We start from the raw sequence: 114,106 nt of genomic DNA, 5'->3' as shown, positions 1-114,106 counted from the left end.
TCTCTCCTGCATGTGTTCTTTGATGTCTAAGGAGCTCTGCTCTGCAAAGGAAGCTCTTTCCATACTCCAAGCATTGATGGGTCTTCTTTCCTCTGGGTATTTTCAAATGGAAATTATATTGGGTTTCCTTCCTTCTTGTTTTGGTTGACCTTTCTTTGTGGACTGAGATTTCACAGAAGCGCCCTCCTTGGGACAGAATGGGCTTATCCCTCCTCTTGTCTGTGTGGCTTCCCTCCTGCCTCAGTGGTCTATCTCCATCCCCAAAGTTTCCTTTGGAGTATTCATTATTGGCTTCTTCCAAAGGTAACCCCTGGGATCCCCCAAGCATCTCCTCTACATGTGCTGCTGGAAGAAAGAGAGAAGTCCAGTCAACACCTATGCAAGAAGCTAAGCCACCAATCAGGCACTACTCATTAATGGATGTGCATATCCTTTATCATACCTTCTTCCTATCTCAACTGAGCCACTGATCACACCTTCTCCCCAATTAGACCCCCAGGTGCATGGTTTTATATTCTGCCTACCCCGCCCCTCCCCATATTCCCCATACATATTTTCAAGGGAAAAGTGGAAAAGAATCGTTCCCCTATCAGTCACATTTGACTTGTTGTGCAACTCTTTTGATTCTCTGCTATTGATGATTAAATAAAAGAGAAGAAAAAGGGGTTTTTTTTAACCTGTTTTTCTCAACCCTAAAGTCTCAAAGAGGCTTATAAATAAAATTCCTTTCCCCTCCCCACAATAGGCACCTTGTGAGGTAGGTGAGGCAGACACAGTTCTGAGGGAACTGTGACTCACCCAAGGCCACCGAAGACACTTCATGTGGAGGAGTGGGGAATTGAACCCATTTCTCCAGATTAGTCTTCCGCTCTTAACTGTTGGAATATACAGCCTTTGCAGTGTCACTTAACTCCAGATCCAGAGGGGGTCTTACCACAGAGTTAGATAGATAGACAGGACAGGGGGCGGAAGGGACATCTGATACCTATCTTTCCTGCTTCCTGTACTTTGATGTTGTAGACTGATATACCTCAGGACTTTTGATCTCACTCTCACACGCTTCTCTTTGTTCTCTCACCAGCATCCTTTGATGGTGGAAAAGCTAGAGGTCGCACGCTGCCGCGTGCAGATCTTTCCACACCCAAACAATGGGGTGGAAAACGGATACCTTTTTATACTTTGAAACTTAGCAAGTTAGTTTAGTTTAGGGGACTTGTATTGTCTCTTTACTATCAAAAGTGTATTTCCATAATAAATGAGTTTAGTTTGATTAGAAAGAAGCCTGTTGCTTCCTTTTTTGTTCTAACACGCACACACACGTGGAATCTTCTGCTGTTTGCTAAGCCTAGCACACTTTGCTAATTAATCGGAAATATCAGGTCGAAGAGATATTTCCAACATTAACCACTACACCACTTTGGCTCTCCACAAGAAGTTACCATGATATCCAGTACCGCAACTGCACAGAGAGTTTCCTTCTAGTTGTGATGGAAGCCATGAAGAGTTGGGTTTCAGTCTTTGCTTGGGGGGAAGGAGAACCCAGGACTTCAGCAAGTGAACCCCATAGTTCAAAGAAGACCCCCATGGTTTTTGGAAGAGGTGCCAGTTGTTGGGAGGGCAGGTAAGGCCCAAAGGCATCTAGGTGATGGCTGTAGCTAAGGGCCTTTGGCCTCTTCCAGCTCTTGGCTGTTCTTAAGTAACCCCCCACCTTTTCCTGGAATATCTGATATTTAAGGATACAGAAGCCACAGATGAGCTCAGCCCCGGAAAAAGGTTCTGAGTCTCCCAGATTTCAGGCCCCAGAAGGCCTCCCTCCCTCCTTTCCCAGCAGGTTTTATGATTCTATAAAACTATAAGTTGCTAAGAAGTGAAGCAGAAATCCTCCAGGGCAATTCCTTCCTCATTCCTTTGACATAAGCATGAAGGATACTCACTTGCAGTCAGCTCATCTGGGAAGGAAGTACTCTCTTGCAATCCTCTTGAGAAACTCTCCAGCTTTTCTTCAGATGCAAGGCCTTTGTCTTTCTCCAGCGTAGTCTCTCTTACAATCCTGGCTCCTTTGGCATACAGAGAGAGAGAAAGTTATCATTTTTATATGGGGAAGGGAAGAAATCCAAGGAAGGGGAAAATTATTTCTGGAAAAATGGAAACCTGGTCAAGATTAAAGCCCACAATCCCAACCAGTGTAATGGGGGGGAGGGGCTCCATTCCAGATTACAGTCAGAGAGGAATGACTGTAATCCCATCTGGGGGATAAATGTGTTGTAATGGTTGGCAACTGAGAAATTAGGAGGTGGCCCCTTCCAGAGCGCCTGGGTAATGGCCACAACACTGGCCTCAGTTGCCCCGGGGCAACCAGGCGGCTTGGGTTATTCTACCTGGCCATGGTGAATATCGCGTTTGCTGCCAGGCCATCACCTCGAGGCTCCAAAAAGGGAGCGAGTAGCAACGCAGGCCTCAAAACAACATATTGCTGTTCAAGACTTTGATTCATACATCATCCCAATGGCACAATCCAAATGGCAGCACCTTTGGTACCTGTGAATGTTCCTTACCCAGAGAGGCCACACTCTCATAGTTCTCCAGCATGACTTCCCTGCAGAGATCTCTTTGGCCTCGATCCAGCAATGCCCACTCTGCCTTGGTGAAATACACGGCCACCTCCTCAAAGGAAACCAGAGACTGAAACATAAAGCAAATTCCCTCGTCAGAGGTGATGCCAGGCAGACAGCACTCTGGAAGGGGACATTCTGGGAGGGTGCAGGATGGAGCGCTTGGCATGGGTAAAGGGAGTGACGTTTAGGGCCTCTCCAACTTGGACACCTTAGCAGCAACTGCAGGAGCTACCTCCCCCTCACCATCACAAAAGAAAGGAGATCTGCTCATCTCCCCTACCTGGACTGGAGGTGCAGCAGCTGCTTCCACATCTCCACAAAATTGAAGGCTTAACAGCGTCTCTTCACTGTCTGCGAGGGAGAGAAAATTGAAAGAAAGGGTATTAGCCCCAACTTCCTATTTTGTTTGCTTGTGTGAATCGTGCTTCATGCACCACCATTCCCAGGACTGTGAATCCTTGCCCTATGTACACTCAAAAAAATTTTTATAACACTTTGTAGTAAGTTGTGGGAATGGTGGAAGAGAAGCACAAGGTACCCATGAGCCTGGGTGGGGGGGCTATAAATGCTGCTGACACGTTTCAGACTTCTGTGATACTTCAGACTTCTCCTGTGAACTCTGGAGCTCAAAAACGTGACAGCATCTCTGCTGGATCAGACCAAAGGCCCAGGCATGCTATTCTCCCAATGGCTGGGCCCTCGCGCACGCCCTTAAGTCCAGGCTGGTGGGAGAAAAAGAGGGAGGCGAAAAGAATGTCACATGGCACGTCACCGTCACATCTGGCCGAAAACTCAGGGTAATATCAACGAGTTTCCAGAGCGTCTACTGACCCACTAATGTCACATCCTGGTTTTTGGCCAGACACAACATCAACCTGACATCACATTGGCCCCAAGCCCCTCTCCAAAGTTGCTGAGGATGCCAGGCCACAGCTTGGCATCCCCAGTCCAGCATCCTAGTTCCTACAGTGGCTCGTCATATGCCCCAAAAAGCATGAGCACAAAACATATTTTCCCACTATTACTAGCCCCTAGCAACTGCTTTTCAGAGCGATACTGCCCAGAATGTGCAGGCTCCGTTTATCTGCAAGACTGAATAGCTCGGCAGAGATTTGTCTACCTTTTGTTTTGAGTCACCTTGCGTCCCTCTAATGGAAACCAGTGGGATATGATGATTGATATCAATGTGAGGAATTGCCTCCGTGAATTTATCTAATCCCCTTTTACGGGTATCACAGTTAGTGAACACTGAGCACGTCATGTTGGGTGAAGAAGCATTTTATTTTTTTCCTGACCAGAACTCTCATCAAATTCACTGGGTGCCCCATCCCATCCTAGTGCAATGAGTCCTTACCGCATGAGAGGGCATCTTGGGCATGCTCCTGGGCCTGGCCCCGCTGCCCTTCCTCCATTGGAGCGCTTTCTGTCTCCGAGAATTTAACTTCCATCTTCAGGGATGGATCCCACATCTGAAACAGTAGCAAGGGAGACGGGTAAGAGATAGAATGGAATACACCAAGGAATGGATTCTGCCCCACTCCCAGACTCTGCACCTTTCTGTCTCAGACCTGGTAAGGTTTTCTTTCAGCCTTGGTAAATTATCGAGAGGGATAAGAAACCCTCTAGAAGTGGCTGCTGAAGAAGGCCGTTAAATATCCCATTTGGATGATGAACACGTGGACAAATATTGGGCAGGGAAGCTTTAGGATAAGGTCAGATATCGTTGCTTAAATTGGACATACCTGGAAAGAAAAGCCCTCACCTGCTCTGCCTGCCTCTTCTCCTCTGCCTGACTCAGGAGGAACCCTTCGGCCAGGGCCACCACCTGAGAACTGGTCTCTGGCTCACATTCTCTGACCCAGGACTGCATTTCCTGGGGCAGGAGGGACAGGAACTGCTCCAGGACCACCAGATCCAGGATCTGCTTTTTGGAATGCTGCTGTGGCTTCAGCCACTGTTGGCAAAGTCCATGAAGCTGGCTGCAAACCTCTCGGGGTACATCAGCCTCATGGTAAAGGAAATGCCGGAAACACTGCCTATGTACATCGGCTGTCCTCCTTTCCTGAGCCAGGATCTCTGGCACAGTACTCTTCCAGATTTCAGCACCACGCTCTGCTTGAATGGGATGGGGGCCTTTCCTTGATCTCTTGCCGATTCCTCGTCTTAATGGGTCCTGCTGTTCCATCTCCTCTGACTGTGGAATGATACCCTTATAAGATGGAGATACATGGTGGATCAGAACAAAAGTGCTTCTTGTGGTTTGTAATACCATTCTGCTATATTGCATACCAAGCTTGGTTCTTTGGAAAAGTTAACTGTCTCTGCCTCTTTAACGCTGCTACAAGCTCGCCTTACTTTGGGTCAGTCTGTCCTAGGGGCTTTGAATGGCTACTAAGCGTGTCAGGAGATATGCCCACCCAAAGCCACAGTGGTCACCTGCTAGCGTAGGGCAAGTATAAATCTGACGCTGGCACAGAGTGGGAGAATTTGGCATTCTGCCACGGCTGCCTCCACCAAGTGAGCTGTGGAGAGACGGGGCAGTAGGGGTGCCAACCTCCAGGTACTAGCTGGTGATCTCCTGCTATTACAACTGATTTCCAGCCGATAGAGATCACCTGGAGAAAATGGCTGCTTTGGCAATTGGACTGTATGGCATTTAAGTCCCTCTCCTCCCCAAACCCCGTCCTTCTCGGGCTCCGCCCCAAAACCTCCCGCTGGTAGAAAAGAGGGACCTGGCAACCCTATGGGGCAGGGGTGCCATGATCCTAACAGTGATGCATGCCCATGTGCCATTTGCCCTTCTTGGCCTTCTGTGCGCGGTGGGCAGCAGGCAGAGATCAGGAGGCATGGCCTCACCAGTATGCTCTGCCCCTCTGCATCTCACAGGGGAGTAACCTCGTGCTGTGATTGGTGGAAGTTGGTGGTGTTTCCATGTATCTAAACACTTGACTGTCTGGACCTTGGCAACAGGTTTTGTAAAAAATTCCTCCCCTCTGCTGGGCAGGTCTTGGGCACCAGTTCACAGCTCTGCCCTAAGGATCCCACCCTCCAGGTGGGACCTGGGAATCCCCCCAAAATTACAGCTCTCTAGACTACACAGATCAGTTCCCCTTGGAAAAATGGCTGCGTTGGAGGGTAGACTCTATGGCACTGTACCTAGGGTTGCCAACCTCCAGGTACTAGCTGGAGATGTCCTGCTATTACAACTGATCTCCAGCCAATAGAGCTCAGTTCACCTGGAGAAAATGGCCGCTTTGGCAATTGGAGTCTATGGCATTGAAGTCCCTCCCCTCACCAAACCCCACCCTCCTCAGGCTCCACCCCCAAACCTCCCACTGGTAGCAAAGACAGACCTGGCAACCCTAATTGTACCCCACTGAGGTCCCTGTCCTCCCCAGCCTCCAGCCTCCAATCGCCAGGAATTCCCCAACCTGGATCTGGCAACCCTATCCCCCCATCCCCCACCAGTTACCAGGGGGGATTTGGCAACCCTACCCCAGCCCCATAAGCATCAGGGTCTTAGGATAGGACTGCGGTTTATTCCAATGCAGGCATGAGTTCCCATCCCCCATGTCCTTTTTTACTCATTAAACCAAAAAAAGGCCTGTTTTTGATGGCAGAATTAAAATTACCAACAATTGAACACCACTTGCATACATTTAACTTTTATGCTGCTGAAAGACACCGATAATAGCACCCCCCAAAAAACCTACTTGCCTAGTGGAGCAAAACTGGTGCCTGATAGGGTTGTCAACCTTCAGGTACAGCCTGAGGTTTTCCCCAAATTACAACCAACCTCCAGACGACTCAGATCAGTTCACCGGAAGAAAATGGCTGCATTGGAGGGTGGACTCCAGCATTATACCCCCCCATCCCAAACCCATTCCTTCTCAGAATCCACCCCCAAATGTCCAGGAATTTTTCTACCTGGAAGTTGGCAACCCCAAGACAACTATGGCAGGCAATGATCCCAGCCTCCCTCCTTTCCAAGATCTAAAAGCTGATTCCCCCAATGACTTAAAAGGTAAAGGTCCCCTGTGCGAACACCGGGGTCATTCCTGACCCATGGGGTGACGTCACATCCCGAAGTTTCCTAGGCAGACTTTGTTTACGGGGTGGTTTGCCAGTGGCTTCCCCAGTCATCTTCCCTTTACCCCCAGCAAGCTGGGTCCTCATTTGACCGACCTTTGAAGGATGGAAGGCTGAGTCAACCTTGAGCCGGCTACCTGAAACCGACTTCCGTCAGGATCGAACTCAGGTCGTGAGCAGAGCTTGGACTGCAGTCCTGCAGCTTACCACTCTGCGCCACGGGGCTCTTAATGACTTACTTGGAAGTAAACCTTCCAGGATCCGGTGGCAAGGCTGTTCCCTTGGGAAGCCAAGCCCTTTCTCTTCTCTTTGGCCATGCAGAAGCAAACCCCTTCCTTGTCCTCTTTTCAGCCTCCCCGCACCCACTTGCTCGGCCTCTCTAGCAAACACCTGGGTCAGTTTAGCCCTTTCAGTATTGCAGGCAGATACTAATAACGGTAATAATGAAAAGCGAGAGGGAGAATAAAACGGAAGACCGGCTAAAGCAAGCTCTTCTGTCCCTTTCCTCCTTCCAACGGTCATTTCCCAACTGCCATTTTGCTTCAAAGGGGAAAGAATCCGCCCCCCCACCCCCCGTGTCTGGTAAGTTCCATTGCATCCAATCAGCACCAAGCTTTGTTCTGATTGGCAGCAAGCCAGCCTTCCAAAGCTCCTCTCCCAATAGGGTTGCCAACCTCCAGGTACTGGAAGAGATCCAAACAGCACTCACAAATATATAGAAGTAAATTTATAAAGTGCAAAGGTGCAAAAAGTGAACATATATACACAAAATACAGTCCTATAATAAAAGATACACATACAAATTTCTCAATATCAGTCCAGCATAATACAATAAGGTTTGTAAATATCCTGTAAATCAGGTAAGTCTATGTATATTGTCCGTGATGGACTTGTTTGTGCTTATTGACAGCTGGAGCAAAGAAGTCTGAGGCAAAAGCCACGACGAGAGAGAATGTCAATCAGGACGTGTCGTCTAGATCTGGATCACGTTTCGCGTTGGCTTCGTCAGCTACATGTATCTATACATTGCAGGACAAATATACAATACCAATATCACAATTCCATGCAAACAAATATAATAAATATATATAAAATGTCATACTTTAATGAGATTTTTTTTAAAAATTGTTTGAAAGAAGAGAAAGAAAAACGGCCATCAGAAATACAATAATATGAAAATAATCTTACCCAAGAAGTTCTACCGGCAGGAGGTTTTTAGGGGCGGAGCTGGAGGGGGTGGGGTTTGGGGAGGGGAGGGACTTCAATGCCATAGAGTCCAATTGCCAAAGTGGCCATTTACTCCAGATGAACTGAGCTCTATCGGCTGGAGGAGATCAGTTATAATAGCCAGTACCTGGATGTTCGCAACCCTATATTGAAGTCCCTCCCCAAACAATGCCCTCCTCAGGAAGGGAAGGAGATTGTAAGCCGGTTTGATTCTCCTTAAAAGGTAGAGTTGGCATATAAAAACCCACTCTTTCTTCTTCTTCCTCTTCCTCTTCAGATAATAGATCCAAAAAAGTGACTGTTACTCGATGTGCTATTAATTTAGGGTATTCTTTGGGATTGGGGTGATGCCATTAGCTTAGATGGCTTTTAAGGGGGGGGCTCGACCAATTCATGGGAAAGGAATTGTGATGGCTGCCCCTTCATAATCGCTTGGACTGCTTGCACAACCTGACCAGCCCTGACCATCAAAAGGAAAAGAGGGAAACAAGTAAGAGTGATTCACTCACACTGGCCTGCAGAGGTCAGCAGAAACCAGCCAGTCCAGAAATTCCTGCTTCCAGATGTCCTTTCACTGATCGGAACCCTTTGGCAGAATTAGGCTATAAAAGAGATATTGTAAAATTACCGCGGTCAGTGAGATAGCATAGATTGAAAGGAGGGGAACGGAAAGGTGTGAAAATGCTATTGTATGGGTGGAGATGGAAGACATCACTGGTTGATTGCCTAGGCAATTAAAAACTTGTTTTTTTATGAATTGAAAAATGTATTTTATGCTTATTTAGACACTGCTTTTCTCCACAGTGGGATCCCAAAGCAGCTTATATTGTTCTCCCTTCTGCCATTTTATCCTTACAGCAACCGGCCTGAGAGGTAGGCCAGGCTGAAAGAGAAGGAAGTAAATCAAAGTCACCCAGGGAACTTCCATGGCAGAGTGGGGATTTGTACCTGGGCCACCCAGATTCTAGTCCAACAGGGGTGCAAGCAAAAAAAAAATTGCTCCATCCACCATATCCTGCCCTGTCCCAGTCTGCAGCACTGCTTGCCTGTGTATCAGCATGTGCAAGCAAAATTTGCTACTGTGCCTAGGAGGCACAGAATCAGATATCAGACTAGGAAGCCGACTGAAGCCATCATGCTTCTATAGAATCAAAGCAGTCCCCAAATCAGTGAGCCAACAATGTGATTAATCTAAGCTGAACATATGGAGAGCCAGCGTGGTGTAGTGGTTAAGAAAGGTGGCCTCTAATCTGGACAGCCAGGTTTGATTCCCTGCTCTTCCACATGAAGCCTGGTGGGTGACCTTGGCTAGTCATAGTTCTCTCAGAACTCTCTCAGTCCCACCTGCCTCACAAGGTGCCTGTTGTGGGGGAGATGTGGAGAAGGGAATGTGATGGTAAGCCACTTTGAGACTCCTTACAGTAGAGAGAAAAAGTAAAAAGTAAAGGTCCCCTGTGCAAGCACCGGGTCATTCCTGACCCATGGAGTGACGTCACATTCCGACGTTTTCTAGGCGGACTATGTTTATGGGGTGGTTTGCCAGTGCCTTCCCCAGTCATCTTCCCTTTACCCCCAGCAAGCTGGGTACTCATTTTACCGACCTTGGAAGGATGGACGGCTGAGTCAACCTTGAGCCGGCTACCTGAAACCGACTTCTGTCGGGATCAAACTCAGGTCGTGAACAGAGCTTGGACTGCAGTACTGCAGCTTACCCTTCTGTGCCACAGGGCTCCTACAGTAAAGCAGGGTATAAAAACCAACTCTTTCTCTTTTCCTTCTTGGACCAAGCCATGTTTTAGCTGTACATCACCCAATTCCCCTGCCTCACTTGGCTTTTGTCCAGGCAGGTCCCATGATCCCCAGCATCTTTCGGTGATCAAAGGGGATCCCTCCTTTTTTCACCAGTGGAAAAGCTTGTAGGCTCCAACACATGGAAAGATCCTTGCAAACCTCTTCAATGGCAAGAGCTATATAACTATGCCAGTGGAAAAGATTCCTGTCACTTACGTTATCTTCTCAGTGTATTCCTTTCCTCCAACCTCCATGAGCTCTAACCCAAACAGGAAGGCATCAGAATAACAAGATCAGTTTTCCAAATATTATCAATTTACTAATTTTTCCATTCAGATTAATTATAAGCATGCTACAAAGAAACAGGATATTTTTATTATGGCACAGTCCTATTAATTAGGACTGCCTCTGCAACTTGGAGAGCACATTCCTTTTAATTAGTTTGAATCTGTGATGTTCTGGTTGCTTTTTCATTTCCCTATGAAAATGTGGGGAATTATGACTAACTGCTGGAACGTAGCTTCATTTCATGGATTAGTAATTCTGTTGACCTCACCTTTGTTGCAGAAGAAGAAGAGTTGGTTTTTATATGCTGACTTTCTCTACCACTTAGGGCAGAATCAAACCTGCTTACAATCACCTTCCCCTCCCCACAACAGACACCTGTGAGGTAGGTGGGGCTGAGAGAGTATGACTAGCCCAAGGCCACCCAGCTGCCTTCATGTGTAGGAGTGGGAAAACAAATCCAGTTCACCAGATTATCCTCCGCCGGTCATGTGGAGGAGTGGGGAATCAAACCCGGTTCTCCAGATCAGATCCCACCGCTCCAAACCACCACTCTTGACCACTACACCATGCTGGCAAATAAAGAAATCCTTTGTCCCCTGAGATCCAGCTTCAAATCCTGCAGAGTTTGTATTTAGTATTGGGGATTCAACTTCTGTCTTGGATGGGTCAGTGCTGTTACTGGAGGGGAAATGTACAGGACAGTAAAACTCCAGGGTTCAGTTAAACAGCACTAAATGGTTCAGCTGCTAAATCTACTCTCTTTGCTTTCCCTGAGTCTAGATGAACGCATTACTGTGTCACATGTTTTGCCTGACAGTAAGCAGAGAGGAGGCAAGTTCTTCGTTCCAAAAAATGTGGGTGCACCTTCAGTTCAGTGACTTTCCCAACTCTCCTTTACTGGAGGAACATTGAAAGGCATCGTGCTTTTCCTGCCGGTCATGATGGGAAACAATCTACAGGGAAGTTCTTTGACACAGGCTGGAGAATCCTGATGAGGATTGGGGTGATGGTCACCATCATTCGTTTTCGATTTTTAAACTTAGTGATTTTGTTTATTTACTTACTTCATTTACACCCCACCTTTCTCCCCAGTGAGGACCCAACATGGCTTACAGCCTTCTCTCCTCCATAGTATCCTCAAACAACGCTGTGAGGTAGTTTAGGCTGAGAGCCTGAAGCTGGCCCAAGGTCACCCAGCAAGCTTTCATGGCAGATTGGGGATTTGAACCTAGGTCTCCCAGATCCTGGTCAGACACTCCAACCACTACGCCTTGCTTGATCAGATTTGTAATAAGACAGTATTTTGCCAATGATGTGAGCTACACTGAGATTTTAATTAAAAATGAGATCTACATTTAAGATTGAATGAATGGGTAGATGGTGGGGCATAGTTGAGTGGAAGAGCATCTGGTTTGTATGTAGAATGTCCCAAGTTCAATCCCCGGCACTGCCAGTTTAAAAGATCAGGTAGGTTATGTGAAAGCCCTCGATCTGAGACCCTGGAAAGCCATTGCCAGTCAGAGCAGACAAGACTAACCTTGATAAACGAGGGTCTGACTCAATATAAGGCAGCTTCATCTGTTCATTAGTTTAGGGTTGGGGCTGTAGCTCAGTGGTACAGCATAGGCTTTACATGGCAGGAGGTCCCTGATTCAATCCCCGACTACCCCAGCCTTCCTCGGACAGAAGTTTCAGGGAGGCTTCAACTGTCTTTTTAAAAAGGTTCTGGAGCATACAGGTGCTAGATTTTTCATTTCCTCTGGGGGCCTTCCAGATGTTAACTCTTCGAATTGAATGATCTAAGCTGCTTTGGGTCCCCATTGGGGAGAAAGGTGGGATGTAAATGAAGGAAATAAATGCATGATTCCCTTGCTAGGGTTGTCAATTTAGGCTTGGGAAATTCCTGGATACTGGGGAAAGAGCCTGTGGAGGGTGGAGTTGGGGAGGGAGCTCAGTCATGATCAGTGTTGCCTACTCAGATTGGAAGCAGTTTGCAAGTAGGGTTGCCAACCTCCAGGTACTAGCTGGAGATCTCCTGCTATTACAACTGAAAAAGCCTGCGGAGACAGAGAAAGGCAGTTGGCAGAAGAGTGGACACCTTCTTCTTTTAAACTTTTATTCTTTTATTTGATAAGGGGTACAGAAAAAAGAAAAGGAAAAAAGCAGATAGGGAAAATTGTACATTTATACTTTGCCCGCACCCAAGCTAACTCAACCATCTATCTTAACCCCACGGTCTATAATAATTCAAAATAGGAGTGGACATCTTCTAATGAGGGCATTCGATCCTGAGTGTTTGTGGGACTTCTCTGGCTGTGATGAAAAGGGGCTTCTCAGAGCATGTGAAGAAGAGGGACCCCATCGAGTGTGCAACCCAGCCCAAATGCAATTTATGAGTCACAACCCAGAAACTTAAGAGACTTTCTTCTGTTTTCACACTAACTTTGAGACTGCCCAGTATAATTTATTATTCACACTGTTTTGTTTAAGACTCCCAGTTCTGAACCCATTGTTTCCCCACTTTAAATAAAAGTTTTTCGTTTACGTGCCATTCTGGTTTTGAATGGGGCATCCACAATTATGTGACCCCTGACTTGGCCCTTTTAAGGCTGTAATGGTTAAACGGGCATTTACCTAATGGGTGACAGACCACTCAAACGGGATTCCCTGAAGTCTGGCTTTGCCGGTCCGTTCTGTGAAACACATCTCCATAAATGTACATCAACTTCGGCCATGCCATTGGAGGCAGTTTCTGACAAAGTGGGGAAATACGGCCCTATCTGTAGAAGAACCAGCCTCGCAAAAGACCTTGCCCTTTACAGCTGAGCCAAGTGGTTCTGTTTCAAACGGTCGGCATGCCACTTTCCCTGACTATGAAATGGACCTAAAAAAAGGATCCAACTGAGGAAAACATAGAAATGCACAAGTGAGGATTCCTGCTGTTTCTCTCCTCAGTCATGCGTTCCCTGTCACCCCTCAGTCATTTTTAGCAGTACAAAGGGGAACAGGGAATTATCTTGGCATGAATGTGGTTTGCCCCCCACCCCAGAATTTAAAGACTGTTTGTAGAACTAGTTTGCCAGGATGGTACACATAACATAAAACATATCCTCTTCCTATTAAACGTAAGAGAAGGATTAGTGCTCTTTTTGTCCAGATTTAGAGACATACCAAAATTTGTAGATGCAAGAAAGGATATGTAGCTTCTGACTGTAGAGATCTCCCCCCTCCTTTTTATTTTACTTATAGGAAATGTCTAAAATGTGTGTAGGCATTGTCCTTTTAAAGTTAGGCTACTGGGATTCACAGTCATAAAATTTCCCTGTTATCTGGTATCAGCAACGCCTCCAATATCTCTGTGAACTTCATTGCAGGGGAGGAATGGTGGTGGTGGCATCATGGTAACGTTCCACCACAGAAGACCCATGAGGGACTGTTATCCTATTTAGGTAAGGAGACACAGTGATGGTGGAGAAGTGAACGAAGATACCACCAAATATCTTTGTATTAGCAAAGGGTGGATTCCTGAAAATGGGGTTGCAATAGTAAGGAAGCAAGAAGGACAGGAGGAGCACTTTAGAGGATATGTAGGCAGGGTTCCAGATAAAGTGTTTGGAACAAACTGAACTGGATCTTACCAGCTGGCAAAAAAACAAACAAACCACAAGACCGCCAACAAATTTATACAGTGGATTGTGGAACCTGTGTGGACAAAAGCCACATAGAATCGAGAAGGAGCTAGGTAAGATTAAGCTGAAAAACTGGTCAGATTTAACCCACTGATAGGAAAGCCATGGAACTTCTTTTTCTGGAGAATCAGGGAGGAGGAGGTAGAAACTAGGTAGCTCCAGCTCACTCTTTCAGAGAGAAAGTGGAGATTCTTGGGGTTTGACATTTGCTAGGACAAGAGTCTTATCAGGGTCAGGACCTCACAACTTGAGACACTATACTCAAGTTATACATTTCTCCTTGTCTTCCTGAGATGACCACATGCAAAGGAAGGCAGGGCTTCCACAATTTTAACACTTGTGAAGGAGAGGATTTCAGAACATTCTTACCATGATGGGATGAGGGAAGCTGTTCCTGCTGAAACCACTTCTACTACTGTTAGAGAGCAGACCTATCAGAGACATAAACTCTTTCCTCATTTCTATCCTGTTTTTGTGTTGAAGCTAAAAACAAACAAACAGCTATGGGCTCACGACCTGCAGTCTTTTGGCATCTTTAAATCTGTTTTAGGAAGTTCTTAAGCAATAACATCCTTCCCAGGTTATATTCTTTGAGGCTTAATATAAACATGAAAAGATGTTGTGTGGCACAGTTGGATGTGCCTTCTTCCAAATATTTATAAGCTGGTTCTTTGAAAGAAAGAAAAAATCAAATAGCCAGCAATCAGGTTTATTCAACCCCATTCAGTAAACAGACTGGATTTGGGGAAGAAAAAATTGAAGGCAGTTTTAATGGCATAAGGGGAAAGGATTTCCCACTATAGTAATATCATCATCATCATACCTTTATTGGCATAGAAGCAATATATTGACATACATAACAAGAAGAGAAAAATAAATAAGTAATCCCAATAAAATATCAGTCCGTCAACTGTGGGAGGGCCAGTCACTGTTCAAAATTTTAGAACAGTTCCCAGAAATCTGGCAACCCCCACTGTAATGTGCGGGCTAAAATCATTCAACAGGTGACGAACCAGCCCCTCATCGGTTCCAATGGTGCATTTCTTCAGAAGTGGCTCAATAAATTGCTCATGAGGGTGGGATCCAAGTTCACAGTGGAGCAGGACACGTGCTACAGATTCCACTTGTTTGGCAGAACATGAGCATAGTCTCTTATCATATGGAAGCTTTGCATGTCTGCCCCTCGTCATTGCTATGGGGAGTAGGATGAATCGGGCCAGCATAAAATAACGCCTCAGTTGAGAAGAAGTCAGCGTGGAGAAATAGCTAGGGAGGGAACTTGGGGGTAGATGCCAAAAACTAAAGGTGAGCAGGTTGTGTGTGCCCTGGCAAGGAGCAGCTGTCTTTCGGACTCCATGATTTTTTGCTTTATAACTCTGAGGGCTTGGGTCTTCTCAAGGAGAAGGAGTGATTCAAAGGTGATTCAGAGAGATTCAGTTTTCTTAACTATGGCTTTATCCCAGGGGGAGATGAAATGGCTGGCGAGCATGTGCCATGAGGGGTGGTTCTGAAATGAAGTCGGAGCCAAAATTTAAAAATAAGTAGCCAGGCTTTAGATTCGAGAAGACTTTGGCCAGTTTCCAGGCATAAAGCAGAATAGGGAACACAGAAGGAAATTCCCAGGTATAGTAATATCTAGATTTTTTCTTTTCATATTTTTATTAAGTTTTTTACCAGGAAAAGTGGGATATGACTATTTAAAATAAACATATCTATGTTCAGCATATCAAATCTCTGCTAGTTATTTAATTTTTAACTTGAAACATTTTAAACAATAACAAAATATATGTAGCACTTCTTTGGCTGTTTCTATGCTTCTACGTTTTATTATTTTATACCTGTTTTCTAACAAAATTCATTAATGTTATTAACTTTTTTGGGAGTGGGGAGCTGAAAAATCTATAGAAAATGATCTTTTGTAAAACAAGCTACTGGTTTCCAGAAGTGGATTTAAATTAAGGCTGCAATCCTAAGAATACATACTTGGAAATAAATCCAGCAGAAATGAAATAAACAAGTTTAGGATCAGGATGTAAGTCTCACAAATGTCTAGAATCGAATGATGTAATTCTGGGAATTCCAAGCTTTAACTCCTTATATTCCACACAGAGTGCAAAACAAACTGTGCTCAAATGAAGCATCTGCTAATATTTTAAAACTCTCTTGCTTTATATCTGAATTATTGCTATCCTCCTGATGTACTTAAAAGTACAGTAGAATTTACAATCTTCATTAAACTAACAAAAATATCAACATTTATTTTGTATAAGGGATATTTTAATTTAGTCTTCATGTTGATCTCAGTCCATTAGAAAACTTTTGATAAAACTGTTGCTAAATTACATTTTACAGGATTGTTTTCTTTAAGAAAACCTCGAAAGTGAGGTAAAATGGGCTAATAGCTGCATTTGCTTAGGAAAAACAGCTCTAGGTTGCTCAAACATAACAAGAAGGGTCTGATTTGTAACGGATGTACACCTTTGTAGGCAAAATTTTATTACAATGGTTTATTGCAAACTTGAAGTTAGAAAATAGTTGCACGCAATAGTCACACCATATTTATGACTTCTGTCAGTCTTACTAACAACTTGAAGTTTAAGGGAGGCAACCCAGCAAGATGGATGTGCGCATATATCTGTCAGGAAAAAAAATCATTAAATAAAATGAACGAAAGTAAGGATTTTCCTTTGTAAAAAAAAATGAAGCAAGGCTTTTAAGTTTAAAAAGCTCTCATTTAACTGGGTTTGTCTCTTTCACCTGTCCAACATGGCTTTAAAAACATAACAAAATTAGAAAAGTAAAAAAAGGACAGGAATTGAATGAATCTGAGGACCACAGAGAAGTTCATAAGATATTTCTTCATCTCAGGAGCTAAACTGGAGTCCTGGTACAGTTCCAGGCAAAATTTAAAAGTTGGGGGAGAGGGGAAAAAAAGAATTATAGGAAGAAGAGGGGAATATGAATTCAGTCTTTGTTAAAATCACATTTTTGGACAGAGGTCCATTTCGTCTGTATCATATCCTTGCGGTGAAGTCCAAAATGATTTTTGCTGCCTCTTCAATGGGCTTTCTCTAAATATTTTGGAACTGGAATGCTTCCATCAAGGGGACACTTCTGATTTATTCTAAAGTCTTTTTTGATTGGCTGGAGAAATAAGACAGTCTTGTGGCAACTTAAATTGACTTACAAATTTATTGTGGCACAAGCTTTTGTAAACACATACAGATGGGAAATAAAACACAAAACAGTTTTTTCTCCAAAGTAGGGCTGAAAGGCTAGGTTGTTTTTTAAAGAATGCTCAGATTTCAGAATGAATGCAAAGAGTTTTATAAGGTGCATGGCACGTGCAAATATATACAAACTGAAAAACCATCACGTTTTGAAGGATTTTTGAGGCATTTGCCTATATAAATTATATTAGTTTTAAGGAAATTTTGCCCAATTTTTGTTCTTTTGTTGTGTGTAAATTTCAAACCTTCATTGTTTTTTTTTAATGTCAATTTGTAATAAATTTTAGGAAAAACAATTTCTCTGTAAGCCATTGATTATGCAGTTTAAAAGGCCAACAGAAATGTAGATGAAACTTCTCCTGATCCCATCAAATCAATGAATGACAGAAAAATATTTCAGATTTTACTCAGGAGGGTTATGTTTGTTTAGGGAGTCCGTTCCAAGACATTGCCTGAATGCATTTATTTTCTAGTATGTATTTGAAGGGGTCTGCCTACTTGAATGTTATTCAAATATAGGGTTGCTTTAAACCTCAGATTTTTAAAAAAGGGTGACTGAACTTTTTAAAGTTGCTAGTTTTAAACAGTCCTCAAAATGGCTTTTAATGTTTGTGCATTCAAATTTATCTCTGAAAAGTTAGGACCAATGTTATTAGGGCTGTTATATTCTAGTTTTAGTTTCTCACTAACCATATATACAATAAAATTTTCATTCAATCACTAACCAATATCTAACCTATCCGAGGGCAGAAAAGTGAATTAAACAATGACCTCCAACAGATAAGTTTAACTTATATAAAATGAAAACCTTGGAACTTTTTTTTGAGTTGTTTTCTGACTGAATTAAAAGTGGTGTTTTCATTTTAGGGCTCTCCTCCTACTTGAGTTACAACTGAGAGATGAGGTCGTAGATCTCTCAAAACTTTTTAAAAAGATTCAGAAATAAATCACTGGGCTTGGCAGCCCTCATGGGAGCAAAACCCGGAGAAATTAAAGGGCTATTTTGTCTCTCTTCATATATAATGAATTGTATGGCTCCTTTTTTCTCTCCCCCCACCGCCCCCAAAATCTTTTAGCCACTCTGGCTCCAGTTTAAAGAATGCTAATGCCTCTTCCTAAAAGAGAACGGAATCTCAGGACCCCGGGTATCAAATGTCCAGTTCGATTAGGAAAATCGATCCCTCCCTCCCACTGATCACAGTCCACATTTCTGATGGGATTCTCTTTTCTTTCTTTTAAAAAGGAAACCCACGGCTTGCTCTCCAGACCTGTTGTTCAAAAGCCATTTAAGGATGCGATCTCAGGCTCTCCCCCATTGGAGACGAGATGCCAGATGCAATCATTTGGCTCCAGGGGGATTTTTTGGGGGGTTTAAAAAAAAGAGAGATTTTTGAATTTTTTTGTTTTTTGGTGTGGCCATGCACACGCGGACGCCCGCACATGCAGCCATTTAAAGGGCCAGCTCATTCCAACGATGCACCGGCCCGCCTCCCCTCCCCCACCCTGCAATTTCCCTTCCAGCGCCCCTCCCCGCCCCCTGGATAGGCGAGGGGGGGGTCGTGAGTGGCATGCTTTCAACATCCCCCCATCTCTTCTTCCTAATGGCAGGGGTCAGCGTTGCATGGGGACAATTGGCGCCTCTTCACAGCCAACCTCGCTATTGCACATCCAACTTCTAATATATATATCTATATAATGTGTATATATATATATACACACACACACACATATAAGTGTTTGTCCTGGAAGGCCATTATGAATGAGGAAGGGGGTGTGTGGGGAGTGGGGGGAAGGGTAGCATCCATCACCTTCCTCTTTCTCCCTTCCCCCTCCCCGGATCTGGTTGGTTATTCCTTTGGGCTGCTCCCCCAGTGGTGCACAGGCGGGTTTACTCAGGAGTAAGCGCCCGCCAGTTCAATAGAACTTGCTCCCACGTGTGCGTCTTGGAGAGGAGTGGAGCCTTAGAAAAGCAAGCAAACTAACAAACAAACAAAGGTGCAGCCGTCGGCCAGAGTGTGCCAAATGTTGCATCGTGGTGGTTTTTGTTTGTTTGTTCGCCTTATTTGCTGCAGAGTCCAAAGTGGTGTTCTTCGCAAGCCGTTTCTTTTCCCATTCGCCGGATCCGTTTCCTTCCCCAGAAAAGGCGCAAGGATGGCTGGTGGGGGGGGGGGGGAACGGATGGGGGGAGGGAGCAGAAAGCGAAGGGCACATGGTACTTTGTGCAAGACAAGGGGTTAAGCGGAAGCAGCCTTCCAATCGCCGCCCTTTTCGTTGGTGGAAAGGGGGGAATATATATATATATATATATATATAATTATATACTGAATGTTGATGGCTTCCCACCGATTCCCATTCATGCAACCCCAAGGGTCGTTAGCTCCCAGAGCATGCACGGCGTCCTTCTGGGTCCCCTTTGCTAGGGGGAGAAAAAGTTGGGCATAAAGTACAAATCACATTTTTTTAAAAAAGTAAAAGCAGCAGTGCAAAGGGGGGGGGGGGCCGAGGCGCACTGATTGCATTTCATTCATTCCCGGGGAAGGGGAGGCCGGTTCCCATCTCCCTCCGCCCCCCCTTCCCTTGGGCATTGGGGGCAGGGGATGTTATTCCATAGTCAAGGCACTTTTTAAAAATGATATATATAATGATATATATATATAATTGTACTTTTAAAGAAGCGACGGCTAGGTATTTGCAGGGAGAGCACGCACCCCTCCCACCCATTCTGCAGCGCCCAGCAAAACGATCATTTAAAAAAAACCAAAAAGAAGGCTGGCCAAATATGTAAAGTGCTTTTTCTCACTTTTGTTTGTTTGTTTGTTTGCTGGGGAGGGTCGAGGTTTAGAGCAAGAACCGTCGGAAGCAGCTTGGTTAGAAGGCGCGCGCAGGTATCACAACCCATCGTCTTAGTTGGGGAGACTCCCTGCACCGTCTTCCCATCCCTGCGCCAAGCAAGCCGATCCAATATGGCAAGGAACGATCCAATATGGCTCTCGTCCATCCCCGAGCCCCCCCCTCCTCTATTACATTGCAACAATCCCTTGCCTTTCGTCCCCCCCCCTCCCATGGTGCCAACGGAGTAAGCGCAAAACTTTCGGCTTTGCGCCCCTAGTTGCCCCTTCCTCTCCCGAGAGGTCCCCTTTGGGTTAAGTTTGCCCCCAGAAAATCCCATTCAAACTCTTAAGGAGCTCGTGGGGGGAGGGGCGGGAGAAGGCTGGAGGGGGGGAAGAGGAGGGAACTGGTGGTGGTGGGGGGGATGTGCGGATGGGTGTGCGGCTTACTAGTTTCCAAGCGCCCCCACCATTGCAAAATCTGGCCGAAGACAATTGCAAGGCTCCTTCCCATGCACCAGATTGCAAAGTGGTATTTGGGGAGGGAGGGAGGGAGGGGGGAGCGAGGAAAACGTCAACACAATAGTGATTTTGCAGCCTTCCCCAAAAGCAGACGGCCTTTCCCCCCTGCACATGAGCGCCCCCCCCTCCCCTCGGAGGGGTGGTCCTTTTGGAGCTCCACCACGTGGCTTCCTCTTGCAAACATTTTCACTCCTTTTTTTCCAGGTCGGTTTTATTTAGGGGCGGGGCCGGGAGACGTCCTGGGTGTGTGTGTGTGACACATGAGTTGCGGCTCAAAAGGAGTTGGGGGGGAAGAGGAGGGGGGTCGCTGGGGGAAGGGGGAAAAAAAAAAAGAAGAGAGCCATTTTTTTCTCCCCCCAAGCCCGCCATACCAAGTTGCATCCCCCCTCCACCCTACTGATTCTGCCAAACAGGGAACATTGCCTCCCCCCCTCTCAGATTCTCCCCCCTCCTTTCCTCCCCACAACCCCAAATCACTGGCTTTTCCTACTTGCCGGGCCACCAAGATTGAATAAGAAACTTTTTTTGGGAGGGGTGGGGGGAGGAAGAGGGTGGTGGGAGGGATTTCCCCCCCTTGCTTTCCTAGATCCGAGGGGCTATTTTCCAAAGTTTCCGCGCTCCCCCCACCCCTCCCCATCACCACCCTCCTTGCCCACCCGGTGCGCGCGAGATACATCTTTTTTTTTTTTGCTCTCTCCCTCCCACCTCCCTCCCTTTCGGACCGACCCAACATTTGTGCAAAAGGCATCAGCCATGAACAAGCTGTACATTGGGAACCTCAACGAGAACGTGACTCCGGCGGATCTGGAGAAAGTCTTCAACGACCACAAGATCTCCTTCAGCGGCCAGTTCTTGGTGAAGTCGGGCTACGCCTTTGTCGACTGCCCTGATGACCAATGGGCCATGAAAGCCATCGAAACTTTTTCGGGTAAGCCCAACTGGACTCTCTTGTTTTTTTCTCTTTCCCCAACCCCCCCCCCCCTTTGCAGCCTTGGGACTTCTGCAAAGAAGAAGAAGAAAAAAAGCGCACCCCCCTTCCAAATGCACGCAACTGGGTGGAAAAAGACACCCCAAAGACATGCACTTGGGTGGGAAAAGGTCTTTTCCGCAAAGAGCCTGGTTTGGAAAAGATCTGGCGTTCAGTTACGCTTAGCATGCTTCTTCCACCCTGTTTCTTCCTCTGTGTCATCAGTGAAAGTTCACTTTCGTTTCCTGCTTCCACCCTACACAACCGAGAAGCCCCCCACTCTTGCTTTTCCTCTGCCCCCGTTTGGCCACCGGATCCTGGGCCTGGCACCTCGATCCCTAGATGTGTGGGTCCTCCACGCCAAATTAATAAATAACGCGCAAGGCCTGGGATTTCCCATCCGCTTGCGTTGGGTTTGCAGAGGGCCCTTCCTATACATGTGTTTATTTTTCAAAGATCCACGGTACCCTGTCCTGTCGAGAATTCCTCCCAGTGGCCCTTGTTCGACGACTGTTTTTGTGCAGTACTACACGGTGTAAGACCCTCCTTTTAAAAACACTGGCAAATCTTCTCCAAGCAATACAAACATTAAAAAAGGGAGGCCAGAAAGTCTGTTCTATGCTCTTAGCAAACTCCTCCAGTTTGGGGGAGGGGAACCCCCCCAGCAATGTATCTAGAGACGGTGGAGGGGGGACATGACCCTCACGTACCCAGAGTCTAATAACCCCTTCTTCACACACACCCTTGCCCATTTTGTAAGGCCATGTGCGCTTTCCCATGCAACCAAAGTGCTCTTTTTTTGGGGGGGAGCTTTGAGAGTAGTGATTTGGGGGAGGGGGAAAGGAGGCTCTAAAATAGAAATGTGGGCAGGAATGAGAGGAGATCCTGATCTCTGGCCATTTTGATTTTAATCTTTTTTTCCCCCTTCCTGGGCATGTGATGTGCATAATTCTCGCGAATGTCGCCATGCTGCTCAGCGAGAGAGAGAAGAGAGGAAACTCAACAGCTAAGCTGAAATTGGCTTTTGCTGGGAACAAACCTCCTTGGCCCCTTACTCAAACTGAACTCAACCAAAATTAGATTCTTCTCTTTTCTTAACATCACAGTCCCTCTTCTCAACTGAAGAGTTTGCCTTCATTTTCTTTAAAAAACAGGCAGGAATACAGGAAAAAGCAAGCAAGTTGGGGGTGGGGTGATGGAATGAAACCAACAAGACGAGGAGGCCTCAGAATTCTTTTTTGGCTTCCTTTTGATACACCACATCTTGTAGCACCCAAATATGAAATCAGTTAAATCTGCTAAAACATATGGCCCTGGAAAAGGCTTGGTGTCTTCCATTGTTTATGAAAAACTAGTTTAAAAAAAGAAAAAAAGAGGGAAAAAATAAATTAAACAGTGGGATTTATTGGTGAAATCCATCTGAAATCTAATAAACATAAATTAAAACGGGAGAAGTTTAAGCAGTTAATTTGTTGATGAGAATGGTGTCCAGATTCTTTTACTACTTTTTTTTAAAAAAAGACACTTGTCTTTTTTAGGCAAGGTGGAGCTGCTTGGAAAACATCTAGAGATTGAACATTCAGTTCCTAAAAAGCAAAGGTAATCCAGTGGTTTAATTTCTTTAGTTTTTCCATGGTAAAAAAAAAAATGGCTAAAAAAATGTTGTTGTTTTTAAAGTCTCGTATTTGTGCAGGTAGGTCTAGGTGTCGAGTATATTTGAAGTTCTCCAGAACAGAAGGTAGCTCTTGGAATCAACTCTGGTGGTCTGCTTGTACATTTCTCAGTAAAGTTACTTTGGAAGTTGTAACATAGAAATAATTAGTAGTGTTCAGTGGTGTAGTTAGCGAGAATTTGGTGGCAAGAGGTTGTGTCCTACACATTGTGATGTCATTTACTATACAACTGGATCTACTTGAAGAGGCTTTCATGTGTGTGAGGATTTTAAAAAAATCCTAATCTTTGTTGCGTTTTAATTTTTTTTTCTAAAATTAACTGAGAAGGAAACTTTGAGCCCAGATTCTTGAAGTAGAAAAGAATGTGTTGGTTTTTCATTTGTTACTGCTGCTGTAGGGAATATTTTAAAACTATGCATGTTTGTGGAGAGTTTATTCCACCATGCTTTCAAGAAGTGTTGCCATATTTCATGTCTTTTTGGTCTTTGTTCAATATTTGGGTTGCCTAGATTCTTTTTGGCAGATTTGGGTAGGCATGATGTAGCACCATCCATTACAGAAAAGTTACAATAACTCTTCATTCATGAGAAATCTAGAAAGTAGACACAAAATTCACAACACTGTTTTACCAGAATTTAGTGTGAACACATTTTTTGTAGCCTGTTGTTTTGTAGAAAGAAGTTAAAAAATTGTGGGAGAATGGAGTTATTATTTGCTATAACTGAATATGTTTGTGTGTGTGTGTGTGTGACAAACACAATAACTCCTTCACTTGTGTATGGGGTTTCTTGGACTTTCAAACTTTTTAAACCGAATGTGCTGATGGAGGCTAGAGTATATTTTTTTAATGAATGGCTTCCTGCAGCTCCCTCTATGGATTGGAAAGATCCCAGAATCTATTAGATAATTTCTTTTTATTTGTAGCAACAGGCAGAGGTCTTATATAATGGGTGATCAATACGGTTTGCAACAGGCTTTGTAGAAATAGTAGCAGAGGCTTTCAGTGACAATTGGAAGAAAGAAAATTGTTGGGAAGTTAATTCCAGAACGAAACAAAGCATAATAAATACTGGGGGAGAGGGGGAGGGGATTGGGGGCGGGGGGTGGGGGGTGGAGGGAAAGAGGGGCGGAATCATTCTTGTTTGCCCTCCAGGTTCCTTAAACAAATATTGTGTTGAATGTGGTGGATTCTTCAGAGATTACCAAATTCAGGTTCTCCCTAAGACATTGATTATTCACTTAAACGTTGTGTGTTTGCGTGTAAATCAAGCATATTGTGGTTCATTGTATAGAGCAGAAAGAGAATACCTGCTAGGAAACTTGGGCAAAATACCTTTTAGGAGTAATCAGGATAACCAAACATATTCCTAGAACTAGTAATCAGTTTGGTCTGCTCCATGTGTCTGCAACTTCTGTCTTCTGTATAGTTAGGGAGGCCATGTTGCAGTTTTTCAAAGACTTCCTTAAAGGCATTGGGATGACATCACTAGATGCATACCAAGGATTTTATTTGTAGAGCCACTGAACGTACATTTTTTTAAACGACGTTCTCAGGGATGTGTGATGAAGTTTCTTTAATCCTTTTCCTGTGGAGATTGTGGGGGGGGGGTTGGATTCATTTTGTTGCTTTTGATAGCTGAGGAGACAACGTTGAATCTTTTTGGCAAGTTGTTAGAAGAAGAAAGCCTGGCCTGGGTGTTCATGGTCGATCTTCCCCATTCCCTTTAGATTAAAGTATGAGATTATGCCGGGGAGCGTTTTGAACTTTGTGTGTTCCGGTTGTAGGACTTGATTCTTCTGTTGTTTTTCCTATGCACAGTGAAGGAAATAGTTAATTAAATATGATTAGCAGAGTCTCAGTAACAACTGGGTAGTGAGAGGCACACTCTCTGCCCCACTGTGTCTGCAAATGCTGTCATTTTATAAATAAAACACTGGGAAAATTAGTCTGTCCTTTTCAGAGATTTTTTTAAAAATCGCCCGTAGCTTGTTTAATTAAAAAATAAAATAAATATTAAGACTGGCTCATTTATTGAGCCTCACTAATTAGAAATTAAAAAGAATGCCTGGCAAGATGGATGGAAATGTTTTTTTAAGGAATGGGATTCTAATGTTCTTGGTATGGAATATCTACCATTCATAAACTGTATTACCATCCTTCCATTTAACTGGTTTAAATATGAATCAAAAGAGATGCATAAAGTCCTGCAGAATGACTATGGAGTAGATGGCGGGGTGGGGGGACTGATTTCTACCAGAACTTAGGGAATGGTTTTAATATTTCACTTTGAAGTTCATTTTCATGAATGACCTGATTCCTACAGTATCTTCTGTTAAATAATGTTTGAAACTCAACAAGTAAACATTGACTTACGACTTAGTTCCTTTTAACTACATGCCTTGTTTATGTGGGTGATTCTCTACTTCAAAAAATTGAATTGTGCACGAACAAATGATTTTATGGTAAGTGATATGTCCTTTTTTTCTTTTGCTGTGGTCATTTCCCCCTTTCACCTTAACACTCTTAAGTAGTCCCATTGATTTCAGAGGAACATACTTAGAAGGATCTATGGACTGATTTTACACTGTAGGAATAGGTAGGCTGAGGAAAAGAATACCACATATATTTAGTGTGAGTGTGCCTTGTGATACATTTATTTTTAGTGGGCTTAGGGAAAATGCATACATTTCTGTAAAAATCTGCAGAGATTGAAGTGGATGGAATTGGGGTGGGGGAGGCAAACCATGGGTGGGTAATAAGGAGAGGAGGGGAAAATTAAGTGAATCCTTCAAGCAAACATTCCAAACATGAAGACTGGAAGTGACTAGAGTTGAGGGGATTGAAGTTTGGTAACTGAGGAAACTGATTATACTTCACTGGCCCAAATCCCAGCGAATCTGGGTTTATTGCATATGGTGATTTTAAAGCAAGCTATCCATCCACAGGTCTGAGTTTTGTTTTCCACAGCAGTAGCCCGCTTGTTAGTTCCATGGGAGGTGTTTGGTACTCATTTCTGTGGAATTGTTTAAAGACATTTTGTACAACTAGCATGCAGGTCAATAGAGGTGCAAATATTTTGGATTCCCATGTTAAGAAATATCCAGTGCTTTATAATGGTCCTGCACATCTTATAGCCCATGAAGCCAGTATGCTAGCTGTGTCTTGTGGCCTGAGAGTTGCTTGACAAATCTCCCCATCCTGGTTTTATAATTTCAGACAATCACAGGAGAAACACCAAGCCCTTCTTGGACTGCTGAATTAGGATGTTGGGTTGTGCTTGGCTTAGTGGTTCATGAATTGTGCTTCTGAGGTCGCACCAAGTGCTCAAAGAGACCTGATGATATATGTGCATGTAGTAATGCTCTTAAATTTTTGCCATATGTTGATCAAAATGAACCCATAAAAAAACTTGACAGGAAGAACTTAGAGAATCCTTGGTGTTGATTTCCTAGCAGAAATTCCTATTATTTGCAGCACAAAGCTTGAGATATTGGAATCATTCTAAAAGCTCTCACTTAAATATGCCAGGCCCATAATTATTTATTAATGGTTCTGGTTTTTTTTTTTTTTTTGCAAGTCTTTGGTGGATTTACCTGTTCAGTATTGCTTAATTTTTTTGTATAGGCAATCAAAACATCTTGTCTTATGAACTTCTTAAGAGTATGAGAGTAAACTTGTAAGAGAAAAATAGTATTATGGACAGCAAAGGTTGGCTTTTTAAAGTAGGCTTCAAGGACTTTTGCAATAGCTATATTCAAATCAAAATGCAGAACTGCAAGGTAAGTGAAAAGCTGTTCACAGACAGCTATAAGCCCAAAGGATTGTTCCATCTGATCATCAACAGTTTTTTAAAAAGTCAAATAGTGCCAATCAAATCACCAAATTGCTGCAATCCTGCACATGCTTTTCTGGGTGAGACTTACTTCTGAATATATATGCACAGAATTGGGCTCCATTGCATTAAAATTTGACAGGGAGACCCATAAGGGGGAGTGCATCACACCTCGTATGCATTGATAGAGCGTAGAGCAAGGAGATCCACGTGTGTTTCTTTGGGATCAGACAAACGGCCACTTGCAAGGTGGAAAGAGTCCTTTGAACAACTGGAATGACTTGGAGATAACAGGTTGAGTCCCACTAGCTTTTCTGCTGGCGCAAAGCAAGGAGGGGTCTTCTTGGACCACCCAAAAGGTCTCTGCTGGGGAACATGGGACCTGCATGAACAAAAGAAACGTGGGACAGGGGCTGAAGTAAAGAGGAGAATTGGGAGAGACAAAAAAAGCTGTCTGGCTCCCACCCATATTTTTCTGGTCCCAGGGCTGAGTTTGAAAGACATTTCGTGGAAATCATCCTACCTTTTTAGCACCTGTTGGTTTAATCTGATGAGAGGAATAATGGGCAGTTGTAGACTGTTGGAATTTTACCGTTTTCCTTCTGGTTAAAAAAGTCAATTTCTTCACTAATATGAAGAAAAAAAGATATGTAGAGGGACTAAAACAGAACTGGTATCTGTTTTGGGTTTGTGGTAAAACAAATTTGAAATAATAAATGACTTCCCCTCTGAGAAGAAACACAGAATTACTCTTTTCCACTTGATGTTTTCCAGAATTGTACGAGTTCGGAAAACAGGAGAGACTGTTGAAAAGTAACATGGATTCAGAGTTTGAAAATCCAAAAATCAAGGCAGAATTAAACCTCAGTCCCATGTAGAAAGGACTACTGATAGCTAATTATAGAGTTATACCTTTCTGAGCCCATTGAAGCCAATGTTTTTAGAAGCTCATACAAAAAAGAAAGAACACCTCTATGCTCAATAAATACAATCTCCTTAAATCAGCATAGGAAGCCAAAAATAAATCCACACGATGTCACATGCAAACAATGCATCAAATAATTATGTTGTATTGCAGGCCGATCACACTGTGAAGATGCACCATGCAATGAAATTGACATATTCAAATTCTCTGTTGCATGCAATCTATAGTGATACACCATACATTGAAATTAACATGAAGGAAGTCTCTGAATAAGTTCATAGCTTCGCACAGAGGAGGGGCTGTGGCTCAGTTGTAGAGCCTCTGCTTGGCATGCAGAAGGTCCCAGGTTCAATCCCTGGCATCTCCAGTGAAAGGGACTAGGCAAGTAGGTGATGTGAAAGACCTCTGCCTGAGACCCTGGAGAGCTGCTGCCGGTCTGAGTAGACAATACTGACTTTGATGGACCGAGGGTCTGATTCAGTATAAGGCAGCTTCATGTGTTCATGTGTTCAGAGTGATAACCTTCTGAGCTCATTGAAGCCAATGTTTTTAGAAGCTCAGGATTGCCTTGCTGGACACCTCAGCTACTTGCTGGCTCAATGAACTTCTTTCCCTTGACAGATTTGTTAAGTTTTGCTTTAATTAATGAAATCTATTGTTGTTGTTGTTGTTATTTTAAGTCAGCTGTTGGTGAGAAAATGTAGAACATCTTGTGAGCTTGCGCTTCGCAAGATCATTTGATTTAGAGGGGAAATGGATGTCTAATTCTGGAAGTTCTACTTAAGTTGAAGCAACCTCCCTTCTCTGCGGAGAGTAAGGTTCGAGTCCAATAAAACCTTAAAGACCAACAAGATTTCCATGGTATACGCTTCTGAGAGTCAGGAAAGCTTATACCCTGGAAATCTTTGGCCTCTAAGGTGCTATTGGACTCGAATCTACCTCTTCTGCTGCAGACCAACACAGCTACCCACCTGAAACTGACTTCTCTATGGTTAACTATGAACGATGAGCAAAATAAGGCATGATTTGGTTCAATTCTAAACTAAGCTGTGTCTTTCTATAGGTTTGCTCCTGTGGCGAAGGTTTTTAGAACAGAAAGATTGTGCCTTGGTTGTAAAATGCTTACAGCTTAACACCAAATTTAGTTAGACGGCTGTCTGTGGTCTTGCTTACTAGTTGGGAATGGAAGAAGCGGCATCTGAGAAAGAAAGGAAGGGACCTCTGAAAATGAAGAAGCAGAAAAATGGTAAAATCAAAGAAATAGCTTCAGCACAACCTGGGGCAGTGAAATTTTTGCTCCTTTCTTGTTGAAGAGTTGATCTCTGTGCCGTACCAACATACTTTTGAAACCTCCTTTAGCTTCAGATGTGATTTTCTGTGCAGAAATGGGGAGGAGGATGGCTTGCTGTGTAAGAAATGCATGCCCCAGTGCCCCTTGGATGTGCCGCTCTTGTTTGGGTATTGACAGAGTATTCCATTTTCTGGATTTTAATGGCCTTAGGAGGTAACTAGTATGGAATAGAAGGGGATGCCACCTTTGGGGACTGGAAATTTCAGATTTTTAGTCTTTGTTTTCAGTGCATCTTCTATGATATTGAATAAAAAGATTGCAGGTGGGGAATAAAACACCACAGACCAGAAAGGAGTAAATATTTCCTCCCATCAAAGCAAGACTGTAACAGCCCTCTTCTACGGTCCTGTGGAATTAATAATATCTATGTATGTGAATCTCAGTATTTTTCTTTAAATTAAAAAAGTTAGCTGGACATCTGTGGATCTCCCAGGAAAAAATGAGCAGTTTGTTTGATGCCCAAGAACATTTGACTTTTTCTAAACCTGAATGAATACTGCCAATATACTTAAAGTAATGCTTCTTTTAATTATATATGGGATCTTTTGAGATCAGGTATCTCATCCTGACATGCATTCTTATGTCATTTATTTATTTTGTCAAATTTCTACCCCATCCTCCCCAGGCTGGATTCAGAGCGGCTATCTGCTCTCTGCCCTCTCTATTTCTCTCTTCCCTATCTGGATATATACTAGAGAGAGAGAGAGAGAGAAAGTAGACTCTGATCTGGAGAACCGGGTTTCCCCACTCCTCCACATGAGCGGCGGAGGCTAATCTGGTGAGCTGGATTTGTTTCCCCACTCCTACACATGAAGCAAGTTGGGTGACCTTGGGCTAGTCACACTCTCTCTGCCCCACCTACCTCACAGGGTGTCTGTTGTGGGGAGGGGAAGGTGATTGTAAGTCGGTTTGATTCATCCTTAAGTGGTAGAGGAAGTCGGCATATAAAAACCAACTCTTTTTTCTTCTTCTTCTTCTATATATCTCAAGATCACGCATGGTGCAGCAGCTCTGTGGATCCTATTCCACTCCCACTTGGATTTAGCTGCCAAATGAATATTTGGAAATACAAGACACTGGAACTTTGTGTGCATACATGTATAAGAGGGAAATGCCTTCTTTCTGGTCCTCTGTAAAGTCAGATCTTTATATACATCTGTTTTGTGGATCTTGAATACTGCAGTGAACAGAAACCACGAGGAAAGTAAAGTTCCTGTGGATTTTCAACCCGGTCAGAATATTTTGTGTGACTCCATACTTAATTGCAATCCAGAGAAAGGCATGCTTCAATCCCACTGGAACCATTGGGCCTTATTAAGTCCACTTGTACTTAACTGTGGGTTTAAATCCCATAGATTTAAATAGGGTCCGACATGCTTAACTTCCTCTGGATGTACCCGTCTGACAGCAGAGGCAATAAACAGATTTAAATCCTGGTATTAGTTAATTGGATTGTGGATCTGGCTGAACCATAGAAATTCTGGGGCAATCTAGTCCCAGTTAATCAGGAGACTGGTGTATGCTTTAACACTCTGGCATAGATTTAAAGTCTTCAAGAAACTTACCTTTTTTAAAGGGGAAAATGTTCTGAAGAATTCTGGAAGAGGATCAGAGGTACTCTTCAACAATCAGGATAGGACTCCTAAAGTTTCTCTTTTTCTGATATGCTGTTGAAGTAAGACTGCAGGATTTCCTCACATGTAAAGCCACTGACATCTCGCCTTGGCCTTTCTGAAATAAGCCTGCCGTAATATCAGGGAGCAATGCAGAACTCCTCAAAACACACGTTCACACAATTTCCTAGAGCAACTTCTAACAGATAACGGGTGTTTTCCACACGGAGACCTGTGTGGTTTCCCAATTGCAGTGATGACTGCCAATACACCACAGTAGCGAAGGGGTTTCCACATGTCAGGTTTCCGTACATATTCCCTGTACTAGCAGTGGCGGACCTACATTTTTGGGGCCCTGAAGCTTGAACGGTTATGGGGGTCCCTTCACAACCAGCAACAATAGGGCAACATCCACCAAGGTCCAAAGGGCCTTGCTGCCCTTGCAAGGACCTCGATGCCCAAATGGTGGAGAACAGGGCGGTGGGGTGGATCCCTTGAAAATGGGCCATACAGTGATGAAATAAAACTACAGAACTATTAAGCCTTGCACCAACGAAGGATCTGACAATCCAGCTGCCCAAATGTAGGCTGTGAATAGATCCTGGTGAGCTCAGTGCGCCCTTACAGCTGGGGGTTCGAGCACTGCATGCCCCCGAGAAAATTTTGAAATGTGACCAATTACAGGGACATTTTGAGGCCATATGAAATGGGGATTAGAGCATAGGCTAATGTCAATATTAAGTACTTCAACCCATTGGCTTATGATTCTATCACTTAAAAAACTAGATCGATTTAGTTGAGAAATTCACTCATTAAAAAAAGTTGCTTCAGGGGGCCCCTCTGGGATTAGGGGCCCTGAAGCTTCAGCTTCATTAGTTTCATAGTAGATCCACCTCTGTGTACTGGGCCCCCAGTAGCAGCCACCCCCACGGTCACCAAAGGCTTTTCCCTTTTTTTCTTACCTTGGCAACTGAGTATCATTATAGCACTATAACAATCTGCGTATAGCGTTATAACTGGGGGTTACCGCACTTTGTATTCACAGCGATGTATTAAGAGTTTGAAAATGTTATAAAAAACATCGCTTTAAAAGGGTTTTTGGATACCGTGGCTTATAAATGGTTGGAAGACGTCTTCACAGCTAAAGGGGCCAAACAAAGTGCGAACAGTATTTTTTATAACGTTTTCAAACTCTTGATACATTGGTGGGAATACATAGAAAGTGTGAACAGTATTTTTTATAACGTTTTCAAACTCTTATTACATCGCTGGGAATACAAGTGCGGTAACCCCCACTATCTGTCTATCAGGTTCTCTGAATTGTTGGCTTTCGTTGTATAAAAAAGTAAACCTCTTGTCCCTTTTGTCGCAGATAAGAAGGAAGGCATATATTTGCAACAGAACGGGCTAGAGACTTTTTTTAAAATGAAAATAAAATGAGAATTCAGACCAGCTGACAGACAGATTACTATAATGCTTTAAGGAAACTGAATTGCTCATTTAAAAAACACCTGCAGTGGCAGAGGGGAAAATGGCTGCAGCAGGGGACTGGGGTGAGGAAAATGGCATCGATGTGGAGGGGACTGGGAAGATCTGGACTTTTTCTGTCCATATGGGTGCCACCCCAGCTTTATTGAGACCTTTCCCAAAACAGTGCAGCAAAGCAGGTTTGGGAAAGATCACAAAAGTCAAGGAAGACCTGAAGGTTCACAGAAGCACCATGATGCTATGGGGTAGCGGGAAAACAAACCAGCTTCCCTATAGCATCCAAGCCAGGGCAAAAAAAAAACTGTGCAAGTTACCATGACCCAAACGCTTCACATCACAACCCTAAACTGAGTTAAACCTATACCGCAAAATTTTAAAATATAGCAACGTATGTAATCACTACTGTTAAAATCCTTAAAACTAAACTGACTAAAAAAGATGGCCATAATTCCCTCTGACGTATAATTTAAAGCTAACGTTAAAGGGGGAATCACATTATCTTAGTTGACGTTGTCTTAGGGGAAACTCAGAAGAAGATGGAAGAGAGGCTCTGTGCTAGGAGCTCCGTTGAGCAGGGACTTGGTGTCGGTATCGGACATCGAAGTAGTATTTTGTTGTGATCCAGACAAGTTGAACCCTTCACTAGTTTCAGCACATTCACCTCCCCTGCCAATATCCACCCATACTGAATTTGACCTAGGGAAAAATTGTGGGTATGTCTGGGTGTCTGTAAGAGACAAGGCATCCTGGGAAATCTCATTTCATTACCTTGCATGAGTCACTGTTTTCTTTTTTCAGTTCCCCATCTATAAGAAAGGAACAACACTGCTCTATCTCAAAGGGCATTTCTGGAAAAATAAGCAGGAGAATTCCCAGGAACACTGCCCAATCAGGCCATAATATCCCATTGAACTCAGCAGGTTTTATTGGCTAAATTCAGATGCAGTTAACAAAAGTCAGGTTTAATCCTGGTTCGTAGCCAAGCAACAAACCATAGTTTGTGATTCAGACAGAGCAACAAAGTATGGTGTTGCTGCCAGGGGTAATACATGGCCTTACAGGACATAGTCCTGGCTGTGGGTTCTAAGCCAGTTGAACAACCCAAGCCCCGCTTCCAAAGTAAAATTCACACTTAACCTCATCATTGCCCATGTGTGGTCTTTCTAGTTACTCAGCTCCCTTAAAGTTGCAGTTTTGCATTACACCTCTGTGCCTTCAGAGTCCCCAAGTGCCGGGGGGCTACTCCCAGGACTCGCATTGTTGTTCTATCCCTGGGCTACTGTTTTCTTCAGGCCATCCACATTAGGAGCAGGCGCAAAAAAACTTGATGGCCTTTTCCCTGTTTTGTCAACAAGTTCTTTTCAGCTCTTCTGCCATCTCCCAACGACCTCCAAGGTCCTCTAGTGCATCATTTTATATAGCCCTCCCCATCAGGGACTTGTGAGCTGTAAAATGGAGGCCCTTTTTGTTGGGCCAGTTCACTTCCCTTGGCCCCCGGGGCTGCCCTGATGGCTTCCTTTTGCCTGCGGGCTGTAATGTTCCACATATGGTTTGTTGCAAACCTGGAAGAGACTAGTCTATGAGCCATGTACAGGGGGAGTGGGGAGAAGGAGCGCGTGAGATTGCCAAGGTGCCTGAAAGGAAAGCAGTGTGTGCCACATTGGGGAATGGCGCTCAGAAGAGTCACAGGTGGCTCCCAAGACACCGAGTAGGTCTCACAGTCCTCTGTTCACTATTGTAATGATAATATGGCACCCAGCTTGGAATTTGAACTCTTTTACGGTTCTTAGTTACATTCAAATGCAATCACTGAGTAATCATGCATAGGAGCTTCCTGTTAATCATGCAGACGAATTCTTTGGCTCCACTGTGGATCAAGTGACACTATGCTGAAATAAGTTTTTAAGGTGCCACTAGACGCCTGTTTTATTCATAGGCATGGATGTCATTTAAAGCTCACACCCCATGCGTAAACATCAAGCACTGTTCACATATTACAGTGAATGCACATCCATCCTGCCTGTACATGCACGCATCTGTTTGGAAGAAAGAGCCAACACGTGTTCATTTTGCAAATGAAACTGGTATCCGGACCTGGATAAATGAGGGTTTTCAAAATTACACATTGCACTATAAATGCAGTGATCATAATACACAAAGAAAAATCAGGTGTAACTTATGTATAGCTCTAGTGTGTACTACAGTGTACACTTGATTTTTCTTTATATAGGTGCTCAGCAATTTTCATGCTTCATTCAGTGCATGCACAATGTGATTTAAATCCCACATCGATCCATGTACCGGTCCTCACTTTCATTTGTAAATATGCCCATTGGCTCTTACATACAGCTGTACACATGTACATGCAAGTTGTACATACGTTCATTGTAACGTGAGCAGAGCTTATTTGAAATTGCATAAATTAAAACAAATCCTAATTGTAAGCATTTGGTTTTGGTGTCCTTGAATGGCACCTCTTTTTTCTTTTCTTTTTTTGTATTCTTTGGAGCCAGGGCTTAAGAAACCTGTGCCCACAGCATGGTGCCGTGGTTTAGCGCGGTGGACTCTGATGTGGAGAACTGGGTTTGATTCCCTGCTCCTCCACATGAGCAGCGGACACTAATCCAGTGAACTGGCAAAGAAAGTCGGCATATAAAAACCAAGTCGTCGTCTTCTTTGAGAATCTCCCCCCCCCGGGGGGCTGATAGTGTTTGTTGCATCCGTGTCTTAACAGACTGGGGCCCCATCTTGGAACAAAAAAGTCCTCAAAAAGACAGGTCTTTCAAGTATAACAGTCGCTGTCTTTCTCTGTTTTCCACTGAGGGCTGGCACCTGAGGTTTTCGCGGTGAGAAGTTCCAGAGCAGCTGAGTCAGTACATGGGGTGTGTCAAGTCAGTACATGGGCTGAATCACAGAGGGTCAGATGCTTGCACACATGTGTTCTGTTAGTGCAACACTGAATGTATGTGTCCTTGCAGAAAGTTTGTTTGTTAGCACTAAAAGGGTGGGGAAGGAGATGAGGAAAGGGGGGAAAAAACAGGAATTCAGGAACAGAGGTGAGAACACATCAGACAGGATCAGAGAAAACAATACTGTCCTTTCTAAGGAAGCACTGGGGATCTGGACTGTTAGAGGGAGCCAGGTGGGCATGCACCCTGTCCACCCGTTACATTTTTATCCCGACCTTCCAAGGAGTTCAGGGTAGCAAACCTCGTTCTCCATTTTTAAGTGGCAATAGCAAGAACTGCACAGTTGACATGGCTAAAATGTACCTTTGCTGTTATTTCTGTTTCTTAATTATTATTATTTTTGCTTTATGGCTTATGGGCTATTAAACTTTAATACGTAAAGTAAATTCTTGTTCTCATAAGAACATAAGAAAAGCCCTGCTGGATCAGACCAAGGTCCATCATGTCCAGCAGCCTGTTCACACAGTGGGCAACCAGGTGTTTCTTAGGAAGCCTACAAATAAGACGACTGCAGCAGCATTATCCTGCCTGTGTTCCACAGAACCTAATATAATAGGCATGCTCCTCTGATCCTGTACAGAATAGATATGCATCATGACTAGTATGTGGTCTTGGGCTGCATCAACAGAAGTATAGTGTCCAGATCACGCGAAGTGATGGTATCGCTCTGCTCTGGTTAGACTTCACCTGGAGTACTGTGTTCATTTTGGGGCACCACAATTTAAGAAAGACGTAGACAAGCTGGAACGTGTCCAGAGGAGGGAAACAAAGATGGTGAGGGGTCTGGAGACCAAGTCCTATGAGGAAAGGTTGAAGGAGCTGGGTATGTTTAGCCTGAAGAGGAGAAGACTGAGAGGAATATGATAACCTTGTTCAAGTACTTGAGGGGCTGTCATATAGAGGATGATGCTGAGTTGTTTTCTGTTGCCCAAGAAGGTCAGACCAGAACCAACGGGTTGAAATTAAATCAAAAGAGTTTCTGTCTAGACAGGAAGAATTTTCTAACAGAGCAGTTCCTCAGTGGAACAGGCTTCCTTAGGAGGTGGTAAGCTCTCCTTCCATGGAGGTTTTTAAGAAGAGGTTGGATGGCCATCTGTCAGCAATGCTGATTCTGTGACCTTAGGCAGATGATGAGAGGGAGGGCATCTTGGCCATCTTCTGGTCACTGGGGGTGTGGGGGAGGGAGATAGTTGTGAATTTCCTGCATTGTGCAGGGGGTTGGACTTGATGACTCTGGCGGTCCCTTCCAACTTTATGATTCTAGTATTCATTTTGACTAGTAGCCATGGATAGCCCTCTCCTCTATGAACATGTCCACTCCCCTCTTAAATCCTTCCAAGTTGGTAGCTATCACCACATCCTGGGGCAGGGAGTTCCAAATGTGACAATGTGTTGTGTGAAGAAATACTTCCTTTTATCTATTTTGAATCTCTCACCCTCCAGCTTCAGCAGATGACGCCATATTCTAGTATTATGAGAGAGGGAGAAAAGCTTCTCCCTGTCTACTCTTTCTGTACCATGCATAATTTTATAGACTTCTATCATGTCACCCCTTAACTGCCTTCTTAACGCATAGTTAAATTGTGGAACTCCCTGCCCCAGGATGTGGTGATGGGTCGCGGAGGAATGGCAATAAGTGAGAAATGGAGTCTTTGTGGAGGAATGGTTACATTGAAGAGGTTAAGATTCCTTTGGAAAAGCTGGCTTCAGGGGCAGTCTGAAACAGCATTCACTGAAAAATTAAGGAGTATTAAGGAGTGATTGGGAGGAAAGGCAGCATGGTATAGCCCGGAAGCTAAGCACGGTCGGTGCTTGGAAGGGAGACCTCCAAGGAAGACTCTGCAGAGGAAGGCAATGGCAAACCACCTCTGCTTAATCGCTTGCCTTGAAAGCCCCTTGATGGGGTCGCCATAAGTCAGCTGTGTCTTGACGACACTTCACACACGCACAAGGAGTGATCTTTATTCAGGCATCTGCAGCTTGGACCCCAGGAATAGCTGCACCGAGCACCTTAAAATATAAACGGGAGATGCGTTCTTGCACGTCTGCATCAGGGAGCCAGCTGTAGTTCCATAGCACGTATCTCCACATCCTGGCGAAGCTGCATTTCAGAGAGTGATCTCGTCAGATCTCAGAAGCTAAGCAGGGTCAGCCCTGGTTAATATTTGGGTGGGAGACCACCAAGGAATACCAGGGTTGCTGTGCAGAGGAAGACACTGGCAAACCACCTCTGTTAGTCTCTTGCCATGAAAACCCCAAAAGGGGTCACCATAAGTTGGCTGTGACTTGACGGCACTTTATACACACACACACACACAGTGGCTAGAGTGTCAGACTACGATCTGGGAGACCCAGGTTCAAATTCCCGCTCTGCCATGGAAGCTTGCTGGGTTACCTTCGGCTAGTCACACAGTCTCAGCCTAACCAGCCACACAAGGTTGTTATTTGAAAGGATAAAATGGAGGAGGGGATGTTGTAAGCTGCTTTAGATCTCCACTGGGGAGAAAAGTGGGGTGTACATATCTCAATATTATCTTCCGTATACACTTCTGATGCTCCTCCACATTCAGTAGGTACTGCTTTTGTGTAAAATCCGATGGGTTGACTTTCAGTGGAAGAACAGATTCTTTGTGTGCGGAAGATCTCAGGTTTAATTGAACTTTCAAAAGGTCTGGCATATTTGATTTCCACGTCAGTGAAGCTTGGGGTAGAATTGCTTCCCCACTTAAGATCTTTAGCAATGGCTTGTCTTTTGACTTTTAAAGATCAGGTCATTTTGATAGTGAATGTATGTATTCCTCCCCATTCCACATCCTTTTGCTATGAGAACTGTTGCCCTGACTTGGAAAATTACATCTATGAACTTGGAAGTTAAATACCCCAAGGCACAAATAATATTGTTAGGTGACTTTAATGCTCGCATTGGAAAAGAAAGGTTAGGGGAAATACCTATGATGATGATCTTTATAATGGCAGGAGGAACACAAAAGACTCCTTACTTAATAAACATGGGATAATCTTCAGCCGCCCTGACCTGGATGGCCCAGGCTAGCCTGATCTCGTAAGATCTTAGAAGCTAAGCAGGGTTAGCCCTGGTTAATATTTGGATGGGAGACCAGCAAGGAATACCAGGGTTGCTGTGCAGAGGAAGGCACTGGCAAACCACCTCTCTGTTAGTCTCTTGCCAGGAAAACCCCAAAAAGGGGTCGCCATAAGTCGGCTGTGTGACGGCACTTCACACACACACACACACACACACACACACACACACACACACACACAATCTTCAGCCAAATGATCGACAAGCTTGGCTTTGTAATATTAAATGGCAACTCTGATGGAGATAAACATGGAGAATTAACTTATTATAACCATAAGGAGGGTGCAAGTGTGATCGATTATATATTAGTATCACCATCTCTTTGTAATAATATATTACACTTTGTCAACCCAGTGTGCGGCTACTGTAAAAAAGGCAAATTCCATGCTGGCCATAATTAGACGAGGAATTGAGAATAAAATTGCTGATATCATACTGCCCTTGTACAAATCTATGGTGAGATCACACTTGGAGTACTGTGTGCGGTTCTGGTCACCACACCTAAAAAAAGATATTACAGAGCTTGAGAAGGTGCAGAAAAGAGCAACCAAAATGATTAGGGGACTAAAGCAACTGCCCTACTAGAACGCGGGGTCATTTGCTGAAGCTGGAGGGTGAGAGATTCAAAACATAAAAGAAGTATTTTTTCACACAACACATTGTTAAATTGTGGAACTCCCTGCCCCAAAATGTGGTGATGGCTGCCAACTTGGAAGGCTTTAAGAGGGGACTGGACATGTTCATGGAGGAAAGGGGTATTCATGGCTACTAGTTAAAATGGATACTTGTCATGATGCATACCTATTCTCTCCAGGATCAGAGGAGTATGCCTATTTTCTTGGGTGCTGTGGAACACAGGCAGGATGGTGCTGCTGCAGTTGTCTTGTTTGGGGGCTTCCTAGAGGCATCTGGTTGGCCACTGTGTGAGCAGACTGCTGGACTTGATGGGCCTTGGTCTGATCCAGCAGGGCTTTTCTTATGTTCTTATGAAGTAGGGTCGCTTCCAGAAAGCGATCACCAATCACTTCTATTTTGTATTTCTGTATCTGAAGCTCTGTGGATACCTCATATTGAAAGAGAACTTTCATTGAAAGGATTTTGAGTAGCAGGGCTGGGAAGGATCTCTGCCTAAGATCCTGGAACGCTGCTGTCAGGCAGAGTAGACAGTACCGAGCTACGGGGCAAATGAGCTGATTCAATATACATTAATATACCTCTGTTCATGAGTTATAGAGTACAGTCCATGTACAGAGTACCCCTGATTGTTCTTGGTACGTGTGTTGAGTAATTCTCATGTTAACAGTCAATACAGATACAGTTGAACTTGTGATACAAAGCCTGGACCCCAGTTTCATTTGTAAAGTGAATGCACATTGGCTCTTTCTTACAGTTGTACACATTTTCAGGCAGGATGTACATGTATTGAGAGTCTGCATGGTGTAGTGGTTAAGAGTGGCGGACTCTAGAGACGGGTTTGATTCCCCACTCTTCCACATGAAGCCTGTTGGGTGACCTTGGACCAGTCGCAGTTCTGTCAGCACTCTCTCAGCCCCACCTACCTCACAAGGTGCCAGTTCTGGTGACAGGAAGGGAATGTGATTGTAAGCCGCTTTGAGACTCCTTAAAGGAGAGAAAAGCAGGGTATAAAAACCAACTCTTCTTCTTCATTTAAACAGAGTGGAGCAGGGATTAACTGTATTTGTATATGGGGATCTTATAAATAATTTATTGTTCTCTAGTATGATTCCTGCCCTGACCTGGATGGTCCAGGCTAGCCTGTTCTCGTCAGATCTTGGAAGCTAAGCAGGGTCAGCCCTGGTTAGTATTTGGAAGGGAGACCACCAAGGAATACCAGGGTTGCTGTGCAGAGGAAGGCACTGGCAAACCACCTCTGTTAGTCTCTTGACATGAAAGCCCCAAAAAGGGTCGCCATAAGTCGGCTGTGACTTGACCGCACTTCACACACACACACTATGATTCCTTCCCCCATGTGGTGGATAGTGAGACTTTGGAGATACGAATTGACATTTGACCATAACTTGCCCTGAACCACATTCTCTAAATGCTTTGTGGGAGTATAGGGTCATGTTGAGTGTGTTCTTCCAAATTCCACGTGGACCTTCTGTGAGGTCAACTTGAGAAGGAAGGAAATCCACCAAAAAAAGACAAAGCTGAAAGACCATCTAGTTTTATAAAGGTAAAGGTCCCCTGTGCAAGCACTGGGTCATTCCTGACCCATGGAGGGACGTCACATCCCAACGTTTTCTAGGCAGACTTTGTTTACGGGGTGGTTTGCCAGTGCCTTCCCCAGTCATCCTCCCTTTACCCCCAGCAAGCTGGGGACTCATTTTACCGAACTTGGAAGGCTGAGTCAACCTTGAGCCGGCTACCTGAAACCGACTTCCATTGGGATCGAACTCAGGTCGTGAGCAGAGCTTGGACTGCAGTACTGCAGCTTACCACTCTGCGCAACAGGGCTCCTTGAGTCATATCCTACTTTTGTTGAAATTTTCAATAAATAACCTACTTTTGGGGCATCTAGTTTTACCCTGGGCGAAAGGACAGAATCCTTCTCCATCCTGCTGATCAGCTTGCATGACCACACTCCAGAACAATAAGGGAGTTGGAGTGGCATAGAAAAGTGTCAGGGGTGCAAATAGCCATGCATCACTCAACAAGGCTGAGGACGCACACAAAGGCCAAGAGGTCGGCTGGTCACTGTCAGTCTTTTCCATGGAGTGGGTGCTGGGGGAATTTCTTTCTGTCCCCCCCCCCAAATGTGGGGATCAGTCAGACACACAATTTCCTTTTCCTGCGTATTATAATTGCGATATTTGCAGTGCAATCCTGTGCGGAATTACTTCAGTCTGAGTTCACTGAAACGGGTGTGCTGAGATTGGAGTAATGCTGCGTAGGATTGCTCTCTTACAGTGTCATCCTACGCAGAGTTACACCCTTCTAAATCCGTTAAGTGGAATTAGAAGGGTGTGGCTCTACTTCAGATTGTACTATTAGCCCGGTAAGTAGTTTGGAAGTACAGCTGGGTGGATAAAATATTGTGAAAGGCTTTGCTGTGTCGTTGTAAGCAGCATTACAACCCTTACCTTCTAAGTCCATTGAAGTTAATGGGGCTTGGAAGAAAGTCACTCTGCGTAGAACTTCATTCATGATTTCTGTGATAGGGTTTATACAGACGATGAGTTTCAAGTGAACAGCATTTTTGGCCTTTATGGGATAGCCTTGCAGGCTCTTGATTCAAATGCAGTAAAAGTATATAAGCTTCTTTGGCTTTTAGATCTGAAATCATAACAAAATTACAGGTTTTGTTAAGATAAGGGGGGAAATCCATTGAAGACACTTCAGAGCATTGTTTTAAAACTATTTCTGCCAAATAGGCGCAGCATCAAGTAAAACTATGTTCCTTAGTGATGTTTTATCCATAAAGAACCTATGAGATCAACTAAGCAGGGGTTTCCAACCTTTTTGAGCCTCTGGGCACATTTGGAATTATCCTCCATGAAATTTATTTAATCCCTTTTTAAAGCTATCTATGTTTGTGGCCATCACTACAGTGAATTCCGCATTTTAATCATTTTGTTGAGTAAAGAATATACTTCCTTTTGTCTATCTTGAATCTACAGCCGGTCAACTTCGTTGGGTGCCCCTGAGTGCCAGTATTTTGGGAGAAAAAGTTCTCTGTATTCACTATCTCCACCCCATATATAATTTTATAAACCTATATTAGGCCACTCCTCAGTCATCTTACTTTCAAATTGCAAAGTCTCAGACTCTTTTTTTTTGCCGTCAAGTCTCAGCTGATTTACGGCGACCCCATAGGTTTTCAAAGCAAGAGGCGTTGAGAGGTGGTTTGCCTTTTTCACCACGGCCACACACTTGAGTTTCCATTTTCACTGAGCTTTCTGCTACAACCCCAAGATCTTTATGTCTCTCAGTTTCAGCAAGTTCGAACCTTATCAGCAGATATTTAAAGTTTGAATTTTTGTTGTTCCAGTGTGCATCAATGTGCATCATAAAAAGCAGCCTGTTTCTGCCCTTTAAGGCCGATAAAATCTGCAGAGAATTCTCCCGAGGGTACCTGCATCTGACAGCGGAAAATGTAGAGAGATCTTCCACCCATGAAAGGGCAAACGGATTCTTTGCCTTCACAGTTTAGCTCAACTAAATGTAGTGAAACTGACCAGGAGGGTTGTTTTTTTTTGCAATCTCCCTATCCACTCAGTTGTATCTCAAGCAGCACTCAGAAGTGTATAATAGGGGAAAGAATAGCATTTCCCAGCAATGATGTGTTGGATACTGCCAGCTTTCTCATTCAATCTCGTCCAGTACTCCTCCTAACTAGACTCCATTCTATGTGGGGTTTTTTCCTGTGATCCTCTTTGAATGGTCAAAGAGGACCCAGCCTGGTTGAAAAGCAGAAAAGCTGGTTGGATCCAAGCCTCTATAGTTTGAATGCTGGGGGAAAATTCAGCATCTCAAAAACAAGGGTTTTCTTGAAGGAACAAAATCTGGATTTACCATTTTGTAAATGAGCAACTGCTATTATTACATAATTATCAGTGGGTAAAGTATGTGAAAATTGCCCAAGGCAAACTTGATGTGGCCAGAAACCTTATTACATTTTTTTTTCAGATCCAGCCCTTCTTGTCTCTGGTCTGTGCCTAGTTTCTTCTTAGTAACTTTTCCCGCTGCCTCGGTCCCCAAATTCTTCAACTGCTGGATTCTGTGGATTTTGCATCCTACGTTTGTGGGATTCTGGTTTAATTGAATCCTTCCATGCCTCATGGAATAGATGGCAAAGCTCAGGTTTGTTTTAAAAAATGAAGGGAGGAGGAGGTTCTTCCCCAGGAGCCCTTTTGCTCTTTCAAGAAACGGGCCATTTATTTTATTGCTAGAGACACTTGAGAGCCCTGCTCCACAATGAAATTAATTATTTTTCTGGCTTCTGTAGTGGTGTTAAGTCTCCATGTGTAAAGACGGACTTAAGGTGGCCCACCTCAGGATCTGAGGTAAACGTGTAACCCTAACCCAGCAGTTCTTAACCTTTTTTGGGGGGGGTCACAGACCCTTTTGAAAATATGATGAAAGCTATGGGCCCTCTCCTCAGAGGGGAAAAAAAGCACATAAACATATACACACAACATTTTGCATACTATTTATTTTCATTAGAGGCCACTTCCTGAAAAAAAGTTAAAATAAATCCGTACTGTAACCTTTAATTCTGCTCACAAGTGATTTTGACATGGAAAAAGGAATCTTTATTCATAAAAAATATAAATTTGCAACGTAACAAGTAGGAAATGAAGAAGAAATGGTTTATTCAGGCCCCCCGCAAGCCCATCCATGCATGCCTAAACCTTTACAAAAAATTCATTGCAAAGTTACAGATTGCCGTTAACCCAGTGGTCTATGGAATTATAGGGGAAACGTTCATTTCCTGATCTGACAAACAGAGTGTATAAACTGATTTATCTGTGTGGATTGGGGTGGGTGTGCAGAAAGCTTGGAGTGAAGAAAGAGATACTACTTTGGCTAGCAACCCAGTAACACACTCCATCCTTATCTTACTCACTTTAATTTCCTCTATTCCTTTCATAATTTTACCTACTGTGCTTTCTGATATCTGACCTTCTTTACTCCAAGTTTTTTGTAAATATGATATTGTCTTGTCTTTGTTTGATATCATTTTCCTATAAATTTTTCCTGCTAATCCTTGTTTTGATTTTTGCATTTCTTTGTATATTTCTTCCATTGGTTCCTCTATCCATATTTTCCCTTTTTCATTAATCTTTTTAGCCAATTTATAGAGACCTGTTATTTTTAACCAGTATTGCTTACCTATCTCTTCTACTATCTCCTGTACAGGTTTTAGGGTTCCTCCTCTGAACATATCTTCCAGTCTATAGTATCCTTTTGACCTTAGGATTTCCCACCATTTACTTTCCCTTGTCTCGCTGTACATGGTCTCTAGTGGTGCTCATCTTGAGGTCCTCCCTAGCCATAAAGGCTGCCATTTACTCCATACTGAGCGTCTGGGCCCTGCGATTGATTTTAAGTCTTTATTTATAACTTTGGAGAAGATACCAAAACGTCCTATGTCGTTTTCGAATCTAACCCATTTCTGGTCGCTTCCTTCTCCTATCTAATAATGACTTTACTTGAAAGGCGTCATAATAACTATTCAAGTCAGGGACTTGAACCCAACCCAACCCAATTCTGATCTATTGCTATATACCAACCTTTTTTGAATTCTACATTTTTTACTACCAAATATCCACCCTCTTATCATTCTATTCCATTGTTCTAACTTATTTGTACGAATTCCTAGTGGTATCGTCTGAAATAAATACGTTAACTTAGGCACCCAGAACATTTTAGTACTTCTAATTCTAGAAGAAATACTTAGAGTTTTATTTAGCCCCTTTGGTCCCTATTGGGGAGAAAAGTGGGGCCTAAATGAAGTAAATAAATAATTGTATTGACTGGGAGATGTCTTGGAGGTTATATATTGTGTGATGGATTGGCTGTGTTTGTAATGTTTTTATGTTGTGGATGCCATTCATCCCCCTGCCCCTTGGTGCAATCCAGAAATCCAGGTCTAATAGTGCAGTGAAGAGAGCCAGCATGGTGTAGTGGTTAAGGCATTGGACTAGGATCTGGGAAATTCAGGTTCGACTCTCCACTCTGCCATGGAAACTTGCTGGGTGACCTTGGGCCAGTCACACACTCTCAGCCTTGACCCTGGCAAGTATTTGGATGGGAGATCTCAAAAAAAATACCAGAGGTGTGATGGGGAGGCAGGCTATGGCAAACCACCTCCAAAGGTCTCTTGCCTTGAAAACCCTAGGGGGGGGGGGTCACCATAAGTCAGCTGTGACTTGACTGCAAGAAAAAAAACACAATGCAGTCCTAAACAGAGTTACATCCTGATCAGCCTGTTGACTTGAATGGACCTAGAAGAGTGTAGCCCTGTTTAGAACTGTGCTGTAAGATACAGCTCTTTGCAAACCTGAGGTAACCCTGAATTTTGCAGAAAAAAAGAAACGTTTTTAAAAGGGGGATTAATTAAAATCTAAAAATCTTTGATCTGTATGGCCCAACCTGATCTCGTCAGATCTCAGAAGCTAAGCAGGGTCAGCCTTGGTTAGTATTTGGATGGGAGACCACCAAGGAATGCCAGGGTTGTTGTGCAGAGGAAGGCAATGGCAAACCACCTCTGTTAGTCTCCTGCCTTGAAAACATCTACGGGGTTGCCATAAGTCAGTTGCAACTTGACGGCACTTTACACACGCTGAAAGCTTTAAAATGGTGAGAATTCATAGGACTACTTCATGAGATCTCAGCTGCCATTTTGGGTTGCTTAGGCAGCCTAAAACAACTTTGCCAGGACCCAGGGCAAGAGGGGAGGGGGCTGGTTTCTTGGGGGAGGTATTTCCCCTTCCAGCAACCCTTACTGTTCTTGTTCATGTTGTTTTAACTTCCATTGCAAGTTGCCTTGAAAAAGGCGATCTATAAATCTTAAAATAATAAAGGCTTGGATGCGCTGGATTGCGAACTGCTGAAAATGGTGCAATAATTGAACCGTTATCTGTTATTAGTGAAATGATTGTGTTCAGATATGATGCATGATTCATGACGTAAGGATCCCCCTTCCTGAGATGCTGCCTGGTCACATTGTGAATCCACCGGATCCTACTTTCACACCTCTCTTCCCCCCCCCCCTGCAGCCTCAGTGCCAACTTAAAAAAAAAGAAAGGCAAAACCCCACTCTCTTTATGGAAAAGGGCAAATTTTCTCAGATTCTGCTACAGAAGAGTTTACTTTTCCTCCAGCAGAAATGGCCCTAACAAAGTCCGTTGAGTTATCGCAGGAAGTTCCTGACACAGAGGAGGGAATTAGTGGCAAAGGGGCCATGCAGAGGAAATTGTACCGAACACCTCTCTCTTCCTCAAGAGGAATAGTTGATTTGGTTCATCCTTTTCTAATGCACTAAGGTCAGATTAAAGTTGGCAGGACAAGGGACTTAATTACATTTAGTTCCCTACCCCTTAGCTATGGCACATATATATTATGGGCCTACATTTAGCCTGATTTTGTACTCTTAAGGGCTTCCAAGAAGCAAACTGAGCTGAAAAGATAGCACCTCCCCCCTTTTTTGGAATCCTTTTGTGGACTAGAGCAGTGGTTCTCAACCTTTTTCCGACCGTGGCCCCCTTCCGACCTTGTTTCCTTCCTGTGCGCCCCCCCCCGTCCTACTTAGAAATGTTTTGTTTGTAAATAGCCAAGGAACAAAGAAGCATAAACAGCCGCACAAAATGCACACCTGCAGTTCTTATTGGGAAACTGAAATTTACAAAAAAAAACCACAAAAAGGGACTACAGCACGCTAATAAACAACAGTGTTCACATACAAGGGAGAACAAAGCCTCTACCACCGTTGCACAAGATCATAGCGATACAAACATCCACAGTTGCAAACAATGCATAGAAGTGCAATGACGAAAGTCATGTGTTAGGTTTTCAGTCCGCTGAAGGTACAAATTGTATTTCTTTTCTGTTTTCTTTTCTCGGTCACTTCTCTATTTTCTTCACTTCTCACTTCCCTCTGAGGCCCCCTAGTCTCATGCAGTTTTCACCTGTGGCCCCCTTGGAATATCCTGGGGTCCCCCGGGGGGGGCCATATGGCCCCGGGTTGAGAACCATTTGGCTAGAGGCTTTAACATTTAAATTAAGCTGTGGAATGGAGGTCTGAAGGGATGGGGTGGGGTGGGGGTCCCAGTAGTTTCCTCAGTGTTGTATTGTTCATTTGGCCCATTTCCTTGATCGTTCAGTGGTTCTGTATGAAGGCCACGACATATTTTCTGAGTGCATAGTGTGCGCCTTAGGGCGTAGGGTTATCAGGTTTTCAGCTGTGACTGTAAACGTGGCTTGGTACACAGGAATGATTTTATTTAAGCTAGATTTTTTTACTACTATTGTTTTGGCCTTTCATCCCAAAATTAGTTCCCAGAGTGGCTTACAAGTATCACTGGTGTGTATAATCCCGCATGACAGGCGCACAGTTTTCTTGCGTTCCTCTGTGTTCCTGCGGCCCCTTTCAGTCCCTGGAAAGATCATTCCTAGGGCTACGGCATTCTTGTGGAGGACCAGTCATGCAGGTTAGTGGACTGGAGTGTGGAAAGGCAAAGGTATGAAATCAGTCCCTTTCCTCTGCAGATCTGTGCTTGCAGAGGAGAGCGTAGAACATAAGAAGGGCCCTTGTGGATCAGGCCAGTGGTCCATCTAGTCCAGCATTCTGTCTCACCCAGTGGCCAACCAGTTCCTCTGGAGGGCCACCAACAGTGGATAGAGGCTGAGTTCATCTCCTGATGTTGCCTCCTAGCATTGGTATTCAGAGGTTTACTGTTTCTTAATGTGGAGGTTCCCTTCCGTCATCATGTCTAGTAGCCACTGATAGTTATATCCTCCATGAATCTTTCAATCCCCTTTTAAAGCCGTCTGTGCCTGTAGCCATCACTACATCCTCTGACAGCTAATTCCACATTTTAATCACTCGTGGTGAAAAGAAGTATTTTTCTTTTGTCTGTCCTGAATGCACTGCCCATCAGCTTCATTGGATGCCCTCAGGTTCTAGTATTTTGGGAGAAGAAGGAAGAGTGTTTTCATCCCCTTATGCCTTCTCACTTCAGCCCTCCCCCACAGCTGTTTCTCTACACTGGTTCTACAGCCCTGGGTATGATCTTTCCGGAGGTTGGAAAGGGGGTGCAGGAAGCGGAGAGGAATGTGGGAAAACTCCTTGTTCCATTTATGGAGTGGTGGGATATCACAAATAGCTGCTACTTATGACAATTCAATAAAAATGTTCCTTTGGGAGGGGATTCTCGGATTGGCTGCTTCCTGCCCTCCATCTGATGCCCCCATTAAAAGCAGTTGAATGCTGGAGGAAGGAGGGGGTTGCTCAGCTGGGGCTGAATTAGGAAGCAGAGTGCAGTACGTTCAGGACAGATGAAAGGGAAACACTTCATGCTCCCTTCATGCTGATCATGCTGTTGTTAAAGACACAGCTATATGAACCGATTGAGAAGTTGGCCATTCTACTGGGGGACGATCCTACCCAAGGGAAATCCAGAGGGTTAACTAGAGCTGGTCACATAACCAGAAGTGACATCACACGTTGTTGGGGAATGCTCCAGCAATTATCAAAACCTCTATGGGGATTCTTTGCCCCAATGTCACCTTTTCAGCCAGTTTTTTTCATGCTGCTGCAGTGAACACATGCTGCCTTATACTGAATCAGACCCTTGGTCCATCTAAGTCAGTATTGTCTACTCCGACCAGCAGCAGCTCTCCAGGGTCTCAGGCAGAGGTCTTTCACATCACCTACTTGCCTCGTCCCTTTAACTGGAGATGCTGGGGATTGAACCTGGGACCTTCTGCATGCCAAGCAGACGCTCTACCACTGAGCTACAGCCCTTCCCCAATGGTCAGCAGTGGGGGACCGAAGAGGGGCAGCAGACCTGGTCCCCCTAACCCTATCAAAGAATAACATAGTACTTTAAGGACACCATAAATCTGGTATTGCCTTCAAGGTGCTACAAAACATTAATTGTTCTTTAGTGGAACTATTACAGCGGGGAGCAGGGAGAGAGAAGAGGAGTGGTTGGTGAGGAAGTGAAAATCTCACCCATTCTTCTCCCTTCTTTCAATGGAGGCTGCAAATTCAGTGGCTCTCACCCTATGCCGCCACCCCCCCCTTTAAGGGTGTTTGGGGTACTTGTAGGAAATTTCCAAATTTCCATAAGGAGGAGAGAGGATCACGAGGTAGAGTTTTTGTCCTCTTATCACTAAGATCTGAGTGAGACGAATGCCTCCCTGACTTGCCTTGGATTGTGAGGATGACTAAATTTTGATTGCCCCATCATCTCCAAAGTGATTTGGGAAGGTCTGAAAGATACAGTCTTCTTCTAATGCCAGTGGTGGGATTAATAATTCATGTATTGCATCAGACTGTATATACACAACAGCTTTCTTACTACTGGTGATTCAAGCCTGAACCTGACCCTAGAAGCTGAAATGACTAAACTGACGCTATCGTACTTTGATCACATTATGAGAAGACAAGTCACTGGAAAAGACAATCATGCTAGGAAAAGTGGAAGGCAGCAGGAAAAGAGGAAGAGATAGATTGACTCTATAAAGGAAGCCACAGCCCTCCATTTGCAAGACCTGAGCAAGGCTGTCAAAGATAGGATGTTTTGGAGGACTTTCATTCATAGGGTTGCCATGAGTTGGAAGTGACTTGTCTGCACTTAACACACACACACACACTACAGGCGACTGGTGTTGTATGTGTGTGGTGGTGGGGTTGTTGTTGAGAAGGGAGAGGGAGCTCAAAATGTTAGAGATGCACTAACCTAACCTGTCATAAAAGCTGCCTTCATCTGAAGATGGGAGCGTGGATGAGATCCCCACTTCCTGGGCTAACCAAAGCATGCATAACGGCCAAGAAGGGCCAGGGAGGACCTCAGAGTCATTCTCCTAGCAGCTGCCTGTCTCTGCTCTGGAGGCCTGCCTGGCACTTTGAGAAACTTGGCTTTATTCACAGGGGGAACGAGAATAAAAGAGAGAGATCACAGTGTTCTGTGCCGTGGATTGGCTTGGCAGCCTGGCACGTGCCCGCTTTTCAACTGCAGCTGGCTTCTCCTCGAACACTTCCAAGTCTGGGCAGCTCTGTGGCTTCCTGTGGGATTGCAGCGTTGGATGCCACGACATGCAAAACGGTACGCTGCTATCCGGCTTTCCCAAACACTGCCCCTTATGTTTGGGAGGAGCTCCTGAGAAGGACTGGCGAGCTTGCTGCCGTAACCCTCGCTCCTTCCAGCATGTAATGGCCTCCAGTTATATTAACTTGGCAGCTGCTGTGTCCCGATACTTCCTATTAACGCAACTGACTCATTGCTTCTGTGAGTCTCCTTTGCCTGTCTCTAGTTACTAACTACTTTCTTTCATCTTTTTAAAAGAAGGACTGTGTTCACATCCTACAGATTAGATTGCCCCGAATTGGATATTAGGGGTGTCATGGTGGCTATCTCCTCAGATGAGTGTCAGTATTGAAATTCTCCTGTAATCAATTTCTGTTTAAAATGTGTCATTTAAATGGCAAAAGGGGAAGGGAAGGCGACTGTAAGCCGGTTTGATTCTTCCTTAAGTGGTAGAGAAAGTTGGCATATAAAAACCAACTTTTTTTCTTCAAAAGGGTAGAATTAGGGATGAGCACTGACAATGGGTGTTGAGGAAATCCAAGTATCAAGTACTTTTTGCAGGACAATGATTCAGCTCAAACCCAACCCCTTTCTGACTATATATATTACTCTTCCTACACACTTGACACTGAGAGACACTGTCCTTCAGTGTTACTCCTCTGAAGATGCCTGCCACAGCTGCTGGCGAAACGTCAGGAAACAAAATACCAAGACCACGGTAACACAGCCCGGATAACCTACAAGAACCAATGAACTCTGACCGTGAAAGCCTTTGACAAGATTATGAGTTATCTATCTACAATTCTGTGTTTTAGTGAAGATGGTTGCCACATCTCAACTAGAGTTAGTTGTTGGCTTATTGGTTTATTTTATGCTCATATTACTTGCTTTCCAACTAAAGAAGTGCTTGAAATGGGCTTCAATATGGAAACTGCAACCACAGTATGAGAACCGCCACAATTATTATTAAATGTACCCTGCCTTTCTCTTGTTGCTCAAGGCAGTTTACAATTTTGATTTTTAAAAAATATATATGCAAAATAGTGTAAAACCCCATTAACCTCCCTCCTGAAGAATATGCCTACAGCTTAAACCCCATTGAATGTCTCCATTTATGTTAATATGCAACAAGGAACTGTTCCTTGAAATAATAGGCAGGTGTCAAGCTTGCGGTGGGGTCCACATTTGCCAGCTTTCCTGAGATCAGAAACAGGTACTACTTTCACAAGTTACAGTGAATGCATGTCCAACTCATACACAGTATACACTTGAGTGTATGTACATTGAGTAATTTTCATGTTGTAGTTAGCTGAACATGTGATTGAAATGACACCTTTATCCAGCTACTGGGCCCTGGTTTCGTTTGCAAAGTGAATGCACTGTGGCTCTTTGGGAGCCAGTGTGGTGTAGTGGCTAAGAGCGGTGGACTCTAATCTGGAGAACCAGGTTTGATTCCCCACGCCTCCACATCAGCGGCGGACTCTAATCTGGAGAACCGGATTTGATTCCCTGATCCTCCACATCAGCGGCGGACTCTAATCTGGTGAACCGGGTTGATTTTCCCACTCTTCCACATGAAGCCAGCTGGGTGACCTTGGGCTAGTCACAGTCCTCTCCGAACTCTCTCAGCCCCACCTACCTCACAGGGTGTCTGTTGTGGGGAGAGGAAGAGAAAGAGATTGTAAGCTGGTTTAATTCTCTTTAAAAGGTAGAGGAAGTCAGCATATAAAAACCAACTCTTCCTCTTCCTCCTCTTCTTCTTCGTCTCTTTCAGACAAACAGATAAACACACACACATGTAGGCCTGTATGTTCATTCACTCTAACACATGAACAGGGCTTTTATTGACAATTATCAGTTGTGGATCCAGTTGTAGCAGCATCACGTAGAAACAAGTGGTTAAATTGGAGGGGGAGTTGCAGTTCTTTTGAGAGCTCTGCAGCAGTCAGAGAAGCCTTTTAACTGAGACATTTGCACCCTGTTTTTCTTCCCAGCGGGCACCCAAAATGGCTTAGAACATCAACCTTCCCCCCTTTTTATCCTCACAACAACCCTGTGAGGTTGGTAAGTTTTATTTAGGCTGAGAACGAGTGACTGGCTCAAGGTCCCCTGGTGAACTTCCATGGCAAGGTGGGGATTTGAACCTCGGTCTCCGAGATCCTGGTCCGACACTCTAACCGCTGCACACGCTGACTCTGCTTTCTTCAGTCCCTGCCTCTCCGTGCTGAGCGAAACCTTCATCAGCTATATTGCTGATGACGCGGACATCATGATGCCTAGTGATGCACCATGGGTAACAGCTGTGACAAACGGTCCTTGTGACTGGGTGCTGATTAGGGGCTGGCGAGTGAATAACCGAATCAGCATCACCATCTGGGTGCTTTTTGTATGCCTCAGCCAAGCTCCTTACTGTCGCTTTGAGTATGCAGGCACCTGATGGTTGCCCCGGAAGTTTACATTTTTGGGATTCAGTTGTTGGTTCAAGGGCCTTTGCTTAGTGATGGAGTGCATGTTTTGCATGTAGAAGGGTCCAAGGTTCAACATCTGGCATTTCTGGTTAAAGCTTCGGTATGCTTAAAAAAAAAGAAAAAAGAAATTGTAGTGCTGGAGAAAGTGCAGAGGAGGGTGATTGAGGTAGTTAAATGGTTGGAGCACCTTTCCTATAGTATAAAGAGAGGTGCCTGGGACTTAGAAGAGGAAGAAAAAGGAAGGAGAAGAGTTGTTTTTTATATGCCGACTTTCTCTACCACTTAAGGGAGACTCAAACCGGCTTACAATCACCTTCCTTTCCCCTCCCCACAACAGACACCCTGTGAGGTAGGTGGGGCTGAGACAGCTGTGACTAGCCCAAGGTCACCCAGCTGGCTTTGTGTGTAGGGGTGGGGAAACCAATCCAGATCACCAGATTAGCCTCTGCCGCTCATGTGGAGGAGTGTGGAATCAAACCAGGCTCTCCAGATCAGAGTCCGCTGCTCCAAACCACCGCTCTTAACCACTACACCACGCTGGCTCTCTAGTTTTGTGGGGAGGCGGAAGATCACTAAGGGACATGATAAGGTTGCCAGGCTGCTGCCAACAACCCCTGAGAGGAAATGGGGGTAGGACATGGTATGCAGCGTTGTACTGGTGTACTGATTCCACTTCCAGTAAAAACAGAAATGACATGGCGGACACTATAGCATTTTGCAAAAACTCTTTTAAAAAACAACAACCCAGAAGTGATGTAAGCATGCAGGTCTGCCCTACCATTTTTCCCCCATGGGTGCCTGAGGTGCTTGTGGGCAACAAGATGGCATCCCTCAACATGATAGAGGTTTATAAAATTACACACACACGTGTGTGTGTGTATGTGTGTTAAGTGCCGTCAAGTCGCTTCCGACTCATGGCGACCCTATGAATGAAAGTCCTCCAAAATGTCCTATCTTTGACAGCCTTGCTCAGATCTTTCAAATTGAGGGCTGTGGCTTCCTTTATTGAGTCAGTCCATCTCTTGTTGGGTCTTCCTCTTTTCCTGCTGCCCTCAACTTTTCCTAGCATGACTGTCTTTTCCAGTGACTCTTGTCGTCTCATGACGTGACCAAAATACAATAGCCTCAGTTTAGTCATTTTAGCCTCTAGGGTCAGTTCAGGCTTGATTTGATCTATAACCCACTGATTTGTTTTTTTGGCACATGCGGGGGGGAGAAAATGGATAGAGAGAACTCCCCCCCCTCCTTTCCCCAAATACCAGGACTCAGGGGCACCCAGTAGGGTTGCCAATCTCCAGGTAGTGGTTGGAGACCTCCCGCTATTACAACTGATCTCCAGGCGACAGAGACCAGTTCACCTGCAGGAAATGGCTGCTTCAAAAGGTGGACTTTATGGCATTATACCCCATTGAAGTCCCTCCCCTCCCCAAACCCTGCCCTCCTTAAGCTCCACCCACAACATCTCCAGGTTCTTCTCCTCCCACAGCTGGCAACCCTAGCAAGTAAGAGATTCAGGATGGACAAAAGGAAATACTTTTTTACTTAGCCGGTAATGAAATTATGGCATTCATGGGCAGTCGATAAAATGATATTGCTTTAAAAGAGGATTAGAGAGATTCATGAATGAGAGGTCCATAAGTGGCTGCTAGCCAGCCATAGTGACTAAAGTAGGGTTGCCAACCTCAAGGTGGGGGCTGGAGATTTCCCAGAATTACAACTGATCTCCAGACTTGTCTGTCTGTCTGTCTGTCTGTCTGTCTGTCTGTCTGTCTGTCTGTCTATCTATCTATCTATCTATCTATCTATCTATCTATCTATCTATCTATCTATCTATCTATCTATCTATCTATCTATCTATCTATCTATCTATCTTCTGTCTGTCTGTCTAGCCAGCATGGTGTAGTGGTTAAGAACAATGGTTTTGACCGGTGGACTTTAATCTGGAGAACCGGGTCTGATTCCCCACACCTCCACATGAGCGGCGGACACTAATCTGGTGAACTGGATTTGTTTCCCCACTCCTGCACACGAAGCCAGCTGGGTGACCTTGGGCTAGTCACAGTTCTCAGCCCCACCGACCTCACAGGGTGTCTGTTGTGGGGAGGGGAAGGGAAGGTGACTGTAAGCCGGTTTGATCCTCCCTTAAGTGGTAGATAAAATTGGCATATAAAAACCAACTTATCTCTCTATCCATCTGTCTCTCATCCATCCATCTCTCTATCTCTCCATCTCTCTATCTAGTTCTCCATCCCTCCCTCCATCCAATCCATCCTATCTTATCTATCTATCTATCTTATCTATCTATCTTCTGGAGAAAATGGCTGCTTTGCAGAGTGGACTGCGTGGCATTATACCCTGCCAAGGATCCTCTCCTCCCTAAACCCCACTTTCCTAGGCTCCACCCTCAAATCTCCAGGTATTTCCAAACCCGGAGTTGGCAACCATAGACTAAAGGGAACTTCCATATTCTGAACACCAGAGCCTCTGAACCTCCTAGTGGGAGGGGATGTCCGGGGAAGGGATTGGCCATTGTGTCCCACATCTGAGAAGGGCAGCTGGATTAATTCCCAGCCTCACTCCCTGGCCTTCCTTGAGAGGCCAGCCTCGTCCATTGATCAGCTTGGCTCAGGAGGGGGAGGGGCTGTGGCCTTAAGAACGACATGCCCATCTGTGCCTCTTCCAAAGCGCAGGGACGGCAGATTATCCCGAGGAGCAGCTTGCCTTTCTGTATAGCGTGCAAGGGCCAGAGGCGCCATTTTCCCCTTGGCTCGGGCAACTGTTGGTTTTGCGGGCTCAAGAGTCAGCAGGAAGCCTCTCTTTTCTTTGTCCGGCAACAGCTGGGGCTTACTTTCCACCCGCCTGAAATAGCCGGGCTGCTCACCCGGCAGGAGCCGTCCGTTTATCCCGGCCGGCCGAATCGGTGGCTTGCTCGGCCCGGAACGTCCTCGCCTTGGGCTTTCCGTGCAACCTTTTGCATTGTGTGTTGCCATCTGGGAAGGGGAACCCCCTTGAAAGCTGGTGTTCCTGGAGGAGGTGAGCTCGAAGGGCTGCCTCTTGGAAGCCTGTAGAAGGCTCAAACTAAAAGCAATGCAAGTTAGTCATCACACTTAAAGGTAAAGGTCCCCTGTGCGAGCACCGGGTCATTCCTGACCCATGGGGGACGTCACATCCCAACGTTCACTAGGCAGACTTTGTTTACGGGGTGGTTTGCCAGTGCCTTCCCTAAGGCATCCCACATCATTGCAAGAATAAACAGGAATCTCATTGCAGAATAAACGGGAATCTTATTAAAGACCAAAAAGATTTTATTTCAGTGTGAACATTTTGGCCACCAAAATCATACTGGTCTCCTTAATCTTTAAGGTGCCACTGGATTCCCGTTTTCTGCAACAGATTGACGCAGCTACCCCCCTGGAATTACGGTACTGTTAGATCGAGGAGCTATATTTATTTTAACCTTCCCCACCTATTTCATTACAAGTCTTACTCTAGTCATGTGGAGCATGACTGTGGATCCCATTTTCATCTCGTTCAAAGTAGTAAGAAAAGAGTGCCTCTGAGCATGGGCTGTATTGTCCTTTCATTCACTAACAGTGAACACAGGCGATGCTCTCGCAGTGGACATAGTAAGGATCTGTGGCACCGTCTTTGTTTTCTGCCCTGTGTTTCCCACAGCACTGCCCTTTCTGTCTCCAGTTTGTGGGTAGTCAGAGAATAACCCCCCCACACACACACACACAAACTCCCCCCCCCATTGCTCACTTGGTATATGCAAATGTAGTTTCAAGTACATGCACATGAAAAATACTCCCACACTACATCTGGTATTAAAAATTGAGGATGATTATTTATTTATTTAGCTTCCCATGGTAACATAGGCTCGAGGGATGGGGAGAGCAGAGCTCCCACTTTGGGACTGACCAACATATACGGGACTGGGATTCCCCCCAGATCTGTTTGGGAGTTGGCCTAGATCTCCGGTTACTTCACGTTATTACAGATTTTAATAAAGTGAAGGATTACCTAATCTGTCCTCTGTCTCTTGCCTAATTTTTCTTTTCTTTTTTTGCTTCTGGCCAGCGTGGTGTAGTGGTTAAGAGTGGTGGTTTGGAGCAGTGGTGTCTGATCTGGAGAACCAAGTTTGATTCCCCACTCCTCCACATGAGCGGCGGAGGCTAATCTGGTGAACTGGATCTGTTTCCCCACTCCTACACACGAAGCCAGCTGGGTGACCTTGTGCAAGTCACAGCTCTGTTAGAGCTCTCTCAGCCCGACCTACCTCACAGGTCCCCCCCCCATGGCATTGTTCCAAGCCTGTTTGAGCTCTTCTTTTTATTTTAAAGAAGCAGCTCCCTACCACTACTGTGTAACTGTGGGGGACACAGGAGAAGAAGTGTCAACAAGTGGTGGAAAGTATCGTGTAGTTTGGTTCAATTGGGCTAGATTCCAACCTACAGCTTCATAGCTATGACCACACAGTGGTGTAACCTCACACCACATGGCTCAGTGCTTCCTGGTTGGAGTTCATATACTCCTCATGCTGTGTTATGATTGGCTAACTGCTTTGGTGGGATCCTGTCCGTCAAAGTTCTAGTAGGGGGCCTTGGCATCTGGGTCTTTCCGTTGACTCCATTGGCTGTGTTATTAGTTACAGTAGCTACTTTCTGTGTGTCACATCAGGTGGAGGGGGCAGGTACCCCTTAAGCATTGTGAAGCTGACCACACCCCTGCTCTTCCCTCACCCTGCTCCTAACTCCACCCATCCTCCTTATAGGAGCACTGCAAGGACGTAGAGTTACACTGGCATTATAACTTGGAGCTATGCCATCGTGAGGGATTTAGTTGCAATCCTATCCCCATTCCAGCTGGCATAACTTGAGGATAGGTTTGCACTGACCAGAGGGGGGAAGGAAAGAGAAAGTAATTTAACAACGCTTGATAGGAATGGGGTGGGGGGAGCAGCAAGGAGCAAGGGGGTTGGGATGTGCCTGATGGTAGGATAGAGGGAGGCAGCTGCAGATTGCCAGGTAAATCACTTATTATTAGGGCTGTTTAGCTTGGAAAGAAGGCAGTTAAGGGGAGACATGATAGAGGTCTATAAAATTATGCATGGTTTGGAGAGAGTGGACAGGGAGAAGCTTTCCTCATAATACCAGAACTCGGGGTCATCTGCTGAAGCTGGAGGGTGAGAGATTTGAAACAGATAAAAGGAAGTATTTCTTCACACCACACATTGTCACATTGTGGAACTCCCTGCCCCAGGATGTGGTGATGGCTACCAACTTGGAAGGATTTAAGAGGGGAGTGGACATGTTCATGGAGGAGAGGTCTATCCATGGCTACTAGTCAAAATGAATGCTAGTCATGATGCGTACCTATGCTCTCCAGGATCAGAGGAGCATGCCTAATATATTAGGTGCTGAGGAACACATGCAGGATAATACTACTGCAGTCATCTTGTTTGCGGGCTTCCTAGAGGCACCTGGTTGGCCACTGTGTGAACAGACTGCTGGACTTGTTGGGCCTTGGTCTGATCCAGCATGGCTTGTCTTATGTTCTTATCCATGTTGCTTTGGAAATGCCAAGTTGAGCTGCTTTTCCAGCAGTGATCTGACTTTTCACCCCCACGTCTTCCTCTCTGCCCCTCCCCAAACCCTTTGCAAACTCCCAATGTCTGGCACAACCCACATCACACTGGAGTTGGAGGTGTGTTCCATGCTCAGTCCCCTGCTCAGGTGGGTTGATCTTGTCCCAGTTGCTGCAGCTGGAATGCATTTTGCATCACCACCACCTTTCCCCTGCAAGAGCATCAGGTTGCATCTGATAGATCAGAATCCAGCTTCTGGCAAGATTTGTACGGCTCCTCAGCAGTCGGTACCCAGTAAGAAGAAGACGAAGAGTTGGTTTTTATATGCCGACTTTCTCTACCACTGAAGGGCGACTCCAACCGGCTTACAATCACCTTCCCTTCCCCTCCCCACAACAGACACCCTGTGAGGTAGGTGGGGCTAAGAGAGCTCTAAGAGAGCTGTGACTGGCCCAAGGTCACCCAGCTGGCTTCATGTGGAGGAGTGGGGAAACAAATCCAGTTCACCACATTAGCCTCTGCCGCTCATGTGGAGGAGAGGGGAATCAAACCCGGTTCTTCAGATCAGAGTCCACCGCTCCAAACCACCGCTCTTAACCACTACACCCTGCTGGCTCAATAATGTGTGTGTGTTTGTTAAGTGCCGTGACTGCTTCTTAATTTAGCCTACTTTGGAGTTTCTTTCCAGACACATGCAGATAGCATAAATGGTATTAAGCCTCTTTTTTTGTTCATGGTTCAATATCCTGCGCTACAAGGTATCCCTGATACAAATCAGTGGACAAGCATTGAGCCCTACGCATGTGTTGAAGGTGCTTGTAGAGAAATGAGTAAAAATGGCTGAAGAGGTCTGTCTTTGTAAGATTGGAGGGGGTCAGGACAAGACACAGTTGGGAATCGGGTTAAAGCGACTTAACGTTTCTGACCAGTACTGTCTCTCAGTGTGGCTCTCTCCGAGAGTCAGCGTGGTGTAGTGGTTGAGAGCGGTGGTTTGGAGCCGTGGACTCTAATCTGGAGAAGCGGACTGGATTCCCTACTCCTCCGCAGGAGCGGCGGATGCTAATCTGGTGAACCGGGTTGGTTTCCCCGCTCCTACACATGAAGCCAGCTGGGTGACCTTGGGCTTGCCACAGCTCTCTTAGAGCTCTTTCGGCCCCACCTACCTCACAGGGTGTTTGTTGTGGGGAGAGGAAGGGAATATGATTGTAAGCTGGTTTGATACTTCCTTAAGTGGTAGCGAAAGTCAGCATATAAAAACCAACTCTTCTTCGTGGGAAGCATGAATCAGAAGGTGGGTGGTACTACTTCCTTGACAATATTCCATACAGGTCCATACTTGTTTACTTTCACCACCACCCCACTGTCAACTATTCTTAAAGCCAGCCTAATGTTGTAAACACCAGATTCAGAATTGACGTCTTCTCTCTATTTTTCTGCCCCTGCCTTTAAAGAGGATGTGTTGGAAACTCCTCAGAGAACTAATCACCTTGCGGGAGGCGTCTATAAGAGAGGGAATTCAGGTGGGCCATTCCAGGTGGGATGAAAGGAAGGCGATATTTTTTTCTCTGTGTGTCCATACGCTCTCTTTGACCAGTCCTACCAGTTTAACTTGGAGTAAGGATGAAGGCAAGAGCCAGCGTGGTGTAGTGGTTAAGGTGTCGGACCAGGACCTGGGAAACTCAGGTTCAAATCCCCACTTATGCCATGGAAACATGTTGGGTGACCTTGGGCCAGTCACACGGTCTCAGCCCTGACCCTGGCTACTATCTGAATGGGAGATCTCCAAGGAATTCCAGGGGCATGACAGGAAGGCAGGCAGTGGCAAACCACCTCTGAAGGTCTCTTTCCATAAGTCAGCTGTGACTTGACAGCAAAAAAAAGAAAGAGAGAGAGAGAGAAAAGAGTGAAGGCGCCCTGACATGGATGGCCCAGGATAGCTCGATTTTGTCAGATCTCAGAAGTTAATCAGGGTTGGCTCTGGTTAATAATTGGATGGGAGACTACTAAGGATGTCCAGGGTTGGTACCCAGAGGCAGGCAATGGCAAACCACCTCTGAACATCTCTTGCCTTGAAAACCGTACAGGGTTTGCCGTAAGTTGGCTATGAGTTTACGGCACTTTTCACCACTAATGATGAATGCACCTAATTCCTGTATAACAATGTTATCTTGAATACATCAGGTTGGATCCCTTGTTCTGCAGACTCAAGTTTCATGTTTTCCCCCTGCTTTCCCCTATTTCCCTGCTTTCCCATTCTCTTTCTGTACCTGAGAAAGTTTATTCCTGAGAAAGTTTATTCCTAGAGTTGCAGGACCCACATGGTCTAATTGTCACACAGGTTCGGAGGCTGCATTGTGGAAGGGGAAAGGGGCGAAATCACCCTCTTCTCTTCCCTCAGCAGGGCTGGACTAATGGGAGGAGGCAAGATTATTTTGTGCCTTTAGCCCCGTCCCCCAAGTCTAGCCTCTTGAACCGTGTGGCTATTAGACCACCCAGAAGAAGAAGAGTTGGTTTTTACATGCCGACTTTCTCTACCTTTTAAGTAGAATCAAACCGGCTTACAATCTCCTTCCTCTCCCTGCAGCAGACACCTTGTGAGGTAGGTGGGGCTGAGAGAGTTAGGAGAGAACAGTGATTAGCCCAAGGTCACCCAGCAGGTTTCATGTGGAGGAGTGGGGCATCGAACCCGGTCCTCCAGATTAGAGTCCGCTGCTCTTGTGGAGGAGTGGGGAATCGAACCTGATTCTCCAGATTAGAGTCCGCTGCGCTTAACGATTACATCATGCAGGTCCTGCCACCCCTAGAACAAGCTTTCCTAGGGTCGGAAAGGAGGGGGGGAAATGTGAGAAAGATCCACAGTTGTCAGCCTCTTCTGCTGAGGGATCGTGGGCTCCAACCCAGTCTGTAATAACACGGATGGACATCTTGTCCCTCGGTATCAAAGCGCAAACCTAGCACTCTGTTTGCCAGATAAACTGTATGTGGATAGTGTGCTGTGTTTGCAAACTGGGGATGCGTCAACAGCTGGTAGACATGCACTGTAGCCGCAAGATTACATTCTGGTTTCATGCTCACCATTGCTAATGTGAATTAGAATCTCTCTCTTCAGCTGCATGAGTGTATCTAAAGAATAGGTAATTGACTCTTTTTACAGCAATGGTGAAGCATAGCAGGGCGATGAAAGTACATTAGGGGATCGTGTTAAGTGACCTTGCCTGCCTATGCAACAGTTGTGAGAAAACATTTCCTGTATTTATTAAGTGGATACTGCTGCATGGGGCAAGCAATTTCCAATTAATTAAAATTAAAAAACAATCCAGGTCTCAAGGAACTTCTTGATTCAAGTTTATTGAGTTTATTCTTTAAAAAAAAACAGGGCAGTAAAAGAAACTCCTAAAGGGAAAATATAGGATTGAGGCCTATGAATTCATTGTATTGAACCCAGGTATGTAACAAATGAAATTCTGACCTCGTATCAAATAGTTAATGGGAGCGAGGTGAATACCTTCCTGTGGACATCCTGCTAGTGTTGTGAGAGCTAAAATGCCATCTCTTTTGAAGAAGAAGAAGAAGAAGAAGAGTTGGTTTTTATATGCCGATTTCTGTCCCACTTAAGGGAGAATCAAACCCGCTTACAATCACCTTCTCTTCCCACAACAGGAGGTAGGTGGGGCTGAGAGAGCTCTAAGAGAGCTGTGACTTGCCCAAGCTCACCCAGCTGGCTTCATGTGTAGGAGTGGGGAAACCAACCCAGTTCAGCAGATTAGAGTCCACCGCTCCAAACCACCGCTCTTAACCACTACACCATGCTGGACCGGCCAACAATCAGAATCCCACTTGTTAGGGGAAGAAGAGATCTAAATTGCTGCTGGCCAACCCCCTCCCCCAATACATAAAAAGAGAAAGAGGTTTCATGTTCATATTCTGTACAAGAAAAAAAAGGTAACAATATGAAGACTTTCTAATAATTATCCCATGCTAATAAGAAAAGGAGCAATGCGGTAGAAATGGATAAACTGAATGATAAGGTCCCTGCTTGGATAGAAAGGAACTCTTGGTCTGGTCTCATTTGCACAAAAGTGGACTCGGAATGAGTGTACATCTTTTGGAGCATCGTGTTATTTTCTGAGTTAACATACAATATAGTGTCACAAAAATAAATTTTATTTTCTTGAACCCTCTTGGCCTTGATGGAAGCATCTTAATTGCAGAAATTCACTTGAGTATTTTAAAAATGTAAATATAAAAGCCACTGGGATCTGCTATTGTTTCCTCTACCGTAAGAAACGCCATGCTGGTAAACGTGGAGCACAGGGCAAAGCATTACTGTGAAACAAGAGTTAACATTCCCAGAATGAAAGGGAGCATTACACGGTTGCCTAGGTAGCATGCTCTCCCCCGCCCCCCACGCACACTACAAATTTGAAAGAATGTGCAGGTACCAAAAAATAAAAATCCCCATCTAGAACTTTTGATTTAAAAGCTATTTGTTAAGCATTTGCCCGATGCTGTTCGCAACTGGTGCAGAGTTTGAAGTTTGTGGAGAGTTCGTCCATCTGTCACTAGAGGCATCATCTGAGATTTTCTCAACTGCCTCCTATGGTGAATCCAGGGTGGTGGTGGGGTTAGGAGCGGTGGACTCTAATCCGGAGAACTGGGTTTGATTCCCCACTTTTGCACATGAGCGGTGGAGTCTAATCTGGTGAACCGGGTTGGTTTCCTCACTCCTCCACCTGAAGCCAGCTGGATGACCCTGGGCCAATCACAGTTCTCTCCGAACTCTCTCAGCCCCACCTACCTCACAAGGTGCCTGTTGTGAAGAGAGGAAGGGAAGGAGATTGTAAGCCAGTTTGATTCTCCTTTTTTGATGTATTGCTGTATACAGTGTCTCTATGAGAATTTTTGTATATGTGTATTGCTTAGAGGGATAAGTGTGCTATTTAGAATTTGATTTTTAGTTGTATTCCATAGTAAGAAGTTTAGTATATTTGTTTCATTATTGTACAGGTTGTTATTTTCAGTATAAAATAAGTTTATTCATTTGAGCCAACATGCTGTTTTTTGGTTTAAGCTTTGCATAGTTGCAGCATAGGTTTTTGTCCATTTCACTAGATAGTTAAACCCTGACTATTGGCAGCCTCATACCATCATAAGAGCCAGCATGGTGTAGTGGTTAAGAGCAATGGACCCTAATCTGGAGAACTGGCTTTGATTCTCCACTCCTACATATGAAGCCAGCTGGGTGACCTTGGCCTAGTTACAGTTCTCTCCGAAGTCTCTCAGCCCCACCTACCTCACAAGGTGCCTGGTGTGGGTGTGTGTGGGGGCAGGCGATTGTAAGCTGCTTTAAGACTCCTTAAAGGTAGAGAAAAGTAGGGCATAAAAACCAACTCTTCTTCTTTGTTCTAGTGTGAAAGTACGGTGACTGGTTGGTCCACATTTGTCTTAGTTCAGAGGTGTTTCACATCTTGAAGATTGCACTGATGGTGCTCAGAGCCATCCATGCTCCCATGCACAATCGTTGATGCTGCATAATGGTGGTGGAGGGGTGTACATGCTGGCTCCACTGAACCCACTTTGATGCTGGCAGCACAAGCGCCGGTTTTGCTTGTGAGCACTGAGGGTCAGACAACCCTGGTGCCATGATTATGAGCAACATATTTGGGTGGTGGTAGTTGATTTGGGTCTTTCTGAATAAAAAAGGAAAGCCCAGAGATTATGCACGGCGATCCTTTTGGTGTATCGCGCAGGTTAATCAAGGCATAGCACTGACGTTTGTATTGATGTTTTAACATTGTACGCCGGCCTCGGCTGGGGTAGAGCGGGTTAGAAATTCAATAAATAAATCCTTTTAGACTAAGGTTGCTTCCCTACAGAGGTTTTGCTCCTGGTTGATAGGCATCCAAAGTAGAATGGGTTTCTTTTGGCACAGCGACATGGTGAAATTGTCTCCTAATTGTCCGCTGTCCAGGTTTTCCTTTGCTTTGATGCAATCCTGCCCAAATCTGATTTGACACGCTCCTTTTGGAAATATGTCAGTCAACGCACGGTGTGTGCATTTTTTTAAAGATCCCGCCTGCATTGGGGATACTCTCGCTCTGAGGAGGGCCACCGTCCCACCCCCCAGCCCACTACCATTAGAGAGCTTTTTTTCAGGCTGTTCCCTCCTTTTTTGGAACTGCAAATTGTTTATAGATCGTTATAGTGAAATAATATTATAATGACCTACTGCCATGATCTAGTCCCTCTGAATCCCCAGCTTCCATTAGAAAAAAAAGTCTCTAAGGTCTTTTTGTTTTACTCCGTGACAAAAGGGACTGAAGATTTTAATTTTTTAAAAAGTTTTTTAATGAAAGCTGGGAATTCAGTAATTGATCATGGCTCTAGATGGTTACATTACAATGCTATAGTGCAATAGGATTTTGAAACACCTGAAAAAAAGTCCTTAATGGAGGATGCAAAATGCAGGTAAAATGGTGGCTGATGGACGAAAGTGATCACAAAACTGGGTGTGGATTTCTCCGTTTTCAGTGCGAAGGCCTCTCTGCATTTGTGACGGCAGTGACAGGGAAATGGAGAATTCTTGCCATGTGGATGCATTCTAAATATTCTCTGTGCATTGCTCTCCCCCCCCCCTTCTTGCTTTTCCATTTTTGTGGATGCACCAGGAATTCTTTGAGCACTGAAGTGATTGTTTAAACTAGTCTTTAAAAAAAAAATCCCTGGAAAAGTTATAAATACATTTGGTAGTCTTGGAAAGTCTTTTAATATAAAATGGAAAAGAAACCAGAAATGTGTTTCTGGTTGGGATGAAGGAGGTAGGGGTAGGGGTAAGGATGGGGAACAAAGATTTTTGTCTCGTTTTCATGGGTTCCCCCCCTCCCCTTCTTCTTCTTTTTTAGTGGGGGATGGAAATTGTAATGAAATCTGTAGCTTGAATGCTGCTCCGTGTCCCTGAATGAATGGAGGAGCCATTGTTTAAGGAGTCTGGAATGCAAAGAATGCCGTGCTATAGGAAGGGGGTCAGAAGGATTTAAGCTGATAGAGGAAAACATGTGTCTATAACCAATTCCTACCCCAGCCAGGAAGGAAGGTGGAACCTCTTTACTCAACATCTCTTATTGCCCTTCAGTTTTACTCTTTGGGTGCTCTTTGGGTGGCGTTGATTGTGCGGACCACAAACCTGCATTGATTTTAGCAGTGCAATTGCTCAACTGAAATCTTTCACTAAAGATTAAAACATGTCGTTCCAAAGCCTGGCCCAGGCTTACTGTGGGGTGGGGGACATAAAGTCTGCTTTTCCCTCTTATTTTTGTATAATGCATCTTTCAGGGACAAGTGGCAATTTATTTCCTTCTCGTCATAGGCAACTGCCCCTACCTTGAGAGAAACACCCATAGGTTGGTTAAGCAAACTAAAGAACAGACCTTCAGCAATGTCGAGGTGCCCTGAATCGGTTGGATTTTGGGGAGTGGAGAAGCCATTTTGAGTTTTGCGGGGTACTGTGTTTAAAAAAACGTACCCTGTTCATAAATGTAATGAAAAATAATTAAAGATCGTTTGGCATTCTACCCAGGAGTGATACATTACATTCCAAGTGTGCTCCCATTCCGGCAAAACCATTCTTTCCTAACCCTCAACATGGCAAAACAGAAGTGTTTTGCAGGTATACAGGTTTATTTGCATTTGATGCATTTGCCCGCTAGAAAGCAGTTTGATTGATTTTTATTTGTTTGGGGAGCTGTGTTTGTTGTGCTTTTCAGGACAGCCCTAAACCAAATTACATCTTGCTAAGCCCATTGACTTCCACAGATGTGTAAGGGAGTCTGTAGCTCTGTTTAGGATTGCACTGCTAATCTGAAAGCTGGTGTTTCTTTCTGCCTCACTCCGATAACGCCTTTTTGTCCTGTATCTGATTGCAATTATAGGGCAAGACATATAGTTCTATACCTGTGCTGATCCTGCAGGGTGTGGTCTGTTGGCCCCTGAACTCCCGGCTTTTATATACCACAGACATATCTCAACTACTTCAGGACTGTATTGCTGCAGAAAGTTTGCAGTGGATTGGGGGAAATTGCTTTGTCAGTGGCTCTTTTTTTTTTTTTTTTTAAAGCCAGATGTCCATAAGAATCTGGAGCGACTTTTCATCCAGTCGACAGATTGTTGGGCTTTAAATTATAGTGCTGCCAAATGGCCAGTGAGGTGTCTGTGTGTGGAAAGGGCCGTCAAGTCGCAGCCGACTTATGGCAACCCAGTAGGTTTTTCAAGGCAAGAGATGAACAGAGGTGGTTTGCCATTGTCTGCCTCTGGTTAGCAACCCTGGACTTTCTTGGTGGTCTTCCATCCAAGTATGAACCAGGGCCGACCCTGCTTAGTTTCTGAGATCCAACAAGATCAGGCTAGCCTGGGCCATCAATGTCAGGGCAGTGAGGTATCTAACACATTGTTATTCAGCTCTTCCTCTCAGGGTTGCATGGACCCCCAATTTCACAGCCCTGCGAGGTAAGTTAGGCTGAGAGAAAATGACTGGCCCAAGGTCTCCTAGAGAGCTTTATGGCCAGTGTGGCGAAGTGCCTAGAGGGTCATTCTAGGGTACCACAGGTTCAAATCTCTGTTCTGCTGTGGAAAACAGGTATACCCATCCCATTGACTAAAACGGGACTTGTTTCAGAGTAGGCCTGTTTAGGATTGCTTCCATTATAAAACAGCTGTTAGATTAATAAAATAATGACACCCCCCATTCCCTTCGATTCTGCATTATACTGTAGAACTTAGATTGCCTAATAAATGTGTGCTTTTAGTTTTGCAGTTAAGATGGAAAATGACCTTAAGCTCTCTGGGAAGCTTTCAGTTCTGTCATGCTAAATGTGTGCTCAGAACTGTCTAAAGTAGGGGTCCCCACCCGTTTTGCGCCTGTGGGCACATTTGGAGTTCTGACATAGCATGGTGGGCGCAGCAACAATATGGCTGCTGCAGGAGGCGGAGCTAGCCACAAAATGATTGCCACAGCTTAACTTCAGTAACGCGGTGTAATTCCTCGTACTGTGGTGGCAGCTGCTGCCAAAGCAACATTTTTGTAAAATCTGCACAATCAAATCTCCGATAGTCTATCAGAAGCTTTGCTGGACAAAAACTCTACCTGGCCCACCTACTTCCTAAAAACACTTGGTGAGCGCCAGAAAAAGTACCAGTGGGTGCCATGGTGCCAACAGGCACCAAGTTGGGGACACCAGATCTAAAGGGATGCTTCACATCAAACATGTCAAGTGCAGTTCCACAGCTATACCCATGTTTCACTGATGCACCTTGTGCATATGTATAATAAAGCAGATGTGCCCTTCAAAACACTCAGGGCCAAACAAGACATGATAACTAACTCTTGTGGAAATTATAAATGGCACCGATGGTGTTGGGGGACAGTTTGGATCAGCTCTGCAAGTTGATATGTAGGGATATAACATTTCTGGAAATATTGAAATAACGGGGGAGCAAAAATGCTGGGGAAACTTGGAATATATGCACTTCCTTATAAAACCTTTGGTTTACTACACTTACAACATAAAATGTATCATTTAGAACTTAGTGATAGTATAAAAATTGTACTATTTAAGATATTTATGAAATATAAAAGTATAAGGCTGCAGTCCTAAGCACAATTAATGGTGAGTAAGTCTTATTGGATCTGCTGCGTAGCTTTACTTTTGAGTATACATGCTTAGGACTGCACTGTAGCAGTGCAATCCTAAGCAGAGCCACATCCTACTAAGCCAACTGAAATCATTGGGCTTAGAAAGATGTAACTTTGTTCAGGATTGTGCTGTAAATGTCTTAGGCTGCAATCCTGACGATACTTTCTTGGAAGTAAGCCCTACTGATACAGTGGAACTTACTTGTAAATAGACCTGCTTGGGATTGCCCTCTTCGTTTTCAGCAAGCAAAATTGTAAATTACCCTTAACGTAATTTGGACAAAACCTTGACAACTGGCATAATTGAGTATCAAATTAAACTTTGTAACCCAAAACCTCATACACGCGGAAGTCCTCATAAGTGTATTGTCAACGTATGCATTATAACATTAATTGTGGACCAAATTAGTTGCATTATAAACAACGAATGTAGCCTTGACAATATTGTATTTGTGTACAGTATACACAGGAAATACCATAACTAATGTTGCAGATTATTTTACCTGAAAATCTTCATTCTACTCGTTTTGAGTGAATCAAACGTTGTCTAAAATAGCATTTCATTCACTCCAAAAGAGAAAATGTTTCATACAGATCCCCCCCTCCAGTGCTCTCCAAAAATGACAATTTTTGTGTTAGAAAAGGGGGAAAGAAGTCCATATCTCTTATGGAGGAGTGCTTTAAACCTTTTGCTCTGCATCATTTCACTAATACTCCCTTGCGTGCATACCCTTCTCCCCCCCAAAAAAAACTATTGTTTGCCCTACAGGGGAAATCAGAAGTATCTGTGGATTTCCTTTTTTGTGGGCAACCCACACCATGGGGAAATGGGAAGGGAGTGAAATTTGCAACGGAAAATGGTCAGGAAGAAATCAGGATTAAAGCACGGTTCCCCCGCACTGTGACCACGGTCTACACAAACACACACTACTATTTACACTTTTACAAGCTGTGGATCATCTAGTTATGGTTCTCTCAGCATCACATCCAGTTTGGTCCTAGATATTCGTGGTGTGTAGCTGTGATTGGCCCCAGGTTCTGCACCCACGTCCAGTTCATGTTTTGGGATGTGTTTCTGCCCTCCATACTTTTTGGTTTGCTTTGAGCACACTGGTGTTATGCGTCGGGCAGTGTAAAGCAGCTCTTCATGACTTATGGGAGGTTCCTACCACCTTTTCCACAGGCAAAGAGGCCCCTTTTAATCGCCAAAAAGGTTTTACCAGGGATAGGGTTACCAACCTCCAGGTACTAGCTGGAGATCTGCTATTACAACTGATCTCCAGCCGATAGAGATCAGTTCACTTGGAGAAAATGGCCGCTTTGGCAGTTGGGCTCTATGGCATTGAAGTCCCTACCCTCCCCAAAGCCTGCCCTCCTCCTGCTCCGTCCCCCAAAACCCCTGCTAGCATTGAAGAGGGATATGGTAACCCTAACCAGGGATCATAATATTCTGCAGGACAGGGGCTGCATTAAGGTGGGGAGTTGGGCAAGATCAAGTAGAAAAACCCGTAGGATCCAATCCATACTTCATCTTCACTATCAAGAAAAGGTTGCAAAACAGAGCCTGTTTGTTGTAGTTCCCCTTAGGCACGAGTTCATAGCTATAACATCCCCATCTTTTTGCATAAACTTGGACCAAGCAGTCTACAAGTGGTTCTTTGAGGGCTTCCCAGGAGTTTGCTCCACTAGAGCAGGGTTCCCCAAATGTGGTAGCTGTGGGCACGATGGCACCCGCCAAGCGTCTTTAGAGAGTGGGAGGGATCAGGTGGGGCTTTTGCCCAGCAAGGCTTCTGATGGGCCACTGGAAATTTGATTGGCTGTGCAGATTTTTTAAAAATTGTGGTTTGACAGCTCCTACCACCGCAGCACAAGGATCTTCATCGTGTGACTGAAGGCAAACGGCAGCAGCCGTTCTATGGCTGGCTGCCCCTCCTGAGGCACCTATGCAGTGGCAGCTGCTCCCACCATGCTGAATCCCAAATGTGCCTGCAGGCTTATGAAGGTTGGGGGACCCCTACGCTAGAGGGTGAAGCAATTTGAGCTGAGTGATGAGAGCTTTAAGTAGGGCTCATCGCCAATCCTCGTGGTTGTTTTTTCATGACCCGGCATAGCACTTACTTGGGGAATCAAGTTTATGCCTCTGAGCATATATAGACTGCTTTCCTTCACAAGCCAGCGTGATGTAGTGGTTAATAGCGGTGATTTGGAGCGGTGGACTCTGATCTGGGGAACCGGGTTTGATTCCCCACTCCTGTACATGAGTGGCGGAGGCTAATCTGGTGAACTGGATTTGTTTCCCCACTCCTCCACATGAAGCCAGCTGGGTGACCTTGGCCTAGTCACAGTTCTCTTAGGGCTCTCTCAGCCCTACCTACCTCACAGGGTGTTTGTTGTGGGGAGGGGAAGGGAAGGTGATTGTAAGCTGGGTTGATTCTTTCTTAAGCGGTAGAGAAATTCGGCATATAAAAAACACTCTTCTTCTTCCTCTTCTTTGTCATCTAACCCAATCCTACAGGATTGACTTTGACTTTCAGAACCCCTTGAACCCCTCAGTCTGTTTAAGTCCAATCTAAAGGAATTTACAGCACTGTCCTAAACAGAAGTGCCCCCCTCTAAACCCACTCACTTTAGTGGACTCAGAAAGATGTAACTCTGTTTAGGATTGCACTGTGAATCGTGCCAAGAGCACAAGCGAAAACGATTTAGAATGGCTGTCTCTGCAATGCCGGTTAAGCCCCGCATGTAACCGGTCTGTCCAACACAGCTAGTGTTTCCTTGCAGAATTTGGGACGGGGGGGGGGGAGGCAATAGGCTGGCCGCAGAACTCCTAGGATGTGGCGGGCATGGAGAGCTAAAATATGGGATTGCATGCATGAAATAGTCACAACAGGTCGTGCCCCACATGACCATGGATCTATTACGGTATTTACATTTCATCACCCCTAAATTACAGCTGCTTGGTGAATTCAGGAATGTCCAGCAAGGCCGAGGCAGCATCCACGACCCACCTGTAGTTGCGTGTGGCAGCTGCTGTAGCGGGATGGGTTAAATTTGGCATCAAAAATTCCCAAAGATTCTATTTTGGGAGGCAGGATTTTGGAAGAGTGAAATTAGAAGGGGGGGGGGAGCAAAGCTGGTTGCTCTCGTCTTTTGAACCCTTCTCATAATCTTTTCTTCTGCTGTCATTTTTTTTTTTAATTCTCCTTGGCCTCAATCTTTCCCAGCCATTAAAACGAGAGCATGTTTTATAGAGACCCCTAGGCCCTTTATAGAGATTCTCTCTCTCTTTATCAATCCCCTGAGGTTCTCACTGACGCTCTCCGAGTGTAATTTTGCTTGCCCCATCTCCTTCCGACGGATGCGATTTTCCGAAAGCTCAGGAGAGCTGTGGAGGAGACGAGGATCCAGATCCCTGAATCCTTGAAGCATTAGGAGAGGAGTTTGAACGATGCCTTGGTTTTCCAGGATGTGGTTTTCTAGGAGACCCAGGGTGGGGTGGGGGTCAAAACTCTGTCTAATGAAAACTGGTGTTGTTACAGCTTATGCTCTGGCCAGCATTTTCAAAGAGGTATCAAATAATCTACTTTGCAGGGTAATTTTAAGACTGGGTTGAAGAACGTGTTCAAGATCTAAGGTCGCCACCTTTGAAGTTAATGGCCTCAGAAGGGTTTAACTCTGTTTAGGATCCCAAAGTTTATCATGGTCCAGAAGGGTGTGGTAACAGAAGATGATAGTAGTCACTATCATAGACTGACTTAATGGCGACCCCGTAGGGCTTTCAAGGCAAGAGATGTTCAGAGGTGGTTTGCCATTGCCCTGCCTCCACGTCACGCCCCTGGTAGGTCTCCCATCCAAGTATTTGCCAGGTTTGAGACTGAGAGTATGGCCTTTTATGCGTGGTCTGTTTCCACAGGATCTGCTGCTCTCTTAACTGCACAGTATTTGCAGCCGAATTCTCAAAACACTATGCACACGGGCTGTTTGCCCCGGATAAATCCCAGGGAGTACCTTGTGATTAATTAGACATCCTCAGTGAAACCACTGAGCTTCAGAACCACACGTGAATTCCTCCCCCATGAAAACACTGCTTTGTAACTGGCTGTTGTGTATTTTTTTGAAATACGTCACCAGCCCCCCCCCCCCAAGCGAGATTCTTTCATTTGGTCTGAACCGAGTCGCCATTTTACAGCCAAAGCAGAGAAGGGTCCAGGCAAACACACACACCCCCCCGCCACAAATTGTTTCTGTGTAACTCAATGCAGCGGTCATAAGAACATAAAAAACACTTGCATGGTCATTTGTGGCATTCATCGTTCCATCAGTAGCCTGGCACTCACAAAAAAAAAGGCTTTCGTGCCTATAAAGAGGACACATATAGGAGGAGGGTGACAACTCAGCCAGGCTCCATCCAGCGGAGAACTGAAATTGACCCACACTTGCTGTGAAGTTGACCAAATAAGCAGCCGCATAGGTTGTTTCTGATTATTTCAGCTTTCTCTCAACTGTTCCATCTGAAACTGACCCACACTCACTGTGAAACTGACCAAATAAGCAGCCCCAAGGTATTCCACTCTCACTAGTGCACTCTATAAGGGCTTTAAGAGGAGATATTGGATGAGGGGTACAGACACGTGGGAGGGGGAAACGAGGATGGGTGTGGGGAGAAAAACCCAAAGTGACAAGTATGCACCGGACCAGCTTTCGATTTGGAATCGAGGCAGACTTTAAGCCTGTTGGGGTAAAACAGCATCCTGAAAGCACGGGGAAAACTCAAGAGGCGAGCGAGGCAACTTCTGAAGGTCGGAAAATACATGCATAATTAAAACGAATCCCCAAAGTAGTCGGGGGTGACAGTGTCTGGGGCAACCCATGCATAAAAGGCCTATGTGACTGGCCCAAGGTCACCCAACAAGTTTCCATGGCAGAGTGGAGATTCAAACCTGGTGTCCGGGGTGGGGGGTGCCTCTGCCCCCCGCACTTACCCCAGGAGACTGCAAACCCTGCCAAAGGCGTCCTCTGCCAGCAAGCCCCACAGCTGGGAAAGGTGCCTGTCAGGTTGCAGCAGGGCCTGGCCTTGGCAGAGTCTACTCAGAAGTCAGCCAGCTTGAAGGAGCCAAGCCAACTCTCAGCAGCAGGCTCAGCAGCACTGACCTTCTTAAAGGGGGTTGGTAGGGGAAGCCAGCTATTCCCCTAGAGGTCTGGGGGAAGGGCCAGTGACCTAACCACTCCAAGGCAGGTATCCATTGGCCCAGGGGGCTTGTCACTCCCCAGGGCTGGATTGGGGAGGGAGGATTGGCTGAGCCCACGGTTGACCGTCCTTTGGGGAAGTGTTTGAAGGGTGTGCCCTGGAACAGCCAGGGAAGAAGAGTCAGACCCATTCCAAAGCAAAGTGGTAGAGCAAAGTGGGGAAACTGGCTGAAGAAGAACCCCATCCTCTAGTTAAAAGCAACCCTGGAGTTGGAGGGTGCAAAGGATCTTAGTCATCTAGTGGCAAACCTTGTCTGCTCCCCATCAGAGCTTGGTATTCATCCAATGCACAGAGCCCTACCGTCCTACTTCTCCCATTTAGAAGAAGAAGAAGAATTGGTTTTTATATGCTGACTTTCTCTCCCATTTAAGGAAGACTCAAACCGGCTTACAATCACCTTCCCCTCCCCTCCCCACAACAGACACCCTGTGAGGTAGGTGAGGCTGAGAGAGCTGTGACTAGCCCAAGGTCACCCAGCTGGCTTTGTGTGTGGGAATGGGGAAACAAATCCAGTTCACCAGATTAGCCTCTGCCACTCATGTGGAGGAGTGGGGAATCAAACCTGGTTCTCCAGATTGGAGTCCATCGCTCCAAGCCACCGCTCTTAACCACTACACCACACTGGCTCCCACGACTCCCACACTTCTCCACAATTCTGACTGGCCTTCATGTTAGCGTGTCTGAACATCTTTCTGTTGGAAATCCTTTGGGGCAGATTTAAGAACACCCCTGTCTGCAATCGGACTTGCCCATGTTCGCAGAACCTACCAGAGACAATAACCTGCATGCTGCTCTGTTGTGTCTATTATGAGTCTCAACGGGAAGCTCATATTGAACCGCTGACAAAAGATATATCTCTCTGCAAAAGACAAAGTGGCTTTCCTTTTGGCTGATTGGCACTCTTGTACCACGGAGAAGGTAGAAAAGTTTCTTTTAGCTGCCATGAGAATTCGAGAAACTAAGCGGACCTTACCTGATAGCTACCATGAATGAATTTTATTGGTTGTGTGTACTAGATATCCATTTTATGCGATTGTCATTGTAATCAATATGCCAATAAAGGCGTTGAATGAAAAAAATGAGTTGGAGGGTGAGACTCAGACCTGACGGCAGCAGAACCTGACACCAAGTTTTCCCAGATCCTAATCTGACACCTTAACCACTACACAATGGTCATTTATGTAGGGGACAATTGCATTTGGTTTGCTGCAGTTTTCTGCTCCGAATTCTCAAACATCATATGCATGAGAGTTCCCCTCCCCAACTCCGACCCTGCTTAGCTTCCAAGATCGGAGGAGCTCAGGCTAGCCTGGGCTATCCAGATCAGGGCAAGGAGCACGCTTAGGCCTTCTCTACTGGGTAAAATGAATGTTGAAAGGTGAAAAAGGCAAGGAAGCAGTATGAGTGTGTAGAAGGTGAGGGGCACAAGTGTGTGTCCCCCCTCCCCCCGTGCTCCTCAGGCCTTCCACAGTTCCTTGTGGATACCTAATTCTTATAAGGAAACATGGTGGCCAGGATGGTGCTTCTGGCAGCTTTCTGTGATCCATTGAAGAAGAGGGGATTGTGGAATTGGGAGAGTCAAAGAGATGTGCGGAGGTCCTGCAGGGGTGGGGGTTAACAAAGGGAGCTCTGCATAATTTAAGATCCCCCCCCCCCGTCAACACTGGGTTGGAAATTTGATTGAATATAAATGAAAGCTCAGGATTGCATGAGAGATGTTGCCCCTCCTCCCCAAGCCACCAGGTATTCTGACAAAAAGCGAACTAGGGCATCAAAGTGTGATGTGGTCATGACATCTTAAATTTTATCACTCGTGTGGCATTTTTCACCAAACCTGAACACAGCTTTAAATTTAGCCAGACTTTTTCCCGAGGAGATTATTTGGTCCTAGATTTTGGGAAGAGGATGTTAAACTTTTGAATGCTTTCTCCCTGCTTTGTGTACTTCTGAATGTTGTTATATTCTGGCACCGTCTAGTGGTAAATAATCAGAGCAGAGATCCCCACGGGGAGGTTCCACAAGCCTGATGCTGTCTTAAGGGGCTCAGTAGCTTGCAAAGCTAAAAGTGATTCTGTGCTGTTTATTTATTATGATTTATTTATTATGATTTATTATGATAGTCTGTTTGACTGTCCCAGGCTTCTGTGGCAGAATAGAGATTCGAATCTGGGTCTTCCAGATCCTAGTCCAACACTCTAACCACTATACCATGGTGGCTTTCTAGAGAGATAGATCGAATCTATATTTTAGAAAGAATTCCTCCCAAGGCAAAAATATGTCGGTATACGGAGTTGTTTTGGTTGATCCTGGTCAGTATTGTCTACTCTGCACAATTTCCGGCATTGAAAAGTCTTTCTGGTACTGGAGATCTTTTTAATTGGAGATGCCAGCAAGTGAACTTGGCGCCTTCTCTGCACTTGCTCTGACACCGAGTTATAAACCCAGCTCTTCATTATATATTCTTTCTGAGATAGCCTCAGACAAAGGTGGGACAGAAATCTAAACTTTCCCCCTCTCTTTGTTTTAGGAGCCGCAAGATTCAGATACGAAACATCCCCCCTCAGCTACGATGGGAGGTAAGTGAGGTAACTGGAAAGTCTGTGGTCTAAAATATGCTTGTATCTTAGAAACCTACACTTATATGTAAAACAACCCGTGATATTTTGAGAAAGGGTGTGTGGGCTGAGGCAGAGCAGAGAGAGGGGTGGACATAGCGTTGCCATTTGCCCCCTGGAGGCAACTGGTGTGGGGTGTGGGGGACTTGCTAGATGTAAAAGGGATGCCAGTGTCAACATGTTGACGTCACTTCTGGAAGTGACTATGTCGCTGGGGATGCTCTGGTATTTAAACAAAAACTGTAGTTTTTTGGCCAAATACCAGAGTTTTGGCCAAATACCAGAGCGTCCCCACGGTCATTGGCAACGTGATGACATCACTTCCTGAAGCAATGTCAGCACTGGCCTTTACTTGCAGCTAGTAAGTCCCACCGCCGGCTGGTTGAACGGTGCCTTAGGGAGGGAGCTTGGAGCGGGGAATCCCCCGCCCCCGGCAGCAGGATGGCAGTCCTAGGTGGAAACTTCCCCCTTTGTATGTCCTACTCTGGCTGTGCATCTGCTGGGTCTGGAGCCAGCTCCTCAGAAAGCTGGTCTCTCTGTGGTGTATCTCAATAGAAATGAGTTTTACAGGCACCTATCATTGCCACGCTTTTCAACATAGCCGCCCTCCCAGTAGCAGGAGTCAGTGCTGGGGGAAGTCCTTTGCCTCTGTGCCCTGTTTGTTGGTCCTCTGTAGTAACTGGTTGGCCACTGTATGAGAAAGGATTTTGATCTTCTAGATGGACATGAGCATATAAGAAGAGCCCTGCTGGATCAGACCAGTGGTCCATCTAGTCCCATCATCCTGTTTCACACAGTGGCCAACCAGCTCCTCTGGAGGTCCAACACCATGGCATAGAGGCTGAGGCCTTTCCCTGGTGTTGCTCCTGGCACTGGTATTCAGAGGTTTACTGCCTCTGAACGTGGAGGTTCCCTTAAGTCACCATGGCTAGTAGCCACTGTTAGATCTATCCTCCTTGGACCTGTCTAATCCCCATTTTAAAGCTTCTTATGCCTTTGGCCAGCAGACCATTGGTCTGATCCAGCAGGGCTGGATCTTATGTGTGTCGGGGAGGTAGTTGCGAATTTCCTGCATTGTGCAGGGGGTTGGACTAGATGAGCCTGGTGGTCCCTTCCAACTCTATGATTTTATGTTTGTAGGTTCTTATTCTTGAGCATCCTTGCAGTGCAGTTGCTGAAGCAGAGTCTCAGCTGAAGTGGGTTTTTTTTTATTTGAACAATTTTTGTGTATAATGTCCATTCATCAAGGGAAAAATGCAGTGGTGTCTGCTATTTATAACTTTATCAGGCAAGAATATTCAGAGTAACACGATTTCTCTATCCCCCCCCCCCTTTTAAACATTTGGTTAGGTCCTGGATGGTTTGCTAGCTCAGTATGGCACTGTGGAAAACTGTGAACAAGGTAAGATTCCTTGGGAATGTTTAGAAAATATATCGGAGTAGGTCTTGAAGCAAAATACAGGAGCTGGACCACTGAATCCCAACCAAGGGTGTTGTCACTGGCCCCATCCAGATGTCAGAAGATACTTCCATTTGTTTGTAATGGGCCCAAACTGAAGCAGTTTTTGGGCTCCCGTATATCCTTCCTCTTCCATCATTCCTTCCCCTCTTCCATACAGAGTACTGAGTTCCTGTTTGGGGAAGCCTTTAATCAAATGTGATTATAAAAAATTGTATCCCACCCCTCAAGCCCAAAAGTTCTTGGGGCAGCCATGACCTGCAATTCCTCCATTAGAAAGGCAGTTTGCAGTATAGGGGATGGTAGAAGAAGAAGAGTTGGTTTTTATATGCCAGCTTTCTCTACCACTTAAGGTCGAATCAAACTGGCCTGCAATGACCTTCCCTTCCTCTCCCCACAACAGACACCCTGTGAGGTAGGTGGGGCTGAGAGAGCTCTGAGAGAACTGTGACTAGCCCAAGGTCACCTGGCTGGCTTCGTGTGGAAGAGTGAGGAAACCAACCCAGTTCACTAGATTAGTGGAAGAGAGGGGAAGAGCGGGGAATCAACCCAGTTCTCCAGATTAATGTCCACCTTTCCAAACCACTGCTCTTAACCACTATACCACTCTGGCTCCTGTTTCTCCCTCCCGTTATGTGTGTGTGTGTAAAGTGCCTTCAAGTTGCAGCCGACTTATGGCAACCCCTTTTTGGGGTTTTCATGGCAAGAGACTAAGAGAGGTGGTTTGCCAGTGCTTTCCTCTGCACAGCAACCCTGGTATTCCTTGGTGGTCTCCCATCCAAATACTAACCAGGGCTGACCCTGCTTAGCTTCTGAGATCTGACGAGATCAGGCTAGCCTGGGCCTTACCTTACTCCATATGCTGTTTTTGAGCATCCACTGACCTCACCCCCTCAACACACACACACTACCTTTATTTTCCTCCCAGTGATGGAGACAGGAAGTGAAGCGAATGCTGCGCTCCAGTTCTATTGGATTGCCCTTTCCCCTTTCAGGCCGTGCCCTCCCACGGGAGAGGGGGACGATTTCTGCTCCAATATTGCTGGTGTCCCAAGAGACTTTATCTCCTCACTCCTATTTTCTTTGGTTGAACTGTGCATTCTATTTTTAAAAAACTTTTTTTTGCTGGTTTGATGATATGAGTATTATTATTATGGATTGATTTTTAATAGCACACTTTTTTCATTGCTGTCTTAATTAGCGTGCTGGTTTTAAATGTTTTATACAGTTTTAATATTATTGCTGGGTGTTGTTGGGGTTTTGGTAAAGTGCTCTGTTGAGATTTCATTTGGGTTTGAAGCTTATTGTTGAGTTCTTTTTGTAGCTATGGGGTGATTTTTTGAATAGTTTTTGTTTTTATTGTGTTAAGGCGGCCTTCCGGTTCATAAGCCGTATTGAGAGCCCGTATGGGCGGGAAAGTGCGGGATATAAATTTAAAATAAATAAATAAGTGCGTCATAATGAATACATCTGTCAATAAGCTCCATTTGAATTTAACTTGGATTTCTTTTTCTTTGTGTCAGTGAATACCGACAGCGAGACAGCAGTTGTCAATGTCACATACTCCAACCGGGAGCAAACCAGACAGTAAGTTGGGAAAGCTTGCAATTGTATACGGTGATTTAGTTTTATTTTTTATCTTTGTATGTGTGTATAGCCTGATCTCGTCAGATCTCAGAAGCTAAGCAGGGTCAGCCCTGGTTAGTATTTGGATGGGAGACTACCAAGGAATACTAGGGTTGCTGTGCAGAGGAAGGCACTGGCAAGCCACCTCTGTTAGTCTCTTGCCATGAAAACCCCAAAAGGGGTCGCCATAAGTCAGCTGCGACTTGACGGCATTTTACACACACACACACACACACACACCCTGCTTTACTTCTCACTGGGGACCCCCAAATGGCTTGCAACACTGTTATCCCTGCCTCCACTTTATCCTCACAACGAACAACCCTGCAAGGTAGGTTAGGCTGAGGGAGCGGCTGTTCCAAGGTCACCCAGAACACTTCTGTGGCAGGGTTGGAGCTCCACAGCAAGGCCACCTCCCCATCCTGAGGAAGCTGAGTGTGTTGACTCCACCACCGCGTGCCTAGATGGGGAGACATAGAGTTGCAAGAGGCTGCTTGGAGCATTGGTACCTTGCATCTGCCGTTATGTGGGTGGATTGTCCCATAGGTGGCATCTGCCTGCTGAAATGTGGAACCGGCCCCTGGTAGGAAACCCCAGGTTGTTCAGGTACCTAGGGAGCTGTTCCTGTTGACAGCAGAGGATAGGGCTTGCAATAATGGGTTTAAATTGTGGGCAGAAAGGTACTAGCTGGATATCAGGGGGGGAAACTGCCTAGGGAGGTGGTGAGTTCCCTCTCACTGGCAGTCTTTAAGCAGCGGCTGGACAAACACTTGTTAGGGATGCTCTAGGTTGATCCTGCATTAAGCAGGGGGTTGGACTAGATGGCCTGTGTGGCCCCTTCCAGCTCTAGGATTCTATGATTCTAGATATTTGATGTGGGTACTTATGGCAGTGAAGTCTGCCATATGCTGTGTGCATGTGTGTGGCACCTAGAACTGTTACATTTGATTCTTAATTGGGGTTTGCCAGTTCAGAGTCTCATTAAAAAGAATTATCGGGTTACTTACCAACAAAGATAGCATGATGGGTTCCTACCTGAAAGCTGTGTCTCTCTCGCCTCCAACCATAACAAGATGTGTAGAAGTAATGGAAAGGGCAGCATTCAAGTTACTAGTATTACAGGTAGCCCCTTTATATGGGATGATTGAATCAGGTTGTCCCATGATGGGGTCTTGCTCATGCCAACATCTCCATCTATAGACAACTTCTGGGAACTGCAGTCCAGTCTCATATCACTCCAGCGGTGCTGTCGTGATTTGGCTAAGCGGAGAGCCAGCTGCTGGGTAGTGGTTTAGAGCACAGGTTCCCAAACTTTGTGAGTCATGGAGGACTTTTGAGGAGAGAACTTCATCACGGAGCACTAATTTTCACCTAGCCCCTATATACTAAACCAAATGACAATGGTATTTTTCTTTTCAATCTCTTCATGGAGCACTAGGAGATGTTTTGCGGCGCACCCAACTGCTCCACGGAGCACAGTTTGAGAACCTCTGGTTTAGAGGATCAGACTGTGTGTGTGTGTGTGTGTGTGTGTGTGTGTGTGTGTGTGTGTAAAGTGCGGTCAAGTCGCAGCCGACTTATGGCGACCCCTTTTGGGGTTTTCATGGCAAGAGTCTAACAAAGGTGGTTTGCCAGTGCCTTCCTCTGCACAGCAACCCTGGTATTCCTTGGTGGTCTCCCATCCAAATACTAACCAGGGCTGACCCTGCTTAGCTTCTGAGATCTGATGAGATCAGGCTAGCCTGGGCCATCCAGGTCAGGGCAGAGGATCAGACTAGGATCTGGGAATACCTGCCATGGAAGCTTACTGAGGGACCTTGGGCCAGAGGAGAACAAAGTAGGCTGCTCTGGGGTCCCATTTGGGGGGAAAGGCAGGGGAACATAAGAACGTAAGAAAAGCCATACTCGATAAGACCATCAAGTCCAGCAGTCTGTTCACACAGTGGCCAACCAGGTTCCTCTAGGAAGCCCACAAACAAGACGACTGCAGGAGCTATTATAAATGAAGTCGAATAAAATGAAGTCAAACAAATAAGGTCATACGGAACATTTAGGTGTTGGGTTTGCTTCTGCTTAGGGCGCAAAATGGCCGCAAAATATAGCCTGCTGCTTAGTAACGCTATAAATTTATAAATGCTAAACATAAAAAAATTATTAATTGATTTCTATCCCCGGCCAAAGCTGGGCTCAGGGCGGCTCGCATCATTAAAATATAACAATATAATACTAGTATCAAAACCATAAAATACAACAATTTAAAAATTATTAAAATCACATCCAAATTAATCAAAGATGAAACGGTGCACCACAGTATGGGTCACATGAACACATGAAGCTGCCTTATATTCAATCAGTCTCTTGGTCCATCAAAGTCAGTATTGTCTACTTAGGCTGGCAGCTGCTCTCCAGGGTCTCAGGCAGAGGCCTTTCACATCACCTACTTGCCTAGTCCCTTCAACTGGAGATGCCGGGGACTGAACCTGGGACCTTCTACATGCCAAACAGATGCTCTACCACTGAGCCACAGCCCCTCCCCGAACCTGGTAACACAGTCAGAGCTCCCAATTTAGTTGATAATAGCCTAGAAAAGGGGGGAAAGGGAGGCCAGCTCAGATGAAAACCGTTGCTGTCCTAAACTATAGGCTTGGCAGAAATGTATCAACTTAATTGATTAGGGAAATGAAGTAAATAAATATATTTTAGACTGTGACCCATCCTGAACCATCTGTAGCTGGTAAACTAGAATTATAGAGTTGGAAGGAGCCATACAAGCCATCTAGTCCAACCCCCCTGCTCAATGCAGGATCAGCCTAAAGCATCCCTGACAAGTGTTTGTCCAGCCTCTGCTTAAAGACTGCCAGCGATCATGATCATGGACATAATATGTGAGATGCACCTAAGCAATTTATCTGTGTTTCTATCCCCCTCCCGCTGCCATTTTGTTTTCTGCCTTTCTCTCCAGAGCCATCATGAAACTTAATGGACACCAGCTGGAAAACCATGCGCTGAAGGTCTCCTACATCCCTGACGAACAGACCGTGCAAGGCGCGGAGAACGGGCGTCGAGGAGGCTTTGGGACGCGGGGTGCCCCGAGACAGGGTTCCCCTGTAGCTTCGGGAGCGCCTGTGAAACAGCAGCCAGTAGACATCCCCCTCCGACTTCTTGTCCCCACCCAGTACGTGGGAGCCATCATCGGCAAAGAAGGCGCCACCATTCGCAACATAACCAAGCAGACGCAGTCCAAGTAAGGCTACAGCTGCTTAGCAAGCCTTCCTGTTTGCAGCTTGGAAGGTCTCCACAGCTTAGGATGAGCAGTTGCAAAATCAGTGGGGGCAGACAGAGGGCCTCAGAGAACAGATCCAAAGGCAGCCCTACAATACGGTGATTTCCCCCCCCCCCCCCCAGGAAGCCAATTTTTGTTAAGGGTAGAAGAGAGGGTGGTGTATGTTCTCCCCTTCCTTTGTCACAACAAGCCTGTGAGGTATGGAAGTTGAAAAAGTAAATGACCTGCCCAAGGTCACCCGGCAAGCTTCCATGGCAGAGTGGGAATTCAAACCTGGATCTCCCAGCTCGACACTGTAACATCTACACTACATTGACATGCAAATGTATAGACTCCATTTTCTATCCCCCCTAACTGCAGTGGCGTTCAACAATGCTGAACGCAGTAGAATACCAGTAATATACTAAAAATGCTAATTAAAATCACAGGAAAAATATGCCGGAAAAGGAGCGACCAGGTAAGTTTTTTGAGGGCCAGAGTGATGTAGTGGTTGTGTTAGGTCTGGGGAGACCCAGTTTCCCATGAAAATGACTGGGTGACCCTGAACAACAGACAACCAGAAATGGTGACTGAACTCACAGGAACACATGAAGCTGCCTTCTACTGAATCAGACCATCAAGGCCCATCAAAGTCAGTACTGTGTACTCAGACCGGCAGCGGCTCTCCAGGGTCTCAGGCGGAGGTCTTTCACATCACCTACTTGCCTGGTTCCTTTAACTGGAGATGCCGGGGATTGAACCTGGGACCTTCTGCATGCCAAGCAGATGCTCTACCACTGAGCTATGGCCCTTCTCCCGTAAGAAGAAAGACTCTCACAAGAATTTGGGCAATAGTGTGTCCACCTTAGTGTGTCATCTTGAAGAGGCCAGGGGTGGGGTTGAGGGGCACTCTTTCCCTCACAATCGGGCAACTGGCAGATAGGTGGGAAATTACCTTTGGTCACCACATTATATAACCAGCCCTGAAGGGGAGCGAAGGATTTGAGGTTTCTCTCTAGCTGTCAGGCTTCTGACTCTCTGTCATTGACTATGAATGTTTTCGAGTTTCTGTATCCAAGCAGCTCTTCTTTATCCTCCCCATCCTGCACAGAATCGATGTGCACCGGAAGGAAAATGCAGGGGCAGCCGAGAAAGCCATCAGCATCCATTCGACTCCTGAGGGGTGCTCCGCAGCTTGCAAGATGATCTTGGAAATTATGCAGAAGGAGGCGAAAGATACCAAGACGTAAGGGCGGGCTGTTGTTGGTCTGACCTTGGAGGGAAAAGGCCTGCTTCCCCCACTCCCTCAAGCAGTCAGAGTGTCCAGGTCATTGGTTTATTAAAACACAGATGAATTCCAGTACTGTCTACTCTGACTGGCTGCAGTTTCCTGGAAGTTCAGGCATGGGTCTTTACTTGACAGTTTCAGTGGGAGATGGCAGGAATTGAACCTGGGACTTTGGGCATGTTACGTTATGCCCCCTTTTTATTTCCTCAGCTGATGTTTCATGGCCAAGACTGGCAGGGCAGAGGCCAAGAGGGGTTCTCATCTGATATAGTGGCTTCTCTGAAGCAAATGCCTGTATTTGCATTCTCTTCTCCTTGCTGTTACCCCTTCAGGAAGGAAGGGAGGGAGGGAGAGTCCCTGCCCCAAGATGTGGTGATGGCTGCCAACTTGGAAGGCTTTAAGAGGGGAGTGGACATGTTCATGGAGGAGAGGGCTATTCATGGCTACTAGTTAAAATGGCTACTAGTCATGATGCATACCTATTATCTCCAGGATCAGAGGAGCATGCCTATTATATTAGGAGCTGTGGAACACAGGCAGGATGGTGCTGCTGCAGTCGTCTTGTTTGGGGGCTTCCTAGAGGCACCTGGTTGGCCACTGTGTGAACAGACTGCTGGACTTGATGGGCCTTGGTCTGATCCACCATGGTCTTTCTTATGTTCTTATGTAAGTCTGTTTACAAAATGAAGATTGCCCAATGATTTTTTCCAAAGGCCTAGTGGGTGAGGGGGAAAAGGGGTGAATAAGCTGGGAAAGCTGGAGGCAGCTGCAGTGGGATGGGGTGAGGGTCTTTCAGCAGATCTGCAGAAAGAGAAATGTCACCTTGATTACCTTGTAAGGGCCAACCCCTGCTGTGTAAATCTATTGGCACGGGTGGAGACCTTCCTCCCTCTAATCACGTGATAGCTGTTTTTGAATCAGAAGCAAACGCCCCTCCCCTTGGCCTGTGCCCATTCTGCACCCGGAAGAGGCCACACCGTTCGGGGCTCGCTCTTCCTGCAAGTAAACCGAGGCTTAACAGGGGGGCCCCAAACTGGCCAGCAGCGGAGCAGGATACGCTGGTCCATGACAACCCTCTTAATGTATTTTTTTCCCTCTCAAGTGCTGATGAAGTGCCCCTGAAAATCCTGGCCCATAACAACTTTGTGGGACGGCTGATCGGCAAAGAGGGCCGAAACCTGAAGAAGGTGGAGCAGGACACAGAGACAAAGATCACCATCTCTTCGTAAGGCTGTTAATTTCTTCCACCACAACCCACATTCAGTCTCGCTCGCCTTGTGGGGCGCGGCAAGCCCCCTCCTTCTCCTTCCCTGTGCTCACTATGAGTGAGAATATGCCATAGGACCCGGGCATCCTGAGTTCAAGTCCCTATCCTTCCATGAAGTTCACTGGATGACCTTGAAATACTTATGCTGCTTTCACACTTTAGGGGTCATTTGCATCTGGATTTTCCTGTGCAAAACAGGAAAATCCACTTGCCAACAGTTGCTATAGTGCATTGAAAGTGCGTTATCCAACATGTGTGAAAGCAGCGTTGCTCTCTCCCAGCCTAACCTAAGCTCACAGGGTTGTTGTGAGGACAAAATGGAGCTCCCTGAACAAATGAAGCTACCTTACTACCTTACTGGAGGGTGTGTGAGACAGTGCTTTTTAGAGGGACTTTTGGGTCATAAATTGTTGGACTTGACACATCATCTCTTGGCGTGCAGCAGCTGTTTTTGCCCCGTAAACTGTAAGAGTTGTTTCTGAGTGAGAAGTATGGTTCTGTTGTTTGGAATTAGTCGATTGTCAGTCCCTTTGAAGGAAGGAACAGCAGGCAGTATAACTCTTTGAACTGATAAATAAATAAGTGCTTTTGATGGTCCCTCTTGGCCCTCCACAGTCTGCAGGACTTGACCCTATACAACCCCGAAAGGACCATCACTGTGAAAGGCTCCATTGAGAACTGCTGCAAGGCAGAGCAGGAGATCATGAAGAAAGTGAGGGAGGCCTACGAGAATGATGTGGCGGCTATGAGCGTGAGTGTATTCATGACAAATGTCTTTCTTTCCATCCCTCTGCCCTGGGACCGAGACATAGAACTTTTCTGCATTCTCATTTTTCTTCCTTGAGTTCCTGTTTCTTCTGGGGCAGGGAGTGTGTCTACGTTTCAGACATGTTTTGCTCCCTCTAGTGGTCAATTTGATATAACACAAGATTAAATCTGGCATAAATACCTGCAGTTTAAATCTGCAGGGAGATACCCTGGACTTAAACTTGTTTTATATCGAATCGACCACTAGAGGGAGCAAAACACATGTGGAACTGACCCCCCTCCCAAGAAACAAAAACTTTAAAGCGAGGAAAATTGTAATGTGGCAAACCACCTCTGAACGTCTCTTGCCTTGAAAACCCTACGGGGTTGCCATAAGTCAGTAGTGACTTGACAGCAAGATCTCTCTCACACACACACTGCTGTAAACAACTTTTGTTTACTAAGGTAAAAGCAAAGGCACCCTGTGTTGATAGGTCACAAGAAAAATGTAACATTGGTACATTTATTATTATATTATGTCCCATCTGATTATACTTCTCTCTTTCATTTAGCTGCAGTCACATCTGATCCCTGGTCTCAACCTAGCTGCCGTCGGCCTCTTTCCGGCCTCTTCCAACGCTGTGCCACCACCTCCAAGTAGCGTCTCTGGAGCCGCCCCTTATAGTTCTTTTTTGGTAGGGAGACATCCTAGACCCTGCTATCATGTGGGAGACTAGTTACCACTCTTTTTTGTTTTGCTACTTTCCACATTTTTCATGTTTCTTTTATGGCATTTTTATGCTGTCTGCTATTTTGGGTGGAGGGAGGGATGGGGGAAATCCCTTCTCAAAGGAAACTAACATGTCAGGGGAAAGGATAGGCTAAATACTTCTCCTTGACATCAGATTTTCAATGTGATGGATTTGTTTTTTTATATGGATCAGCATCCAGTTATACAAGCCTCCCTCTTAGTCAGTAGTGATGGAGTCCAAACCACAGATTTATCACCTCACGTTGTTTGTTTAGAGCCAGGCCAGAGGCCTTCTCTAAGGTTGCTAGGCTGAGCCTGGCAACCGTTGGGAGGGTTGGGGGCAGGGATGGGAAGGGGGGTGCGACATCGCTGATATCACCACATCGGCGTGGTGTAGTGGTTAAGAGCAGTGGTTTGGAGCGGTGGAGTCTGATCTGGAGAACCAGGTTTGATTCCCCACTCCTCCACATGAGCGGCGGAGGCTAATCTGGTGAACTGGATTGGTTTCCCCGCTCCTGCACACGAAGCCAGCTGGGCAACCATGGGCTAGTCACAGCTCTCTCAGCCCCACCTACCTCACAGGTTGTCTGTTGTGGGGAGGGGAAGGGAAGGTGATTGTAAGCCGGTTTGATTCTGCCTTAAATGGTAGAGAAAGTTGGCATATAAAAACCAACTCTTCTTCTTCATCATCATCATCAACACTTCTAGGGAAAACTCAGAAGACGTAGAGTAGCTCTAGGAATTGCTGGAAACTTTGTGGTAAAACAGCCTGGCAGCCCTACTTTTCTCACAGTTGGCAGAGTGTACATAAATGTTCTGTAACATTAGAGCAACTCAGCTAGTAGGCAGGGTTGAATGACGGGCAGCCGTTTTTTTACTCTGTTAAATATCCTGTTGTGCTGTTCAGTTGGACTCATTGACTGATCAGCAACCACCAAAACCTTCTCTTGGCAGCCTCCTGAGCAAGAGACAGTGCACGTCTTCATCCCTGCGCAGGCTGTGGGGGCGATCATCGGCAAGAAAGGACAACATATCAAACAGCTCTCCAGATTTGCAAGTGCCTCAATCAAGGTTCTTGTTTCTTTTCTGCCTCTTGAACACCTTTGTCGTTGCCGTTGCTTGGATCCAGCTTTTCTGTTCATCTCATATGATGACTTCTGTCCACACACGGGTCCTCCAATCCTTAGCGTAGCTTTCTCATTGGTCCAAAGGGACCCTTTATCACATTTTCACCAGTGGAAAACCTGGTAGTATCCCATCTTGTATACCTCTCCTGTCCTTTCACTGGAGCTTATCCCAGAGAACTTCCTGGCAGATATTCTTCCTTTCTAGCCATACATGTTTATGGAGCACCTTCTTCCAAGGAGCTCAGGGCACCATACATGGTCCTAGCCTGTTTTACTGTATGGTTGGCTGGGTTGGGAGAGATCAGTGACAGTCCCTGTGCACCAGCTACAGTCTTCAGGCAGCCGTCTGTTGGCTATTACCACTTACGGTTGCCCATCTGTCATTGACCAGAATCCGGGCTGTTGTTGCTCCTACTTTGTGGAATGACCATATGCTCTTGTAGTGTCCATTTTATTGTGTAATTCGTGCCGTCCTTTTAGATCCCTTTCTCTCAAATCATGTAGATCAAGCTGATGATAGTAAGATCAAATAGTAAGATCCTCCCAAGCTTCTGAGACTATTGAATCTGTGGCTAAATTTTTTTGATGAAATTGTTAAGAGGCGGAGGTTCAATGATGTTTAGAGGGTTGGTTTTATTTAATTGACTGCTTGGTGGTATGCCAATAAAGCTATTGAAATTTGGAATGGGTTCCTTGAAGAGGTGAGGGGAGCCCCTTCCTTGGAGATCTAGAGGAGGGGCTGCAAGGCTTGCTTGTTTGCTAGGACTCTTGAGGGGGTTTGAACCTACCTCATATGTTTCAAAGGGTAGCTGTGTTGGTCTGCAGTAGAACAGTTAAATTTGAGTCCAGTAGCACCTTAGGGACCAACAAGTGAGTTTCAGCAGCAGACTAGGGATTCAAACATGTGTCTCCCAGATCCTAGTCTGAAACTCTAAGCACTGCGTTGGCTTTCATGTGTGCCTGCTGTTGGAACAGTAACAAGCAGCCAGGCTTGGGTGAGTCATGCAAGTGGCTACAAGCCACCCACTGGCTGCTGCTGGGTCTGGACCCAACAAGTCTTTCCCCAAAGGCCAAAACAGTCTGGGAAATGACCCACTCCATCTTCCTGCCTTTTCCTGACAGGCTTGTATACCGTTGCCTAGCAACAGCCATTGAATGCATCTTTCATAAAGCTACAGGTGCTCTTTTTATCATTGGGGGGGTTAATCCCCCACTGTATTTTTTTAAAAAGGTTTTTCTGCAAACATGGGGCTTTTCTCAGGTTTATAGAAAGACCTTTCTTGTCTCAGGTCTTGCTGTCCATGGCTCCAATCTCCAGATTTAAGTATCCATAATAAGATGCATTAGATGCAATTAGATACATTGATGGGTTTTCTTTTGTGACCCAGCTCAGAGCAGCCACCCCAGTCCTCTCCCCCCCCCCACCAAAGTGGATTTTGCCCTCTGGTTAGATTCTCAGTGAATCAATTTGCCTCACGTGGTTCTCTCTTGTGTGTTCCAGATTGCACCTCCAGAGACGCCGGATTCAAAAGTGCGGATGGTGATCATCACTGGACCTCCAGAAGCCCAGTTCAAGGTTTGCTTCCTCCATGTTAACCTGCATGAATCTTTGCCAAAATTTCATTGCTCATAAAGTTGGGAATTGGTTTCTTATTTGTGTGTGTGTGTGTGTGTGTGTGTGTGTGTGAAAATTATGCTTTTTGCTTCAGAAGAATAGTATACAGGTTAAGTTGAACAGTTCATTAATTGACCAAAAGTCATATGAACAAATACAGCTTTTTAATTGAGTGAACACCCTGACTGTTCTTGTTACTAATTATAATTATACTACTGTTAATCTGTCTTGAGTCCTAGTAAGAAAGGCGGACTGTAAATAACGTAAGTAAAATAAATGTAATAAAATAGTACTACTACCACATCTTCATTAATCTCCGTGGTGCTTTGCAGAGTAACATAAGCAAAGTGAGAAAAGTCCCTGTCCCAAGGAGATTATAATCTCCCTCTCAAGCTTGGGGAGACCAACAGAAGGAGAGGTGGGCAGTTTTTGAATGTTTTGGCTTTAAAGCATAGCCGGTCCTGGGTCGTTTGAATAGAGCAAGACCAGGAAGAGTAAATTGTGGAGTTGAATAACTTGCTGGTTTGTTTACTCTGCAGGCTCAAGGACGGATTTATGGCAAGCTTAAAGAGGAGAACTTTTTTGGGCCCAAAGAAGAAGTGAAGCTAGAGACGCACATCCGAGTCCCGGCCTCAGCTGCCGGGAGAGTCATTGGCAAAGGAGGCAAAACGGTGAGTTGAAGATTTGGTGTGTCAAAGGCCATCTTGGAAACTCGGGCAGCTGGTATTATTTATTCATTTGTTTCATTTAGATCCTCCACTTTTCTTGCCTGTGGGGACCCAAAGCAGCTCACATCTAGGAAGCCCACAAACAAGACGACTGCAGCAGCACCATCCTGCCTGTGTTCCACAGCACCTAATATAATAGGCATGCTCCTCTGATCCTGGCAAGAATAGGTGGCTGCCAGCTTGGAGGGCTTTAAGAGGGGAGTGGACATATTCATGGAGGAGAGGGGTATTCATGGCTTTTAGTTAGAATGGATACTAGTCATGCTGCATACCTATTCTCTCTAGTATCAGAGGAGCATGCCTATTGTTTTGGGTGCGGTGGAACACAGTCAGGATGGTGCTGCTGCACTCGTCTTGTTTGTGGCTTCCTGGAGGCACCTGGTTGGCCACTGTGTGAACAGACTGCTGGACTTGATGGGCCTTGGTCTTGATCCAGCAGGGCTTTTCTTATGTTCTTATGTTAGGTATGCATCATGACTCTTATCCATTTTTACTAATAGCCATGAATACCCCTCTCCTCCATGAAAATGCCCACTCCCCTCTTAAAGCCCTCCAAGTTGGCAGCCATCACCACATCCTGGAGCAGGGAGTTTCACAATTTAACTATGTGTTGTGTGAAGAAATACTTCCTTTTATCTATTTTGAATCACCCTCGAGCTTCAGCAGATGACCCCTCATTCTAGTATTATAAGAGAGGGAGAAAAGCTTCTCCCTGTCCACTCTCCATACCATGCATAATTTTATAGACCTCTATCATGTCTCCTCTTAATTCCAAGCTAAACAGCCCTAAGCGTGTGGGTCTTTCTTGTGTTCCGTTCCCCACAGCAGTACTTTCCAACCCGGGGAAATGGATTCCTAAGGTTGGGGGAACTGTGTGGATTAGGAGACCTTTATGTCAGGGAGCTGCACCAAGAAATGAGAAGGGGGTAATCATCCCTCTTTTCCTCTTCCTTCAGCATAGCTGTGCTTATGGAAGAGGGGGCATGCAGTCCTTCCCCAACCCATGTGGCTTTTAGTTCACACGGATCCCCCAATCCCTGGACTCAACTTTCCTGAGGTCAGAAAGGACAGCCAGGGAGTAGAGAAAAAATACACTTTCAACAAGTTTACACAGTATAGAAAAAAGCAAAAAAACAGAAAATAAATCCTGGGCTGATGTCCATCAGATCAAGACCACAGGCAGAGGACCCTTAAACTGTTGACCTTCAGCTCCTGCCCAAGGGATTGCGTCCCAGGATATACCCAGGCCATAAATACTTGCAGCAAGAGAGAGAGAAAACGTTCAGCCTAGATGTTGCAAGCTGATAGCCATCTTCCCTCAATTCTGCCCCATCAGGTGAAGAGAGCTAGATGTGGAACACACGGTCTAGCTGGAATTTCTCCTGGCAAGCCCCATTGAGGTGGGGTTTGGCGGAATAAATGTTGTGTTTGTTTGTTCGTTACAGTTACAGCATTGCTGGTTTCCTACTTGCAGGTCAATGAACTGCAGAACCTGACGGCGGCTGAGGTAGTCGTCCCGCGGGACCAAACCCCTGATGAGAATGAGCAAGTGATTGTTAAAATCATAGGACATTTCTATGCCAGCCAGGTAGGATGTCGAGATCGGTCATTTTTACCAATGGTTGTAGTGAAACGTGGTAAAGAATGACTATATCAAAGGTATTTTTCTAAAACAAACATGATACATGAATTTCCCCCCCACATACCCAAAAGCAGGGTTCTAGCCCTGAAGGTTATGGAGAACAATCCACACAAGTGTAACCCCTTTGCATGAACATATGAATCTTAGAAGTTGGTTAAATGATGCAAAATGAATTCCAGGTGTGCCCATGTACTGTATTTGCATAATTTGGTCTGCTCACAGGATTTTCTGTCATGACTTAGGAAGCACACTTTATAGTGGTTACATCTTAAAACATTTAAGCATCTTGAAACATTGTGCAAAGTGTGATGCTGTGGTTTTGAATCTGGTGCCTTGGCAAAAGTAAGCATGGTTAGTGTCAAATCCCTATAAACAAGGTAGACTGGATTTACTAAAATACACCATGAGCGGGTTGGACAAAAAAACCCTGAACTCACTGCCCCACACACATCTGTGTCCCTCCTTCCAAAACTTTTTAAAAGCAATTGCTATTCATGGCAGGAAGTAAAACCTGCAAGGAGAAAAGGGGTTCAGAGGGAAGCGTGACTGGCAAAGGGTTCCGCTGTTGCCCACCTGCCCTATTTACCCCAGTGCTTTTCCACCCCGGCTCTCTTTATAGGAATCTGATATGACCAACAGGTTTTGCCCTTGAAATTAGAAAAGGACAAGTGGGGACCCATGATACTTGCGGGGGAGTCCCCTCTTGCCCTCTGCACACAGTGCCACTGGTCCCAATACAAATACTGTTATTTTGTTTTAATAACTGTATTACTGAAAAGAAGTCTGTTGACTATATAAATCAAATCAATTTATTACGGTGATTGACTAGCAAAGCAAATATTCAAAAGGATTAACGTTGATTAAAAAGATAAAAATATAGCAGTATATCTGTTCGTAAAATACACTGATTAGAATAAAATGTTTACAATAAAATTAAATATTTATTTAATATTACCCGTGCAGTGATATATTCCACTCCCCTTGTCCGAGTTAGACCAAATACTTCTATGCTTAATACCTAGCCTTGCATATTTGGTGACTTTATAAATTATCTCATTATTCCTGTCTGAGAGTATTTTCATTAGTTGGGTGGATCTTCGACTAGCTGGAAGGCCAGCCGAAATGGGTAGTACAAATTCTTGCCGTATTTGATTGTAAATCCTGCAGTCAATTATCACATGTTCTGTTTTCTCAACACTACCATCCTGACAGATGTACATACGTTCCTGAAAAGGGATCTTTTTATATTTGCCCTCTGTCAGTGCCGATGGGAGAGCGTTATATCGCTTTAAGGTGAAAGCTCCCCTGCATTCTGAGTTATTTATATTGAGTAGGTAAGACATCGGCGACAACCTATTAAGAAAAGTGACATCAAATAATGGATTTTTAATTCTCTTTAGGTCATGCTACCTTTCCAATGTTGACCATATAATAAGGTTTCTTGACTTATAGTTGGTCACAGTGACAAGTATTTATCTGTCAATAGGCAGAATGATTTGGCAGTCTTACCTGGAAGAGAGAAATTTCATCCGCGGCATTAGGCCTTTTCCCCCTTTCTCTCTCTTTCTTGCCAGATGGCACAACGCAAAATACGCGATATCCTCGCTCAGGTGAAACAACAGCATCAGAAGGGACAGAACAGCCAGACGCAAGCACGAAGGAAATAGGAACTTGCTTTACCCCGGGTGCGTGAGAAAGAAAAAGATGGACAAACGGATGACAATGACAACGGATGAAACAAACACCAAGCAGAAAGAGTGACGCGCTGATGCGGAACCCCTAAGAGTGTCTGGGAATCAGTTTACCGTAGGCGGGTATTAGTAACTTTTATGTAGACGGGTGACTTAATGTCTCAAGAGCCAAAGGCAGATATGATTGGCTCCTCAGGCATGCGGTACATAAATATATATATTTGAGGGAGCGAAATTGGATCAGCTGGTAGGGAAAAAAATTCTAATCAGGCCCCAGAATCTGTTTTCAGTTGATTAATGTGTGTGTTTGTGTGAAATTGTCCAGAGGGACAGACAGAGTTCACGCACACAGTTCCCTCTCCTTCCCCCTCCCAAATGCAACTGGATTTTTCTTTACTTGGACAACTGCCTGTCCTCCAGCCAGAGCTGTAATTGTCAGGTGATGGAAACTGAGTGGGAGTAGATTCCCTTGGTGGGGTCCGACACACCTTAGATTCCTACCATTTGGATAGCCAGGTTCCATTTGAGTCCCACTCTTTGGTGACTGTAAAGGTCAGTATGGGGTGGTTGGGGGACACTTTTCCAGAATCTCTTTTCATTTAACTATATCTCCAGAGGGCTGGAGCTAGTTTTAACTGTTTGACCCCAGCTATCTCAGGTGTGGAGCTGCAGGACGAGAACCTTGCTTGGGCTGGCATTTCTGTATTAGGAAAAACAGCCCCAAGTAACCGATTGAATGGGTTGCTCTTTCCTTGCAACGTCTGCATATTGCTTGGCTGAGGGGTCCTGCTTTGATGCTAATGCTGCTGGTTTCCTCTCCAGATGTGGCATCACGACTTCAAGAACTGAAATCACTGCAGTGGCCTCTGCAATCCGATTTGTTCCATGTTTCTGTGGCCACATTATGGTGCTGATCAAGGAGACCCAAAAGCCACCTCTGGATCAAAATGCCTTCATACAAATATCTCAGAAGTAGAAGCACACTAATCTTCCACCCCAGTGTAACTCCCTTGGCACATTCTTTCTCCAGGGACTTCCTGTCACTTTAAGATTATTAATTCTTTTATCCTAGAATTATCTGAGCATATTAATGGCTTCCCCCTGCCCCTTATTTCAAATCAGCCATAAGAACCAAAACCAAAGTGGGCTGGGAAAACAAACAAGTAACACCTCTTTTATTTTAATATCTTTTCTTCTGGTTTTCAAACAGTGGCTTGGTTTAGACATCACAGCGAACCAATGGTTTGGACTCACTATAGTTTACAACCCAAATCCAAGTTTGACTCGCTAAATGTATGAGCAGAACATAGTTTAGAACTGCTTGTCTGCTTTCAGTGCTCATATTTCTGGAGTTCAGGGGACCTGTAGGCAGAACAGTATCACTAACTGTAATTTGTTAGTTCATCACATCAAACCATGGCTTGCTAACCCACTTCAAACCATGGTTTTTTATTCTGGTTTGCTACCAGTTGCAAACTATGGTATTGTCTGTTCAGACATCATACCAAACCTCTGTTAAATTTCACAATGTAGAGGCTAGTGTGATGTCTGAATTATGCCAGCTTCTTTGAAAACACCAGGAAGGAGGTAAATTCTCTCCTTCCCACCCCTGAAATGATTGTAAAACCAAGCAATTGGGAAAACATGCCAAGGTTTTAATTTGCCCAAGGCACAAATCTGGGAATAAGAACCCTGTCTTAATGAGTTGCTAAATAAGTTGAAGAAAAACAGTAATTTTTGACACTGAATCCTAGAAAATTATAATATTCATAAACGATCAAGTCACAAGGCGCAAATATTTTCAGATTTTAAAAAAAGAAATGTGTTTGGCTTTGCTTTTAGTTTGGTTTTAGGCAGGAGACTCCCAAATCTAGTTCACCCCTTATCTGATTCTTTTTTTTTAAGCCAAGCTCATAAAACAGGTGTCACCTGAGAACCCCAGAGTGTAACGAGGTTTTTTTTTTGGGGGGGGGTGTAGTTTTTCTGAACATAGAGGACAAGACAAGTTTTGCCTTATTTTTTTTAGAAAGATACTGGGTATTACAATTCAGATGTCATGCCTCTTTTGATTTTGAGAAGCAAGTTTTGATGTGGCAATCATATTAAGACTAAACCACAGTAAAACCTAAGTTCCAAACCGCCTCAACCTGCAGCTAACACATTCCTTTGCTGTAGATGGGCATTATCCAGAGGCAGATGTAGCATGTGTTCAGTACCATCCAAAGCTGAGTTAAACCCTTCTAAGTCTATTGAAGACAACAGGCTTAGAAGGGTATAACTCTGCTTAGGATGGTGCTGTCAAGTACTGTTGAAATCAGAGTGACTTTAGCACATGTAACATGCTCTGGAATTCCCCTGTACAAAGATTTTAGACTGGTTTCAAAGTCCTTGCTGTTCAACACACAGATAATGAATTGCAGCCTAAAGCCCTGTACACTTTTGGCTACATTCACCTGTTTTTAAAATACCAAGAGAGAAGCTGAAGTTGCCCCTGCTAGATCCCTGCTGCTCTCTAATGAATTGCCTGTAGCTTTTGCTTAGGGGTCAGCTTGCACCCCCACCCCAGTTGTAAATGCACAGAGCCATTGGGGGGGTGGATAAAGAGTGATTGTATGGCATTCTGCCACCTTAAAGGTCCTCTGAGTCAACTTGGGAGGAGAAATGTAAATCAAGTAGTGGCCACTTTGGGGTTGGAGGGGAGGCTTTTTCTGCCTTTGATCACCATTTTCTAAGGCTGCCTCTGTAAAACACAACCATTTTCCTTTGTGTAACAGAATGCCATGATATAATTTGCACACAATCCCTTGGATTGCCTTAAGCCTTAAAGGCAGACAATGACAAACACACATAAGGCAATCCAAGGGCTAGTGTATGTAGTGTATTATTCCATTTATTGTTTATTATTATTATTATTATTGGGGGGGCTGGTTAAAGGTCCCCTAAAATAACCCATTTTCAGATCATTTGCCCAGAATAAACAATTTCAAAATCCAGATCTTCCAGTCCCCTTCTCTAGAGTGACTATGGTCTTTTATACATGGCTGTTTCACTCGCCGTCACCCCTCCAATGACTTTGGGTCTTTGTTTGGATTATGCGTGCCGTTTACAACAGAGGTTGCCTCTCCCCCCCCCTCCGTTTCCCCACGTTTTGCCCCTGTTTTGAGAGACCTGTTTTATCTCGAATTTTGAAATGCAGGGGGAGAGCAAGATGGCATGCATAATCAAAACAAAGACCTGTAGTTGTCAGAGGGGTGATGGCGAGGGAAACAGCCATGCACAAAAGACCTGTGTTTGGAGAAGGCCAGGGCTTCTGCCCCATTCAGAAGCTTCTATCATGATATTACTGCACTGCTGGAGGCAGGGACTCCATCTGCTTAACCTTCTTTGGCACTCTTAAAGCACCAGACGGCCTGCTTTAAGGGAGGCTCTATGCTTAGACCAACCATCTTGATCCAGAGGGCAGCAAAAAGCTGCATGCAGTGTTTTTGCACAGTGCCCAAGGCTTTGCGTGGGCAGTTTGGCAATCTTCGGGCATTGCAGTGTTATTAGATAGATGCACTGTGCAATCCGAAGCAAAGTTACACCAAATAACTTCAAGTGCACTTAAAAGGGTTGCTGCTCTGCTTAGGAGTCACTGGCAGTCTCCTCTCTCCCATGGAACCGCTATTTCTGCATCTGGTATAGCAAATTCTCACCTGGAAATGTGTGACAAAGATTGCGTTCTCTAGAGAATGGATAACTTCAAGGGGCTAACTCCCAGCTGCCAGGTACTGTCACTCATCTGTTTGACCCAAACTCCAGTCTTCCAGAAAAGGAATAATTAATAATGACAGATGATTTTTAAACAAATATATTTGAAGAGTTTTGAGTTTCTTTATGGGAGTTTTTTGAGGGGAGGAAGGAAGCTGAAATTGCCACAAAATGTGTTGTTTTGGAAAAAAAATCAACATTTAAAAAAAACACACACACACATCGAAATTTGGGGGGGGGGGAGTAATTTTTCTGCCATAAAGAGGTCTTTATGAGACAATACCAAATATAGACATCAGAAGAATGTAATACGGTTACTGATCCCAGTCACTCTTACGCGAATTTTAAAAAGAAAGGAGAAAAAAAATGTGCAAAATGATATTCAAATGGATTGCGAGTATTTGTGGAGGACAGGAATTGCTTATGTAGCAGCCTGCTCACAGAACCAAGTTTTGTCTCTGCATTAAATAGACATTTATATTTGTTAATCTGGCCATTCTTTTCAGGGAACGTTTTCCCACGGTGCTCCAGAGAGCTTTGAACACAGGTAATCCAAAGCTAATCCTTCTTGATTTGGATTTGAAACTGATTTGAATTAGTATCAGCAAAAATGTGTTGTTCCCCCCCCCAAGCGAAAAATGGTGGGTTGGAATCACCATTGAGTTCTGTAAACCTTTGCGTTAGTGAATCTCAGGGTGGCATATTCCTCTCACCGCTCTCAGGATTACGACCAAGTTAGCATGGATACGATCGCAGCCTTACAGCCCATTCCTGCACTTGCTTGCCTGAAAGTAGGCCTATTGAATTAATTGGGGCTTACTTCCAAGTAAGTGTGCATCGGATTGCCACCTTGACGGTATTTAAACAAACCTGTTGCTGTATGTTCATAAAGAACATTGATTCAGCCATGTGTTGCAATGTGAACCAAAGTTTTGAGGCTGAACTGCGATCTTAAGGCATGTTCACTTGGGATACAAGAACATCTAAATTTATGTGTTTTTAGGATCACGTCTTATCCTATAACGGATTGAATGTTGCCCTTCCTTTTAGAAAGAAGGGTAGAAAATAGAAATTTCCATGTGGGGGAGCAACCTTCTTTGTGATATATATTGATATATATATATCAGAGACAAGACTTCTGTTCTGATTTGACTCGCCACATGTCCGGGTTTACCCAAGATCTTTTAAGAGCAGTAGAGTTTGATTTCCAATGTATTTCCATGTGCCTAAATGTCAACCAACATCTTTGATTTAAGAAGCTGCATGGGTCTCGCTGTTTACATGGAAGCAATTCCTGTCCTTTTTATACCTTGCAACGAAGTGGTATGTGCAGATAGGTCAGGCATTGCTGTGTGTTTTAAGGGAAAGGGGGGGAAACAGAAAAAAGAGAAAAGAGAGAAAAATGGGGGAGAAAAAAAAAGCTACCTCAAGGTATGAAGTTACCTCAGCAATTGTTTTGTTTTTTGGGCTTGCTGATATTTTATATAAAAGCTGATAGTCTTGAATATTTTATTTTTTTAATGAAAAGAGAAGTTAAGTTTCATAATTTCTTGTGAGCCAGAAGTTATTATGCAGGTCAGCAGTGTTATAAGCTCTCTATGGAGAACGACAGAGATTTTCAGACGTAGCGGAAAAGATGGCGGATTACAACCCCTCCCCTCCAAACTAGCAGTTTAATCGTTGCCTTACTACAGGAATAAAAGGATAATATTCTATCCCTCAGGAATGTGGAATGAATTACAACCTGAGGGCGTTTTAATTACAGTGTATGCATTTGCGCAGCTTAGAAAGGCCTATCGGGTAAAACAAATGTTTGCAGTCTGTAGACTGGCTGGTTCTAAGTACACTTTGGGCGAGAACGCACGGTCGCTTTAGCCTCCTTTATTCCCTGTTTCAGCCAGGATTCAGCCAGGATCGAACGCACGTTCGGTGAAACGCATGCCTTCGATGCTGGCTGAATCCTGGCTGAAACAGGGAATAAAGGAGGCTAAAGCGACCATGCGTAATCTGAAAGTTAGAGTGAGTTTACAGTCAATCTATGTGGTTGGCATTTTGTGGTTGGTTGTTTTGGTGTAGAAGGCTTGTTTTTTCCTCCCTGGGTGGTTTCTCGTTCGATACACTCGGGTTTGGGCTTGTCATGCATGGTTTTCATCCCTAAGGGTTGCTGAAGGGTTTGCGCTCCCCACGTTTCACAAAACGCAAGGAGATCCCCCTTGAAAGCAGCTGGTCTTCCGTAGGTGATAAGGACCAGACTGCAAAATGTCTACAAGCGACCATGTGGGGCAACCACCAGACTTCCGCAGGGAGGAAGATCAGAGGGGCCCGTGTGGGTTTCTGAATGCATAAACCTGCCTGCCACTGCATGCAAACCAAAGAAATGAACCAGTTAAGTGTGTTCAGGTTGGAAAAGGCCAGTCGAGGAGACTGTTCGTTGATGAACGGCCAAGCAGGGACGCCCTTTTTCTCAAACCAGCTCTTGAACTTCTAAACACTGAGCCCTCTTTTCCGCTATGGTGCTGTGAAATATTTGGCAAAGATTACCTCAGTTTTCCTGAGGAGCAACAGGCCATTATTTTTTAAAAAGAGAGAAGAAATGAGAGCCAATTTTTTTGCGTGTGGTTTTTGTACTTTCTCGCGGAAAAGATGCAAACCTAGCTGCCGTTGTTTGAAAGGTTTGTGGAGGGTCGTTTTTCTTTAAAAGTCACATATACTCTTTCTCCATTGTGCCTGGAGTAGATAACCCTCTCCACATGCAATTTTCAAAGATCGTTGGCTGTCAATGAATTTGCAAGACGCCAAGCTGATGTTGATTTGCGGCCCAGAGAGTCTTCCCCCATTTACATGTGGGGAAATCCTGGGTTCTTTAGGGGTGCTATATATGGCCACTAAATGTATACTATTTTTTAAATAACCACCATTTTTTCCCTGTAGCAACTGGACGTCGGATAAGCCCCTTCCCAAAGCCCCTTGCTTCCCCCTTTGATAACATATTGTGGGTTTCTAATCTGCTTTTCTGCACGGAAACATCTCACGGGAGGCCAGGATCATGTTTTGCGGCCATTGATAAACCTAAGGAAGTTGCCAGTTGGAAACCAGAAATGGGTTATAAATTAGGGAGGGTCGGATGGGAGGGCTTTATTTCAAATCCATATGTTTCTCTTCACCCTATGGAAAGGGAGGGGAGTGGGGAAAACTGATTTCCTTATTTAAAAAATCTCTGGCTTCTCTGCTTTTAATACAGACTTGCATAGATCAGGGTTTTTTTATTTTTGTTTTTATTCAGACATCAGCCATAGCAAAGAAGGTGTGTGTGTTTTTTTCCTGACAGCAAGCAATTTTGGGTATTTGGGTTCAAATTGCATCCTTAAAGCAGGGAGGAGGGAAGATCCCCTCATTGCTATTAGATTCGAATTGTTGCTGTGCTCTGTTTTAGAATTTCCAGCCAAATATGTAAAGTTTGTTTGGGGTGAGAGTGGGAACATTATTTGGTATTTTCCAACAGTCAGGCATAAATATGAAAATAGCCTTCGGAGAGAGGCAGTTTTAACACCCTGGCTTCAATGCTGATCCAAACAGTCATGCAGAAGCTCCATGCAACCAGCATGAGAATTTTCATGTGCAGTGGTTTGGAAACAGAATTGAAGGATGCAGCTGTGTTTGCATTGTACTTAACTATCAAAGGATCGCAGTGACAGCACACTCTGTACAAAACTGGCAAGAAGGTTAAGGCATTTTCCTCCCCCGGTTATTTTAACATACTATGCCACCAGAATTGTGAGTTCTGCACCAGCATTTTGTCTTTTGAATTTTTGCATTTTACAATTTGGATTTTTGGGTGACCGTTTTATATTCTGCAATTTGCATTCAGGGTTACTGCTGGCTCTCGCAGCTTTCTGGAGCAGAACTCTCTTCTGTAGTGCCATCCTGAGCAGAGTTAAGTCTGCTGAAGTCATTGGGTTTAGAAAGGCATAACTCTGCTTAGGATGGCGCTGTCCATCTTCAGCACAGTAGAGTGACATATGGGGCTCCAGTCAAATTTCAGATCTGGTTCTCTGAATCCACTTGCAAACTGGTGTGCCTACCACTGCCTGTTGTACATGGATCAGCTGCCTTCCTCCTCCTGCCACTGCCACCAGCATTTTCAATGACATTTGCGTGAAATTCAGGCCAATGGTAGTGGTAACTGCCGTGGGCATAGCCAGCTGCAAACTCCCTCTCCCCGACACATTCCCACGTATTATTCCAAGCTTTACCTCAAGTGATGCTTGGCAAGTGAAAACTGCCAGAATAGATATGAAAATTCTAGGGGCTGCTTTTTTTTTTTTTTTAAGGAAAATAAAATAATCCTTGTACAAGTTCTCTGGAAAGGATGCTAGGAGAAAAAAAATTCATATTTAGAATATCTCGGCCATTTTTTCTACTGCGATAATGTTTTGAGAAATCACAGCCACCCTTTTCTTCATTTTTTAATCATCAAGCAGTCTGAAAATGGCTCAGTGATAGCTTGTTGAAAATATAGAAAATGTGTAAGAAGAAAATATGGCAAAAGTTTTTTTTTAATTTGGCAAGCCAATAAAACTGACTCCTTATTTAAAGGGGAAGAAAATGTACTCTGCTAGTTATGTTAATACCTCAATGATCTTGCTGCATATCAGAATTTAAGTCAGATACTTGGATGAATTTCATCCTTTTGTTTTGTCCTTCAGGATACTCAGTGGGAAAGAGACCTCAGTCATTGGTTGGTGTGGTCGATCTGGGTTTATCATAATTACCCATGACCTTTGAGGGTGAGAGAACACTCTAGGTGAAAAGGAACTCTACTTGAGTTCCATTCATTGCCTTTTCAGGGATTGTTCTCTGCTCACGGCCCCTAATTTTGCCCTGACATTGAGGTTGAAAAGGGTATCTCTTGCTCATTCCAAGTTCTGGGCTGCTTTGAATCTTCTGCCTGTCATTCAACGACCTACTCCCAGGGGGACAATCTGAAAGAAGTAAATTATGCTCAAGTCTCACTGAAATCAGAAGGAAATACAGATGTTTTAACACGTCATGATTTCAAATGTCATTCCTGTTTGCCAAGCACCTTGATAATTAGTTCATGGAAGGTGTTGGGGAATCTCTAATACAGAATTCTCCGCACCACCAGAAGGTCCCTGAAGGTGTGAGTGGGGTGAGGGGTACTGATATGAAATCAAATGTCTGCTTCCCCCCACACACACACTTCCTCAAACAAGTTTTACATGAATTAAGAAACCTGGCATAAATATTAAAGGTAAATATTAAAGGTAAAGCACTGGGTCATTCCTGACCCATGGGGTGATGTCACATCCCGACGTTTACTAGGCAGACTGTTTACAGGGTGGTTTGCCAGTGCCTTCCCCAGTCATCTTCCCTTTACCCCCAGCAAGCCGGGTACTCATTTTACCGACCTCGGAAGGATGGAAGGCTGAGTCAACCTTGAGCAGGCTACCTGAAACCAACTTCCATCGGGATCAAACTCAGGTTGTGAGCAGAGCTTGGACTGCAGTATTGCAGCTTACCACTCTGCGCCACGGGGCTGGCATAAATATTACAATGCATTAATTTCACTAGTGCTTTTCAGGCCACGTATTGGAAACCAAAGGACTCCTTGGAAGCTTTTTAGAAATTCCTCAGGAATGGCATGTAAGATTCCTGTAAAGACAGCTGCACCATCACTAGTAATCTTTCCCTGGAGTGCACTGACAGAGGATAGTGTTGGGTGTATTTTAGGTTCCACTCTCTTCACAGGATAGATGTGAGACCAAACTGGTCTGCTAAGTGCTGTGCGGGAGCTGAGCCTGTACCTTTGAACATTCTCCAGAATTTCTTGCAAATGCACCCAGATTCTGCGGGAAACAAGATACTCAAAGAGTCCGCTGAGTGCAGAAAGTTTCAAAACCATTTTTAGATGCTACAGGGCTCTTTGCTGAAACTTGGCGTACATTGCTTTGAATTTACATAATTGATTAGATTATTATTTGCTGAAAAGAGCTGCTACAGTTGAGGGAGAGGGGTGGACTGGCATAATGGAATGACTGAAAGGGTCAGGGCATAAGACTTTGGGGTAGTGAGAGCTGAATGAGGAGTGTGGCAAGGCAGATGACCCTATGGATATTGAAAGCTCCAAGCGGGCTTCTCTCCTGGGGTTTTCTGATCAGTGCCGCTTGGGTAGTCTGAAAACTTAAAACTGAGAGGTTCTTTTTTCCAGATTCTTAGTGGAAGTGTGAAGTGTGCACAATATAAAAACTACAGTTTATCGTCGTACTGGATTTCCAGGTGGAGCTTGAACAATAACCATGATGTGGACCTCAGTAGGAATTAACAGCGAATACTTTTTGGGAAAGTTGACTGTGTGTGCACACCTTGGTTCTTTCCTAGGGCCGAATCTGGAACATTTAAAATTGTACTCTGGTTTTCAGAGTCCAGAGTCTGGCTTACTTTTGTGTTTTAAAAAAATACATATATATCTTCTGAAGATTTCTGACGTTATCCCAAGTCTTAACCCCCCCCCCCAAAAAAAGCACTAGCAATGTCCAAAAATCTTCACTGGTTAGAGTCGAAGACAAAACTTGGGATCCAAATCTAATGCCCAGACAATTTCTCAAGGGCTTGATTGAATGGGTTTTAAAAAAAGATTAGAAGGGGTGTGTTTATGTGTAAAGATGTAATGCCATTTGCATTGCTTTTCAAAAAGAAAGGGAGAAGTGTGAAATTTAAGAGGCTTCATCCTATGTTTATAACTTTGAGGATATGCAGGTGTCAGAAGCGACAGAATTTACACACATGCAAAAACTACCTCAGACTTCAGAGAAAGATAATGAATTTAAATGATTGGTATGTGCGTGTGAGTGTATGAATGGCTGTTACCCACTCTGAGGCTGTACTTCTAAGTGAATCAGGAAAAGGGAGATCATTCTAGGGTCATACATAGCTGTGTCCTCCCCTGGAGGCAGGACAGTTACCTCAAGGAAATATAGAAGACGTAGCTTATACAGTGGGGGAAGTGGCTTCCCTTCCCTTTTCCATAGATACATGTCAAGATCTGATCCTTCACTTTAGTTTTGGTTCAGTGGGATCCTGTCTGCTCCCTGACCAAAATTAAACATCTGGGCCAAAAAAATGACATCAGGTATGTGAAGTCTGTTACCCCCATATCAGAAATTCTGCAACTAGGAAACCTCATGATCCACTGGCAAAAAACACCCATTATTGTTGGTCAAAATTACACCAGTTAGCACATATGGGACGTTGGTATTTCTTGCCATGGACTTCGAGGGTAGGGTACAGGAGTAGTGGATTTTTTCACCCTTCTTTCAATAAGCTGTTCCTCTTTCTTAAATTTCTGCAGTTCCCTAAAACATGTTTATTTCAGATCTTGCCTACAAAAGATTCTTCAGGGTTTTGCAGTATAAAGACAGAATCGCCTACATATAACGCAAGTTTAGTGTCTATGCCCTGATTGCCAACATATCAGTACACCAGATAAATAATAACCGTAAAAGGGGACATCCTCCCTGCTGTAATGGGAAATAGGCTGGAAACAGCCATTTGTTAATATTCACATTCTGGGAGTTGGATAACAGAATTGTGTCCTGTTGCAGAACTTATTGCCAAAACTGCACCCTAGAAGAACCTGATTCAGAAATAATAGATCTGTCATGTTATATCACATACTATGAGCAAGCACCAAACATCTTGCTATTTTTTTTTAAGTCTTGGAAACAGCACTATCCATTTGTTCTTACAAGGCATAATTCAAAATTTCATGGCCTGTAATTAACAAGAAATGATGCATGACATCAGAATATACACTCTAAGATTCCTCACTCAGACATACACAGTTTCCCATAGAACTCAGTGCATGGCCCCTCAAACTGCCTTTTTTTTTCATGTTAAGATTTTTTATTGTTTTCCCACATATAGCAAACTCTGTGTTACCCTGCCACTCACCCTCTTCCCCAGCATAGCCCATCAGCAAGAGAAGAAAGTAAGAGCTGTACAAACACAGGCAGCTAAGAGTAGAGATTTTTAAAAGGGGAGGGTGAGAATGGGGATAATAGGCAGTAATATAGATGCAGCTAAGCAAGGAGTGGAGAAGGTGAGGCAATACTGCTCAAACAAATCTTGCCAGATGGAAGTGAAGTTCTCAGGAATATGCCATCTGTTATATGAAATTCTCCTTTATACAGAGATCTAACGTGTCGTTAACCCAATCATTCACAGAGGGAGGATTTCCGGTACTATAAGATAATTTGCTGCCCTTTGAATCTATAACACGATGTTTGGGAAATGCCTCGTAGATGTGGTGTATAGCCTAGGATTCGACAATTAGCTGTGAGGCACAATTTGGTAGGTAATGTAAGATAATCCAAGATATAACACCTATCCAATTTTGCCCGCCATCACACGTGGACCACATTGGCTGTAGGCATGCCAGCATGCATCATTCTCAGCAAGACCTAGGGGCCGAATCTCCTTAGGAGGCGGCGTGACCCCTACGCTGGCATCTGCGCCGTGCAAACTGGCCACTTATGCCAGCCCCCCGTACCGCGACGGCAGTGCAGCTCCCCGCCATATTCTCCTGGTGCAAGTCCCCGCGCCGGCATCCCAGGAAGCATTCTCAGGGCGTTCTGATGGGCAGAGCTGCCCTTAGGCAGCTACCAAACCCCTTTCGCCCCAGGAACGCCTCCCAGGATGCCAGCGGTCCTGCACCAGCTTTTTTTGTGGCGCAGGTCCACTTTCCCCTATGGGGGGGGGGAAGCTTTTTCCCCAATTTTTATATTGGAAAAAAGGCTTTTTCCCCTCTGCGGCGGCCGGGAAGCCTCTGAGGAGGGTTCTCAGCTGCGTCGTCTCGGCCACCATGGTCCCCCCCCCCCAGGAATGCTTTGTAAATCTAGCGGGATACCAATGCACTCATAAGAGGGTTTTTTTGGGGGGGGGGGTGAATAAGCCTTAGATGCAAATTCAGGATAGCAGATTTAATGAATTTAAAGAACTGCCAGAGGTTCTCTGTGACACCAAATGAGTCCAAAGAGCATTGTACATAGGCTGCTTGTGCCATGGCAGCAAATCATCCAATGGCTAGCTGACAACATTTGCAAGCCACATATTATGATCATGCTAGTATATAGATGATTGAACACATGAAGCTGCCTTATACTGAATCAGACTCTTGGTCCATCAAAGTCAGTATTGTCTACTCAGACCGGCAGCGGCTCTCCAGGGTCTCAGGAAGAGGTCTATTCACAGCACCTACTTGCTTAGTCCCTTTCAACTGGAGATGCCGGGGATTGAACCAGGGACCTTCTGCATGCCAAGCAGATGCTCTACCACTGAATGTGGCGGCATAGAAACAAGTTGTTAAGGAGAACAAAGGGGAAGTGCAAATTCTGTGAAGAGCACAATACAGCAGGAAGCTTTCCCGTGCAAGTTCCATTGAATTGAATGAGAATTGTGCATGAACACTGTTTAGGAGCACATGTACAGGAGAACTTCCTGCTGGATTTGCTTCTGATTGATCACATTTCAGAAGTAGTCGAGCCAAATCAGGTCTCTTGACAACTCATCATCTCCTTTGGAAGGTTTTCTAAGATCTTATAAGACAGCAAACTGCACCAAACCTGAACCTAGGGAACCCAGTTTCCCCAATCTATGGCTCTCCTAGAAATGCTCAGAAACGTGAAGATCTTGGAAGATAAAGATTGACAGAATCTGGGAACCAGTACTGGGGTAACACATTTTTCAGCCAAGGAAAGGCTTCTGGAAACACGAAAACACAGTGTGCTGGAGTGACTTAGTTGAAGGCCTCATGTAAACTGGAATTTTCTGAAATCACACTGCAACAAATGGGATTGTCTGTAAGCAGGGTGTTTGGAAAGTCCACATGAAAAAACTTAAGACACCTACACAAGCAGCCAAGAATCAATCCAGGATTTGTTCCCTGGCACTCACTTGAAATGTTTTGCTCCTAGTGGCAGACAGGAATTTGCCATGTGTTGTGAAAACAGGGAAGTCTTCAGCTTGGAACATGGGTACTGACTATCGTTTACCCAGTGGCAATGTATTGCAGCACAAGGAAGGCCAATCGTTTGTAACATCCCATTCAAAAGCAAATAGTATTTTATCAGACATCTGTGCTAAAGAAGGAAATGAATTCTAAATTCTAACCACTGGACCAGACATCACAAACAATCAGCTTCTTCTGCCCTGTTGACATATTTGCACATAAAATTGCCCTTGGATACACAATGGTTTGTTCATCTAGAATTACCCCGTTGTTAAAGACACCAACAACCCTGTAGGCCCCTTTGTGCATTTAATTATGTATTTCAAGCCTGCTGCTTTTTTTCTTCTTCTTGTAGTTCATTACGGAATCTTTTTAATGTTTGATTTGTTCAAAGATGAATACCTCTCAGACATGTGGTTGGTGTGCAGGTGAAAGCAGTTTCAGGCATGGTTGTTGTGCGAAGAGGACTTTCGTTCTTCAAAAGCTGTCTTTGGTTGCCTTTCTGGCAAAGATTGATTGGATACGATAGGCTATTTTCCCAGTTTTGCTGCTGAGCTCTTTTCAAAGGTAGAAAACGTCAGCTGGAATGGAATGGCTATGGTCAGAATCCCAAGTAGCTATGGGGAGAGAGTTGCAAAGGAGGCAGGCTGTCCTCCAATTATGCTTTTCTGGGTTTTCCAAAAATAAATGGTAGGGAATATATGATCGGCTTAAACAATTTCTAAGGGAATTAAGGCTTGGGGTGTGTGCATTTCATTACCTGCATGTAAAGTAATATCCACCATGCCCAGTTCATCAGTATCAAAGCAAAGGAAACCTTTGGAAATCCTGAAAAGAGAGTTCTTTCTGAAAGCAAAAACAATCATCGTTTTTTACCAGCATATGTGAAGGTCAATTTTGCTTTATTTGCCTTTCAAGGGCTTTGAGAAAGCCAAATAGTGCAAGACTTTCCCCCTCCAGTATACGGCGAATATGCTTACCAAGAGCTAGTCAAAATGGCTGCCTTAGTCTGGAAAGGGTGCACATCAGCTGCAACAGACCACCCAAGTGTCTTAACATGGCTGGGCCGACTGTTAGGGTTGTGAGCAATTTTTTTTTTACTACACGCATATGCGGCAGCCTTTTTTATTATTATTTTTTGCACGCAACCAATCTGTCATGTGGAAATGATGGAACCCCACCAGCTTTTACCCACGTCTGTTTTTATTTCTGCTTCGAAAGACTGCCTGCTCAGTCTTGTTTCAACAATAGGAATTCAAGCCATGACTTTTTAAAATAAAAATAAAAATCTGACACTCTCTTTTAATCAGAGCCATTCCAAGCTGTGAATGTTTGTTACAGCAGCAAATACACAAACAAACAAAAAAACACTTGGTGTCCTGTGGTTACATCTGGCACCTCTAATTTAAGCCCCTTCCCTACCACCAATGAATTAATCAACACCTAGTTAAAGTGCCTGTTGATCTGCACTTCAGGTCAGTCTTAGGGGCATGATGACCATATATACATATGATATGAATATAACCAATTCATGTTTGTTTATCTACCTCTTAGCACCAGTAGATTAAAAAGAAATGAAATAAATAGGTAGTGATTATCCCACAATGCTGTGTAGTGTAGGGAGAAAAATACTCTTTGTTTGTTCCCCCCCCCCGAAAGAAATATTGTTCTTAAAAAAAAAAAAAACCTAGAAATGAAGGGCTCTCTTTGCATTTTAAAGCAGGTTTGGTAAACCACAGAGTATCGTGAGATTATGGGCTACACGAATAGCGTAGCCAGCACGGCTCATGGTTGGACTCGGAAACCTGAGTTCGGTGCTTAGCCAGGAAATCGCCAGGTGAGTTGCAAGGGCCCAATCCAAAGACTCGAGGAAGCAGCAAACAGTTGCCCTGCCCGCAGCTGCACCCTCCCGAGAGACTGTGAGATTTGTTGCACGCAGGCACCAAAGTGTGGCTACGCAGTTCAGCCAATGCCTCGATGTAGTTCTCCCCCACATGTGGGGCATGGTGCATATTTAGTTCCACTGTTAGCGGGAACCCGATCAATGCAGATTTCTGTGTTTGCTGGATCAGGAGTAAGGCCAAGCAGTGCCCGCGGGACTCAAACCATGGAATGGTTGTCAGATACAACTATCTGATACGGTTTCTTGAAGGAACCGCAAGGCTGAACTGGCCCGTTGGATCAGGACGTTTCTCACCTTAGTGCTTCCCGTCTGTCATAACAGAGCAAAAGAGTCTTCATTACCTCACTAAGCTTTTGCGGGGAAGTTAGCTTGAATGGGTGCAGCAATATAGCAAACCTTTTGGAGAATCCTTGTTCCTCAGAGCCAGCATGCACGCCTTCCTCTCTACAGGTTGGCCAGCCTGATTTTTAAAATGTGTGTTAGTTTGTAAGAGCCCCCAAACCTCAGCCATTCTCTTTCCCCTTTTATGACTTACTTAAAAAAAAAAAATCTCCCATATTTGTTTCCTTTTCTTCACCCTCAAATCTACCATCAAGACTTTTTTTTTTCCATTTTTCTCTTAGTGTTAAGTTCAGGCAGATTTTTTTAGATAGCTGTCTGCCAGCGATTGATTGAATTGTGCCTTGGACCCCCACAAGTGTGAAGCTGTCCTCTTGCATCTCTTGGGCAAGGGTACCAAACATCTATGTTACATTAAAAAAAACAACTAATAACCTTGATGGAGCTCAAGTTTATCAAAATTAACTTAAGCGAGGGGGAAGCATTCTGAGGATAGAGGAACCGCTTTGCCGGGCTAGACAGAGATCTATCTAGTCTAAGCATTCGCTTCCAACGGTAGCCAGCTAGATGTCTCTTGGAAGTTTGAAGGGATCTGCCATCCCCTTTTGATCGCCTCCCAACAGGCAGTAGGTTTGGAGGTAAACTGCCTCTGAACACAGAGGTCCAATTTAGTTGTGTCTAACAGCCGCCGATGGCCCCATCCTCCTTGAATGTCTCTGATCTTTCTCTACGGTCATCTACAAATTCTATCGGGTAAGGAAGAAACAACCAGAGGTTCTTCCAATTTCTTGGAGCGGAATACGTTTTGCTACTTGGGTGTGGGTGCTGACTATTTTCTGTCACAGCAATCAATTGTTACTGAATGGTCAGATAATGCATGTGCAAAACCTTGTGCGGGTTTGGAAAGGCCTCTGATGTACATTATTATACTGGCTTCAGAAACACGTTTCTCTTTCCTCCCCTCTTCCAAGTACTTTAAAATCATTGTGAGTTCGAACCCTGCCCTTGAACGGTTGTAGTCCTTTAACAGCTGTTTTCCTTCCTTTGGTCAACTGTAATTTTTTTTTTAATGACACTTTCTTCCCTTTGAATTTCCCTTTCTAAATCCCTGTTCTTTGACCCCCCCCCCCTTTGTATTTTTGCATGAGGCAGATTAGTTGGCTCGGATTCAAAGTTGCGATTATGGATGGACCGCTGGCTCCATTTTTTCTTCCAGCTTGGTTATCGCCACAAACTGCTTTTACTCCACTGTTACATTTTTAAAAAATAAAAGGAGAAAAAAAGTCACCTTTGTGTTGTTTTTGTCTGTCAACTGCTATATGAAAACTTCCTCCCCATAGCCTTTTGACCCAGCTCCAGCTTTTTGGAAAACGGTGTGTATGTTTTTAAGCACCTGACTCCAAATCCACCCGGGATAACCTTATTAGGGTCTGTTCTCTCCAAATAGGATTGGCTGGGAAGAGGAAATTGAGGCCAGCTGACTGGGGGAAGGGGAAACGGGTGGGAGGTGGGGCATTTGCCCTGGATATTTTCTTTGAAACAGTACACGTGCATAGTTTTATCATCCTATTTTCATTAGGAACAGACAAGCAAGTTTTATGAGCACAAAGAACGCAGTGTAAGCTGTCTTATCCTGAGTCAGATCCTTGGTCTATCAAGGAAGGGAGTGGCCATGGCTCAGTGGTAGATCATCTGCTTTGGCATGCAGAAGGTCCCAGGTTCAATCCCCGGCATCTCCAGTTAAACGGACCAGGCAAGTAGGTGATGTGAAAGACCTCTGCCTGAGACCCTGGAGAGCCGCTGCCGGTCTGATTAGACAATACTGACTTTGATGGACCAAGGGTCTGATTCAGTACAAGCCAGCTTCATGTCGGTCTTGTCTACTCTGGCCCTTCAGGGTCTTGGGCAGAGGCCAATCGGCCTATCACATCACCAAATCTTTTTAACTGCAATTGCTGGGGATGGAACCTGGGACCTTCTGCATGCCGAACCAGTGCTCGACCAGTGAACCATGGCCTCTACCCCTGAATGTCTTATACTGAGTCAGAGCCTTGGTCTATCAAGGTCAGTACTGTCAACACACACTGGCAGCAGCTGTACAGGGTCTCAAGCTGATGTCATTCCCATCACCTACTATGGGTTCGTTGTACCTGGAGATGCTGGGGATTGAACCTGGGACCTTCTGCAAACAAAGCACTGAGCTACACAGCCGCTTGCTGGTTGGAACTACAGCCACAAATGGCTACTGCATGAATGTTCCCAACTTGACTGAGATCCAACTGCGCAGCTGTAGGTTCTTGCCTGTCCGCAACCGCCAGCCAAAAGAAGAAATCCAATTCTTTTACCCGCCTGTCTCTGAGATACCGAGCAGTTTAATGTAGTTTTTACTGAAGCCTCTTGAAAAGCAAGATATAAATTCCAGAATGATAACCCAATCAAACAGCAAGTGTTGTACACATATACCCCTGCTCAGATCATGTGTAATTATGCTAATCCTTTGGGAGGTTGTGCGTGCATGAGCAAAGTGCTAGATTCCGTCTTTCTCAACCTTGGGACACCATCATTTAGTGAAGTCCTAAGGAAAGTTACACCGTTTTCTTCTCACTGAAGTCGGTGGGTTTTGAAAGGCATATCTGCTTGCATCACTTCGGCTGCATGTTACTGGGTGATTGGGTTGGGGCTAACTTCAAAGGCACAGATATCCCAGATGGGCTGAGATCAACCAGAACCTTCATGGACAAAACCTGAGCTTTGCAAACAAAGGAAAGCTTCCTGAAAAAGAACAGGGAGGGTTTTCTGAGGCCTAGAGCTCTGACTTGTATAGCCCAGGATAGCCTGATCTTTTCAGATTTCAGAAGATAAGCAGGGTCAGCCCTGGTTAGTATTTGGATGGGAGACCACCAAGGAATACCAGGGGTGTGACGCAGAGGCAGACAATGACAAACCACCCCTGAACATCTCTTGCCTTGAAACCCCTATGGGGTCACCATACGACAGCTGTAACTTGATGGCAAAAAAACAATACCCAACAACTTAAAATCTTGAGTTGCATCACTGCCTTCAAGAATGATTTATGGCCAAACTAGATGTTATGGCTAGGGTTGCCAACCTCCAGGTACTAAGCACAGACTATGGCTATATATAACTCTATGATAAGTGTATTTGAATGATCCACAAAGGTTACAAGGCCAATGTTACATGAAAATTACACTGGTACAACAAAAAGTACGAAAAGTACAGTCACCTTCATTCCAAAAATACAATCTTCTCTGAAGGATGGTGCACAGTGATGATGCCTAGGGAGACGATCGTTTCACAGTTCTTCATCAGTCACAGTTCTTCATCAGTCCAGTGGAGCTACTGAGGCTAAAATTAAGGAATAAGTGTGCAAATATGATGACTGTAAGTAACAACTTGAAATAAGCATGATTTGATAATATTGTTAATATAGAAGTTTAGATATTCATTGCACAATATTGTAAGATATGTTTATTGGTACAGGAATGGGACTGATGAAGAACTGTGAAACGATCGTCTCCCTAGGCATCGTCACTGTGCACGATCCTTCAGAGAAGATTGTATTTTTGGAATGAAGGTGACTGTACTTTTTGTAGTACCAGTGTCATTTTCATGTAAGGTTGGCCTTGTAGCCTTTGTGGATCATTCAAATACACTTATCATAGAGTTATATATAGCCATAGTCTGTGCTTAGTTACTAACCTTAGGTATTGGTACAGAGGTGTCCTTTTGGATTGCTAACCTCCAGGTACTAGCTGGAGATCTCCTGCTATTACAACTGATCCCCAGCCGATAGAGACCAGTTCTCCTGGAGAAAATGGCTGCTTTGGCAATTAGACTCTATGGCATTGAAGTCCCTCCCCAAACCCCGCTCTCCTCAGGCTCCACCCCCAAAACCACCTGCCGGTGGCGAAGAGGAACCTGGCAACCCTAGTTATGTCACTCATGGGTCCGACCCATGGTTGGCGACACCATTTTAGAGGTGAACTTGGGCATATAAAAATGCAGCAGGGACACAGTATGCCTGGACCAGCCCCCCAGGCACCTTTTCAAGTTCTGAAACTGACTGTTTTTGGCACTTGAAAAGACATGTGCTGGGGGATGAGATTGCCTGGTCCTGCTGCTTGGGGGCCCTGATCAGGATTGGGCCCTTGCAGCATTTTAAAACGGCTCAAGTTCACCTCTTAAACTGAGGGAGGACCACTTGCCCCGCCTCTGTCATGTGGCTGTTTGGGTGAGAAAGCAACTGGCTCCCGGCTTGAGACAGAGGGAGGAGAGAGCGCTCTTAGCGCGTTGAAACTTCTAGAAGCTGGAAAGTCTGTTCTCCGCGGCTGATCTACTGGTCACCCAGCACGCTTCATGTGGAGGAGTGGGGGAATCGAACCCGGTTCTCCAGATTAGAGTCCGCCGCTCTTCACCACTACACCACTCTGGCTCTCTCAAGGGGTGCGTGGCTGAGCCTAAACCAGGATCACCACCTGGCACTGGGCAGAGTCCAGCATGGAAAGTAGGTTGAAGGAGGCAGCCCATTCCAGATGGCAGGAGCTCAAATATGGATGTATGAGGTTGCCATATATCATTTTGTGCATCTGGCCCAACACTGATGAGTCAGTGCCTTCCTAAGCAGAGTTAAACCCTTCTAAGTCTGTTGAAGTCCATGAGCTTCAAAAAGTGTAACTGTTAAGGATTATACTGTTTTAATTAAAACCTTAAAAAAAACCAGTCCCATTGTGTCAGATGGGTAGCAGTGTTAGTCTGCAGTAGAATGCAAGTCCAGAAGCAATTTAAAGATGAACAGGATTTCTAGGGTAGAAGCATTCCAGAGTCGAAGCTCCTTTCATCAGATTGAAGTGTGCTTCTATCTGATGAAGGGAGCTTTGACTCTCGAAAGCTTCTACCCCAGAAATGTTGTCGATCTTCAAAGAAGAAGAAGAGTTGGTTTTTATATGCCGACTTTCTCTACCACTTAAGGGAGACTAAAACCGGCTTACAATCACCTTCCCTTCCCCTCCCCACAATGGACACCCTGTGAGGTAGGTGGGGCTGAGAGAACTCTTAACAGAACTGTGGCTAGCCCAAGGTCACCCAGCTGGCTTCATGTGTAGTAGGGAAACAAATCCAGTTCACCAGATTAGCCTCTGCTGCTCATGTGGAGGAGTGGGGAATGAAACCCAGTTTTCCAGATCGGAGTCCCCTGCTCCAAACCACCACTCTTAACCACTGGACTCAGATCTTCCACTCACACATAAATGATGTTTTCCCTGTTTTTCCCTTCCTAAATT

General features: G+C 44.8%; 1 protein-coding gene across 1 annotated transcript; it reads left to right on the top strand.

Moving 5' to 3' along the window:
- Nucleotides 1-21,024: 21,024 nt before the first annotated feature.
- On the top strand, nucleotides 21,025-93,025 carry IGF2BP1 (insulin like growth factor 2 mRNA binding protein 1). The gene is made up of 15 exons (XM_056863156.1): nucleotides 21,025-21,207; nucleotides 22,785-22,845; nucleotides 75,497-75,545; nucleotides 76,935-76,986; nucleotides 78,567-78,630; nucleotides 81,632-81,913; nucleotides 83,043-83,177; nucleotides 84,322-84,444; nucleotides 85,102-85,237; nucleotides 85,806-85,928; nucleotides 86,939-87,055; nucleotides 88,613-88,687; nucleotides 89,266-89,397; nucleotides 90,929-91,042; nucleotides 92,671-93,025. The coding sequence occupies exons 1-15, from the start codon at nucleotides 21,033-21,035 to the stop codon at nucleotides 92,761-92,763; spliced, it is 1,731 nt and encodes a 576-aa protein (XP_056719134.1). The 5' UTR covers nucleotides 21,025-21,032; the 3' UTR covers nucleotides 92,764-93,025.
- Nucleotides 93,026-114,106: the final 21,081 nt, after the last annotated feature.

This window comes from Euleptes europaea, chromosome 18 (genome assembly GCF_029931775.1).
Source record: "Euleptes europaea isolate rEulEur1 chromosome 18, rEulEur1.hap1, whole genome shotgun sequence".
NCBI classification, from domain to species: Eukaryota; Metazoa; Chordata; class Lepidosauria; order Squamata; family Sphaerodactylidae; genus Euleptes; species Euleptes europaea.
This window is presented reverse-complemented; position numbering and strand designations above follow the sequence as displayed.

Coding starts and splice junctions, on each gene's coding strand:
- IGF2BP1 (XM_056863156.1), top strand. CDS start 21,033: ATGAACAAGCTGTACATTGGGAACCTCAACGAGAACGTGACTCCGGCG. Junction 21,208..22,784: donor AGCCATCGAAACTTTTTCGG/GTAAGCCCAACT, acceptor TGTCTTTTTTAG/GCAAGGTGGAGCTGCTTGGA. Junction 83,178..84,321: donor GAGGCGAAAGATACCAAGAC/GTAAGGGCGGGC, acceptor TTCCCTCTCAAG/TGCTGATGAAGTGCCCCTGA.